The sequence below is a fragment of the Tachypleus tridentatus genome, chromosome 8 (assembly GCF_004210375.1).
Source record: "Tachypleus tridentatus isolate NWPU-2018 chromosome 8, ASM421037v1, whole genome shotgun sequence".
NCBI lineage: Eukaryota > Metazoa > Arthropoda > Merostomata > Xiphosura > Limulidae > Tachypleus > Tachypleus tridentatus.
This window is the reverse complement of record NC_134832.1, coordinates 32284630-32428808: the sequence shown is the minus strand read 5'-3', so window position 1 is coordinate 32428808 and position 144179 is coordinate 32284630. Positions and strand designations below refer to the sequence as shown.

At 34.7% G+C, this 144179-nt stretch overlaps 2 protein-coding genes across 12 annotated transcripts in view; one reads left to right on the top strand and one right to left on the bottom strand.

The window, feature by feature from the left end:
- LOC143222111 (leukocyte receptor cluster member 1 homolog) overlaps positions 1-16826 on the bottom strand; it is a 25868-nt gene extending 9042 nt beyond the window's left edge. For 2 of the 11 annotated variants that reach the window (XM_076448080.1, XM_076448079.1), the window contains exons 1-6: positions 16700-16826; positions 10056-10145; positions 8759-8821; positions 5782-5881; positions 4950-5057; positions 4104-4209 (exon numbers count right to left, since the gene is read on the bottom strand). In XM_076448080.1, coding sequence (XP_076304195.1) covers positions 4104-4209; positions 4950-5057; positions 5782-5881; positions 8759-8781 — 337 coding nt within the window. In that variant the 5' untranslated portion in view covers positions 8782-8821; positions 10056-10145; positions 16700-16826. Of the gene's footprint in view, positions 1-4103; positions 4210-4949; positions 5058-5781; positions 5882-8758; positions 8822-10055; positions 10146-14280; positions 14336-16529; positions 16615-16699 lie in introns of those variants that run through there. The other 9 variants (XM_076448070.1, XM_076448077.1, XM_076448071.1 and 6 more) reach the window with 8 other exon arrangements.
- A 67526-nt stretch (positions 16827-84352) lies between these two features.
- LOC143222110 (ETS homologous factor-like) lies at positions 84353-143326 on the top strand. Its single transcript, XM_076448069.1, has 9 exons — positions 84353-84521; positions 93246-93357; positions 97804-97975; positions 105106-105342; positions 108621-108773; positions 109557-109667; positions 112227-112310; positions 114503-114698; positions 137974-143326. Exons 1-9 carry the CDS (start codon positions 84463-84465, stop codon positions 138083-138085), a joined length of 1236 nt encoding a protein of 411 aa, XP_076304184.1. The 5' UTR covers positions 84353-84462; the 3' UTR covers positions 138086-143326.
- The last annotated feature ends 853 nt before the right edge of the window (positions 143327-144179 follow it).

Sequence of the window (144179 nt, the reverse complement as noted above, 5' to 3'; positions counted from 1 at the left end):
AGGTACAATTTTTATCATCTCTATTGAAAAGACAAATAACATTAATTAACTAGTCATTTGGCACCTGCCCAATATTCAAGGGCTTACATATAATAGTAGTAAGTAGCTCTCATATCCAATCTTTAACCTCTTTCAAAACCCTTGGCGAAATATTATCTGGTTCAGGAGCCTTGTTGTTCTTTAAACTTCCCAATTTTTTTTCTTAACAAACTCAAAATTAACGAGTCATCTTGTTTGATCTTGTTTCAATCTATAACTGTTCAAGATGAGGAATACTGCTTAAAACTTCATTAGTAAAAAATTGAATAAAAAGCAAAATTTACTAACCCAGCCATCACATAATCATCAGATATTAGCCTTCCTCTAACACCCCTCAAAGATCGTACCTCCATCTTAAGATTTTGTTTACCTTAGTGTATTTAACAAAACCTTTACTGTTAATTTTTACATTTTAAGTCAATCTTTTCTCATACACTGTATCTGATGTTCAAATTTCCATTTTCCCCAACTTTCTTGGTATTCCATAATCTTTTACATCTGTCATGCCAGTCATAAGTTTCTTAAATTTGTGATGCTTTTCTATAATTTTATCTCTTACACTGTCTGTGAGCAGACCTGGGTTTTTTACTTGCAGCTATACTTTTCTTTCTGTAAGGAATATGCTTACCTTGAATATTAAAAACTTATCTTTAAACGTTTTCGAACATGATCATTATCTCAAAGTAACACAACTGCCCAGTTGACAACAGAAAATTCTTGTGTTATTCCTTCAAAATTTGCATTTGTAAAACTTAAAAGCAAAACATCATTATTCCTTATCTCCATATGCAACAAAACATTGTACCTCATAAAGCAACAATCATTTGCACTGAGATGTTCCTCAAATTCCACCTTTTGATCATTTTTATGTTTGAAGTTAACAATAAATCTAAAATAGTATTAGCAGAATCCTCGGCTAATTGATGAAGAAAGCCATCTTGAACAGTTTCCAAACCCACTTCTCCCTCATGGTTTGACTCTTGTATTTTCCAACCTACACGTTTTAAATTAAAATCACCCACAATTATAACTTCATTGACAGCTGAAATTTTAATCTCATTGTAAAGTTTCTTAATAATTTCATCAGTATCATTTAGTGGTCTGTAACAAATTCCAACTAAAACCTTTTCCCTTTATATCCACTATTAGAAACCTAAATGGATTCAATCTCCTTGCTGTTATCTTTGATACCCTCAACTTCAACAAGACGTAACTCACATTTTACATATAAAGCCATCCTTCTTTCTCTCTCTTTAATATTAAATACCCTGTCATCAAAACCCTCATATAACAACTGAGCCTATCCTTACAACTTCTTCTATACTCATTTCCTATACTAATGTTTTTTCTGCCTTATTCTATATGTATTAAGTTTCTCCTGACCATCACCTCTGTCTTTTCCTAGTTTAAAACTTCCCTTTTCAGCTGTGTCAATAAGCCCTAGCAAATAAACATGCACCTGGATGTAATCACCTCTTCATAAAATGCTGTCATTTCCCACAGTCTACACTTCTCTCTAACTATCATCTCTACATTCATTATGATTATATACCATTATATATACCAATGTATTGAAACTTATAGCCTGGAAATAAGTACTCAATACCAAATATGAGTATAAAAGTGTGTAGGAAATTATGCATAGTGGTTATTGCAAGAAATAACAAAAACACATTGAAGATCAAACAACCAAGAAGTTAACTATACAGATATATATCATTAATACATATATTATTGTCCATACAACATTTCCAGCAATGCTCTTCTTCAGGTATCACTGAGTGAACAGTAAATCAATGAATGAAAACATTCTAAACCAAAGGTCATGCAACAACCTTCTGAATCTTACTAAATCTAGTTATTCTTTTGTTATTTAACCCAAATTACCACAAATTATACTATTAATACTACCTAATTTTCAAAAATTAAGCTTAACTTTTCAACATGCCAATAATACTCTAGAAGAGAACACGTGTTGATATTAGTGAGATAATTGAAAAAAGTGCTTATGCCATCAATTTAAATTGTTCACTGTGTTTTCTTATAGCAAAGCCACATTGGGCTAACTGCTTAGCCCACCGAGTGGAATTGAACCCATGATTTTAGCATTGTAAAAGTAGACTTACCGCTGTACTAGCGGGAGGTAGAATTGTTCACAAAAAGATTATTTATAATTACTTTATTTTTGAAGTAATTTTTTAACCATTTAAAAGTGTCTATACATAGAGTGACATCTTTTCAGTGTTTTTAAGATATACATTATTTGTGAATGATATATTTTGATTTACAAAGCTTTCTTTATACGATATTCTAATTTTCATAATTCATAAAACCTTCTATTACATTGATTTACAATAATTTCTGTTTCCTTCATTAATTTCAAGATTATTTAATTATTTTTTGGAATAAAAAATCAGCAGTGCAAACTCAACAAACTTTATGTTCTCATCATCTTTTTCACAGCCCTTTCAAGCTAATATTCAAAGTAAATACATTAGTACTACCTGCTAGATAAAGTATTAGCTAGCTAATGGCATAAAATTACTTTAAATGTTTCAAACACCAAGTTAGAGAAATATTTATCGAAGTAACAAGCAAGAATTTCTTTTCAACGTTGTATTCTGTATTCATAAGAAGGCTGGTATGGGTACTAAAACTTTGATTAAAATAAAAGTATAGAACAATGTTTTGATCTTTGTATATCATCTTCAGGTTAACAAAGAAAATTTGCAACTGATCATTGCTAAGCAAATGTGTTAGGGATGTGAGTGTAAATGGGTACACGATTGTAGGGGGCATTGCAGTTAGATATTAAATTATCAATTAATATAGGTATAAAGGTGTCCCTTTGTATTGGTTTAATTTTGATTTGAGTTCCTGTATAAGTAAGACTACTTTGATTTTGCATTTGTTTGAATTTGTTGCTCTGCTTAGTAGGTCGCTGTTTTCTATGGTTGTATTGTAATTATTTGGTTTGCATTGTTCAAAAACATGTGAAGGTGTTTTCTTGTGTTGTCTGAATCTGGTTTCTATTTTTCTGCTTGTTTCTTTGATATAGAAGTCATGGAACTCGTGCCTGTTTACATTCTCATCCTTAAGACACGTGCCTGGCAACGGTCAGTTGCAAACTCTTTCTTAACCTGAAAATTACCTAAGAAGGTCAAAACATAGTTCTTTACTTTACTTTAATTAAAGTTTTAATACCCATGCCAGCTATCTCATGAATACATTTTTACTTCAAGCAGGTTTCTCATCATCATGGAGTGTATTCTGTATTAAAATACATTAAAACAGTATTTTCTGGTAATTAAAATAAATATATTATTTTAACTAAAAGTACATCAGTACACAAACTGCCCATGATATTGTCAGATTAAGTATGCTCAAGAACACATTCAAATACTGTTCAGTAAAATCAAGTCTTATCTACTTTGGAAATTTCTATAAATGAGAAGGAACCCAACAAAAATATAAATAAATTAGAACTAAATACATGAAAATAATAGAAATACACCAAAAACTAAAAACCTAAGCAGAAATATGCAAAGTAATGTGCTAAATGAGGCTAATGAAAAACTAAACCCATGTCCTAAGACATGTTCCAACCCATGATGGTAAAATAATCAAAATATTGTTAAGAGAGGAAAATAAGATATTCAAATAATACAGCAGAGCAGAAGGTGGGAGACTAATAAGTGACAAGTCACTAGAATATTGTTAAATTCAATTGCTGGACAGTTAGTTCATCAGATAAATTGATTTGTGTCATAACAATATTCTAATAGTTATTAAGCTGAAAGAATCCTTAAGTAATATAAATTCACATTGCACAAAAATGTTGTTCTGAATTGGTCACTTTCAATCTACTACAGAAATTTATAATAATTTTTTCTCTTTTCTTTTTATAAGACTTGGATAGTTAACATTAAAATGCAAGTTAATCACAAAAAGGCTACAAATTACAGAGATTCAACAGTAAACAAATGTTACCTTTATTGCCAGCTGTTATATGTGCACAGAATCATAAACATATAACTGATAAGACAACAGATGAAGTACCAAACCTGAAACACTATCCTGAAGATAATTTAATAGGCCAATCCTCTTTTCAAAATCTTCTTCTTTCTTCTTTTTTTCATCTTCGTGGTCCTTGTTAGTTCCTCCACGGTACTGAAATGTAAAGAGTAGTCTCTCGATTTAAAAAGACACATTTATAGTGGCAATATAGAGAAGAACAGATGAAAGAAGAACTCTGTGTTTAACGTAACAGTATCACATAAACAGGTGGAATCAACATCACAGTAAAGTGTGAAAATAATATTTATCTATTTACTTTAACTCAGGCCAAGGATTTTGCACGTAAATCTAAACTTAGCAGTTTACAGCAATTGTTGGAAATTTTTCACAGTCAATAAAAATACTTCAACTTTTATTTATTAAAAATACAAGGCACATAATGATTTCAACTGCACTTAATGACAAGTACAACAGAGCAAAATAACATATTATCCAATAGAAGCATGTTGTTTTTCTTACATTGTATAAACCAGTAACAAAATTTGTAGTTTTATTGGGGGAGGAATATGATACTTTTTCAAGTCTAAGAGGAAAAGAAGTATTTTTAGTATTTTCTACAGAAACAATGTTTTACAATAAGCTTCTATAAAATTCACAAGCTAGAAAGTGATACAAATATAAACTTAAGTGATTTTTTTTCTACATAAATATAGAAAATTTGTGCCAAGTTTCACATTACTTGATCTGGTATTTTTGTTTTTCCAGTTTCTAGGTATTTAGATTTCACACTCTGAGAAGACATAAGGTTAAAGAAAATTGACCTTATAAATTGAAACAACAAGTAAAGATGCTGTTTTTTTAGAATCCAGTATGACTTCATTATCAATACTTACCTCACCATCTTCAATTTCTTTAAAGAAGTTGACATGTTTTCCTTGAATGTCATCACTTGAAACATCTCTAGCTCTCTTTCGTAGTAAGTTAATCCTTACTTCTTGTTCCTATCCAACAGGAAAGAGGAAAAATATTTCTTACAACAGTGTTTGTAAAACAGTTTTAACACAAGTACTGATACTAAGTGATACAGACTAAATAGTTGTTTATGATCTCTTATATACCTTTAAATCAGCTTTTAGGTTTATTTGTTTGTATTGAAGCATAAAGATACACAATGGTCTGTCTGTGTTCCATCCGACATGGGTATCAAAACCCAGTTTGTAGAGATGTCCTTGAAATTATTTTTATTAGTCTATGGAGAGAAAAAGAAAAAGGTATGATTGATATGATGAGAGGATCTCTACCACAGGTTCTTGCAAGGCTATTGTCCTCCTAATCAATTATTTTAACAAGTGAAATATAGATGGTAAGGAAAACATAAACATGACATAGAAAAATCATAGCAGAAGTGGGATGAGAAAACATAATGGTGGTTCTTATATTTTGTTTCATCCTATATATTAATAAATGCAAAAACTTCATTGCTTTTCTCAAGATAGAGAGAAAACACATTCTGAACATGTTAAATAACTACTTCATTCTAATAACAGTACAGAAGAATTACACAGCTTGTATTTGGTTAATAACAGAAATACTGTTTTTAAAGTGTAACTTTGATGAACAGTACTGAATAAGATGATTTTGAAAAATCTTGTGAATAAAGCTGTTTAAACCCAGAAAATAAAACAACTGTACACTGGTAGTACACTAAAAATATGGTTTACATACAGCTATCTGTGATCTTCTCTTTTGTTCTTCATTCTTTCTACGAGCATCAGCTTCATCTCTTCTTACTCGTGCAATGTTGTCTTTAGTACGAACGTGCCATCTATTAATAAGATATGGGTAAATCCTAATCAGGACCAATTTGTAACTATATAAGATGAAGTAAGTAGAAAGATAAATAGTCAGAGAGTTTTAATGTTTCTTAAAACCATATTTCAGTTTATTTATCTGAATGTTTAATTTGATGAATCTTGTGTTATCTCACCCAGCAGACTAAGCATGTATACATTAGATATCTATCTATAACATTTAAAAGAATGTTAAAGATCAAATAAGCACATCAGTGTAATATGCAAAATGTATAACAACACACCAATGAAGACATTAAATGATATTTGCAACACTAATTCACTAAACTCTCCAAGATAAATATCAAAATATTTCACAAGTGTTAATCATATGGACACTCATGCAGGAGATTGTATTCAGCACAAAGATTGCAGAGTAGTTGCACACACATACATAATGCACATTGAAGAATTTGTTTGGGAAATAGATTCTTACATGGACCTAATGATTTTACCATGGACAACAGCATCTTTCTCTCATTGCAAATGTCAGAAGATTGTCAATGGGATAACAAATGAATTATGTAGAATTAATTTTAATTTACTAAGTATTATCATCCACACAATGTCTTGTTTGGGTTTAAAGTTCTGTCTAGGCATCCAGTCAAGTAGAATTAAATATAAAAATATATTACATACACAATCTCTGGGAGCTAGCATTACATTCACCAATTACATAAACTGCAAAGTGAAACATGCTCCATTACAACAAACTTGGACATGCTAATCCACCAATACATATTGGTGTACTTCTGCAGGGTCCCCAAGAGTGTTCCATATAATATATGTTAATAAAACTAAAATTAAGTGTAACAAATATTTTTATTTCTTGTTTTTGAAGCTCAGGTATTGATAGGTCAAAAAACACTTTTTTAAATCACCAAGATGCATTTGGTTTGGTTTTGCAAATTAGAGCAAGTTGGTCAAAACTTTGACTGTTTTGTCTTTTTTAATTTTTTTCAGTATGGATATTGTTATGCACAGAATCTGTATAAAAGAAAATCAGCTCCAGTCTCATAATCAGCCTCGTAACCATTATATGCTGTTATAGTTTTCATACTAAAACATTTAATACAAGTATCTTTGCAGAGTTCAGCAAATTATAATTAAACATAAGGGTTTTACATACAAAACATCAATTTTTAAAATTAAGTTTAAGAATTTTTAATTAAATATTTGCACCTACATTTTTTTTCTTTTTGAATGTTGACAATTCAACATGCAAAGTAATTTTGAGTTTGAGATTAAAAATACATTTAAGAAATCTCTTTTACCTCCTGATAAAATCCAGATAAATATCAAATGTTTTTTTAAGAAAACTTTATATTTTATCAATTGTTTTGTCTATCTTACATCTGTACAGGTTTGGCCAAATTTACTCATCTCATAATCACCACAAAAAATTAGGAAACAAAATTTATGTTACACTTTTTTTTGTTCTAGAACAACTACAAACTGTAACATGAAACCACAAATGTTTATTCTAAATATCTTGAGTCTCATAACATTATACATTTACTTACATTATACCACTTGCAATCATAGTGCATGTGCATCTCATGTAACCATATGCAATAGCATAATAATGGCATTTACAAACTGATCTGTCCTGGTTTTGTTTCAGCAGACCAATATTTTGTAAAATAGTCATTTCAATTATAATCCATTACAACTAAACTTTAAATTTTAGTTTTCTTAAAACAGAGAAAAGTAAATAAATAAATACAGAATACAATGATCTCTACTACTTAATGTTGTAAAGAAGTTTGTATTTGCTTGCTATACCTTGCCTGCTAAGCCTTGCAAAAGTTCACACATGGAAAATAACTCTTTAGGATTTTTATATATGCATATTGAAATAACAAAAAATTATAAATTACTTTATCAGTTTCACAGAATTCCAATGTAATTTATCAGGCTTACTAACTGAGCTTTATTTTGACCTAAAAAAATATTGTTTTTCAAATGCCATTTCTATTGCACCTTTTTTCTGAGATTGTGATGTAAACAAAAAAATTCATCTTGGGAAATAGACACCTTAAACAGGCTGAGAAAACCAGGTGGGAGTAATTGAAAGCTTTTAATGGGTTATTAAAACATGGCAAAGGGAAGCAGGTGAATGTAAACAAATATATCCAAATATGGAAGAAGTGGGTGAGCCACTGTTTGATTTTCTAAATATACCAATATCTCGGTAAATAGAAAAGCTAGGAGGTTCTTATTTCATATTCTAGCTTGTCAATATCAGTAACTTGAGGATCTAATTTGTGAGAAATTACAGACTTTGTTGCTGAACATCACAAACACCAAATTTGAGCCACTGCTACATTCAACATACCACGTGACACACGAAAATAGATACTTAGAAATGTTGTTCTAATATTTAGTTTTAAATTAAGATATTAAGTAATATATAATACCAAAATTTGAATTATAGCCTACAATTTGATCACAAAATTATTGACATAGATTCATAACAAGAACTTCAATAAAACTTTGAATACAAGTCTACAAACTTTATGCCATACCCTTTGACCCTGACCACAGGAAAAGCAGTGGCAATAGGGTTAAAAAGAGAAGTCAGCCAAATATATTGGTTGGTTGATTGGTATTTTTTGGCACAAACCAACTGGGCTGTGTCAAACAATTGGTAAAAACAAAATAAATATCTTAGTACTATTGAATTATTATGAGGGATTATCTGGATAATACTTGATAAATACTTAATTTATAATTAAATTTTAAACCAATCCTCCAAACCTAAAATTGACACTATATGTCACATAAAAGAACTTGTATTTTACTATAACTTTGACTAATCTTTTTAATGCTTCCAAGAAAATATAATTTACCTTTTCTTTGGCAAAATATTCATGGTAGCTGGATAGAGTTAATCTTTCCCAGTGCTGTGCTTGCTGGTAGTTGTAGGATGATAAATAAATAAAAAACATAACTTATTCCATGGACACACTTCAATTTGGCAAATTTAACAAATTTAAACATTTTGCAAACTACTGAGATGATGAATAACAATTTAAAAATCGATTGTAACTTTTTACCATATAATTAAGTTGTGCTGATAAAAAATATTCCAATTAAGAATTTGAAAACATTGATGTCTTGAGTGATACCTTTAACAGGCTCAACAGTTACATAAATAAACAAGGCTATGATAAATTATGCAAAAATAAAGATATATATATATATATATATAATTTAAATTAAATGTATTTCTTGGTCAATTTTACAGTGATAACAAAAACCATATTAAGAGTTACTTATGTTGGGATATATTCATACTTTCATTGTACAACATGATGTATAATACATGTTGTAATATGTACTTAACCATATTTTATTTCTTACTCAAATGAATCTTTTTTTCTTTCAATATTATTATTCAGTAACAAGTCATAAATGCTGATATTTATAACTTTTATAACTTAGAATTTTCATACCTTTATGCAAAGAAGTAAATTTAGAAATATTAACTGGCAGATTGCCTGTTATATACTATATGAAAAGGACATGCTATGGATGACACTAAGTTCACACACAGTCAGAGCTCTACAGGTGTGGCTGCTTCTTTATCTAACCAATTCATAAGTCAATAATTTATTCATCATAAATTTGCAATACTGAAAACACCGGAAATACTGTGTGATAATCAGGTTACTTGAAAAGCCAGTCATAAATTTAAAACATCATTTTTGTGTTGCAGTTCATCTTGTACAATAATATTTTTTTTTAGATAATAAACCATTGTACGAGTATCTTATGCTGGTGAACTCTGATTTAATCAAATTCTGTTTATATTATTCTTATCATATTGTGTCATGGTTGATTTTCAGTTTTGGATCTAGGAAAATATTTCACTGGACAAAGTCTTAACCAGACAATGTTTTACTAGAGCAAAGAATTACAGAAATACATTAGACATTTTTTATTGCTTTATTTCTTTAACTTTGTGTTACAAAAAATAACCTCCTGCATTTGACTGAAAAATGTCTTTGACAACTGATTTACTGAAATAGAACCACTTCTTTCTAATGAGATGCTAATTTTATGCAAAAAAGTGCCAAATTTATTTGCAAAAATGTGTAATTTCTCATCTTGAAAAATACAAGTTATAATTACCAAACTACCTACCTAATTAGATTCTCACTTTGAAACAAACACTCTTTCGAAGTAATTTTCTTGAGAATAATTTCGTTCTCCCTTTGAAACAAACAAACAAACCTAAAATTGCAAAAACGAACTTAAGATATTTCAACAAAAAGTAATAAAAAATAAATAAAAGGGTAGACTATATAAGCAAATATTTCAGTCAGACATTGTCTTTTGTTTTTTCCAAAACCTGATGAGACATTGTCCATATCCCTCAATTTTACCTGAGAATATCAAACATTTTGATAAATTTAAGACACCTGACCTCGAAAAATTAACATTCATAATTTTGCATCTGTACTGTAATTATAAAATATATAAATAAGCTATGAAAATAAATAAAAGATAATAAATAATAAACAAATAGTTTCTAGCTTTTCTAGTTGTTATATAACATTTGTGTTTAGTATGCTTAACTAATGTTTAAATTACTTTTATGAGTACCAGGTTATGTAATTACCCACTTTTAGCAAATTATACATATAATTATATAGAACATACAATCAGTTTTTGGAGTCTAAAAATTTGAGAAGCTGAGGACAAACAAAATTATAAGATAATCTCGACAATAAAAAAATTGGAAAATAGCAAACGTAGGGCATACATAACAAGTTAAACAGTTTTAAGGTTTTTCAAATTTAAAAATAAACCTAGCTGCTTTAAGAATATCTTTAGTTGCTATTATTCTAAACACAGCAATTAAATATTCAGCAACTAATAATGATCTTTCAAATACTCGTTAACAGGTAGTCCAAAAGTTATAATTTTCCAATATGTTTCTAATGCAAATAATCATGTGTCACTTCTCCACTAATAGGAGCATGACATACTCATGTAATGCATATGATTTCCTCTATAAGCCTCCACTGAACTATCACTTTTAAGTCTGGCAGGAGATATAAGCACCAGAGGAAAGAAGAGTGAGAATTGCGAGAAGAGGAAAGTACTTACTGAAAAAAAAAAATCAGTAATGAAAAATTATAACTTCCAATATGGTACTCCTCTGCTCTCACAAGATTAGCTCGAATCTCATATTGATCAAGTGGAAGGATCAGTGCAAAGGTATGACAGAAGTATTCCAACAAAAGCATTTGAAGGATATCGCTTGAAATGAGAGAGCCAGATTAAAAAATACGATGAGTGAAACTGCACCACTTCTGTCCAGATATACTCTTTGTCTATCTGGAAAGTGTGTAGTAGACAAGAGAGGAAAAAGAGAGGATAAGATCCAAGTGGGAGAGAACTGAGGCAGAATAGTGATCCCAACCATGTAACTCAATCCCACAAAGTATGAAAGTGGGTAAATCAATAGATGTGCCCTTAGACACAGAAAGGCTATGGTTTATTTGGTAAGTCAACTACATCCAAATTCCATGCTGCTAGGAACCGATATCCATGTAGAGGGTAGAATGAAGATCACACCATCTTCACCTCTTGTTTAAGAGACTGAAGAGAATCTAGAGCTACTCTGACACCAGAACACGACCCTACATTCAGTATCATAAGGATGTCTATCACACAGAAATCTACTCCCTCAAAAGAAAAACCAATCAGAACCATCCAAAAAGCAATAACATCCTCAAAATAAGATGCATGGGGAACAGCAAGAAAGACAGAACCAGAATTCTTCTTACCTCCCCTTTGACCCACAGCACAGAAGGAGTATAATTAAGGGAGAAATTTAGACAATAATAAATTTGTATGAGGACTGATATTAATTGGTTTTACTCTAAATCCAAAACCCAGCCCTGGGGTATAAACATTCATGTAGGGGTAGGATGAGGGATTCCAACTGAAAGAGTAAACTGCAATTTGACACATCTCACTCCTCAGTGACTATATAATATATAGTGGAGTAATCACCTCATCTATAGCTACAGAACACCACTTTCCTACACTGAAATGAATGGTTATAGCCATCTTTGTGTTGACTACTCGTGGCTCGGAACTGGAAAGTAGTAAGAACTCCTATACTACACCAGAAGAAAGGAGAGTGAGAACACGTTGCAGTGCATAGTCCAAAGGAATGTGACCACACAAGAATGGTAGGGATGAGCAAATATCCCCTTTTACATTACCCATGCAGTCCATGGGTGGTATGGTCCAGAAGGGGTAAATTTATGAAGCAATTGCATTGTGAGGTTATTCACTGACAAGAGATCTTGTGGAACAACCCATCTCATTGGTGAGCATTGCAAAGCCACTGGTGTTAATGTGCAAGTCAACATGGCTGTACAGTGCAACTTTCTGATTGAAGAATAACTGGTCAGGCACAACTCATCACAGAGCAGGATCCTTATAAAGAATAAATGAAGCAAAGGCACCAAACCTGAAAAAAAATGTATTAATGTAGACTTACCCAGTCAAGGTTGCACCAAATCTTAAAGAATGGCCACAGGTGGAAGATGAAAACCTGACAAAGAAAAACTGTGATATGGTGTAAATAAACACATTAGGTGTGGTCTACATGCCTGATTGTGTGGTTCCTCCAATGGCCAATGGAGACAAAGTTGTGAAAGAAAAGGTGATGTGTTGAATTTGATGGGAAGACACCTTGGACAAATTTTGTTAAAAAGAAGACAAGGATGAACAAGCCACATGAATTGTCAAACCCAACTGGTGATGATGGAAGGGGACTGATCATAAGCAGAGGAATACTGCCAAGAAATAAAAAAAATTGGCAACAGGTATCATGAAAAGAAGCTGTGTGAGCAACATAGCAACAAAGGGTGCAGACTAAACACAGAAGTGTATCTTGATCAGAATGAGAGTAAAGATGAGGAACAGAAATAGGCAAAAAGGAGTTACCCTCCCTTAGCTGCTGAGGTCTTTGAGAGGAAGGAACAATGCAGATAATAGAGAAGACAGGTGTAGTGGTAAGCATATATAAAACATTAATGGTGAATAAATGAGACCTTCAACAGGTTAAGAGGAGAAGGAAATATGTTTTAAAGGAAATGTAAAACATGAAGCATGAGGAAATAGGTTTAAACAGAGGCAAATTGATAGAATGGAGAAGCGCATTAATATTCCAGTCTGGGAGGACAATGAATCCAGAAAGAATGCATTAACATGGTAGGACAGAGGAAGCAAAAATTCAATGGTATTTGAAAAAAAAAGTAATGGGAAAAACAGCCCAATAATCCAAGATCCAAGAGACTAATGACTCCTGATTGAAAAGCCATGTGAGAAAGACCAGTATACTAGTAGGTCAGCAGGAAATCCCTTAGTAGCAGACTAACTGTGGAACATCTTCCATGTGTGCTGGTATGCCACCATTGAAAAAAATTGATGTGGAATGAGCCAACGGGAAAGCTACTCAATGGGAGAAACTCGATCTTCTCACCAGGGACTTCATAAAAACCAGACATGAAGACAAAGGACTTGAATGGTAGGAGGTAGAACCAGTAACTGAGGCTGATGAATAAGGGAAGAAGACAAGGAAGGGATACTGGAGGGAAAAGCTGCAGTTGATGTAATCATAGAAACACTGGTTCAGCAGGCCAATAGGGAGTGGTCAAAAGAACTCGACACAGAGTGGTATGAATAAGAGAGACCACTTGGTGAAGTAAGTGGATACAGAGATAAACATAAATGAATTGATGGAACTAATCCTGGCTGAAGGCACTGAGCTCCAGAGCCAAAGGACAAGGTACTGGGGACTAAAAGAGGGGTAATTTGGGATTGACAGTTGTGGCACATATATTACATATAAAAAACCCTACAGATTGCAAAGCCACCAAAATGAGGGGATCTAAACTGCTTTGTCACATGACTTTTGTCAGAGCATGAAAGACAATCCACTACAAGAATGAAGTCACCAAAGCTCATAAGAGTAAGGCATGCTGATCCTGTTAATTAATTGTGAGGCTAATTGATCAGGATGAACCTGAATATTTGGAGAGGGAACAAAAACCAAATATGGATGTGAAGACTAGTCATGTAGTAAGGAAGAACACGATTCACAGGAAATCGTGATAATAGATAAAATGTTACAAACTTGAGAAACTTTATTATTGTCGTTTGGTTCAATAATGAATTTTGAGTAATATTAAAGCCTAACTTTCTATACAGAGCAAAAACTAATATTCAGTATGTATGTTCTATGAAACTGACACAAAGTTTCCTTAGCATATATAAATGCATACAGATATAAATGTGAAAAATTATACAAATTTATTGTAATAAGATAGCAACATCATCTAACCATTAAATAACAAGTTTCTTTGGCACTGGAAAACAGATAATTTCAGGAGACGTAGCTAGAAAAAAATTATTACTAATTATTGTTCTTGATATTGAGAACTGGTTTAATTTGTAAACACTATGCTAATCTCTGATGAATTAGATTTTTAATTCTTCTAGTCATTTGTCCTAATTTATTTCATATTTATAAAAATTTATTAATGTTTCTACCTGGTCCTGGCCAGACACAGGTTTACTAATTCAGTAATTGTCTTTCACAAGTGATAAAATTTGAATTCTAGTTGTTTGAAAGTTTTTATTTGCATTACTACATTTAATAAATTGTTTTTGTCTGACCCAAACTGTAGTGGCATTTTGTTTAGGCCAACATCCTATATTCTAAAGATAATATTTCCTATTTATCTGATTGATTTTAATCGATGGAATTAAAAAAAATCTAGCAAGTTTCTGACATAGATAAATGTCCAGTACATATAATCTTTTTATATCTTAGAAAGTATTCTTTCCTAAAAAATAACTAAGCATCCAACTTCATGTAGTATATCCATACACACAATTGTGATCAATTTTTAAACCTGGATGTTTTCTTGATGACGACAAATACAAAATCCAAGAAGTCCTATTGATACAGCAACTAAAACCAAAACTGATCTAATATAAAGGAACACCTTTATACCTACACTAATTAATAACCTAAAATCTAACTGCAACACACCCTACAATCCCTTATCCATTTATACTCTCATCCCTAATACACGTGTCAGGCAATGGTCAGTTGCAAATTCTGTTTGTTAACTTGAAGATGACCTAGGAAGGTGGAAACATTGTTCTCTGTTATCAATAAGTGTTAAAACTCACACCAACCATTCTGAATGTTTTCTGTGTGAAGGTTGTACATCTTCATAAACATCAAATGTAGTTATTTGTACTTATTACATGCAAGGTTATACTACTTCCATGATAAGCTTGGTTTCTTTTAAATTTCACTCAAATCTACACGAGGGCACTCTGCATTAACCATTCCTAACTTAGCAGTATAAGACTACAGTAAAGGAAGCTTGTCATCATCACCCACTGCCAATTCTTGGGCTACTCTTTTACCAATAAATAGTGGAATTGACTGTCACATTATAATGCCCCCACAGCTGAAAGGGTGAGCATGTTTGGTGTGATAGGGATTCAAACCCACGGCCCTCGGATTACAACTTGAGTGCCTTAACTACCTGGCCATGCTGGGCCAAAATGGAATGACTGACTGATTCAATTTACTGTAACCCCCAGATTGCAAGTTGAGCACCTTAACCATATGGCCATGAAGAGCCTCTTTGATAAGAAAACCCCTCACACAAAAGATAGAATGTGTAAAATTCAAAATGCCAAGGACATAATTAGATCACACCATAGGTTAGCACGACAAAGTCATCCATTAAACCTTTTACAGTCTTAACAAGGGCTAATAATAAACACAGTCTCATTCATAAACTAAGGCCAGAAATCAATCAAGTTAGTTTCAGCCTACCAACTATTACTTACCTTATAACTAAAAAAAACAAACAAAAAAAAACACAAAAACAGCCATATTCTAATAATTCTGAAGATAACAGAGCAAACAAATACAAGTTTAAGTTTTAGGAAACACGAGCTTTGCTTTAGTAGGGAGTTTTTCTTAAAGGATGGGTTGCATTAATAGTGGTGGTTTAAGGGTATTCATCTTTTTACCTCCCCTTAAAAAATATAGATTTAAATTTTTACTTTACTCAAGAGTACATATAAAAGGGAAACCTTGAAGATTTGTTGTCCATGTGTCACACATTATCTCAAGTAAAATATCAAAACTTTAAATCATTATATGGATCTCAAAATTATTTTGTAACTGTAAGATTACAGTTAATGATTTGCGACAAAAGTAATTCAGTGACACAGTTTTCAAACTGAAGATATAAAACTAAAAGTAACACTAACAGCAACACATGAATAATAATAATAATAATACACGTATGATTAAATTAAACTGTGTTAAAGGTTCAAAATTGTACTGATTCAGACAAAATTAAAAAGGTCATAATTTCGCAAAAAAACAAACAACTTTTAGTTAGAGCAAGTGTAAATTTTAATCTTTCGAAAAAAAAAACAAAAAAACGAACTCAAAAACAATTTTCTAAACTAATATCTTTGTTAATATGATCCTCGTAAGTTCTAGAACTAAATGTATGTAAACTACTGTAAAACCCACGAATCTCTTATTCTTACTGTTATAGCCTAATTTGTAAATTTTATGTCACATAATAATTTACTACCCAACCAACAGAGTTTGCCCGCAACTTTACAAAAAACATAATATAACTTTTATTTATTCGTATTAATTCATAATCTATCCTTTATTGCCTTTTATTCAAATGACTGTTTCTGATTATACTTACGTCTGATGAACGTCACTCGCTCAACCCTAAAATATCCACCTAACGATGGTTAGTAAACTCAACAAAACATAATATATTATAAAACTAAAAATAGGTAAATTAAGAAAATAAGTTTGTTACATATCACAAGTTTTCCTTTGAGTTAAGTTACTCAGACCTGCTTTCAATAATACCTTGCCATAATATTTATACGCATCAAATAAGTACATTAATAGTAGGGTAATATGAAAATATATGCATTTATTAAACACAACAAATTTTAAGATTTTCGAAATTAATAAGTAGTGTCAAGCCAGAATTTTGTATTATTTAACATCCGAAACTAAAAATGTTTCCCTCCCTCAGTAGTACAGCGCCACGTCTGTGGATTCAACACTTGAAACTATATCACAATCCAACTGTTCTCAACGAGCTCGCTTGTCTTCAGAGTGAGATCGTTTTACGTCCTTTAATTAAGCATATCATGACACACTATTTATTATTTTAACGTGTTCTGTCCTTCTGGAGGTATTTGAAATATTAGGTAATGCTAAGTCCAGTTCACACGAGAGCCTCGTAGTGGCACATCAGTATGTTTGCGTACTTCTAACTCTATAAACCGGGTTCGATACCTATGCTGAGCACTGGTAGCCCATTATGCTTAATTACAGAAAACAAAACAAAAAAACAATCCGTACTATAACGAAATAATTTCTTCCTTCAAGATGATTTTGGTAAAAGCTATGTTCACTTGAACTTTGGAAGTTTTAAATTCACAATTAACGTTTCAAAAGAAACACCAAAAGAAATATATGGCTTATTTATAAAATTCCATCGCTAAGTAATCTTGTAACAGAATAGAAGTTATTAACACAAACTGAACCTCGCATAGAATACAGGCTAACTAGTTCTAGATTCTCGTATTTATATCATCGCAATTTTTCTTTATATTACAGAAATTTCGTGATTCTTAACTTTAACGAACTTTTGAGATTTTTTCGTATGCCTATCAGCAAACATCTGAAACAAAATATTAAACTTCATAGCTTACACTATTACTCTTCTCCTGGGTTGTGAAGTCCCTTGAACAATCCTAATACACAAATGAAATTGTCCATTCACCATTTTTTTTCTTTTTTTATCTTAATGTTGTGTTATACTGACTGAATGACTTCTTATTCCTTATTTTCACATGTTGCCATTTCACTGGTGGCTTCCCTCTATGTAGGTGGTTGTGTAAATACATTAGTGGCTCTATTCTGAGAGGTCATTTAAAAATAGTGTCAACAGAAACCCTGGATGCTTCAGCAAGTTGACATTCCACTGACGATTTCTTTTCTGAAATTATTCATTTAGCTGTTTCCCTACTGGATTATGTAAATTATCAGTTATCCTTTCCAGTACAACACAACGCTATTCCAAACACCTGCTTAATTTTGGGGTTTATTCTTTTTTGTAGCAGGGGTTGTTCAACTATACCATGTTACCCTGATGAAATCTAGTCTTATCAGTATCAACATCAAAGTGACTATTAATTTGATCAATCCATGATCTAAGCCTTTCTTCAGTTAAATCGTGTATGATATCGATGGCATTCTCTACATATTTTGTGTAAGACTCTGTAAAATGACTATTAATTATCCAAGTATGAGTACAAAAGGTATAATGGTAGCTTACATTTTCTCCTAAACATCAGTGAAGATGGTGTATTGCCTGTAGCTTCATACACTGTTTTCGTTAACACTTAAGTAACAGTTGAAGAACTTTATTTTAATCTTCTGATGCTCATTTATCAGGATTGATTTAAAATGTACGGTTGTATCTCTCCGTTAGAAGTTGGATGAATAGCTGTTGTCCTGGTCTTTTTAATTCCAATATCTGACAAAAGTTTGATAACAAGACTGGTTCAAAGTTCCATCCTTAATCTGAGTGAAGTTCCTTTAGCTTCCATAGTTTGAAATTAATTCATTAACAAGCTTCCTTGATGGAGGTTTTTTTCTTGTTTAAAAACTGTATATGCTTCTAGATATTTAATGAAACCCATAACAAGTATGATGTATATATTTTCATTGCTACTTTTTGGCAAAGACCAAACACATTAACAGCAACTTCCTCAAGAGGTGCTATAACATAATGTTGCTGTATTTTTTCATTTGTTTCTTCTGTTTACCTTTTTGTTACAGCATAGTTCCTACGTTCATATAAATTCTCTACAGATCTCCAAGAATCAATTCAATAGAAATGTTCTCTTACTCTATCCAGGGTTTCCTTAACGCTTAAATACATAAGTGATGGAAGTTTGTGAAGATAACAAAGTGTTTTTGAATGTAAAGACTGTGGAAGTACAAACTATAGTCGCTGTTTATGTCCACTGGTTTCTTCCCATTTCCAACATATATATAATAAACATATTTGTAGACACTATGACTCCTACTGTGTTTTGTACATCTTTATCTCTGAACTGTATAGAACGGCTGTGTGCCATGAGTGTTGTTATGTACCATTCTGGAGCAATGAACAACTGGTCATAAACTCGTATCTTATATCTAAGTATATTTCAGTTAAGTGTTGGATCACATTAGCTATCCACCATCACTTGTGAATATCATATTTTGACTTGTACACGTTAGGTTAATCGTATTTTACTATACAATTTTCTCAGTATTCGTATTTTTCATCAACGCATGGTTTTCAGGATAAGGCATCAGCATTTTTATGGTTCCGTCCAAAGCAATGCATAATTTTAAAATTTTATCCATGAGGTTTCTAGAGCCATCTTGTCATATGGCATTTGGATTGTGAAATTTATCTACCACTTCAATGATGTATGATATGTCTGTAAACTTCTGTACGTTCAGGTAATGGAGGAACTGACTTACATCTCCAACATCGTATTTCTGAGTTGTACAATACATGGTTTCTTTAACATTAATTGCCTTACCACAGTAAGCTAGCACATGTTTTTTTCATGTTTTTTTTTCTGATGAAACTGATCCAACTGAAAAATCATTGGCATCTATATTTAAAATGAGGGGATTTTCAAGAGTTAGTTGTACTAATACAGAAATAGTGGTCAGTTCTTTTTCTAGTTTGTTGAATGATTGTTCACAATCATTAGCCCAACAGAACTTGTTTGGTTATTTTAAGTATTTTGTGCAGAGAATAATTTTACAAAACAACAATAAAACCATAGTCCAAAATTATTTTACCTCATCTAATCTCTTTGATAATGGGCAACACTAAAGAGATTTAATTTTAGGTGAGTCTGTAGACACTTCCTCTCTGGTGACAGGAAACTCAACTGTTGATTGAACAATTTACTTTTTTGGGAATCAGTTTCAGATTCTCAATCAATCCAGAATTTTTCTTAACAAATGATATATATTTTCAAAGGTTTGACTATGTCAATTTGAGAATGTCATCCCAGTAGACAAAAACAAAAGCTTTTGGCAGACCAGAAAGATCACACTCCACTAGTTGTTAAAACGTAGCAGATACTTTACATAATTCAAACGGTAATACAACAACTGCAAAATTTCATTTCCCTCACTAGAGGTTATCTTTTCTCTTCTTTTTCATCGAATTGCACTTGCCAACATTCGCTCTACACATATAATTTTGAAAAACATTTCAATCGTGAAAAAGTATTCAAGGTAAGTTCAGTCCTTGACAGTGGGTAGGCATCTTGCTATATGATTTCATTCGCCATCTGTTAGTCCACAAAGAACTTCGTAGATTCATCCTTCTTCATAATGCATTAAGTGATGACTGTGAACTAATATTCAGATTTTTTTCCCATTGTTTTTTCGTGGCTTCTCTCTCTATAAACGTCTAAGTCTTCTATGAAGTGTAAGTCGTTTGGCTAACTAGCTTATTTTGGGTTACATCTGTCTTGCCAATCTTATGAGATGTTTTATTTGTTCTTCCTAAGTCATGAGTTCCAGAGGAAAAAGCATGTTATTTCCGTGAGTAAGCCGTGTGATAAACATATTCAACAGTTGTAAGACCTCTGCTCATGTAAGGATTCAATACGAAAACATCAATATTGGAAGGTTAAAATTACCATTGTGAATAGCTCAAACACTAAATTAACTGTTAAAAATCTTGTTATCAAAGCCATCCGAATGTTTTCTTATTGTAACGTTGTTATTTTAGCATATTATCCATTCATACATTGTACAACTCCATTGAATCACACAAACCCTTTACACGATTGTAAGAATAGTTTATACACGCACCATATTACTCTATCGATCAAGATTTAAGCAATTCTAATTTTTCCCTTTTTAGTTTTTCTTTAAACCAGCGGTTCCCAAACTGTGCGCCACCGGATATTTCAAATTTTCGAGGGAATCACAGCGATATTGACATCTGTCGGACAACACGCAAACTACTAGCTAGAAGTACTTCGCAGTTTTAACATTAGATTGTACTACATTCCTTTCGATAACGTTCTCAAATGTTTGAGATATGTTTTTGGTTACTTGTACTTTCGGCTATGTCAGTAACTTCTCGAATTTTTTCGTTTCTTAGATTTTGTATATAAATACCTGTCAACTCTCCAGGTCCATCAGTAGTCTAAATAACTGAAGGGTGTTGTGATCAAGTGTTTGTGAGGTCCAATGAAGTTCAGTGAATTATTTTGTTGATTTTTGTCCTTGTGCATAAAAATGGAAAGATTTTTGAACATTAATAAGAAGTGTGGGAGTGAAGAAAAGGATGGCGAACCACAAACCAGTGGCAAAGTTGTGAAGAAACGGAAATATGGCGATAGTTATCTAGATTTTGGTTTTACTTTAGTACATGTCAATCATGAAGAGTGTCCACAGTGTGTATTATGTCTTAAAGTTTTGGCTCCAGAATGCATGTTTCCAAGTGAACTAAAACGCCACTTAGAGACCCATCATCTCTTAACATGGCTAGTAAATCTTATACTTATTTTACCAGAAAATTAAAAGAACTGAAAGAACAAAAAGGTACATTTTAAAACAAGCATCAATACCAAGCAAAGTTTTGCTAATATCCTACAAGGTGGCACGTAAAGTCGCAAAATGTAAAAAGGCTCACACATCACAGATGAACTGATTTTACCGGCTGTAGTTGACATGGTGAACATTATGGTTGGTGAATCTGCGGGAAGACTGCTTTCAAAGGTTTTCGTCTTAGGTTAGAATCTCTCTAGGGGTAGCCATAGAAGTAACTGGGGATAATGAAAGAAGGTAATCAGTACAATGGGGTCTCTATGAATGATAAGGTGGCCCTTTAAACCTTAAAGTAGAACGTAGATCTTCAATGCTAATTATCTTAAAGATTTTGATCCATCAGGTTTGTTTTTTTGTAATTAAGCACAAAGTTACACCAAGGGCTATCTGTGTTCTGCCCACCACACGTATCGAAAGCCAGTTTATAGCGGTATGAGTACGCAGAAATCCCGCTGTACCACTGGGAGGGCGACCTATCAGAATCAAAAACTCAAATACAATGTAATCAAGTCCATTGAACGAAGTATCACAATACTGGTTGAAGTAATGTATGTAAAAATATTTTTTTCAGCTGTCATAATTATTCCACATTTGATAATTTAGCTAAAATGAAAAAGTAACAACGTGTGACAGAAACTTAAAACAAAAAATTCCGAAGGCAATATTTAAGATAATTTTCCCACTTACAAGTGAAGTCCCCCTTGGGGACAATGGAAAGTCTACGAATTTACAACGTTAAAATCATGCGTTCGATTCCCCTCGGTGGGCACAGCAAATAGCCCGTTTTGTCTTTGCTATAAGAAAACACATTCCTTACACGTGAAAATTTTCAACGTAAAAGACTTGCTTTTTGTTACTTGAGCAAGTAGTGTCATCTACTGGGAAGTGAAATATCAATTACACATCTAGTTTCCTCATTCAAGAATATTTAAAAAGTGTGTAAACATTCCCGATAATGAAGAATTTAGTTTTTGTTTTTTAAAGAAGTCAACTATTCATTTTTATTTCAGCGTTTTCCTTTTATATTATTAAAAAACAAAAATGCTCAAGTTAAACGGCTTTAAAAAGTTTAACATCACTTTTAATATTGTTTCTAAACTATTTACCTTTCCCTTTAAGTGATTAAGACACGCAAATCGTAACTTGATGTTGTGGGTTCGAATCCCTGTCACACTAAACATGCTCGACCTTTCAGTCGTGGGGGCGTTATAATGTTACGGTCAATACCACTATTTGTTGGTAAAAGAGTAGCCCAAGAGTTGGAGGTGGATGGTGATGACTAGCTGCACTGCTAGTTTTGCACCTAATTTTGCACTGCTAAATTAGGGACGGCTAGCACAGATAGCCCTCGAGTAGCTTTGCGCGAAACTCCAAACCAACCATTTTTCTAGAGACAGACACTAAAAAGTTGAGATAGTTTTTTTGTATTTCTCTTAGGTTGATGTTCAGAGATTTCAGTTTGTTTTGCTTTAGGTAATAATCACTTATAATTCAAAAGTGGCAATTGTCCGAGGGAAAGGTTTCAAAAATTTTCAATTTTCTAATAAAGTATTTTTTAGTAAGAGAGGTATTCAGGTATAAGGTTTTTATTGCTCGTTATTTCTCTTATTCTGTTGTTAAATGTTCACTTTTCAGCCATGTTCGTTAGAAACGGTCCTTTGAAGATGTAATCGTGTATTTTTGATACTTTGATCACAAAAGTTCAGTTTCAAAGCGTATACGTTAAACATTACAATTATCATCGTTTGTATAATTATTCGGACTGTTATTACCGGTTTTATTATGTGTATTATTATTTCTACAACATTTTGACCAGTAAATATTCTCGTATTTGTGATCATAGATTCGTGGTAATTCCACAGAAAGCTTTCTGGTTATGAAGCATACAAAATGGCTGATATAACACCTGACGATGGCTAGAGAATTCACTGTTGAAACGTTGTGAAAATAATAATAATAATTCATGTAACAAAGAAAATAATAATTATATATTTTGAATTTTGCGCAAAGTTGTACGAGGGCTATCTTTGTTAGCCGTCCCTAATTTAGCAGTGTAAGCCTAGAATAAATTCAATCAGTCATCACTACCCATTGCCAACTGTTAGGCTACTTTTTTACAAACTAATAGTGGGATTGACCATCTCATCATAAAGCCTCAACTGGGGTGGGTGAGAGCGAGCATGTTTAGTGTGACAGGGATTCGAACCCTCGACCTTCGAGTTGGAAGTCGAGCTCTCTAACCATCTGTTCATGCCTGGCGACGAGAATAATAGTTCGAATAATTATACTATTAGTAATACTAATCGTTTCGCAAAACCATAAAAAAATTACTCATCGTTATATATTTGCATGAAGACTGTATAAGCTTTGATGATATACAGAAACGTTAAAAAAGCGAAATATTAGTAATATATGGGTGTGTACGAAGAGAAAAGTCCTTATGTTTAGTATGATAGCAACTAGACAACTTAAGTACTATGAGGTATGAAAAGTTAAGAAATACCTTTAACTGAATTGTAAGGCGGGTAAAACGGTATTATTTGTTAATATTTCTGAGAAGGTTTTATAATGGGCTATCTGTTCTCTGCCCACCGCGAATGTCGAAACCTAGTTTCAAGCGCAGGCATATTGCCGTGCCACTGGGAGGGGCATCCAAGAAAGTATCAATATTTCGGGCATTGTATGTGATAAGATAAGTACCTTTGGTTGTTTATTTCGAATAAAGCCATATTGGATTATCTTCTGTGGCCACGCAAGAGTTCGAACCTCGGATTTTAGTATTGTAACTTCATAAACGTACCATTGTTCCACAGTAAGAACGACAAGTTTTTGTGGTTTTTTTAAAGAATGAATCTCTGAAAATATAATTTTAAGGTGTATAGTTACAGAGGCTCAGTGTTTTAGGAGATTTTAAAGTGTATGTGGAAATTGAACCCTTGACTTCAGCATCGTGTATCCGAAGACTTACCACTTTCTCACAATATTTTAAAACCAGCTACAAAATGAACGTAGATGTTCTTTTATTGTATGTTTTCCGAACAGTATTTTCTATGCTTGCTAGCTACGAAATGCGTATTACTATTATTTCTATTGTTTATTCTCCATGTAATACTTTCACTGCTCACTAAGGAGATAAAAGCCCTGAGACAATAGTTGTTACATTCAAGCTTCTTCTGACCATTCCTCCCCCTCTCCCAGTGGCACAGTAATATATTTGCGGACTTACACTGCGAGAAACCTGGTTTCGATACCCGCAGTGAGAGATACAGACAGCCTTTTATGTAGCTTTATGCGCAGTCAAAAACAAACACAACCTTCAGATCAGAGTTTTTACGTCAGTCATTATGACACATTAATTACAGTTTTGACCTATTTGTGGGTTTGTGTATAACAGACTACCAAGCCGCTTTTTTTTTCTATTCAAGTTACTCCTTTCTGTCCTTGAATACATTCCTGAGAATACTGGGTTTTTCCGGCGCCTGACGTTCGTTGTAACACTTGATGGCCATTCTTGAATATTTAAAATACGTACACTAGGTGCTTTTTTTTTTACCTGCCAAGTACGTGTAAAATAAATACGTTAACCTCCCGCTGGTGAAAACTAGCCTGATGAAAGCTGTTTATTCTGTGTATTTTGTACTCTTGAAAAGTGCAATTTTCATGCTTTTCTTTAGGTTTAGTTTTTGTTTTGTTTTTCAATTTTGCGCAAAGCTACACTAGGCCTATCTGCACTAGCCGTCCCTAATTTAGCAGTTTAAGACTAGAAGGAAGGCAACAATTGCGAACTACAAATTGTAGTTAACGAAATAAAACGTATTTTATAATCAAGAGTAGATGATATTAGTAGTTTATTTACCTAGTTGTGTAGATATTGTTTAAATATTGTTTATATTTGTGTATTTTGGGAACAGTAATCTGAGGGTCGTGGGTTTGCATTCCCGTAGCGCAAAACATGCTCGCCCTTTCAGCTGTGGGGGCGTTATAATGTTACGGTCAATCTGACTATTCGTTGGTAAAAGAGTAGCCCAAGAGTTGTCGGTGGGTGGTGATGACTAGCTGCCTTCCCTGTAGTCTTGCACTGCTAAATTAGGGACGGCTAGCACAGATAGCCCTCGAGTAGCTTTGTGCGAAATTCTAAACAAACAAAACAAGTTCGGGAACTAATTTATAGTTAGTTTGTAGCGGTTATTTATATTACGTACATAGTCTTTTGTATGTATGTATGTGTGTTTTCTCATAGCAAAGCCATCTTGGGCTATCTGTTGAGTTCACTGAGGAGAATCTAACCCTTGATTTTAGTATTGTAAATCCGAAGACTTACCACTGTACCAGCGGAGGACTTTTTGTATGTAAAAATAGATGAATGGTATACAGTTTTTGACGTAGTTGTGTGTATGGTAACTTGAATTTACTTTAGTGTTAAATTTTAGACTTCACACATGTTTTTCTAATAAAATGGAATGGTATCACTAGCCAAACACTTTTAGTAGGAATAATACATCGTGAGATTGATCGTTCGTTATAACGCCCCCACAACTAAAAGGTGGAGCATGTTTGGTGTGAGGGGGATTTGAACCCGCGACCTAAGAATTAGGAGTCGAGTGTCTTTACCACCCGACCATGTCGGGCCCACTAGTCTTTAAAAGGTGTTTAGTGATAAAATATAAAAAATATATCCTATATATATATTACTGTTAATGGTACGATAATAACAATTGTCTAGACAAGTCTTTACTAAAGTATTTGGGCGCCTCCAGGGGCGCAATTGATATTTTTTAGGGCACGAGTGATTATGGTAGAATCAGTAGTGTAATAATGCAAACTTGAGAGGTTTAACATTTTTATTAATGAAAACAGTAAGGAATTACTGCAACGCATGTAACATTTTGATGTGTATCCATGTATTATATCTGGTCATTTGACTCACTCTTTCACTCATTTAAAAAAAAAAAGAGGGCGCACGTAAGAAATAATACTTATCAAATAGAGCGTTTTTTTTCAAGTTAAGTACAAAGCTACGCAGTTGGACATCTATGTTCTGTCCACCATGGGTATCGAAACCTGGTTTTTAGAGTTCTACGTCCCACTGAAATACCGTTGTGCCACTGAGGAGCAGGAAGGCATGGATGACAAACGTTTGGGAAGCACTAAGTTTGAGGGAAGACAGACCTATCCATCATTAATCTTTGTGCTACTCGTATATCAATGAAGAGGCGTCTCGTTTTGTTTTTTTTTATAAATATCCCACGGTTGAAGGACGAACATGTTCAATGAAGGGATTTGCTCTTGTAAACCACAATTTGCGAATACAGCGCCCTAACCACCAGCCCATGTCAAGCAAATATATATTGTGTGAAATCGTGCCCTCAAATGTTTTTAAATTTATTTCCATAAACTATTCAAAAGTATTGTATTCCAAGGTACTTAACGACCTAACTGAATTGGTTAAATACCTCTGAACGTTGTATTTAAATATCTTCACATTTTTTTACAAAGTGAGGAAAATACTCCCCAAGAATAGTTTAATGACAAAACAATCGCCCTTCACAGATGAGTTTGAATGACAGAGTCCCCATTCCAAGCTGGGGTGCTGAGTAACGTTACAAAACATTATGAAAGGCTTGTCTAGACTATAACCTCCAGGTAGCTTAGCGGTAAGTCTGAGGGCTAAAGACGCTAAAATATGATTTCAGTACCAGCAGTTGCAAAGCACAGAAGACCCATTGTGTAGCTTCACGCTTTACAACAAAGTTCGGGTGTACTGTAGATTCCATCGTAATTATGGTAACTTGAATTTAGTTTCGCGTTAGAGCTTACATTTCAAATGTATCTTTCTGATAAACTATACTGATATCAATAACTCGTACGTAAAGATAAACAATAAATGAATGGTATACAAATTTTGATGTAGTTCTGTGTTTGTATCTGTTGCCAAGTTCACGATTTCATTTCAAATTGGATAATAGCCAAATTCAACATTAAAAGAGCTTTGATCATGCCCTCTCTAAAGTCACGTAAGAAACAAGTACTACAACACTTTGTTTTAAGTTACACTAGTTTACAGCACCTAGTTTGTTGTAAGTTATACTAGTTTACAGCACCAAGTTTGTTGTAAGTTGTACTAGTTTACAGCACCTAGTTTATTGTAAGCTGTACTAATTTACAGCACCTAGTTTATTGTAAATTATACTAATTTACAGTACCTACTTTGTGTAAATTATACTAATTTACAGTACCTACTTTGTGTAAGCTATACTAATTTACAGTACGTACTTTGCTGTAAGTTATACTAATTTACAACACCTAATTTGTTTAAGTTACACTAATTTACAGCACCTACTTTGTTGTAAGTTATACTAATTTACAGCACCTAGTTTATTGTAAGTTATACTAGTTTATAGCACCTAATTTGTTGTAAGCTATACTAGTTTATAGCACCTACTTTGTTGTATGTTACAGTAATTTACAGTACCTAGTGTATTGTAAGTTATGCTAGTTTACAGCACCTAGTTTTTTGTAAGTTATACTAGTTTACATCACCTACTTTGGTGTAAATTATACTGATTTGCAGCACAATTTTTGTAAGTTATACTAGTTTACATCACCTAATTTTTTGTAAGTTATGCAAATTTACAGCACCTACTTTGTTGTATCTTATAGTAATTTACAGTACCTAGTTTATTGTAAGTTATACTAGTTTACAGCACCTAATCTGTCGTAAGGTGTATTGATTTACAGCATCTTGTTTGTTGTAAGGTGTACTTAATTTATTTTAAATATTTAAACAAAATAATTCAGTCAACTGTGAACATAAAACGACATTTTACACGTAGTTATGTTATTGAGAGCGGAAATAATGACGTATATGTAAAGATTTCCTACTGAACTCTAAGTTGAAAGTGTTTATATATTACAAATAGGAGCATATGACTAACTAATATGAAATTAAGATGTATATTGATAATTTTATATCAATATGCTGTCTCTAACGAAGTATTTGATAGGCCTGGTATAGCCTGACGGTTAGGGTGCTTGACTAGCACCGAACTTCCTCTATCTTTGAGTTGTGGGGTCGTTATAATGTGATGGTCAATTTAACTATTCATTGGTGAAAGAATAGTCCCAGAGTTAGCGGGGGGTAGTATTTACTAGCTGTCATCCCTCTAGTCCGAGTCGGTATGGCCAAGCGGTTAGGGCGCTCAACGTGTAACCTATGGGTCGAGGGTTCATATCCCCGTGATACTCAAAATTTCAGACGTGGTGGCGTTATAACTTTCGTTGGTTCAAGAGTTAGTGGTGGGTGTTGATGACTAGCTGCTTTCTCTCTAGTCTTAACCTACTAAATTAGGATCAGATAGTGAAGATAGCCCTCGTGTAGCTTTGTGTGAAATTAAAAATACATCAAACAAAGTGAAGGATGATTATCTTTTTGAAGAAAGTAAAGTAAGTTAGAATTATACAGTACAGCAAAACAAATTTGTTAAGCTGAACATAACGGGGAACCTTATAAAGCTTCAAGCCGCAAAAAATGTATATGGTTCTTACGAGATTTTCGCCCTGATAGCTCTTCACGTCACAATTTGATTTGCCGAATCTTATCAAATAATGTATAATTGACGTAATAGATGAAAGTCGGTCAGATCAAGGCCTTTCAAATAAATGTTAGCTGAACTTACGTAACGCACCAGAGGAATTCCAGAAACACGTAAAACTTGCTCTACACGAGCCTCTCAGTGTTCTGCATGTTAAAAGAACAGTTTTAAAAAAGTACAAGGTTTGCCCATGGTGTCAGCTGGCTTTATGAAAGGTGCACAATAATATTCCAGTAGAAGGGTACCTTCATGCACTGGTAGTCAACCGCTTGAAAATAAATTCAGTTGTAACAAAATAAAAACTGATTTTCTTTTGTGGCCTTGGAAGTGATGGGAAGGTGAGTTGATATAATTGAGAAACATAACCGCCATTTCTGTTTACTATTTTGAAGAGGTGTTACATGATTGGGCATAAAGCATTTCTATTTACACTAAGTATTACTGCATGGAAGGTACAACTGCATTTTGAAAATTGTAATAATAATTAAAAATCGGAAACAATTTTTATTTTTTAAGATTTAAAATAAAGTATAAAAATATGTTTTTATTTATAGAAAAGTTTCGATTATTTTTGCCTGCTTTACGTCATGTTAAAGAACGTAGCAAAACGAGCTGTAAATACCTTTCTGTCAAACCAACTACACCCTCTAAACACATAACTGAATTCAACTCTACCGACTCCTTCCTCTGTTGCTGGAAAATAAACGCTTTGGTGTTTAACCCAGCAACGACTGTTGTATTTACTGTTACTCTAATTGTCGCGCCATGTGTGTTTGACAGAATAATATGGGGAAGCTAAAAGTAATAATGTAAAAGAAATTTATTACTTTGTATGTTTCCTGTCTGTTTTTTCAAATAAAATTTAAATTGAATTCGACTGAAATTTGAACATGACCAAACTTGCTTTATATGCTTGTTTAGTATCTCTTACCACGAAAGTAGATAAAATTATACCTTGGTTTGTTTGAAACATGCAGTAAAACAGAGAAAGAATAAAACTAATTGTGTTATAAGTACTGTAAAGTTTGACTGCTAAACACGAGGTTATAGTTGATATCACTTATTAGTCAGTACTTCATTTAAATTTTCGTGTTGTTCATTAGGAAATCAATATATTCAATATATAAATCAATATATTCTTCTTATGATATGAGATTGGAAATTGAAGTGTTTATTTACCCCTAGCCGATGAATAATATATTCAGTTTTGTTGTTTTTTTTGTTGCTACTAGTCAGTATAAGAATGGTTGTTCGGATTATTTTTTATCGCGTTACGTTTATTGTTGTGGCATCTGTAAAAAGCTTATGCTTTGTATTTTCTACATAAAATCGGTTCAGGTTTCCTTGTTGATTAAATAATGAGCGTTTCTATTTTGTTGTTTTAAAAAAGGGTGTGTTTTTTCTTATAGTAAAACCACATGGGGTTATCTGATGAATCCACCATGGGGACTCGAACCCCCTTATTTTAAGCATTGTAAGTCCATAGATTTACCCCTGTACCACCGTGGAACTGAAAAAACAAATAAATCATTTTACAGTTTTTGTGTTTTTTCAAAACGTTTACAAACTACTTGAAAATAAAACTTAGCAATTTGTAATACGGGGCTAATCACTGAAACGCTCTTTAAAAAGTGCCTCGTTATATAAGCTAAGTTTTGCTCTTAATTTAGATTTGAAACTATATAGATAGATTTGAACCTATTTATCTAAACCTTTATTTATCTATCTAAATAAATCCATACACCCAAAAACACATTCACATATATATATAAACCTTTTGCTACAGAAGAGTCGTATTTAATTTACTGTTACTCGTTTTATAAGTTCGTAGTCAACACCAACAATAACTAGCTTATTTATGTGCATTTATGAAAAACATCACGTGGATGAGTGCTTGTTTGTTTCAGACTTGTCGCTCCAAGCCACACAAAAATCTATATGCCTGTGCGTAACTATACTAATTTTTAACTGAAAGACAAGAGAAAAGAATCTTCTCGAAATAATGTAGCTTTATTGATCCGTAATTTGTATAGTGCATCGTTGGCCACTAACGTTTGGATCGTAATCTTACTGCAACGGGATGCGAACCATGATTCGTGGGATTTATAGCTCGGGCACGTTAGTCACCATTCTTTGCCTGGCTCCGTACGAATACCCTTATATTTTTCAAATGTCTTCACTATAAAATAAAAAAGTGATATTTCTTTGTCCTATTAATATTTCGATAGTAAATGTAATTATTTTAAATTCACAGTAGAAAATTGACTGCAGTAAAAGTTAACTTCTTGTGTTCAGTTGTTTAGAACAGTGGTATTAGGTTTGATAACCGGGTTTATCAGAATTAAATTTAACAGAGTTGAACAAACATCAAAGCGGTTTGATATTTAAAGTCTCAGCTCTACCACCAGTGGCTCAGCTGTACGTCTGAAGGCTTATAATGTTGAAAACCGGATTTCGATACCCCTAGTTGGCACCACACAACCATCCCACTGTGTAGCTTTGTGTTTAGCAATAACTAGAATAAGAAATCTAAAAAATACCGGGGTTAACGTTAATAAAAACCTTATTAAAACAACGTATAAAATTTCATGTAGTTACAGATTGTTTCATGAAGAGGAAGGAATAAAAAAGTACAAATAATTAGGTTTTCTATTTATGTTATCACTAAGCATGGTAGTGCTTGATATGTAAGGTTGGATCGAGAAAAAAACATGGCTGCCATATTCAACCTATTACTCTATGACACTTACAAATAACTTTATTTGTAGCCTTATCTGAGTACCTATGTACAATTATTGAGTGTTTCACAGCTTATGAGACTCCCAGTTTTATTGAAAAGTATTGCTAAAGTGGAGAACTGAAAACTAGTTAACTTCAACCAAAGTGTTCATTTTTCTTTTTTCCCACGCTAGTCAAAAAAAAGTGTGAAGTTTCGCAATAGTTTTAGCACGACACAAAAACATTTTAAGTTGAAACCTATAAAGCAGTTCTACGAAAGTATAATGACACTTCACCCTATAAAAAACACTCACCATCTGCTTATGTGAAACGTACGCAGTTAGATACACAAATGAAAGCTATAAACATAAGTTGAGACTAGTTGAACTCTATATGCAATCAAATGAAACTATAATAATATTATCTGCCTATAGAAACACCAATAGCTTTAATAAAACACACGTAATATGCCAAGTACCACTTGCCTATAGAATTTTAGTAATACTGTTTGCCTACAGAAACTTAGTAACAGCGTCATCTTACACAACCCTATAAAACACCACCCGCCTATATAACCTTGGTAACAGTATCCACTTATACTAACAGGCTCTTTGGTATCAAACTATTATGTCACCCCTCCCTAACGACAGCAGCGTCTTCTGTTACCTATTTGTGGAACTACGAGCCCTAGCAACGTGCCCTCTAGTGCTACTTCGTAGACCACATTGCCCTCTGGTATCTATTATATAACAATTATGTAACTCTGAAGTGTTGGCATATTACAATTACAATTTGTATTTTACATAATGGTAATGTAAGCTTCAGATGTGTGTATTTCACACAACAGTTGTGTAGTGCCCGTGAGTTTGAATAATTTATACATTACATGATTATTATGTAAGTCTCGGGTGTCAGCATAATTTGCATATAATGTAATAGTTATATGCTTCTCAGGTGTATCTATTGCGTAACAGTTATGTATCTCCCAGGTGTTGACATAGTTTAGATATTACATAATAGCTATGCTACCCTTAGCGGCATCCTTTGATCTCCAGTAACCTTGCGAGCCCCACTAAGACGAAGTCGTTTGGGCACAGGACAGATCGCCCTATAACAGTGATGATAAAATCCTGCTAATCGTTCTGATAAGAGTCAGAGGTGGTTGGTGTTGACTAGCCACCTTTGCTCTAGTCTGTAACTTGAAAATTACGTAAGACACTTCTGCTGCCAATGGCCATCAATAACTTAATCACGTGAAACAATCTAGAATAAAATTAAGAGTTGGGTGTTAAAAGCGGGTAACAAAAAGCACCCCTACCGCCGCTACTTTTGCCAAACATAATCTCCATCTTATCTGTAGGAGGACGTTATTATGTTACAAACAATCCCACTATTCATTGGTTAAAAAGTGGGCCAAAAATTAGTGTTGTTAAGCGAGGCCAAAAGAAAGCTTTAATGACTTTCTCATAAACAAACAATACAGAAATGTTCATTGTAAAATTAAGTTTGACATTAAAAGAAGAGCTGTGTAAAACAGATAACCTGCAAAAGATAATTACTAATCTTAACTTTTATTTTTGTAAAACAAATTCGATACAGCCAACACATAAACTCCATATTCTACCTTACGATGGAGCGCAAGTTATTGAAAAATTATTTAAAAATAGAGCCTGTTATTGTATGTTGTACACCAATAACCTGTTATTTTGAATAACGAAATGTTTTTTTTTATAATAAGGTTAAAGTTCAGTCCGTGCCTTTGGCAGCATTGAAGAGGAAATACGAAAACCGTCAGATGTAAGTATACATAAAACCGTTCTTTCTTATTATTGTAACTACAAAGCTACACAATGGGTTGTCTGCTTGTACTCACTGCGGGTATCAAAACTTGACTTCTAGTGTTGTAAGTCCTCAAATTTACCGCTGAGTGACCTGGAGGGAACTAAAGTGAAGTACGTTATAATAAAGCTTTTAAATCTGTGTTTAAAAAACATCTTATTTAATTCCAAGTACTTTCATATCAATATGCAGTAAAATAAAAAGTAAAAACATAACTAATCGTAGGCAATTATACTGAAAATTAATGAAGAACATGCAGAGCGGATAGAAAAAAATGAAATTTTAAATATGTTATGTTCCACATGAACGAACATTGTTGGCACCCGTGTGCTAGCTGATGTGAAGTTCCATTCCTTGCTTTCTTTTAACGCGTTGTGGCCAACAATAAATTGACCTGAAATGTAATTTTGTATAAATTAAACAGAAAAAATAAAGACATGACAAATAAAAAAAATCCCTGTCGCTTCAAAAATGTGAAAGCTGCCTTTCCTCTAGTCTTACACTGATATATTAGGGACGGCTAGCGCAGATAGCCCTCGTGTAGCTTTGTGCAAAATTCAAAAACAAACAAATAAACTCACACCTCCCAGTGGCATAGCGGTATGTTGATGGACTCACGCTGCTATAAACCGGGTTTTGACACCCGTTGCGGGCATAAAACAGATATCCTATTGTGTAGCTTTGTGTTTAATTTCAAATAAACAATCTATAATCTGTATTTCCCACTAATTCTTCGAATAAATCCTTATTCATATCAATAATGCCCTTCACTGTGACAGAGGTAAGTCTACGAATTTACAACGTTAAAATCATGGGTTCGATTCCCCTCTGTGGATTCAGCAGATAGTCTGATGTAGCTTTGTTATAAGAAAACACGCACATCGTTCTGAGGTACAGCTAGACTCTTCACTTTGCTTTTATTAAGCTTTATAGGTTTACTACTCACAATATTCATATGATTGTTTTTACAGATATCCAGTGATTTGTGTTAATAAGATATTCTGAAAAGGTTTTTCTTATATCCTCAATATAATTTTCCACTGATGTACAATAATAAGTCCGTTAAGTTAGCGTATTTATATAGTTACAGGTATGTTTATATAGTTACAGTACAAGTATATTAATATAATTATAGTACAGCATGTTTATATAGTTACAGTACAAGAATGTTTATATAGTTCAAGTACAAGTATATTTATGTAGTTGTAGTACAAGTATGTTTATATAGTTACAGTACAAGTATGTTTATACAGTTGTTGTACAAGTATGTTTATATAGTTACAGTATAAATTATTATAGTATTTTATGTTTTATACGTAGTCTCTGTTCTTCTGATGAAATATTAGTATTTTGTGAAGTAACTAGTTTCATGCAACTGGTATTAAAAATCTGAATACGTATTGCTACCGGCCTGTTTGTAGCCGTGCCATGGCCAGGTGGGTAGGGCACTTGACTTCTCATGCGAGGTTCGCGGGTTCGAATCCCCGTCACACTAAACATGCTCTCCATTTTAGCCGTGATGACGTTATAAAGTGACGGTCATTCCCACTATTCGTGGGTAAAAGAGTACCCCAAGAGTTGGGGGTGGGTAGGGATGACGTCCCTCCTTTCTTACACTGGTAATTTAGGGACGGCTAGAGAAAGTAGCCCTCGTGTAGCTTTACCTGAAATTGAAAAACAAACAACGAATCAAGGTTTGTAAGCAGGATTCTTTACTCTAGCTTTCTAGTGGCATAGCGGAATGTCTGTGGAATTGCAACACCACAACAAGGTTTCGATACCCTTGGTGTGCAGAGCACAGGTAGGTCGTTGCGTTGCTTCGTGCTTAACTGACCCAGATCTCTGTGGCGTTAACATGCATTGAATTCTTATTGTGCTTCGTGCAAAATGTGTTGACTTTTGATTTTACAAATTAAAAGCCTTCTCTCAAGCAGTCTGCATGTGGGCTCTGTTAGCACACAGAACTGTCCACTTACAAAAGTGAATTATTTAAAAGCGCTCTAGTTTTGTGTCTCATTTGAAAGCATTACCAGCCTATCGTATATTTATATACATGTATCTATAAACACTACAGCTAATTTTATTCTAAAAAGAAAGTAGAACTTTATTTCCCTTTTAGATTTTTTCATGAAAAATAAAAGTAGTTTTTACGCTGTTTAATATATAATCTTGTCTGGAAAGATAAATTTAATCTTAAGTATTTTTATATCCAGTTATTCACTTACATTACAACACAGGCTAACAGGGTTTGATTGTTCACCACAGTGATCGTGCAAAGTCACCCACACGCACGGCCGTCTGCGCACAGCCAGCTTGGACATTAAATTGATAGGCGAGAGGAAATATAGTTAGTAAATAACACCTACCGCCTAATCTTGGACTACTTTTCTCTGAGAGCGGAACGCTGTTTTTCAGTAGCTAGTTGTGACTTACCGATCATTTAATTTACAGCTAGAGTTTGTTAACCATCAAGATATACCTGGTTTAAGACTACAAATTAAAATATATATATAAATTCAGTTTGTATAAATGTCAAAAATACAATATCTTGGACAGCATGAAAATTTTCGAAATTATCTGTTTTGTTTTAGATTAAAGTCACATTAAGCAATCTGCTGAATCCATTGTGTGTTTGCTAATGATCCAAAGTCCCAGAAAGAAGGCAGGAAAACAAATAAATAATAACGTGTTTAAAAACTTTGAACGATTTTAACACATCTTTAACCTAAAAGAAGCAGATAAGTGTTCGATGTTTTAATATGAGATTCGTGTTTAACAGTGAGAACATATATAAAGTCATTGGATCACTTTGAAGTACAGTGTGTTTTATAAACCATAATGAAAATTTTTGGTTTCTCCAGTTTACTGGTTCCGTTGTATTTGAGTGCTTGCATGTTATGTCATACATGAGTGATTTTTAACTCTATAATTTTCAAACTGAGGAAGTATCTAACGTGAAAATACAGCTTACCGTTTAAGTTGCAAACACTAGTGACGTGTACAAAACTAAAACCTCACAGAACTTGCAATAAAGGAAATACCACTTATTTGCAGTTGTGATATAAACGCTTATTTACTGTTGTGATAATTGAGGCTACTCAACATAATGCAGAGGCGTGAACAAGTTGGAAATATAAAAATATAAATGCTTCGTGATGAAAAAAAAAGAGATTATGGCCAATAAAAAAGCAAGATTAATGTGTTTTTGGTTGTTGTTTGTTTTCAAATCAAGCTCTTATAAAAATGTCACAACTGATAATTTGTTTCTTTTACGAATTTCGTGCAAAACTACACGAGGGTCATTTGCACTAGCCGTACTTAATTTGGAAGTGTAAGACTAGAGGGTAGGTCAATACCAAGATTACGAGTCGAGGGCCCTAACCACCTGGCCATGCTAAGCTTATACAACTGATCATATGACAGACCATTAGGTGCGAAAGGGTCGATAACATAGTGAAAATGGAGGAAAGTAAGTTTGTTTTAGAGCAAAGCCACACTGGGGTATCTGCTATGTCCACCGTAGGAAATCGAATTCAGTCAGTAGAAGTTTCGTTGTCCCATCATGGGAGGGGGAAAAGACAATTAAATAACCTCTGTGACATTCTTCTCACAGCCAAAACTTCAAGCGCTGACAAATTAACATAACTTACTACTGTTTAACTGTGTTTTAAGAAAGGAGTGCCGTACAGAATGTGTTACGTAAGTAAGCATCAGATGACCATTAGGTCGATGAAATCCTTTAATATAGTTAACAGAATTCATTGCGATATTCACTGAACCCCTTAAACTGCTACATGCTAATAATCTTTTCGACCTGGCATGGCCAGATGGTTAGGGCGCCTGACTCACAATCAGCGGGTTCAGAGCCCTGTCCCACCAAACATGCAGTGGGGGCATTATACGGTGGTGGTCAATCTCACTATTCGTTGGTAAAAGAGTTGGAGGTGGGTGGTGTTGACTAGCTGCGTTACCTCTAGTTTATCTCTGTTAAATGAGAACGTGTAGATAGCCCTCGTGTAATTTTGCGCGAAATTAAAGATAAACAAACAATAAAACGTTCTGTAACTTTTCATGTCACTTGATTGAACGTTTGGGCATTTTGCGCTAGTCGTCCCTAATTTAGCGTGTAAGACCAGAAAGAAGGCAGCTAGTCATCAGCATCCACCGCCAACTCTAAAAATACTCTTTTACTAACGAATAGTGGGATTGACCGAACATTATAGAAGGAAGATCATATTTTGGTGTGGCGGGGATTCGAACCCGAAACCTTCATCTTACGACTTGAACACCCTCAACATCTAGTCTAATCTCACGACCCTGGTGAGAGGATATTTGCAAGATAAATAAATAAGGTGCAATTTTTTGTCATCATTACGGGCATTAAAAGAAAGACGATTTTTTTGTGTTAATTTTGTAAAACAATTCTGTTTTGTCTCACTTAAATTCTAAAAATAACCCAATTGTGAAAAGCACTAATTTCACAGTGTCGCTATATTTGTCTGCCTGCTAAAAGTTCCACAATGGATTATAATTATCTACACTCTGCTTGCCACAAGAATCGAAACCTGATTTTTAATGAATTCTTCCGAAGTAAGCATTTAAAATGTCAGAGAGTAATATTATTTACAGACCTTTAAAACCACAAATTAATTTAACACCAATCTGATATCTTTCCTCTTTTTTATGTTAACTCACACAACCCCAGGCCCGGCACGGCCAGGTGACTAAGGCGCTTGACTCGTAATCTGAGGATAGCAGGTTCGAATCCCCGCCAAACCAAGTATGCTCGCTTTATCCGCCGTAGAGGCGTTATAAAGCTCTGATTAATCCCACTATTCTTTTGTAAAAGAGTAGCCTCAGAGTTGGCGGTGGGTGGTGGCGACTAACTGCTTTCCTTCTAGTCTTACAATGCTAAATTAGGAACGGCTAGCGCAGTTAGCTTTCATGTAGCTTGAAGCGAACTTAAAACAAACAAACAAACAATACACTTCCATGTACAATTCAAGAGAAATTTTGACTGAGACTATTGATTTAAGTGGCATATCCGGTCTATGATAATAAAGTTAAAAAGAACAAGTAGTCTTTACATTCCAGGTAATAATTATAACTTTTATTTTAACCGACATTTCGTCTTTATGGCTTCTTTAGGGCTAGAATATACGTCTAATTATTTAAATTCCTTCACAACGCACTACAAGTTCTGAATGACAACAAAACATTATACAGCCACTGATTTTAAGCACAAAGTTACACAACGGGCTATCTGTGCTCTGCTCACCATGGGTATCGAACGCGGTTTCTAGTATTATAAGTCCGGAGACATGCCATTGTAAAATGTGAAAGATTCGGCTTTATTAAATGGCATGGCATATATTAGTGTGCAATCAGAACAGCAGGGTTAGTGTTGTAAACAATGTTTTAATTAGTTGTACTGCAACTGTTTGTTTGTTTTAGAATTTCGCGCCAGCTACTCGAGGGCTATCTGCGCTTGCCGTCCCTAATTTACCAGTGTAAGACAAGAGGGAAGGCAGCTAGTCATCATCACTCACCGCCAACTCTTGAGCTACTCTTTTACCAACGAGTAGTTGGATTGACCATCACATTATGACGCCATTACGGCTGAAAAGGCGAGCATGTTTGGTGCAACCGGGATTCGAACCCACGACCCTCAGATTACGAGTCGAGCGCCTTATCCCACCTGTCTATGCCGGGCCCAGTACTGTAAAACAAATTTGTGTATTATAATGCCCACAGCTGGTCCTGAACAAATAATAATATTCAAGGTTTTTTTGAGCAACTTGAATACTGAATATCGAATTTTGCGATTTTCATTATTTATAGCCAAGGTGTGACTGCGTGGTTAGCATGTCAAACTGCAGATCGAAGGGTCCAAGACTCGAGAAACGATGCTGCAGAGTATGCCTCGCTCTTTTTAATTCCTCGGAGGATCAGTGATAAGTTTATAGACTTACATCACTAAAATTCTGAGTTCGATTCCGCGCGGTGGAAAAACAAATAGTTTGATGCGACTTTGTTCTAAAATATTTCTAGCCAATTAGCCTTAATTGAATTCAATTTCTTTGAGAACCGAAGTCACTTCAACCCAGTGTGGTTGTACTTTTACGTGAAATATATAACAACGGTCTAACGTCTCTATTTAATATTACCTTGTGTATGTATACTTCAGCTAAAAATATCTAAACCAATTGCTCTAATAGCTGCCCTTTGAAACCCTTGCTGGTCTACGTAAACACCAATGTTAAGAATTCTTAAAAAACACTTGGCAATATAATTTGGAAACAGAGAAAGTAAAATCACTAGAATTATAATCAATTGGCCAGATGATAAAGGCGCTCGACTCGTATTCTGAGGATAGCGGGTTCGAATCCTTTTTGCACTAAACATGCTCGCCCTTTCATCCATGGGTGCGTTATAATGTGTTAGTAATTCCACTATTGCCGTGCCGAAATACTACAAATGTATTAGAATTACGCACATAGCTGCACTATAAACTATCTATGTTCTGCCCAGCTCGGGTATCGAAACCCGGTTTATAGCAGTGTGAATCTACAGATATACCGCTGTGCCATTAGCGAAGGGTCGTCGAAAATAGTATAAACGTAAATAAACACAACAATGGTCTGGCATGGCCTTTTGATTAAGGTACTTGACTCGTAATCCGCGGGTTCGAATCCCGGTTACACCAAACATGCTCGCCTTTTCAGCCATGAGAGCGTTATAATGTGACGGTCAATCCAACTATTCGTTGGTAAAAGAGTAGACCAAGAGTTGGCGGTGGGTGGTGATGACTAGCTGCCTTCCCTCTAGTATTACATTGCTAAATTAGGAACGACTAGCGCAGACAGCCCTCGTGTAACTGTGTACGAAATTTAAAAAAAATCTGGAAGCTCCCTCCCCACTAGTATGCAGACTTACAAGGCTAGAAACCGGGTTTCGATACCCGTCATGAGCAGAGCACAGATAAACCATTGTGTAACGTTGTGCTTCGCTGCAACTCAACAAACAAAATCCTCAAAATAACCAAACTGTATCCTCTATTATTATTAGCGTGTATACGTTCATCGAATGTGTTAAAAATCTCTCCGTTTTTTTTATAGCGGTTTTTTTTCTCCCTACTATAAGACAATAAACTGATAGATTATACTTATTGCATCGCAACCTCTTTAGAGTATGATATATTTTATTTATTACTTGTGATGCTTGACATTCCTTGTTACAAGTATAAAAAAATATTTGGTGTAGTTTTGATTAATTGATATGTAAATTTAAGTAATTTGAAAGATATTCGTAAGGTGTTGCCGGTTCGTTTGAGATTCGAATTCATGCTTGGATACTTATCAGTGCCCAGGATAATAAACCTGGTACACGTTTAATTAAGTCAATCTACAAGCGGTTTACTGAGCTAATAAATTACTCATTTTTTTTATTTTGTCCTTTGTCGAAATACGAAAAGTGCTCACAAACCCTAATCACAGACAATGATGACGGTGAAAATCACGTGACACTTGCCTTCATTTAGTTAAAATCTGTTCAGCTCGACCTTTCTGTCTCGGCAAATCATCAAAGCTTTCCAAAGAACTGACAACTGAACCAATATCGAAGTAAGATTAAATTTCTAGCATTTTCAAAAAAAAAATATTTCGAATATTTCAGAGAACGTTTCGTTTCGCTTCGATGAAACTTTCCTTTTTTGTTATTACAGTCCACTTTAGTTCTTCCACTACACTTGCGAGTCCTGATTTTCTTACCTACCACTTTTTGTATTTTTTTTTCACGACGCTGAATTTATTTCAACCTTTTCCTAGATAATCTATGAAAAAAACTGTTAATATTTTATCTTCGTTTGACTGCTTGAAAAGGATCGCATTCTTCGATCATCCAGAAAAGAATCCTACAGTTACGAAAACCAATAAATGTGGCATTTTACACACGATATTAGGAAGAGTTCGTTAAACACCAATATACTTGTGCGAGTGTAGATATGTGATATTAATTATTGATTAAGGCTCGGCATGGCCAGCTGGTTAAGGCACTCGACTCGCATTCCAAGGATCGCAGGTTCGAATCCCTGTCACACCAAACATACTTGCCCTTTCAGCGGTTGGAGCGTTATAATTTGACGGTCAATCCCAGTATTCGTTGGTAAAAGAGTAGCCCAAGAGTTGTTGGTGGGTGATGATGACTAGCTGCCTTCCTTCTAGTCTTACATTGCTAAATTATGGACGTCTGGCGCACATAGCCCTCGTGTAGCTTTGCGCGAAATTAAAATATAAACGATTTTTCTTTCTTATTGTAGTAATTCGAAACTTATTCTATCGATAGACATAACACATACTTATTCTTATATATTTTTGTTTGCTCTGAAGGTGTCATGTTTACAATGTACACCTTTGATAAATCATGCTTGGAAACATAAATATCTGAACACGACCATTATAGATTGTCATGGAAACAGATACAAAGAAATTAATTATTGTTTTCTTTTGTCAAGATATTTTATCGGTTTCCAAAATTAGTTGTGTTTTTGAAATCGATGATGTCATCTTTACTCAAAAGCTTGGAAACAACGAAAGGGAGGGAATCACTCCAGACCACAAAGTCCAATGAAACTACGTTTATATTATTGGTGCTGTAATACACCTACATTTCATCATCAGCAGGTTTACTCCGGAACTTTGGAATGTGTTTAAGTGTCGTCATAACCATTTTTATTTTTCCGAAAGCGGGATGAAGGCTTCCTGGAATAGGCCACTTGTTTTAACCAATCGCACCATTATACAGTAGGGTATTGTCTGTCATTCAGACAGTAGACGCTAAAATGATGTCACGATTTTTACTGTCGTGATGCGCTTGCCATGAATCACGAGAAGAATTATGCACTCTGTACGTTACAATATAGCATGACATATGAATTTCAAAGGCAATAAATAAAAACATTTGTTGCTTTTAGTTTTAGTTTTGTTTATTCTTGATAGCAAACATTTTGGGGGACCCCGAGGAAGTACCTTTAGTATATATATTAACCATTATATCTGTATTACATAAAAAAAGTCAGAAATATATTGACGTATACAATATGTCGTGAATAAATGAACCATTTTATTCGGCGTAGTATTCACAAAACGTTACATATCAGAGCAATTTCTTGATATATTTATTGTATCAATCCACTATGAATTGTCTACTTTGAACTTACCAGTTTCTAAATGGCTTTGGGCGCGGGTTGGACATACAACTCTGAATTTCGTTGCTGGTAGAGCCGGATTCGAATCTATGCTTAATACTACAAAATATTTCCCGCAATTTGTACAGTAAGTGCTATGTTGTATAGGCAATAGTTATTTCTCTAACCTCTCTCACGCTGGTACAGCGGTAAGTCTACGCTAAAATTTTACAACGCTAAAATCAGGGGTTCGATCTCTCTTAGTGGACTCAGCAGATAGCTCGAAGTGGTTTTGCTATAAGAAAACACACACACACTCTAACGTTGATGGTAAGGTACTGTTAGCTGGCTGATTTTTTGTGTTCAGTAATTCAAAATTAGTGATGAGTGCAGATGGTCTGTTTTTTTTATTTCGTGCAAAGCTACACGAGGGCTATCTGCATTACTCAACTAATTTAACTAATTTAAAAATTCTATCAATCAAACCTTAATATGTAACTTATACTTCGTTTTGTGTTGTTTATCATTGTAAATTCTTAACGTTACAGCTGTCTCACAGGTTAACTTTAGTTTCATGAAATGAAATTAGGAGATTTGAAAAATCAAGAGATGATATTATAAAATCATGTCATTTTTTCCAAACAAGCTGAAATAACATAAGTGTTTTGTTAAACATATTTAAATATTATAGCAGTAAGTCATGCCCTAGTAGTGGTTATCAAATCGTAGCCTATTGTAACAGGTGAGAAGCCACGAACTTAAAGGTCAGTGGCAAAAGCCGTCCACATGTTCCACGCTATAGTAACAAAATCAAGAAGGATATCCGTGTCACATACACATCAGCTACTTTCACGAGATGCCTTATGCTACTGAAGAATAAAAGGGGTATTCAGACTATTCTGCACAAAGACATATGAGTAATGTTACTGGACGTAGCCCCTGTCTACGAAATAGGAATGTTCAAACTTGTGCTGGGAAACTGTCGATTATGGAAACATTGCAGGAAGGAGTGGTGTGGTTTGCACAAGACTGCCTTTAATAATGAAAACTATGGTGCTATCCTATAATCAAGGTACACATTCGTCAGAGTTAGTACTACCAGCCAAATAGATATGGATTGTAATGACCTGGTGAGGCTCAAAAATTATTTGTATTTGAGCATAGTCTCTGTATGTTATACATTTTATCTTGCCTATTCGTATATGTCATTAATAATCATGAAGTAACAGACCTCGACAGTAATTGTTTGAGAGTTTTGATGAAACATGGAGATGTTAATTACACGGACCTGCGATGGTTTTATTTTCTTGAATTTTCATGTTCTACGATAATTCCTATACATTAAATCCAAAAATAATATCCATTTTTCTCCATCACGTACAGAGTTTTCACAAAACGTCATATATACTTTTACATAAGTGAATCATTTTCATTGAAATCAGGTTGCATTCTTTTATGTTTAAAACGTTGACAACCACTGTATATTTCTTCGGACTGATCGCGACGTGGAATTCTTATCGACCAATCTAAAACCCACAAGAAACATGCCGCTAGTATATAAACGGTTAAAATGAACTTTTACATTACTTTTTTAAATTTTTAATATTATTTATTCGTGACTATGGCAACAAAAGGTTCTGTAAATAACCCAAATATATTTTGTTTTATGAGTGGCTGTAAAATGTGCTCCAAAAATTGATCTGTTGTTGTTGTTGTTTTAAATTAAGCACAAAGCTACACGGCTATAAAAACCCGGATTTTAGCGTTGTAAGTCCGCAAACATACCGCTGAGCCACTGGGGGGCAAATCGATCTGATTGCGAGGTATTTTTCTTCTCGATTTGATAGGCAAAAAAAAAAAAAATATTTCCGAAATCTGCGTCGCTAAAAGCAAAAAGAGATTTATGCAGTTTACATTCGCAGGCCTGTGTAATTTATTTGTAGAAGCAATAAAAAATCTTGAGTTATAATTGTTTTAAACAAAAACGATAAAGTTCTAAAAAGTAATTTTATTATAAAGATTTGGAGCATAAGATTGGTTTGTTTTTGAATTTTGCGCAAAGCTACACGAATTTTGCGCTAGCCGTTTCTAATTTAGCAGTGTAAGACTAGAGGGAAGGCAGATAGTCATGCCATCACCACCCACCGCCACCTCTTGGGCTACTCTTTTACCAACGAATAGTAGGATTGTCAGTCACATTATAATGCCCCCACGGCTGAAAAGGCGAGCATGTTTGGTGCGACGAGGATGCAAACCCGCGACCCTCAGATTACAAGTCAAGATTACGGCCTTAACCCACCTGGCCATGCTGGATCTTGAAATCAAATGAACTTAGCAACGTGGCATGGCCGAAAAGGCATAACAAAAGTCTTCACCAATCAATTTCGTAGTCGATATCAAGTACTCGTAATTATATCTAAGATAAAAGAGATTTATGAAAATGTTTAAAACTAAAAGGAACGTAAAAAGGGCAAAGTTATGCAATGGGCTAGCTGTCTGTGTCATGATGGCCACTGGTATTGAAATGTAATTTTTGGCGTTATAAAGACCGAACTCATTGGACTTTGATCATGTGATTTCAATCTCAAAAGTTGGCGGTGGCTGGTGATGACTAGCTGCCTACCGTCTAGGTTTACACTGCTAAATTAGACAAGGCTGGAGCAGATAGCTCTTTTGTAGTTTGGCTTGAAATAAAAAAAACAATCACGTGATCTCATCATTATTTGATTTATTTGAAAGGCGTGAAAATATAAGTTCCTTCAAGTAATCTTTCGTCGTGTTTACTTAAGTCAGATTTATTCCTAAAATAACGTTTTTCTTATACAGTATATGAAAAAGAAACAAATTCGTAAACTAGATATTTTCATTCTCTATCTTCTCTTTATCTATTAAAAACACACTAATCGTTTAATGAACACTGCCCAATCATATTTAAATCGAACTCTTTTTCTCTCCACTAAACCCGCCTTGGATTGCTGGTTAGGGCGTTTGACTCTCAATAGGAGAGTCATTGGTTAGAATCTGCCATTCCACCAAACACGCTCGTCCCATTTCTGCTCTGTGGGTGTGTTATGACGTTTGGCCAATCGCTTTATTCGTTAGTATGAGTGTTTGTGTTTTGTTATAGCAAAGCCACATCAAGCCCACCGAGGGAAATCGAACCCCTGAATGTAGCATTGTAAATCCGTAGACATACCGCTGTACTAGCGGGGCCATTCGTTAGTAAAAGAGTAGCCCGAGAGTAGTAATGACTAGTTGTATTCCCTCTTGTCTTGCACTGCTAAATTAGGGACGACTAGAGCAGATAAATCTCTGTACCTTTGCACGATATTCAAACCCAACAAACCCTATTTTAGACTCCATTTTTCATGTCATTTGAAAGAACTGATCGTGAAGATTTGTGGTAAAGTTTCGAAATGTTTTTATGAGATTATATCATAAATGAATGGAAATCGTTAAGTGGCAAAAGCTAATTACTATTTGGAAAATATGAACATTTTAAAATGGTTGCTAAAAACAGCACCTCATTTAATGATTCGTGTTTCTACAAACTCAGATAATATTTATTTGTAAAATATATTTTTAAACCTTGTTCATAACTGTTTCGGCATTATTTATTTTTAGCAATGTCTTTGTGTATGTGTGTTTGTTTATTCGGGGATTAGCTAAAGTTAATGAGATAAAAATATTTTAACTTATAAACTGAAGACTGTCCAATGGTGGGCAGAGTGCACACACCTCTTGATATAGCTTCGTGCTTAACTTTAAACATAGAAACAACCAAACATTCATGGAAGTTCCACGGTGGGAGAAAGGTAAATTTACTGGCTTATAACGATTAAATCCAGTATTCGATTCCCCGTGATGGACACAGCAGACAACCGAATGTGGCTTTGCTATAACGCACACAAAAGAAGCATTTCAATTCAACTCATCAACTAAGCTAGAGTGAAGTTTAAGAGGAGTTAGAATAATAATAGTAAGCTCATGTGTAAGCATTGTATAACACCTTGGTAGTTGTATATCTATATAAATAACACATGTGAAGAATCAGGTATTCACACTCAGTATATAGAAACAGTAAAGAAAAATTATTGTAAATTAAGAGGCGTATCTGATAATAACAAAACTTGATTAACAAATAGAGAAATTTAACTGGGAACGCCGCTAAAATTAAGTTTCAAAAACGTGCTGGAAATGAGAAGTTGCGAAGACGTTTTTCAAACTTTACGTATGCGTACGCTCGCGTGCGCCTCTTTTTCTCAATAAAGTAGTATATTCTCGGTTTAGAGGAAATGTGGAAAGCAGTTAACTAGATCTGAAGACAGAAAAACGTGTTACAATAGTAAACTGAGCAGAGAAAGCATATGACTTCATTCTTGATGACGAGAAACTCACTTGAAATAAAAATGTATCTCAGAATGACTGGTATGGGTATTAACATTTTTATTAAAATAGAGTTGAGGACCACGTTGTTCTCTGCTTTATCAGAAAAAGTGATAACACCCATACCAGTCGTTCTGTTTATTTGTTTTTGTTTTTGAAGTTCGCGCAAAGCTACACGAGGGCTATCTGCGCTAGCCGTACATAATTTATCAGTGTAAGACTAGCGGGAAGGCAGCTAGTCATCACCACCAACCCGTCAACTTTTGGACTTCTCTTTTTACCAACGAATAGTGGAATTGACCGTAACATTATAACGCCTTCATCGGCCGTTCTGAGATACATTTTTGCATATGACTTAAGGTTTTTACTTATTACCGCAAGGTATGACAAACTACTTAAAAAACACGTGAATTAGAAGACAATACGATAATGGGGAGCAGATGGGTGGTATTATTGTGTATCTGTTTTAATATTTTTAGGACTTTCAATAGCTTCCCCAAAACGTAAAATAATAAACAAAATTATGAAATACCTATCGGGCGTTAGATTAACGTTTTCAAGAGTACGGACTGAAATAAATTGATCTCACTTTTACGAAACGTTTTAAATATTAGCAATCACGCCTAACTAATCTAATTTATAGAATAATTTCCCACATACTGTTATTTATATTTTAGATACTTAATGAAGTGTTAATAATGTAAGTACAAAACAGACACACATCCAAATGTATGTACACATAAATTTCAAAAATAATTACCAATTTTAAGCTCAAATGTCGCAGGAAATAAAAAACAATCTGATGAGTTCTCGAAGCAGAAGGGAAATGACCGATTGAACTTGAATACTACCTCGACAGGCCCGGCATGGCTATGTGGTTAAGGTAGTCAACTCGTAATCTGAGGGTCACGGGTTTGAATCCCTGTCACATCAAACATGCTTGCCCTTTCAGCCGTGGGGCCATAATAATGTTACGGTCAATCCCAGTATTCGATAGTAAAAGAGTAGCCCAAGAGTTGGAGGTGGGTGGAGATGATGAACTACCTTCCCTATAGTCCTACACTGTTAAATTATGGATGGCTAGCGCAGATAGCCCTCGTGTAGCTTTACGCGAAACAAAAAACAAACAAAGAAGCAAACAAACTACCTCGACATATTGTTTCAGTTGTTTGTTAACACTCAGTTTCACAGCAAGAATCACACAACAACTCTAAACACAATTTTCACTCGACGTTTGTGTACACTACAGTGGCGTTTATACTAATTTATGGATGTCAAGGATTATTATATGGGACTTCTAAACTGACTGGTCTACCTTTTCCTTCTTTTTACTGTTTAAGCACTCACCAATGCGTCTGGAAACGTAAAGAAAAAAAAGGCAATGTTACATCTGCATCTGGTAAAGTGGTATGAACATGTTCGTGGTTGCTTAAGGCTACAATCAAAACATCGCCTTTCGCTTCGTTTTGAACACCTTCTCATGCGTAAACCAGTAAAAAATACTAAAATTTCTTGTATATGAAGTCAAAAACGATTATACTAAATGTGATCATTGCTAGAATAACTAGAAACTGGGTTTCGATGCCCGTAGTGGGCAGAACACATACAACTGTTTCTATTCTGAAGACAGCTGGTATGGGTATTAAAACTTTAATTAAAATAAAGTACAGAACAAAGTTTCGACCCTCTTAGGTCATCTTCAGGTTAACAAAGAGAGATTGCCGAGCACATGTCTTAGAATGTGTGTGTAAACGCATACGTAATTGTAGGAGGCGTTAAATTTAGATGTTAGATTATTAATTAATATAGGTATAAAGGTGTTCCTTTATACTGGTTCACTTTTGATTTGAGTTCTTGTATAAGTGGGGCTTCTTTGATTTTGCATTTGTTTGTATTTGTTTCTCTGCTTAGTAGGTCGGTGTTTTCTATGGTTATGCTGTGATTATTTGTTTTGCATTGTTCAAAAACATGTGAAGGTGTTTTATTGTGTTCTCTGAATCTGGTTTCCATTTTTCTGCTTGTTTCTTTGATATATAAGCCGTGGAACTCGTATCTGTTTACATTCTCATCCTTAACACACGTGCGTGACAACGATCAGGTGCAAACACTCTTAACTTGAAGATAACCTGAGAAAGTCGAAACGTTGTTCTGTACTTTATTTTAAATAAAGTTTTAATGTCCATACCATAGCCGTGTTTAGAATACATTTTTACTTCTAGCAGGTTTCTCGTCTTCATGAGATAGCCCTTTATGCGTCTCTGTACCTGATTCCAAACAAACAAATAAATGATAGAATAATAACTTATTCATCGATTTTATATTATTTTTGAAACCGTAAAAACACTGGTGTGGTGAGGGATATAATTAACATCACCTTTAACATGCTCTCGGTATATGTTAATTGTTATTTTCGTGATTTTTTTCAATTGAATTGTGGATTGGTTTTACTTTAACCTGTTGGTATTTAGAACAGTGAGTGAAACAGAGAAATTCAGAGAAAGGTGTGGTCGGATCCATGGCAACGAAGAAAAGATGATCAAGAACAATTACGTCACGTTGAAGATAAAGAAAGAAATAGAAGCAAGACGAGAAACGTACGACAAACTATCCAACAAACTTCCCGTGATCAAGACCACAGGTTATTCATTACCTTTCCGGCTATGGACGTTTTATAATATGACGGAGTAGTCCAGTGGTTGACAGTGGGCGGTGTTGACGAGTTGACTTACCTCAGGTCTGTCATTTCAAAATTGGTACAGATGGCGCAGATAATCCTTGAGTATTTTCCTTGATAATCCTTTACGCGAAATTCAATAATGTAAACAAATGAAAATTAGAAAAAAACACAACACATTGTGTATAAAGTAGAATCCAAATGACTGGAACCAAGACGGACACATGTGAATATGACATCAAGAAATATACTGAGGAGAAAAAAAAAGTTCAAATACGAATCGTCAATTGCAAAGAAGATGAGATGAGATGATCATCAAGAAGACCACGTTCAGTGCAAGCATGTATTAAAAATAATTCCACTTGATTAAATAGAGTGGAGCGATGTATGTTATTTGCTCCTGCCGTCACATAGTGATGTCATTGACATTAAATAGAGTGGAGCGATGTATGTTATTTGCTCCTGCCGTCACATAGTGATGTCATTGACATATATGCCAGACGAATCACCACTTTCTAGATCAGACAACAGTGGTGGAACTGAGAATTGAGCCCTTGAGTACACAAAAAATTTGGGTACATTTAAGAAGAGAGAGGTTGTTTTAGTGTTTACTTACCTATACTAAATAAAAGGTGTGTATAAAAGATCAGCATTTTATTTCAAATGTTCAATAGGATGTCTTGTTGTATGTTATATTGGAACATTTCAATAAGACTTGAATAGTACTCACCATTTATTACATTAAAACTGTCGCATTTTTTACATTGATAGGATATTGGTAGTCTAATATAAATTCATGTTTCAGACACAAAAGTATTTCTTTGTTTGAAAAATTGTCGTTTTTTTATAGATATATTATATTTATTTAGACCAAGAACTTCAAAATCTTTGGAAACACTTGAAGTTTGATAACCTAGTAAAGTAAACGCCAGATCAGTGGACTAGGGTGCCAGCTTGTGGAAGATTGTAAGGTATCAAATCAAATCCTTTTATATCAAAAATATCTTTAAACTTCCTTAAAGTATACAGTTGAAAAAGAATAAATTGAGGACGAAACCACTTGTCAGCTTTGGTGACCTGAAAGGTATCGTTTGTTCATTTTCGATTTTTACTTACTTTGTCAAAACGCTCATTCTTGTTCTTTTTGTTGTGTTCCGGCTCTGGCATGGCCAAGTGGTTAAGGTACTCAACTCGTAATCTGAGGGTCGCGGGTTCGAATCCCCATCACACCAAACATGCTCGCCCTTTCAGCCGTGGGGGCGTTATAATGTGATTGTCAATTCCATTATTCGTTGGTAAAAAAGTAGTCAAAGAGTTGATGATGGGTGGTGGTGACTAGTTGTTTTACCTCTAGTGTTACACTTTTAAATTAAAAACTGGTGGCTCACATAGCACTCGTGTAGCTTTACATAAAATTCAAAAACAAATAAATTAACATGATAATTAATCAGGATAAATCCATTCATATTTCAAAATAATTCTTTAAAGTTACAATCAAATGGCCAGATAATTATGTTTTTTTCCTTGTCCTTTCTGAAATTCTTGCATAATTGGAAGGTGCTTATCCAGACGCACTGATACATTTGTAGATAAAGTTATTGTATGTCGTCTCAAAGCTATTTTAATAATTGAAATACGAGGACTTAAAGGTGAAGTTAACATGATTTTAAAGAAATCCCGTTTGTTTCATTTCTTACGGCAATGATTATCTACTGCATTACTCACGTGATAAAATTCTTTCCCATACAGCCAAATGTCCTGTCTTTACCCGCAAGCTTACAATTACAGACTTATATCTTAGATAATATACTATTTTACGATTGTCAATGATTTTGAATTATATATTTTATCGTGTTTAATGAGATAACCAGTCTTTGTTATTATCCTTTTCATGTTTTCATTGTTAGAGGTCGCTTAAGGATGATGTTTAGAAGTGTTCGTAATGTCTAGACATGATTGATGACTCGATTCTTCGAGATATATGGAGAAACGAATGAAAGACAAATAAAATATATTACGAGATCAATACTGGAAACGCGGTCCCAAAAACTTTAGTTAATCAGATGACACGAAACGAACGTGTGCTTATGCGCCACCTGATGTTCTTATAAAGAAAAAATGGATTAGTAAAGAAATAAGCCTACCCAAAGTCAAAAATTGACTTTACTTTGGGTGCTTTAGCCGCAGTAAAATAATTTTCAACATTACTCCTAAAGAGTTATTACTGGTAAATATAAAACGGTGATTTAATTAAAGAAAAAAAAGCCTTTGTTGTAGAAAATGGTCTGTAGGAATTTGGGTTAAGTAACATGTTGCATCTGCAACATTTCAAGTATTAATGAGAAATGCTCACTTTAGCCTAATCTAGAATATTGTACTTATCTACTTCAATGGCATAATCACGCTTGGAAAGACATAATGCATACGACGTGGTAAGGAATGTTCTGGATTGATTAGGGGAAAAAATTAAGCTGGATGACAGAAAGTGTGAATTTCTTTATCAACAAGCGAATCAGCATAATTAACAGAGAGGAAGTGTCTAAAGGCCTATCTAAGGCTGAATCTGTTCAGAATTGGCTAATACCAAGGAACCTGTACGTAAGGTAAGAGTATGTTTTGGAGTATGCTCTTATTATTGTCATTATTAATATTACTCTCTAGCACAGCCCATTTTTTACACTGATTACTTGAAAACAAATATATTTGACTGGAGTGCTGACAATGAATAAACATCAAACAAAATGAAGAAGAGCTGATCCTTTTTTTCATCATAGCAAGTGTTGTACAAATCAAAAAGAACTATTAAGTATTGTTTGATCCTTAATTACGTTCCCTCATTAACAAAACATTACACTTCAGGCAGGTAATTCAGCATTGAGGTGAGTGGTGAGTTTTTTTTAAATGTAAGTCAGACAGGAAAATGGATCCGGTCAGGAGTGCATGTTTAACAATGTGCATCGCCCTGGACTGACCAATGGAAATGCTAACGTATTATTCAGAAGACTTTGTGTCAATTAAGGATGTAATTACAGGGAACAAAGATAAGTACAATTGAGTAACGATGGTCAGTCTGAAGCAGAGCAGAGTTCAAGATGGGACATCCACGAATGATGATGGACTAACGTGGTCCAACAATCATCTAAAAGATGCTTAGGCAAAAGACATAAGCCTGACAAATTATATAATGGTTTGAGAGTAAGACAGAGTGAGTCGTGTGGTTAACAGCTGCAACATGTTATCCCTAAACAAAGAAGTACTGGAAATAATGGAATTCATTATGCCAATGAGAAGAGTTGATAGATTCGAAATGGAAAGACGTCAGTGGACAAAAACAATGACCACAACTGGTACTTTTACAGATATTACAATAAGTAACTTTCTATAATATCCACAGCCTCTTAGTAGCTGGGCACGTAGTTGTTATCAAACCACTAGAGATATTAAGAAAATGTTTCTATTGGATTGAGTAGTAGAAATATGCTCAAAAATGGTGTAATTCATGTAAAATATACTCTTAGCAAAGATTTTCAATAAAGAAAGAATATAACAGTGTTGAATTGAAACATCTCTTGAGAGAGTTTTTTTTTCAATGTGCTTTTTTTCTTTTGCCTCAGAGTAACAATAGGAATTAATACAACATTGTTGTGATGAACGATTGGCCAAGATCTTATGTTTATCTTAGCCAGGAAGCAGGAACTCTTAACAGAAATTTGCCAATAAATTTTTTGGAGTACCTATATGTATAAAATACTTTAATGAGTTTAGTCCATCATTCGTCTTCTGGTGGAAAGATACAATAGGACACTTTCTAATTTATTCAGCCATTTATGTGATTGAACATGAGAACATTTAGTGTCTAAGACCTCCACTGTTTTTCATGAGTTATTAAACAGCAATGCACGAAACTAGAGGCATCATAATACTGATGTTTTGGAGAGAAATAACTGATCATTAGACCTTCTGTACTCTTATCCTTACAGGATATGCAGATCAATGTGACACCAATTTGACCATTGACGACATTACTTGAGAAAGACTCGAGTTGGTTAGTAATAAGATTAAAATTTGCTATGATATAAATAATGCTAAAACTGAATTTCATCGCTGTAACACGATATGGATGTACAATTCCTGTCTTGAAATAGAATGAGCCTAAATTCAAGTAGGTTTTGGAAAGTACCATGTCTTGTATAGTTGTAATGAAAATAATGATGAATTTTATACAACATAGAAAAATATGTGGGCGAAGCCAAAGATCATTCAAAGTAATCGAATGTGGAAGTACATCGGTAAAAGTATGATCACCTGGCTAGCTTCTCAGACGAATTAATGAATGATAAGATAATAGATCCATCAATGCAATTATTCAATGAAGCATTTAGATAGAGAGAACTCTTCCCCATTCCCAAGTGAAAGGACAGCGAGTGACAGTGAAGAACAAGAGGTCATCTCATCTTTGTACCATAAGCTTAGAAAAGAAAATATCCAAACACATAAAATAATGAAATTTGTTTGATTATTTAGAATTCTAACTGTAGTTAAAGATTTGTAAGTGTATTATTCATTTATGAATAATACTTTTGTTAATTGTAAATAAAGATTATATCGATAACTATAAAATCTTAATTTTAATGTACTGTGGAAAGCAGGTATTGTATAGAGTTTGTTAGTTATTCAATGGCTGAGTTAGCGGCTATTAATTCAGTCAGTGAGTCAAACATTTGATTAGTTAGGTAGTGAAAGTTTTGCAGTGTTATCAATCGATTAATAAGTGTGCTATTTAGCCAGAATTGACTTATGTTGTAAACACAAGAGGACCTGTAAGTCACTGTGACGTACTTTTATTTCTGAGATAGGCCTGTAGAATTTGTACGTTATAACTGAAGAAATAAATGACTTTCATTGTCTTTAATTAAACTGGACTTTGCATAATTTTAACCGAATAATAAAAAAAAAGTCCGCCTAAGATCGTAATAGTAACAACAAGAATAAATTATAAAATTGTTTGTTTGTTTTGTTTGTTTGGAATTTCGCGCAAAGCTACTCAAGGGCTATCTGCGCTCGCCGTCCCCAATTTTGCAGTGCAAGACTAGTCATCACCACCCACCGCCGACTCTTGGGCTATTCTTTTACCAACGAATAATGGAATTGATCGCCACATTATAACGCCTCCGCGGCTGAAAGGGCGAGCATGTTTGGTGCGACTGAGATTTAAACCCGCGACTCTCAGATTATGAGTCGAACGCATTAACCCATCTGGCTATACCGGGCAAATTATAAAATAAGCTTCTTTTCTGGCCAGTTCCTCTAAAAGTAAACACATTAGTATGGTAATAAATGAAGTAAATCCAGTTACAAGAAAACACACATGTTAGTGTTATCTTAACGAATAACTTCATTCTGCTTTTTTATTTTAACAGTTCAGTGAAATTTCATAATAGCAAAAAGAGTGTTTTTGCTTTAATTTTAAGTAAACAGAATGTCCTAGAAGCTGACTCATCGTAAAGGATGATATTTATTTTTCAACTGTTTGTTTGTTTATCGTGTTATAATTTTTGGAACTTATTCATGACTTCAAGTTGAAACTATAAAATCTATTTGTAATAGTCTTGTTAAATTCTCTCACTAACCTACGTAGATTTAAATCGAGGTTTATGTTTTATATTAAATCTATAAAATTAATAATTCAGTTTAAATATTGCCTTCATGAAATATCTTATTGTAATATAGTAACAGTGTAATTTTTGCATTTGCTGTGAGATTGAATATTATATAGTATTTTGAAAAAAGCGAATAGTTTCGTAACAGAATAAAAAAAATCCATCTATTTATTTATGGGAAAACTACGTCGCATGTCAATTGATCACGGAATGGTTACCCTAAAATAGCAGTTACATGGTAAACTAAACTTATTTCAGAACAGGTTTAAACATAGATATGCAATTTACACCATTTCAGCGCATCCACGTGGAAGTCTTTCCCTGTATATTTAGTACACTATTCTTCTTCCTATCAGTGTAACGAAGTGAACGAACACCTAAATAATCACCACCAAAGTTTGTAAACCGTCAGTAGATGATGTTTTCGGCCATTGACCTTACTCTGTAGAGAGTTTAGCGGGACTTGTACTGTTAAATACGTGCACATGACCTATTTTATGATTATACATTTACATAATGATGCCAAAAATATGTGGTGATGAGTATGTTATGCGTATTTTTTTAGGAAATAAAAAAACAACAAAAAGAAACAAGTAAATACGATCTCGTATTATAATAATACGTAACCTCCTGTAGTCGTAATTACTTTCAGCTGTATTGGCCAAACGTGGTTTAAATGGTTAATTTGTTAGTTGTGGATTTGAAGATTCACGCTTGGTTTTCCGTTGTCGAACGTTTGCGCTCCATAGAGCGAGTTATAAGAATGACTGTCAAATTACGCTCTTTTATTAGAGTACATCACGTGTTTACGGGAGTGTTGATTAGCGATAGAGTAGCGCAATTGGAACATCATTTGTTGTGTACCTGCAGCCTTAGAGTGAAGAGAGAGTTTTTGTGCTAAAGGGTATCGAACAATAAATTCTGGGATGCAAAATGCAGTGACGTTAACCACTGGATCACTCCTTACTAACCACGGGAGCTCTTTATTCCTTGTATATTCTCTTAAATTCTATTTTGGTTTAGTCTCATAGCAACTAGCCAATTTATTTTCAAGCTTGACGTTTCTGAATCATCAAACCTACGTAAACATGTCTTTATAGCAGAGTTACTGAAATTATCCATCGCCGTTTCTTATTTTCAACTATTGACCAGAGAGACAACTAACCAGCCAGTAGCACCTTTACACCCATTATAGATCAACTTACAGTGAATATATTGTGGTACTGCACAGATTCGAACCCAGCTTTGCAGCTCCGAAATCCAAAGATGTACAGAGGGCCAACTCTCACCTACATAACTTATTTAAAACCACTAAGTTTGAATGTTGTGTTCTGTTTTGCACAGTAAAAAAGAAACGAAGTCTTGGTGTAGAGATGATTTGGATGGGGGGGGATTTATAGAACTACCTAAGCCGATTTATTATATTTTTCTTGTTTTATTTGGATAATTACTTTTAGTTAGCGGAAAGCTACAATATTCCCACTGTGGTAGTGAAAACAGATTAGAATATAATAAAGAAAAGTTCTGAAAAATACAAGCACAAAACTATTAATTTGTTTGTTATTGAGCATAAATCTACAGAAAGGGCTATCTGTGCGTTGCCCACCACTGATATCTAAACCCAGGTTTTAGAGGTATGAGTCCGCAGGTATACCACTGTGCCTGTGGGGTAAAAACCCTGTTAGATCTGGGAGTATAAAACTATTAGATCAGGATAAAACAATAAGATCGGGATACAAATCTTTGATCAGGGGGTCTAAAATTATTAGATCTGAAAGTATAAAACTGTCATATACGAGATTTTAAAACAATTAGATCAGGAGGTATAAAACTATTAGGTTAAAGAGTGACATGAAAGCAATAACCTAGTATCACATAACGTTTCTACCAAATTTCCCAAATGTGCGTTTGATTCATTAATACGAATCTTTCTTATTACTAAGTGGAAAGGGTAAAAGGTTTTATTCTTTCTAACTTATGAGGTATGACAGAAGCTTGTAATTTTTTAACGATGGTTTAAAGAATAATGGTAAAAAAAATCACACACGTGAATATAATTACGGAAAAGGACCAACAAATGACAAACATGAACATGTCCGAGGTTATTAGAACACCATTCTCCTTGACTCATACACAAAAGGACCAACAAATGACAAACATGAACATGTCCGAGGTTATTAGAACACCATTCTCCTTGACTCATACACAAAAGGACCAACAAATGACAAACATGAACATGTCCGACGTTATTAGAACACCATTCTCCTTGACTCATACACAAAAGGACCAACAAATGACAAACATGAACATGTCCGAGGTTATTAGAACACCATTCTCCTTGACTCATACACAAAAGGACCAACAAATGACAAACATGAACATGTCCGAGGTTATTAGAACACCATTCTCCTTGACTCATACACAAAAGGACCAACAAATGACAAACATGAACATGTCCGAGGTTATTAGAACACCATTCTCCTTGACTCATACACACTTCTTTGCGTAGGTTTTACGTTTTATTCAAATGATATTTGCAGTGCTGTAAGTCATACTGTTTTACTAATATTGTTACACCTTTATCTCAGTAACTTCGTTTCGCCAAAGGTTGAATATTCCAGTGAATCATATTGGATGTCTCTTATCCGAAACGACAACATAACCCTAATTAGATAAGGCACTGGTGTTTAAAATCTTATCAGACATTTGTCAAACTCCATTTATTTTAACTTGTTTTCAAGGCAAACAGACTCGATGCATCATAAGGTATAACTAAATTATTAACTTTCGGTTCTTGTTGTTAATTATCAAACACAAAGCTACGCAGTGGACTATCTATGCTCTGCCCACCACAGGTATCGAAACCTACCGGTGTGCCATTGGGGAGCTCGTGTAAAAGGAACATGCATAGAGAACAGATTACTGGATAAAAACGAAATTTCTAGTTTGTCTGGAACAAAAAAAATTGTGATAGACTTATAATACTGGTTAAGGCACTCGACTCGTAATCTGAGGGTCACGGGTTCGAATCCCCGTCGTACCAAACATGCTCGCTCTTTCAGCCATGGAGGCGTTGTAATGTTACGGTCAATCCCACTGTACGTTAATAAAAGAGTAGCCGAAGAGTTGGCGGTGGGTGGTGATAACTAGTTGCCTTCCCTCTAGTCTTATACTCCTAAATTAGGGATGGCTAGCGCAGATAGCTCTCGTTTGGTTTTGGGTGAAATTCAAAACAAACTCAAACCAAACATTTACAAGTTTATATTTGATAGAGACATAACTTGTGGTTCGGAAATAAATTATGGTTTTCTTTTCTTTTTTTACTTTTATTTATTTTATTTTTATAACTGACGAGTTTGTCATTGGTACAGTTTTTATTACTACTCACGTGAAGAAACAGACAACTAAAAATAGTTCGTTATTCAATTTATTCTCAACAAAACATATTTAAAACGAATATTGTCACATTATCATGAAAAAACTGAATGACGTACTTTTTGCTAAGAATCCTAATGAATAATATAATAATAATAACTGTAACATTTTGCTGATTTTAAATCACTGAATGCACTAACCAACCAACAGAATTTTATTGTTTATTTAATATAATGATGATTAAAAGAATTACGATTGGAATTACAAAGCCAAAATGGAACAAAGCCACACCGGACTATCTGCTGTGCCTACCGCGGGGAACGATCCTCAGACGTTTGTGTTGTAAGAATGTAAACTTACCGCTATTCCATTGGGGATGGAACCAAGGATCTCTGGGTTTCAAGACCCAGTCGAATAGTAAAAAAATAATTGAAGAATAATTGGAATTTATGTTCCTTTAGGGACGACACGACAGAGTTACTGTTAGAAAACAGTTTCATTTATCTCCGAAAGATATTTTAAACGCAATCCTGAAATGCAATTATTGTTAAATGAAAGTTTGGTAGAGGTGGAAACACAGCTAATGGCATTTCCACTTCAAAAGCAGTTTTGCCATAAATAATGGTTTGCCAAAAATAAAAAAATAAATTCGAGTGTTAGTACGGTCTTGATCTCTCCACTGATGAAGCTGTTTTTCGGACTTGTTAGCACAATCATCCTCGATGAGAAGAAAATATGATGAATCAAACCCAGTATAACACGCTGCAAGTAGGTGTTTTCATCCACTGGTGTTCAAAACCCAGTATAACACGTTGGAAATAGGTGTTTTTATCCAATAGTGTTCAAAACCTAGTATAACATGTTGGAAGTAGGTATTTTCTTCTACAAGCGTTCCAAACTCAGTATAACACGTTGGATGTAGATAGTTTCAGCCATTAGTTTTCCAAACCCAATTTAAGACATTAAATGTAGGATGTTTTATTATACTAGTGTTCAAACCCAGTATAACACATTGGACGTAGGCGTTTTTATCCACGTTAATGAATATGACGTTAGTAAATCAAGCAATAAAATGTGTAAGTTTTAGAAGCTTTCTGTTTATGTTGAAGTATTTCTGTTTAAAGGCTATAATTGTAAGTAAACAAATATTACATATTCTTTGTATTATTACAGCGCAGGTATTCATTGAGTAGCTTTATACAAAATTCGATAAAGAAACAAAATCATTTCGATACAATATCATAAAATCAAGGGAAATTACCATTATTTGGTGATCAAGATATGGTATGCAACAGCAAGGTGATTCAACCAATTTGGGTTTCTATAAGTAGATATAAAGGGAAAAGGCTTTTAGTAGGAATTTGTTACAGACCATCAGATGATACTGATGAAATTGATGAGAAACTTTATAATGAATTTATGATTTCAGCTGTTAATGAAATAATAACTATGGGTAATTTTAATTTAAGGCATATAGACTAGAGTCAAACCACGACGGGGAAAAATTTCTCGAAACTCTTCAAGATGGCTTCCTTCACCAATTGGACAAAGAACCTACTAGAAATATGCTATTTTAGATTTATTGTTAACTTCTAATACAAAAATGGTTAACAGATAGAAATTGGGGAACATTTAGATACAAGTGATTATTGTTGTACTAAGTTCAAAGTTTTGCTGCACATGGAAATCAGAAATAATAATATTTTGATTCCACATTCCAAGAAGTAAATTTTGAAGGGATGCAACAATAATTATCTGTTGTGAATTGGGTAGCTGAGTCATTTGGAGACATTGAGCAAATATGGAAAATTTTAAAGAAAAATGTTCAATATTCGATACAAATACATTTCTTACAGAAAGAAAATAGTAGCTGCAAGTAAAAAAAAAAAAAACAGGTTGGCTTACAAAAGGAATAAGAGATAAAATTAAAGAAAAACATCACAAACTTAAGAAATTTAAATTGGCTGGTGTTATAGAAGATCAAGAAAGTTAGTAAAACAGTGAACATCAAAAAGGATGTTTGGCTGAAATGTAAAAATAAACAGAAATGATTTTTTAAAAGTATATTAGTGGTTAACAGAATCTTAAGATGGAGAGAGGATCCTTGAGAGATGACAAAGGAAGTCTTGTATCTGATGATCATTAGATGGCTAGATTACTAAGTTTTGCTTTTTATTCAGTTTTTACTGAAGAAGACTTAAACAGCATTCCTCATATTCAACAACTGATAGATGACAACAAAGTTGAATAACATAAGTATATAAAGTTTGAGCTTGTAAAAATAAAATTGGGAACTTTAAAGAATGATAAGGCTCCTGGGCTAGATAATGTTTCCTCGAGGGTTTTAAAGGAGGTCAAAGATTGGATATATGAGCAACTTGCCACATTTTTTTTTGTAAGTTCTTGAATAGTGAAAAAGTACCAATAAATTAGAAATAAGCTAATGTCACTCCAATCTTGAAAGTAAGTAACATAAGTTGTCCCAGTAGTTATTGGCCTGTTAGTCTTGCATTGGTTGTGGGAAAGGTTTTAGAAAGTTTGCCAAATGACACTTTGAAACATCATTTAACAAAGCTTAGAATTTTATCGGATAGCCAACGTGTTTTCACTAAGGGAAATTATTGCCTTACAAATCTTTTGACATGTCTTAAAAGTTGTATCTCCTATGTAGATGAAGGTAAAAATGTGGATTTGGCGTACAAGGATTTTCAAAAAACATTTGACAAAGTGTCACATAAAAGGCTCGTAAAGAAACTTATCTATATAGGTGTAAGAAATAAATAAACTAACTAACTGGATAGAAGAGTGGCTGGATGGAAGAAAACTGAGGTTGTTATAAATGGAGTTAGACCAAAGTCAAGTAATAACACAAGTGGTGTACCACATGGTTCAGTCTTAGAACCTATGCTCTTTTTTACATAAATTAATGACAAAGATGAAGGAATGGTCAATAAATTACATACATTTACAGATGATATTAAGGTCTTGGGTGTTTCTAGCTGTGAAGAGGATGCTTGTGATTTACAAAAGGATTTAGATAATTTAGTGAGTTGGAGAAACAAATAACAGATGGATTTTAATTATAATAAATGCAACATAATGCATGCAGGTTAACACAATTTTAATTAAAAGTACAACTGAAATGGGAATAATTTTTAACAGTGTCATGAAAGAAAAGGATCTTGGTGTAATAATAATTGATCAGTTTCTTAAATCATTCAAGCAGTGTGTTGTTGCTAGTGTTAGAATATATAGGATTTTAGGTTGTATCTACAGAAAAATTGAACACAAGTCTAAAAAAGTTATAATTTCATTGTACGGGTTACTGACTAGGCCATATTTGAAATATTGTTTTCAACCTTGGACTCCTTACCTTAAAAAAAAAAAAACATTAAATTTTTAGAAAGGGTTCCGAAAAGGGTTACTAAAACAGTATTTGGAATTGAGGAGTTGTCATATGAGGATAGATTAAGATCCTTAAAATTAGTTTCTCTTCAAAAAAGAAAAGTTCAGGGATTTCTAAATAAAGTGTTTAAGATTGTAAAAGGAATATATAATGTAGATGCATCAATATTTTTCATATTTATCACCGAGAGTTATAGAGTTAGGGACACAAATATATATTTAGGCAAGGTGGAAGCCGTCTTTAGCTAAGCTTAGGTGATTGACCCATGAAACTGGTTACCTTCAGATGTTAAAGAGTCAGTAAACTCGAGTGAGTTTAAAAGAAAGCTTGGTAGATACATGAATAATAAAGGCTAGCTTTATATTTTTTTATTTAATAGTTTTAGTTTAATATAGAGGACGTGACAGCCGAGCTGGACCAACCGATCTCTTGTTATCCTTAAACATTGTTATGTTGGATGTAGGTGTTTTTATCCACATAAACAAATCTGTTAGTAGTAAATCAAACAATAAAAACCGTAATCTTAGAAGTTTCCTGTTTATGTCGACACACTTCTGTTTAATGGCTATAATTATAAATAAACAAATATTAAATATTCTTTGTTTTATCACAGCGCAGGTAGTCATTGAGTAGTTTTATACGAAATTCAACAAACTAAATCTTTTCGACAAAATATCACTAAATCAAGAGAAATTCCCATTATCTGGTGATCGAAATATGCTATGGAATAAACAGTAGGGTAATTGAATATGGTTTCAGTCCTAATGCAACACAAATCTGAACAACCATTGTAAATCCCATATCACACATTAACTAAGATAAAATTTGGTTTTGTTGATTAATGCGATATTTTTAAAAGATCATTTACACAGAACAGGAAAAATTTCTACAAATAAAATATTGTATTTGCACGTAGCAATGTGATTATAAAGTCACTTTAGTGATTCCAATCAGATATTTAACACAGATAACGACCCCTGAACTATTCTGTTCGCGTTATATTAATTAGTTTAATTCAAAATAACAATAACGTTAAGCATATTTGGTTCATACTCCAGTTTCATTTTAATTCAAGGTTTTGATGCTGGTTCTATGTTATTTTACTATGCCTATTATCTTCTTCCTAGAAGCAATTACAGAATGTCGCTTAAATATAATAGTAGAAGTTTTGATCCTTCTAAAAACTAACCCACGCACCTTAGGTTCGCATGAACTAACAGTATGTATTATGGAGTACAATATTTAGATATGGATACCGGTTTTTCAGAAAGAAATGTGCAAGTTGCCATTTTTCGATAAGTTTGTTCGTTTTTGGAATTTTGCCAAAAATACATGGCGACTATCTGCGCTAGCTGTCCCTAGTTTCAAGGGAAGGCAGCTACTCATTTAATAGCCCTCGGGCTATTCTTTTACCAACTAATAGTGGAAATGACCGTTACATTATAACGCTCCCACGTCTGAAAGGGCAAGCATGTTTGTTGTGACGAGGAGTCGAACCTGCGGCCATCAGATTGCGAGGCGATCCCCATTTTTATATATAAGACAAATATTTAATTTCTTTATTGTTGAGTTTTTATGTGTGTGTATTTTTCTCTTATAACAAAGGCACATCGGGTTATCTTCTGCGTCCACAAAGAGGAATCCTTCCCCTGATTTTAATGTTGTAAATTCGAAGACTTACCACTGTCCCAGCAAGAGACCACAACTATTGACTTGCTCTTATCAACGTTGTTGAAAATAATTGTTATTTCGTAGTTGAAAAAGGAAATATACTGTTCGCAGTAATAATATATTGTCTATGTATAAACAAGGTTAATTCGTTAGCAGCTGCATTGATTTTTAGTGCCAATAAAATTTGGAGATGAGTTTCTAAATTTGTTTCTAATAAACTTTACAGTCTTTCGAATAATACATTTTTTTATACATGTCATGGTTACCTTTAATTTTAATATGCCATCTTGATGAGGACTCCCGTCCTTCAAAGTTACTATTAAATCTAATTTTATCCTGTGACTTAAGGCTCTTTCAGTATAAAAAGCCTGCCAATATCAAGTATATGCGTTTTACTCAGCTGGTCTGATTTTTATTGGAGTTTACTTGAGTTTTTACTGAACCATCAACGTAAATATTTAGCGGTTCATGTTGTAATGTTGTCTTGTGTGCGCAGATGAAGGTTTGGTGTTTCAAAAATTAAAGGTACCTTAAAAAAACAAGAATATTTGTACTATGATTTTAAGTCTAGTACCAATTGAATGTTTTTTATTGGTAGCAACCATACACATAACATAATAATAAAGGATTTAAGTCGAAACTGCAACTCAAAATTTCCTCTTGTGGTACAACGGAATGCCTGCGGACTTATAACGCTGGAAGCCGGGTTTTTATACCCGTGGTGGGCAGGTAGTTCATTGTGTAGCTTTATACTTAATTACAAAAACCAAACCTGGTAGGTTAAAATCTTTAAGATAGTTAGCAGTAAATATCCACGCTCCACTTCAAGGTTCAAAGAAACAAACATATTCGAAATCTCAATGCACATCCATAAACCCTGCCTATATTTATTCTAAATTGCATAAAAGAAAATAAAAAACAATAAAAAATCAATCACATACTTATATGTCACTGAAGAAATTAAACATACGATTGTGATGTTGAATAATACAGTTTAAAGTGCTGACATAATAAAATGTAGCGGAAAACAAACACTAATCCCAATTTTAATTTCGAAAGAGACCTGAAAGGTCAATTGAAGTGTTAATCTTAAGTGAACGTTTTATGGGCGGCTGTTCGGTTGGGATCTTGACGAGCTGAAAGGTGTGCTCCTAAAAACATCTTGGTGAGTAGTTTAACGTGCTACCGTAGTTTGGGTATCTTCATAACTTCTTTTCATTGAATCTTGTCTCACAACTTGGTGGTGCCCCTGCATGGCCAAGTGGTTAGGACACTCGACTCGTAATTTGAGGGTCGCAGGCTCGAATCCATGCTCGCCTTTCAACCGTGGGGGCGTTGTAATGTGATGGTCAACCCAATTCGTTGGTAAAAGAGTAGCCAACGAGTTGGAGGTGGACGGTGATGACTAGATGTATTCCCTCTAGTCTTACACTGCTAAATTAGGGGCGGTTAGCGCAGATAGCTCAAGTGTAGCTTTGCGCGAAATTCAAAATCAAAACAAATGCAAAGATCGAGTCACTAGGACTTCCTACAAAATTGTATAAACGAACTCCATAACAAAGGACTTGCGATTCCATTGGTCACAAAATAATTCAAGTCACAACGAAGACTTTGATTCTCAAAAAAAAGGTACTTTTAAATTCTTCGTTCAGTTCATTCTACCATAATTTTAGCAGTTTTATTTTAAAAAAATAATTTCGTTGATCATAATAAATGTACAAAATTATTAAAAAAAGGAATGTGTGTGTTTTCTTATAGCAAAACATCATCGGGCTATCTGCTGAGTCCACCGAGGCGAACTAAACCTCTGATTTTAACATTGTAAATCCGTAGGCTTACCGCTGTACAAGCCAGGGACATTAGAAAAGAAAGAAGTGTCATTTCTTCATTAAGAAAGCGATTCAGGAAATAGCGCTATATAATATGGCACTGTTATATACTTTTTAATATCAGCGAGGGTGTATTTTACAACACTTATATAAAGATGCTATTAATTTATCTTCAAAATGGTGGACACACGCGCAAAGTAAACTTTCTCTTAAAAGATTTAATTGTAATGAAATTTTGTTAGTGGCTTTCCTATAATTATAATGTTGAATAATCGCGCAAAAAGCATCATCCAAATTGGACTTAAACTATAAGAGGAATTTTGCCTCTTGTATATATATATATATATATAATATGTACAGTCATGTGAAAAAGTTAGGACACCCTAAGAAAGCCTGTGCACTTTTGTAACATTTTTGGATATATAGCTATTTAATCTCAATTTTAACAATACTGAGAGATTATAGGAATATAACTAAACAATTAAAACTGAAGAAAAGACTTTTCAAGATAATCTGTAAATGTAATTCTACAAAAATTCATGATCTAACTGAGGAAAAACTTAAGACACCCTACCCCCTAATAGTTAGTGTTACCCCCTTTGGCTGAAATAACTGCAGTGAGACGCTTCTTGTAGCCATCTACCAGTATCTAACATTGGTCTGAAGAAAGTTTTTCCCACTCCTCAATGCAAAATTCTTTCAGCTGTGAGATGTTTGAGGGGTTTCTTGCATGTACAGCCCGTTTTAAGTCACCCCACAGCATCTCAATGGGATTAAGATCTGGGCTTTGACTCGGCCATTCCAGGACTCTCCATTTCTTAGTTTTCAGGTAGCCCTTGATGGATTTAATGGTATATTTTGGGTCATTGTCGTATTGCAGGGTCCAGTTCCGCTTCAGCTTTAATTTTCTTACAGATGGACTCACATGTTCCTCAAGCACCCTTTGACACACTGTAGAATTCATGGTGGATTCTATGAATGTGAGCTGTCCAGGTCCTGCTGCAGCAAAGCAACCCCAAACCATGACACTTCCACCTCCATGCTTCACAGTTGGAATGAGGTTCTTTTCCTGGAATGCTGTATTTGTTTTACGCCAAACATGTCCTCTGTTCTGGTGTCTATATAATTCAAATTTGGACTCATTTGCTTGGACGACCAGACCTGGGCATGTTGGCAGTTGTTTTGAAAGCCCTCTACTTGTTGACTATTTTCCGGACAGTGGAATGGCTGATTTGAAAATATTTTGGGATCTTTTTAAATCCCTCATCAGACTCATAATCTGCTACAATTTTGTTTCTGAAGGCCTCAGACAGCTTTTGTGCTCTCACCATGGTGCTCACTCTCACTTCAACAGTCAGGAGCACACCAAACTAAATGTCTGAGGTTTAAATAGGGCAAGCCTCATTCAAAATGCTGAGTAACGATCGTCTAATTATGTGCACCTGGTGTGATACACCTGTGTGTGAGTTGAACCATTTTAAGTGAGAATAAATGTGGGGTGTCCTGACTTTTTCCTCAGTTAGAATATGCATTTTTGTAGAATTACATTCACAGAATACCTTGAAAAGTCTTCTTAAGTTTTAATTGTTTAGTTATATTCCTATAATCTCTCATTATTGTTAAAATTGAGATTAAATATCTATATTCCCAAAAATGTTACAAAAATTTACAGGCTTTCATAGGATGTCCTAACTTTTTCACATGACTGTATATTGGAGGTTTGTGTGATTCTGTCCTCACAATGTTAGTTTGTTTGTAATTAAGTGTGAAGCTACACAATAGGATATCTGTGCTCTGCCCACGATGGGAATCGATAGCACGGTTTCTAGCATTGTACATCCAAAGATATATCACTGTGCTACTTGGAGGGCGAGGAGAAAAACGCTACACTAACAATTCTTGAGAAAACGACCAATCAAAAACAATAAGTCGATGACGTGAACGTTTCGATACAAACAGTATTTCTTCCCTAAACTTATTGAGATTTTCAGCTAATATTTTACATACAGATAAAATGTTATGCATGTCGAAACGCCGACACCATCAGCTTATTACGTTTTATTGATGCTATCTTACATTTCTAAGTACAAAAGCGACCTTAAAATCTCACTATAAATGACTCAGCAGATATTTATGCTTGGTGTTATGATGTCAGCTGTTCTGCATTATTGATATCTGTATAATCCAAGCTTTTTGATATGCGTAAATACGTGGTTACGTTCTCAGTTCCGTTCTTCTATATATATCATCATCTGATGTTGTCGCGTTCTTCCAATATGCTCTCTCGCTCTTCTGTTTCATTTATAAATCTTTCTTTCTGTTTAAAAGTTTCTAAAACACATCAATATCTTTGCAAGTTTTCATATCTCTCGTAAATATTTTGTTTTAAATTCTACTTCTGAAACCAAACAGATATATCCTGGGATTTAAACTGTGATATGTAGTGAATACAGTAATGTACAAAAGTTGAGGACAAAGTCAACAGTTGGATTTCAGGCTCCTTAAAAAAAATAGACCGGCAGGTAAATCACAGGTGAAACATTAAAAGTTTATTAATCTTCATATTTAATACAACAGAAACTCAGTGGAAGTGCTTGAGTTCAACAAACAGTTAATATTTTGTGTCCCCTTTTCCTTTAATAACTGCAGACAGTATTTCAGGCATTGTTGCAACATGTTTATCAAAATGTCCTTTGGTATTTTACTGTGTGTCTCTTATACACTCCTATAATGTGTCACTGGAAGCAACTTTTTATTTGTTTTATTGTCCATTAAATACCAGATTAGCTCAAACACGTTGAGATCGGGGCTCTGTGGTGGCTGTTGTATCACTTGAATGACTTGGGCAGTTTCTTTCTTAGTTAAGTAATTTCTGTTTAGGTTGGATGAGTTTTTGGGCCATTGTCTTCTTGGTAATAGAATCCTTTACCAATAATACACAAGTCATCATAAACAAGTATCTGATGGTACTTGCGCTTGTCCATTAGTTCATCTATTTTGCAAATATCTCCTGTAAAACAACACCTCTAAACCATTACACAGCCACCTCCATGCTTCATGGTAAGTGCTATGCTTTGGGGTATTTTTCACCTTTCTTTTCCCGGACGTACGACTACACTTTAAATCAAATATTTCAAACTTTGACTCATCCATCTAATCATCAACAATCCAGTTCTGTATTTTGAGTAAATTTCAGTCTCTTGACAATATTTGAAGGTCAAAGTAAATGTTTTTTAACTGCTACACAACCAAACGTCCTCGAACTCACAGTCACGGGGCGTTACAATGTGACGGTCAATCCCACTATTAGTTGATAAAAGAGTAGCCCAAGAGTTGGCGGTGAATGGTGATGACTAGCTGCATTCCCTCTAGTCTTACACTATTAAATTATTGACGGCTAGCGCAGATAGCCCTCTGTAGTTTTGCGCGAAATTCAGGACAAACAAACCAATCAGAGTTTTTATACCATGAAACATTCGACAATCAATTCGAATCTTTTATTTGATGGAAACCAAATAACCATGTTTCATTTATTACGAAAGATTTATTCAATCACCGTCTTATTTAACTTTGTAGCGGGTAACACTTAGTGCTGCTTCAGGGGTAATGAGCTGTCAGTGCCCACTTAGGGCCCAGTACCAGCGTCAGGAGATTGATGGATGATATCTCGAAGAATTACGTCATAGACGGTAAAGTTAGTATACTGGCAACCAGAAGAATCATTTTGACCAATGACTATTTCAGTTAGCGAAATACTGTGAGTTTGGTGTCACTATAAAAACACACCCGGCAAGATCGTTAGTGAAGGGCCAAAATCCATTCAGAAACTTTGGGAGCAAAAAAAGGCCACATTGCTCAAGGCCAAGTGGAACATTCTTCAAATGGAAGAAAGCTGGTTTTATCTAATAATGTATCTGGTCTAAATTCAACGGGAAGATCACAGACCAATAAAAAACTTGCAGGTCTACCATACATATTTGTTTTTACAATGTATGGACTTTAAAAAACAATGATGACCTTGAAAGATTACTGGAATAGGTTAGAGAAACAAAACGGTACGTCTTGGGTCTAAGTGAAACTGAAAGAATTGGAGAACTTCTAGCAGAAGCAAAAGGAACTTTGAATATGTGAGGCGGGAAAGACAGAACAAGATTAACAAGCAGAAGGTGAAGAATTTGTTATCCAAAAATGAAAAACTATAATAGAAGCTTTCGTGCACTGTATAACAGAGTGGTATCCCACTATACCACACAGAGTGATATCCCTAGATGAAAAGGAAGCGATGACAGTAATCAGAGCTTGTGCCCAACATCTGACTATGATGAAGATGAGATAGAGAAATCCTATGATGATGTCAAAAAGGTACTGAGAGAAAGCAAAGCAAAGTACGAAGCAGTCATGGGTGAATTCAATGCCAAAGTAAAAATTAAAGTAGATTGCGAACCGTTTCAAAGTATATGATAATATAGCATAGAAGGAGGTCTTATTTAAGTTTGAAGTAATAGTTTAGTAAAAGGAAACACTTTGTTTGAGAAACAAAATTGGATATATTGGACCTGGTAAAACCTGAATGAAACACAAAAAAAAAAAAAAATCGGCTTGGTTTGAATTTGGCGTAAAACTACACGAGATTTATCTGTGCTAGCCGTCCCTAATTTTGCAGTGTAAGACTAGAGGGAAGGCAGCTAGTCATCACCACCCACCACCAACTCTTAGGCTACTATTTTATCAACTAATAGTGGGATTGACCGTCACATTGTAACGCTCCCACGGCTGAAAGTACGAGCATGTTTGGTGTGACGGGGATTCGAACCCGCGAATTACGAGTCAAGTGCCTTAACCACCTGGCCATGCCGGGCCCTACCACTCCGTAAACCTTTTATCTCACTTATATGGACCAGTTACAAGCGTACCACAAAAAAAAAGATTGTAAAGAATTTTGGACGAACACAAACTAATTAAACAAATTAATACCACTTACATTTATGTGTGGATTTTATAGAAAAAACATTTGGCTTTGTATAAAAACATAGAGTCAGACTGCAAACTATCAAAGTGAAAAATACAACAAGGGAAGAAACTGTGGTAAAAATGAAGGTAACGCAGCGATGTTTTAAAATGTATAAAGAAATTCTAGAGCTTAAAACATCTCTAATAGTTTGAAGAAAAATATCACGAATGAGTGGATATTACTCACCTTAATATATGGAGGCAAAACGTGGGAATTAACAACAGATATAAGAAAAAAACAGAAACCACACAAAAAAAATGGTGAAGTAATTCTTCATGACGAGAAATCCACTTGAAATAAAAATGTACATCAGAACGGTTGGTATGGGTATTAAAAGTTTTATTGATTAGGAAAGAACAACGTTTCAACCTTCCTAGATCATTTTATTAACCTAAAGATGACGTAGAAAGTTCGAAACATTGTTCTTTCCTTATAAATAAAAGTGTTAATACCCATACCAGCCGTTCTGAGATACATTTTTAAATGGGAATGGGCTGAGTATATAACAATGTATTCCAATAATAGGTGAACCTAAGGATAATCTAGACAAAATAGGAGATTAAAGAATGGTATACATGTCAGAAAAAGGAATCAGATGGACACGGCATGCTGAGCTAAGAACATCGGCTAGCTTCTGAGCTCACAGAGGAGAATCGAACCCCTGATTTTAGCGTTGTAAATCCGCGGTACTAGCGGGGGGCACCGTTTTAGTTGAGATATATTAACACTTTTAACACAATACACGGAATTACATTGTCAGGGTTGGTGGACCAAGAATGAAAGAATTAAATTATTTCCTTTGTATCACAAATTATTCGACGTCGCTGTACCTTCTACAAAAAATAATGTTCAAATATTAATAGATAGCATGGATCTTATTATTGTTATTACTTATTTCTATCGTAACTTCTGTTCGGTGTATTATGTTTGATGTGACATTTATATTATTTCTAGATGTTAACTCGTCCATGTAACAAAAACTGTAAATGTATATCGCTGTGAAAAAGTGTTAGGATAAAGTCAACAATTAGATTTCAGGCTACTTTCAATGAACAATGAAAGATAAATCACAGGTGAAACATCACAAACTCAGTGGAAGTGCTTGATTTAAGCAAACAGTTAATATTTTCTGTGTCTCCCTTTTGCTTTAATTATTACAGACTGTCTTAGTTGTAATTTATTTTCTATCAGTGAAACGTAAACGTAAATATATTAACCTTTAGAATTCATATGACATCAAAGAAATTAGTTAATGGACTCAATAGGTGTGTGAATCAAAACCCAGTAGCGTTGTTTAGGCGTTCGACTCGCACTCTGAGCGTCGCATGTTCAAATTCTTCTCACCTAACATGCTCACTCTTTCAACTGTCCGGGCGTTATTATGTGACAGCTAATCCCACTATTCTCTGGTAAAAGAGTAACTCAAGAGTTGGCGATAGGTGATGTTTATGAGCTGCCTTTTTCTAGTCTGTCACCTGTAAATTAGGGACGGATAAGGCACGGCATGGCCAGATGGTTAGGAAGCTTGTCTCCTAATTTGTGGGTCTCGGGTTCGAATTCCCGTCACACCAAACATGTTCATTCCTTCAGCCGTGGGGGCGTTATAATGTTACGGTCAATTCCACTGTTCATTGCTAAACGTCTAGCCTAAGAGTTAGCAGTGGGTAATGATGACTAGCTGCCTTCCCTCTAGTCTTACGCTACTAAATTAGGGACGCAAATAGCCCTTGTGTAGCTTTTTTGCGAAATTCAAAATAAACCGAACCAAACAGGCTTAAAAGTACACTGAAAAACTTAAATATACATTTTAGTTTTTAATTGAGCGAATTCGTTCTAAGAAGAAAGTGATTCCAATTCAATGTCCCCCAAGTTCAAGTTTCGATACACCTTGGCGAGCAGAGCACAGATAGCAAATTGTGCAACTTTGTCCTTAATCAAACCCAAACCAATTAAAAAACTGTAAAAGGGCTTATAACGTGCTGTCTGATAAAGCTAAACCCCACCAAATAACGCCAATTTTCTGGACGATACTGAGAAAATTCGACGTAATCGTAGTGGAACATTGTGATGAGCAAATAACTTCGATAATAATTTACTTCCAGGTAAAAATATAATAGAAATAAAATACTTATGTAAATAATTTTGATGAGTATATTAGTAAGTAGAAATGGAAACCTCTAGTTTATATAACACTTACCTGAATACAGCTTTGTTTGGCATAAATCCAAACTTTACTGCCAAAAGAAAAAACACCCAACATGCTATCCTTTTATAATTTATAAGCTTTAGACTTTAAGCGTTGCCCATAAACAGCGTTAGAAATCCTGGTTAATGTGACTACAATGCTGCCCAAAGATCTCAAGACAAAGTAAAAACTAGATTTCAGACTACTTTCAAAGAACAATGGAAAATAAATCACAGTAAAAACATCGAAAGTTTATTTATCTTCATATTTAGTACAACAGAAACTATGTGGAAGCGTTTGAGTTCAACAAACAGTTAATATTTTGTGTGTCTTTCTTTTGTTTTAATAACTTCAAACAGTCTTTCAGGCATTATTGCAACATATTTATCAAAGTGTTCTTTGGGAATTTATTCCAAATGTTTCTAAAACACTCCTATCAAGAGTATTTGGAAGTAACTTTCATGTGTCAAGTTTTTGATCTGTCAAATTCCTAATCTGCCCAGTTGAGCTAAGATCGGGGCTCAGTGGAGGCTACTGTGTCATTTGAAGTACTTCAGATTCTTTCTTAGCTAAATAATTTCTACATAAGTTGGACGAGTGTTTAGGGTCAATATTTTCTTGGCAGTAGAATTCTTTACCAGCAATACACAAACCACTGGGTTTACCATCATGAATTAGTAACTGATGGTACTTGCGCTTGTCTATTATTCCATCTATTTTGCAAATATCTCCTTTCACCTCCGCATAAAAACACCTACGAGCCATCATAGTGTCTCTTCCCTGGTTCATGGTAGGTGCGAGACCTTGGGGTTTCTTTCAACTTTCTTCCGCAAACGATTTGAACCAAATATTTCAAAACTGGACTCATCCTTCAATATTCTTTCCCAATCGTCAACGGTCCAGTTTCGGAACTTTTTAGTAAATTGTATTCTACAGACAATATTTGGAAATTAAAGTAAAGGTTTTTGAACTGCTACACAACCAAATATTCCATTCTTGTTTAGTCTTCTCGATACTGTAGATATGGACACTTTAATGCTTGTTTTGTTTGTTTTTTTGAAATTCGCACAAAGCTACTCGAGGGCTAGTGCCTAATTTAGCAGTGCAAGACTACAGGGAAGACAGCTAGTCATCACCACCCACCGACAACTCTTGGGCTACTCTTTTACCAACGAATAGTCAGATTGACCGTAACATTATAACGCCCCCACGGCTGAAGGGGCAAGCACGCTTGGTATGACGGGGATTAGAACCCGCGACCATTATATTAAGAATCGAACACCCTAACCGCCTGGCCATGTCGAGCCTTTACCAAGTGTGAAAACTAAAAAGTAGTTTCAACAAAAAAGTATAATTTAATAAAAGGTGGGCGGAATGTGGTGGAAATTATTATTTAATTTCAATTTTATCTACTGACACTGGGAGTGTTCACTCTAAGTTAGGAAATATTTGGGAAATAGCGACGAGGATACGAACCCGCGACCCTCAGATTACGAGTCGGACGCCGTAACACACTTGGCCATGCCGGGCCCCACTTTAATGTCATTTGATAGATGGTTGCTTATCTCATGCTTGAGATCAGTGGCAGTCTTCGTTTACGTACCTGGTTGGACTATCCAATATCACGTAAAGATTTATGAGACCTCTCTGCTATACTGACAAGTTTATGTTTTTTTGGGGTCGTGGCAGGTCAACAAAACTTAATATATAGCGTTAAACACCCCTTTGATTAATTTTTATTTGTGTTGTGTTATTAAACTAATTTATTCCAGCGTATATAAGTATCATATGTTAACTCCTTACTAGCTTCTTTCCATATAGTTAAGACACTGCACGGGGTACCAAAACCTAAATTTTATCAGTACGTTCATTCATACAGAATCCTTATAACATGTCATTGGCACAAGTATATTGGAATTCTAAATAATAATAAGTATTCTCGCTCTGGCTGATTCAGCTGGATCAGTGAAGTATTACCATAATTTACATTATGTAAGGGTATGGAAGAATTAATCCAGTGGCCCCATAAAACGGAATAATGACAAAATGTTATCTTGTCCTAATAGTTTTGCACATTACTGTCTGCAGCTCATTGACTCTTCAACCAGATTATGCAATACGTAAGTATGGTAGTGCACTTTATGTGAAAACATAGTGTGTTTCTAGAAATCAATGCGTTACACTGTTGGCTGTAGCAAACGCATTTATTTACTGCTCATTGTATAGCGAAACCCACTCATTTCTTTGTTAAGCCTTGCGCTAAATCAACACAAACTTAATCAGTCGAAGAGACTTAAGCGTATTTTGTTTGTTTGTTTGCTCGCCCTTTCAGTGGTGGGGGCGTTATAATGTGACGCTAGTACAACAGTAGCCCAAGAGTTGGCGGTGGGTGGTGATGACTAGTTGCCTTCCATCTAATCTTACACTAACAAATTAGGGACGGCTAGCGAAGATAGCTCTCGTGTAGCTTTGCGCGAGATTCAAAAACAAACATTACTCTGTTAAGACCCACAATAAAATAAACTTAAGTTTGTTGATTCATTTGTCTGTTGAGGTTCACACAAGACAAGCTTAAATACGTGCATTCATTAGTGTCTTGACGCTACAAGAAAATAAACTTAAGTTCATTCATTCATTAGTCTATTGAGGTTCACGAGAAAATAAACTTGAGTTCGTACGTTCATTGGTATTTTGAGGCCCTCAAGAAAGTAAACTCAGATCCATAATTTCGTGAACGTTTTAAGACTGAAAAAATACTTGTTAATTGCATGATATAGCCTTACAAGATTTAGCATGAAATAGTTATGGAAGGCCGAAAACAATGTTAATTTCACTTCTTAAAGTAATGCGTAAACATATATCCTCTGACAATAAGATAAGGATACCCTCACCAAAGAGCAGAAAAGAAAAGTCATGTCATGGTGAGAACTATTAAGTCATAGGTACTGTGTATTATATAACTCCAAACGATTTAGTCTGTGCGAGAATAAGGATGTTATTTACCTAATAACTCTGAGCTCAGATTGAGCTTTATTTATAAGTCACTCTATCACTCTAGCTTGTTCACAATCAGGTTATTAAGTCATAGACAAATCCTAGTTTCTATTATTAGCACCGTCTACCACCAAAACAAAACTGTCCTGAATCGTCACCTTCCGTAAAATTCTTCGTAAAGGTAACCGTGTATATTTATAACTGAAGAACTAAACGTTTCTAACACGTTTCTTTCTTTCTTCTGTGGTTTGCAAACGAAATAAATAAAATCAGAATTGAGGAAGGCTGTAAAAGCTACAATACAGGATAAATTATTACAATACACTTCGTTAAATTTACACTATCAGCAATCTGAAAGTAGAGTATTTCATATCATCTGTGAAACTCTATATGTGTTGTTAAAAAACACAAAAACGGATAAATACATGAGCAAATACTAAGTCTTATTATACTATATACACTTTGATAAAACTACCAATGATGCAACATGCACTATTCTTTTCTTTTTCATTTTAAACAGTAATAAATAATTATTTTCGACTTTTGTTGCTCTTAATAACTCTAAACAATGCTAACTGTTTAAATGTTTAAACAGAAAACGTGGTTAATTATGCCAACACGTCTCAGGGGTGTGACAAACGTAAGTTCGACTTAGCTCAATTCATTTTATTTGCAGGGAAATTTTACTTGGAATAAAATTGCATGCGAACTTTGCTAGCACTTTAACAGGTTACCATGCGAACTTTGCTAGCACTTCAACAGGTTCTGAAACATCACGAATAAAGTGTAATAACTGGCTTAAATTCAACTACAAACGTAGACTATTAGTGTATTGAACAAAATATATCGGACCTCTTAGGTTCCGCGCAACCTGTTCGATATCAGGGGCCGGTTCACTATCTCCTCAAGTACTCGCAAACCCCTAAATTACAAGTACATCTTTTCAAGACTTAAACATGAATATTCTGTCCGTTTTGGTTTGTTTTGTTGAGTTGTTTTTTTTGTTAAATAACGTAAACTGCCAAGTTGGTCGTGAAGGGCTGTACAAGTTGTTAAGAAACACTTGTTAAAAACCACACTTCTACATCGATGTTAATTCAATCATGCTAGTGTGGTGAAATTTATTTACGTTTAAAGCAACAGCGTACACTTGCCAACATAATTTTGCGTCAGTTGACAACAACATATATTTCTATTATTTAGTGTCTAAATAAATTATAGCGATTTGTCTTATCGTTTGCTGTAAGGCAAGATAAAAAATGAACAAACCCGTTTTTAAAAATATTGTTTTGATTAGTCAGGTATGTCTCCACATGATCAGAATGGGAAACAGTGACAAAGGTAACACACACATGTATTATCTTTTCTCAATATGACCATATTCCCTTGTATGAGGTAAAAGCAAAGAATATTTATATCCGGGTGGCTAGACTAGTAAACATGGGTTTAAATATTATTACATACTTATAAATATATCAGCGAAGGTTTATCAATTACGATGTATAATAAAAAAAAATGTTTATCAAAAACGATATATACAAATAAATTCACGTAAAATATTTTTGAAACGAGTAATTTTCATAATATTATATTGTATTTATTTTTTATGTTTGTGCATACTGTGAGTAGCTTAGTGGTTATTGAGTGGATTAGCAGATCAGGTCTGTGGTTCAGATGTGTGATAACCAAAACCAGAACTGTGACAGTCAGTCCTGATAATTAGTTTACGTCGGGAAACTATTGACTGATTGACTTTCATTTGGTTAACATTTCCTTTTTATACGAATAACTAAACTATGAAGCCAACGATTACCTCATATTTTTTTGCACCTATATTGTTTCATTGTGTACTGAAGTATGATTAAGTATGATGAAATTTTAATTAACGCTGAATCTCATAAATAAGTTAATAATTCTTGATGACGCGAAACCCGCTTGAAGTAGAAATGTATCTCAGAACGGCTGGTATGGGTATTAAAACTTTTACTAATAAAGCAGAATACAACATTTCGACCTTCTTAGGTCATCTTCAGGTTAACCTGAAGTGTTAATACTCATATCAGCCGTTCTGAGATACACGATAAGATAATACATTTGACAGTAGGGGTTTTTATAATTCGAGTCCTAGATAAAGTTGTTTTCATTTCTAACGTGAAATAAGGATTACAGAGATCTGAAAATGTTACTCAGTGTAGATTAATTTTCAGAGCTTCATCTGAGATCCACAAAACCCACGCACATTCAACATCCTTCTGTAAGGTTTTAAAAATTAAATTGAAAGGTAAAACATATCAGTAATTTTATCAGAGTCCATAAACGTTTCTTCATGGAGTATTAAGTTAAACGGAACGAAACGTTCCATTTAAAACAGTGAATCGTTCTGATAAGATAGTTAAATATTATTCACATTTCTCTGAGTTCATTTAAATCAAATAGATTTTTAAAATGATCTTCAAACCGTAGTTGGATGATGTTATTGGTTCTGTGTGTGTGTTTTTCTTATAGCAAAACCACATCGTGCTATCTGCTGAGCACACCAAGGGGAATTAAACCGCTGATTTTAGCGTTGTAATTCCGGAGATTTGCCGCTATACTAACGGGGGACTTATGGGTTCTCTGAATAATTACACTTTTAAAATAATACATTACATAACAAATAATTTTTCCTTTCAATAAACACAACCACTTAACTGCAACAGGTTTTAGATAATGAAGGGGAAGAAATGGGCCGGGAGTTATAACATTCGTCTAACTTTGCATGAACATTATATGTAAATAACTTTCACTTCACAGTCATGTACTGAATTTTAGGGTTATTTAACGAAAATGAAAATAAAACACGCTAAAAACAAAGAGAACTCCTATGTTCCATTCATTCTCAACAAACGTATATCTTAAAAAGTTTCAAAGTAATGTTAAAATTTAAAGAACTCGCAATGTGCATGTCTCGGGTTCAAATTCCCATACCACGAGCGTTGCTCGCTCTTTTATTATGTGACGGTCAGTCCTCCTGTTTGTCGTTAAAGGGGTAGCGAAAGCGTTAACTGCAGGTGGTCATGACTAACTGCCTTCCCGCTAGTCTTTCACTGCTAAATTGAGGACGGCAAATGTTGCGCGAATTTCTAAAACATTTTTCTGAGAGTTCTGCCTCTTAGATCTCAAGAACAACAACAAAACATACAAGGCTCAGCACTGGCAGGTGGTTAAGGCACTCGGCTCGTAATCTAAAGGTCGCGGGTTCGAATCCCCGTCACACCAAAATTGTTTGCCCCTTTCAGCCGTGTGGTCTCTATTCGTTGATAAAAGAATAGTCCAAGAGTTGACGGTTGGTGGTGATGACTCGATGCCTGGCATGGCCAGGTGGTCAAAGCGCTCGACTCGTAATCCGAGAGTCGTGGGTTCGAATCCCTGTCACACCAAACATGCTCGCCCTTTGAGCCGTGGGGGCATCATAAAGTGTCGTTCAATTCCACTAGTCGTTGGTAAAAGAATAGCCTAAGAGTTGGCGGTGGGTAGTGATGATTAGCTGCCTTCCCTCCAGCCTTACACAACTAAATTAGAGACAGCCATCAGAAACAGCTCCCGTGTATCTTTGCGCGAAACTCAAAACAAATAAACAAACTAACTGCTGCCTCTGTTCTAACGTGCCCATTATCTGAAGATCCACTTTTACTAAGAACAGATGCCAATAATTATCAATTAACAACGTTATCAATCCAGCATGGAGGATGTAGAGATAAAATATTTTGCTATTTCGCAGTGAACTACTTTTCAATGTTCTTTTTAACCAAGTAATCCAAGGTCACAGTAGAAAAAGCCAATCTTAGATATTATTCAAAATTAATTTTAAAAACCTGAATGCTAACAAACCTATTAAGAAACACCAATATGGATAAATATTGTTTCAAAACATATTAAAACTGAATTACAAAGATTACCAAACACACTACTTACCACAGCTTACAGAATACCCGAATGAGGTTCGTCAAAAGTTATATACAAACACACAAACACTAACTGATAAACTCCAACGTCCTCCACTAAATTATTTCGCGAAAAATTTGATCTAGGTTGTGAAGTTGGCCGTATCTGCATATATGATAAAACTAGTCCTAAGTACCTCTCCTCCTATTGACATTTCTATAGGAATAAAAATAAATAAATGAATAAATAAATTAATAAAATAAAAAAATTCTGTGAATACCCTTGACAAAATTAAAAATTATTGAGAAATGTGAAAAATATAACTGGAAGTGTTAGTTTAGTGTGGACTTTAACACAATCGAATAAAGTGAAAGCGTATTTAACACAGCATTATAAATATCATTACGTACATGTAAATGGCCCTGAAATGGGTCAGAGTGTTTGTTTTCTGCGCTAGCCGTCCATAATTTAGCAATGTAAGACTAGAGGGAAGTCAGATAGTCATCACTACCCTCCGCCAACTCTTGGGTTGCTATTTTACCAACTAATAGTATAATTCACCGTCAAATTATAATGATCCCACAGCTGAATAGACTAGCATGTTTGGTGTGACGAGGATTTGAGCGACCCTCAGACTGCGAGTCAAATGCCCTAACGACCTGGCTATGCTGACCTACCACAGTGTTTTAGTTCTTAATGTTATACCTTGCTGAATAAACGATGATCGAGTAGAATCTGACACTTTGGTGTGAAGAGATTCAAACCCGCAACCCTCAGATTACAAGTCGAGTGCTTTAACCACCTAGCCATGCTGGACCTAATGGTCAGAGTGAAAACGTAGATTGGCTAGACTCTGTCCATCTTGTAGTAATTAAATAAACACTGATCAGATTTTAATCAAGTGCTGAAGGGAAGAAGAGGTCTTTCGAACCTGACCCCTCTAGGTTTACAAGACCTAAATTCTAGTACCTGGAACATAGCCCCTTTAGAGACTTTTTTGTTTCATTAAAATACTTTTTTATCATTGTCACTTTCTCTCAAAATTTATATAGTCCCATGTTTTTTCATGCAGATGATTAGATACTAAAATTTTGCATTGAAATACATTTTTTATGTCTTACGTCCAGCAAAAAGCCACAACAATGATAGTATTTTAAAGTATTACATCTAAAGAAACATTTCTTTAGTTTGCCCCTGAAGAAGAAAGGCCGACCTTTTGAAAGCGCTTGGGTTATAAGGTTTTTATTGATTTCTATCAAGACTTCCTAAACCTACGTGTTTTTTTAACATGAGAAATATTTTTAATTCATTCTTGTAAAGCAACGAAAGGAAACTAAGTTCTACAGTAACAGGAAATTCGCTAGATTTAATCAGTAAATTTTGGAAGCTGTTTGAAGAAACAGAAGAGGGCATACATGGAGGAGGATGCAAATGGACACCAGGCGTCTTACAAATAAATTAATGGTTATTAATACAAGAATGGAGACTAAAGCCAGCAAAACTGAAGATAATTACAAGAAATATAATAACATACACAATTGTTAATTATTCACATACAGATTTAGGCATGACTCTAATTTGAGCAGTTTCGAAGTCCAAATTAAAACTCAACTATTCACTGACCAGACTAAATTGGTAGGCGTTATCAACTCTACTAGCTGAGCCAATCACAATCCAGAACGATCACCAACCTGGAAGGAAAAGTCAGGAATTTGAAAAAAGGGACAAAACAAATTTTTAAGCCATCCCAAGTTTTAACAAAGTTAATGAAAATTAAAAAAAAAATAAATAGCCAAACGCTTGGAATAATATAGGATAACTGTATCACATCCCCTTTTTGCTATTTTCAGAATTCTATCATACACACAAACCATGATTTTTAACTGTAACAGTTACTGGCGTATTTTAAAACTTTATCAAACTCTCTATTGTTTCATGTGATTGCAAATTGTCTAATTCATTATACTTGACGATGGATTGGGTAAAATATTATTTTCTTGAATGTCATAGAAGAATGGTATGAAAATGTCCAAATATGAGTGTGTCGCACGCACGTATCCGGAAGGTCTTGAAACATCTGAAATTTTACCTGGAAACACAGAATGTTTAATGATTTGACTATTTTGCAATCCGATATTCTCATAAAATCAAATTAGTAGACCCTGACGACCATAAAGTAATTTCAAAATGGGAAAAAGTATATATTGTAAACAGCTAGAGAGGTAACACGCACTTACAGTTTATGATACAAGATACAACAGCATAACAATAAATCACCACGAACATATAGGTCTACAATTTTATACATAACTTTTACATTATGGTTTACATAGGACTTAGAACTAGAGCGTCATGGTAGTCAGGGTACCTGATTCCCCACGTGACGGTCGCGGGTTCAAAGCTCCGTTCCATCAAACATGCACACCTATTCAGTCGTGGACGGTTAAACGTCAACGGTCAATTTCATTATTCGTTGGTAAAAGAGTGGCTTAAAAGGTGACAGTAAATAGTGATGAGTAGCTGCTAAATTAGGTAGGGCTAGCGCAGATAGTCCTTGTGTAGCTTTCGCGAAATTCAAAACGAACATACCACGACGAACCGTCAATAAACGTAGACTAATTAACAAGAGATACAGGTTCATATTTTAATATTGTTTTCTTTTTGCATCATTTAGTCTTACATATGCGTATTAAAAATAAATATGAAACTTAATCTATCCGATCGCCTGTTTGCCTTAAAGCAAAACCATGTTGAACTATCTGTTCTGTCCACCGCAGAGAAACGAATTTCAGGTTTTAGCGTTGTAAGCCCTTAAAATTACTGCCGGTTCACCAGAGGAACCCAGTCTATCATTCATCTCATCACAACTCACTGAGTTAAACCAGTTTTCGTAAACCACACTCATTATCAGAAACCATGGAAACACTTGGATTCTTGTATAGACGTAGTATAATATCACACGAATTCGTATAAGTTGATAAAAGTCGGTGAGAAAGTGGTGAGCCAAATGAAATACAAGGATTTCATATTTATTTCCAGTATTTCAAACAGCTCATTATTATTATTAGTAGTAATAATAATAATTGCACACACTATTTGATCTTATTCATGTGTTGGTTGAAATGATGGGCAAACTTGAACTCATAACACGTTGTAATAGCATGCATCTCTATAGACATTTTCTGACTGTTTTTTAGTGCTGGTCATTCCTTCACCGGTGATAACACTGATGCCGCTGCCCTCTTCCACATACCCTCTAGCTCACTGGTAAAACTTAATGCTTTCTATTCTAAAAATCGGGTTTCGAAACCCCCTGTATGCAGAGAACACAAATACCAATACAACAAATTTGTATTTTATTGTTATATTATATTTGTATTATAGCACGTGGCTTTTAAGGATGTAAAAACACCTCGCATTTATGATTTAATCAAGTATCACATTTGTTTGTTTGAAACAAATGAAGTTTCTAAGTATATATCATTGATTCAGTGAAGTGTCATATATGTTTTTTTGTAACAGTGAAGTTTATAACCACATCGTTAACTCAGTGAAGTGTCAGATATGTTTGTTTGTAACAGATGTAGTTTATAATTATATCACTAACTCAGTGAAGCATCAGATATGTTTGTTTATGACAGATGAAGTGTATAATTACATCATTAACTCAGTGAAGTGGCAGACATGTTTGTTTATAACAGATGAAGTTTATAATTACATCATTAATTCAGTGAAGTGTTAGATGTGTTTGTTTGTAACAGATAAAGTTTATAATTATATCATATCAAAAAAGCACGAATTACATGTGTATATATTTAAGGTCAAGTATTTTGGTCACGTACGTGACGAAAACAATTTATAAATATTAAAACATATCTGTACAAGCACACTTCTTCAAGGGTAAGGCTTCACATGTAAATCGTTGTGCAATGATAATACGTTGCCGATATGCTGCTAAATCATGTAGATTTAGCACCCCAGTTTTTAAGCTTTAAGTTTGTGTGTGCGCGCGCGTGTGTGTGCGTGTGTACATTTATCTATGCTTTGTTATTTTTTGGAAGAAGTCCAAGCAAGCACCTAATCCTTACAAAAACTGTGTTGAACAAACAATAACTATCAATATAACAATTATAAAGTGCAAATCAGCGAGGACAAACCGGTTTGTACACGCGCGGTCTATTTCGTTTTTGAGAGGATAAAACAAGGAGTCAGTGCATGTGCTTGAGAAATATTCACAACGCCGCCAGTAGCTCATGACTCTACCTTTCCAGCAATGAAATAACCCAGCTTGTATCACAGCAGATTAGTGGACCCGTCTTTACTAGGTTACAAGTCATTTTCATGTAAGGCCCGAATGTTAAACATGATAGACAGCCAATGCAAGACAGCAACGCCAGAGGACCCTTCTTTGATGTGGGTTTAATTTAAGTATTAATATGGTGTATATATATATATATAAATATATTTTTTATCTTGCTAAGATTCTTAGAAATTTCTGTCGTATCTTAACGCATTTGTCCATACGTATTGAATTTTTAAATGTTTTCATTCTTTCAAGATATATATATATATATATATATATATATATAGTTAATTGTTTTAGAATATGCGATCGTCAAAAACAATATTAATTTTACTTATTTGTTACTTATTTTTTCACCAAAACGTGAATATGAAACTTAAAATGTTTTGGGCAGTTAGTGGTGAGTGAAGTACTGTATATATATATATGTATAAATTAAACAAATAATGCTTCTTATGATGAAGAGGAAAATTTTAGAAATGTTAACCCTGATCTGGTAAATATAGTTGTAACACTAACTGTATTAACAACTGTAAGGACTCTTTGTCTAGTACTTGAGCTCGAGTTTTTACTTCAAAAATGTCATGCTATTTACCTGGTTAAAGCTGTACCACATTTTTAGCCTCATTAGAGCACAGGTTACCAATTGTTTAGCTTTACTTTTAAGAACAAACTATCAAAACCTATTATTTTCAGAACTAAGATACATGTGCTATGTTGCTGGTTGTACTGAATTGGAGAATTTTAAAATAAATTAAAAATAATGAAACGGGTTCGAATCCAGTCTTCAAAAATGCTTGCCCTTTTAGACGTGAAGACGTGATAAATATGATAGCCGATCCTAATTTTCGTTGATAAAGAATTAGTAGCCTAAGGAATGGTGGTGGGTAATGTTGACTTGTTGCCTTCCTTCTAGTCTGTCACTTTAAAATTAGAAACGCCTTGCGCAGTTACTTAACTCTTTAGTAGTTTTGTGTCAAATTCAATAAACAAACATAACGTTCTGAAAATCCAGTGCCGACTCAACTAGACCTGAAACATAACAGGGTTAATTTACAGTTATTATAGATTAAAAGAATTCTAAATTTTCATTTGAAAACATGAAAACATTTTACTGGATGTTAGTCTACTGTATTTCACAACGATTCTGTGCAATTATTCAATTAAAATAAAGTTGTAGCTTTGAACTAGGAAACTCAACTAAAAACAAAAGCTTAGGTCTGTTAGATTTTCTCTCCATGTATTTCAACAAGATTAAGTGTTTCTCAGGGAACGTGGCATGTAGTAAAATATCTTTAGACCTTGTAATTTTACAAGTGATAACATTTAATAAATTTCCGCAGGGACAGAAAGAGCAGATGAAACGAATTTCTATTCACTGTTTACTTGGTACAAGAAATCTTGTCAGGTGTTTGTTACCGAGGTTCAAACAACTTTTGTCTAGTAAAAAGATGTGTTTATTACTTGTAACATATGTTAAAGTTTACAGAGATTGTACACTAACACTAAATCAAGTCTTAATGTTGCTACAATCGGATAACTAATAACATTGCTTTATAACCAAAAAAAACTAAACAAACGAAAAAACTACACAATAATACATTAGCTTATGTTCAAGCAATAAATCATATACAGAGAGAGAGTAGGTGCAAATCCATTAAACATTATGTTGCTTCTACAGTTTCGAAATAAAACCGTTATAGTTTAAAATGTAGACAAAAAAACACGACGATTGGCAAATTATTGATTTCCATAGTATATCAGTGACTTTAATATGCTACACGTTTAATTTTCTTAAAGCAGTATATAACTACAAATGATTAGGCACATTATTTTTATTTAAAGATCGTGCGAGGTGTCTAATCTAAAAACATGTTGTTATACACCATTATCTTTCGTTTCTGTGCTATTCATCACTTACAAAACTTTAAATATTTTCCCAGTTGAAAATGACGACCTTGGTATAGAAATAGAAACTTTTTTTTCATTCAACAGTCAGTTACTATCCACTAAAGTTTCCAAATCTACTTTCATAGTCCAAATATTTCATGAAGAATATGTGGGGTAATCCTTTTCTGGTTTTATTGTTGAAATACGTTGTCCAGTATAGAAAACATAGTGTGGTGGCATCAGAAAATAGATGAAACAGAAGATAATTGCCATCGTTTTATAGTCTATACCAAATATTTACGTGATGCAGTTTGAAGTTGTAAATTGTAAAATATCTCTGCTATTGACCAAGAACTATAAAAACATATTTCCACAGAAACATCATATCCAGTTCTAAAGTTTAAGATCAAACAAAGCAGCAAAAGGGAGGGAAAAGCTACATTGAAAAAGATTTTAAAGATCTACAAATCAGTTCCCTGTAAAAAATCCGACCAAACACTGCTAAAAGCCTTGCTTATGACAGTAACAAGTCGTATACACATAAAGTTTTGTAAGGAGAAGCCTCGAAAGCGCCAAACGGATGTAGCCTTTTGGAAAGAGCAACACTAAAATGGCCTTTACTGACAATGGAAATATGACAAAGGAAATAGGTTTTGCGAAAAATGTATCCTAGTTTAGGGTTTAAACCTCAGCTGTTTGGTTCCAAGTGATTTTTGTGTGTGTATTCATTTTACATTAATCGGCAGTCTTGTTTAAGGCTTGATAGAGACCCGCATGATCAGGTAGTTAAGGCGCTTGACCAGTACTTTTGAGAAGTTTGTGAGTTTGAATCTGCATAACACCCCTTTTAGCCGTAGAGGCATTATTAAGTGACAGAAAATCGCACTTTTTGTTGGTAAAAGAGTAGCCCACTACTTTACGGTGGATGGTGATGATTAGCTACCTTCCATCTCTTCTTACATTGCTAAATTATGGATGGCTAGCGCAGATAGCTACTGTGTATCTGTGCAAGAAATCAAACAAAACAAACTGGTTTAATAAATAAATGCTTACTCGACAAGTCGCAAAGAAAATAAAATACAGCCATAGAGTTTTAAAGTGATTTTTTTTCTGCAGAAGTCTTCGTATTATTACCTTCGCATTTTTTCTATAGATCTTGTACAGTGAGAGGTTGCAGGAGTACAGACCAGCACACAAGAAACCCTATAATGGTCTGGAGCTCAGTATCTTCGAATGATGTTCGCCATCTTACCAAAACTGACAAAATCACCAGGTCAACATAAACATCACCGTGTGTTTGTTTGTTTATGAATTTTGCGTAAAGCTACACAAGGTCTAGCCGTTCCTATTTTAGCAGTGTAAGACTAGACTCACTAGAGGTACCTCAGATAGTCATCACCGCCCTCCGCCAACTCTTAGGTTACTATTTTACCAACGAATAGTAGAAATGACCGTCACATTTTAATGACCTCACTGCTGAATAGGCAAGCATGTTTGGTATAACGAGGATTTGAGCCAGCAGCTTTCAGATTGCGAGTCGAACGCCCGAACGACTTGGCCATGCTGGCCTACCACAGTGTGTTAGTTCTTAATGTTATACCCTGCTGAATAAAAGATGATCGATTAGAACCTGACATTTTAAAAAAGATTATTACAGCAAACACATTTCCAAGAAAAGTTACCCTAACCTTGCGAATTATGCCATATCACAATTCGAGGGTGGAAGCAGTTGAGGTCTGCCTTCTTTGCCCTTTTGTGGCGTGATGATTCTCTTGCTTAATTTAAGTACCGACTGTTCTCAAGAAACATCCGGACATTAAAGACATTTTGAATAATATTCGTGCAATAATTTTTAATAGTTTCCAGTGAAACTAATTTGTAATAATTAGAAGATATAATTTGCGCATTACATGTGTGTAAGTGTGGATGTATGTTTCTGTGTCTAATTTACAAGGCCAATCATATTTTTAAATTATTGATGCTGGAAAACACATAACGAACCTCTCTCATACTCTTGTAACTATGTCCAGAAACTGTCACCTTGTATTAGAGGCGCCAAAGATTTGTTTGGTAATCGTGTGTTAGTAAGTGATAAATTTATTTCTAAGTGTCGTTACTGTTCATTGTAGGCCGTTACATTGCAACGGATATTAAGAAAAACACTTTCTACTAAATTACGGATTCGAATCCGATTCGTCAGCTGCGAAACAGGACTTGCAACGGTCGGTCCAAAAGATTGACACTTAAAAGATATAAATACGTAGTCTTTTGGCAAGTAGTTGTTTAGAATATTTTGTTTAGTTTATTTTGAATTTCGCGCAAAGCTACACGAGGTTTACCTGTGCTAGTCGTCTTTAGTTTAGCAGCAATAATGTATTAGAACAGCACACTACCCACCGTCAGCTCTTTCGTTTGGTTTGTTTTGAATTTCGTACAAAGCTACACGAGGGCTACCTGCGCTAGCTGTCTCTAATATAGTAGTGTGAGACTAGAGGGAAGATTGCTAGTCATCATCACCCTCCGCCAACTCTTGGGCTACTCTTTTACCAACGAATAGTGGGATTGACCGCCAATTTATAACGTACCCACAAGTGAAAGGGCAAGCAAGCATATTTGGTGTGACGAGGATTCTAACCCGCGACTCTGGAATTACGAGTTGAGCGCCTAAACCACCTAGCCATGCCGGGCCTGCATTTCGAAGGAAAAGATTAAGGCTCTTATTAAACATGTGTTATTTGTATGTGAAACTGTGTAATTAATATAGTGTATTTCGAATTTTAAAACCGTGTGTTTTCAGACGACCCCATCCCATCCGATTGCTGAGCAATCCCTTATAAACCCTTATGGTTTATATGACTATAACTCAAGTTTCGACACTCGTTGTCGGCTAAAGCACAGACAGCCCAGTGTCTAGCTGTGCGCTTAAGAACAAAACAAGTTCGTATTTTGTAAAATAAGTTTTGCTTATGCGCTATTAGAGGAAATGGAAAATATATATTGAAATGAAATAAGTTTATTGCATTTTAAAGACTAGTTATTGCTTATTGAGTTTTAAAATGAAATACACAGAACGTAGATAGATATATTCTTATGAAGGAAAAACTAATATATCTTATACAGAGTCGTAAACAGGTTATAACACGTAAAATCCATTTGGTGAATTATACCAAAAAATATATTCACTAATTAGAGACACAGGTGTATTAAACAATATCTGAGGTTGTTTATTAAGTAAGCAAAAACTGAACGAAATGCAAGGTTCATCCTTTTTTAGTAAATCCCTAATCACCTATTAGATGCTAACTGTAAAACCTATTTTTCAGAAGATAATAATCGACTAATTTAATTGATTAGGTACTTACATCTTATCAAACCAAAGTTAAAAGGTTAAAACAGGAAATCAGAGTGTTTTCTTATCCCCCTCTTTGAATAAGATCCTAAAATACCATCTTAGAATTACCAGTTACTATGCAAAAATTCTGAGTGATGGTTGCTAACACACGTACTGATAAAATGAATCATATCCTATTATTTTACCATGAGTTTCAGAAGAAGGACTTTCTGTCTTTAAGTCTTAACTGTGCTTCTTACAGTCGTAAAATCCAGGGACTAATTACCCAAGATGGAGAGAAAAAAGAGCTTAGGCGTAGAGAACATTGTACAGCTTAGCACTAAAACACAGCTATGACACAAATGATGTTTTTCTTGCAAGGACTGAATCCCACAATTACTGTTTTTCACAACATTATTTTGCATATTTTATCATTGAAGTTGAGTAATTATTTTCTGGCGAGTAACAAGTTTGGTTTATTGTTTTTGGTTTGTTTGGTTTTTGGCGCAAAGCTACACCTTACAGGATATTTGACTGCTGATATTAGCATTACAAGCTACTTAACTTAGCGTTGATCCACCTAGGAGCCGATTATTAAGTAAAATGTAAAAATTAAAATTAAAATTGAAGAAACAGATGTTGTGATTCAGGTTCTAGAAACTTCAGTTGGATACCAGTTCTACTAGTAAACTCTGTTACACATTGAGCACGTGAAAGCAAATAACTCCAGAAATCGATAAAACTACATGTTAGAAATCCGAACAGCAGCTTCTATTATGTCTATCTATAGAATGGAAGTAAAAACAATTTTTACAACAGACACACACATATATATATAGGGCGAAAATAATTAATTTTTAATAAAGTTAAAGAAGCAAAATCACAAGAAAGGGCTGCGTTAGAAACAGCAAACACAAAGCTCTAGCTAATTATATTAATTTGTTATAACTTAAAAAACCAAAGTGTTTTATGTGGATGTACACCTTGCTGCATATAAAGGCTTGTTTAGAACATGATAGTCACAGTAGACTTGGTGAATTGGTGGTGGTTGTTTGTTTATTTGTTTTTGAATTTCGCGCAAAGCTACACGTCCCGAATTTAAAAATTTAAAACTAGAGGGAAGGAAGATAATCATCACCACCCATCGCTAACTCTTGGGCTACTCTTTTACCAACGAATAGTGGAATTGACCGTTATGTTATAACGCCCCCACGGATGAAAAGGCGAGTATGTTTGGTGTGACGGGGGGTTGGAAGCTACACGAGTTTGTTTGGATAACTGAAAGTGATGCCTCATGCTGGTGTAGTTCGTTTGCTGTGTTATCAGTTAGTACCTTCCTACCATATCGGAGGCTAGAATGCTAATTTCAAAAGGTAAGTTTTTAACTTACTTACTCCCAAATGGTAGTACCTTATTTTCTTTATCTCATTCTTATTTCACTGTATATATAAATATATATATACACACACACACACACATACATACATATATTTATACATCACGTAATAAGAGGATTCCCCCGAAGACATTCGAAACGCAAGCACGCAAAATTTTTATGTTTTAAATTTTATTCTTCCTGTATTAAGCAGAAAAGCATGAGTTTGGGCAAACTGGGAATGATGGTGTATTTGTTTTTTGTAAAGTTACACGAGGGCTATCTACACTAGCCGTCCCTAATTTAGCAGTGTAAGACTAGAGGGACAACTCTTGGGCTAATCTTTTACGAACGGATAGTGAGATTGATTGTACTATTACAACACCCTCACGGCTGAAAGGGCGAACATGTTTGATGGGTTGGGAATTCAAACCCGCAACCCTCAGATTATGAGTCAAGCGTCCTCACCACCTGGCCATGGTGGGCCATCATGGTATATTCGAATGAGTGATATATATATACAAACTAAATTTAAACCTTAATAAATTATAAGAGCAGTTTTTGAACAATAGCTCAGTGTTTCTTTTTTACTATTATTAAAAGAATGTTAGGTCAAAAAGTACTCATATCAATGTCTTGACTTCAATTAATTTCTGAAACGTAGCATTGAGAATGTGTTAATTGTAAGACACTGCATTGACAATATCAAAGTAACTAGTACGGTAGCTTAAAAATGCTTTATTAATACGTTTGTTTGTTGTTGTTTGACTTTTCTGCGCTTTCACCTACCACTAGGTGGCTATACTAAAACCTTTGAGGTGAACCCTTCAAAAACACCTGGTCACATCATGCTTTCTGTTAGTTTATTTTTATGCTTGTTTTAAAGCAAATTCACATTGGACTATCTACTGTGTTCACCACAGGAAACCGAGTCCACTATTTTAGCATTACAAGTCTGTTGACTTATCGCTGTTCCACCGGCGGTCCTTTCTGTCAGACCTTAATGCAAAACATTCCGAAACAATCACAAACTAGAGGAGTAAGGTATTGAAACGTTAAATGTTAAGAAAAAAAATACCAGAGTTTTTTATTCAACATCGTTAAATACGACATCGTTTCTTGACTTTAATTCAGTGAAATAATAACAAATTTGACAAATAACTTTTTATTTATTATTTATTGTTTTAAACGTGAAATTCACAGTTTGGTGAAAATGTTCGTATTAGTAAAAGTCTTATACACATATAAAAGAAAAACTATATGTATTTACTTAATACATTATCCATTTCTAATAAATATTTTATATTTTTTGGAAATAATTCTGAATTTATTAGAAAGATACGCTTTGCAACAACGCAAATTACCAGTGTTTCGAAAAACAGGTAGTAAATATTGAACAAGTGCTATGGGCACTATTTTCTTCTGGCATAGAAACTTGCTCTCTGTTGTCATACGGATATTAGCAAGAACCAAGAATATAACTGAAATTAAACCACTACTGCTAGTAAAGAGGAGAGCCGACTAAAATCGTGAAATCAGTGTTCTCAAAAATCAATCAAAGAAAACAGTGATAAATAACACACGTCGACAGATAAATGAACAAAGAAAAGTATTCTACTCAAATTATTCTATGAAGATCGATCACCTAAGTCTCAGAAGCATCATTGACAACTCAAACGACTTTTCACCCAGATAGACAGCAATAACTTTACAGACTTACAACGCTAAAGTCTCGGACTCGCTTCCTCTTGTTAAACAAAGATCAAAATACCCTAACCGTTAGGGCCTAACGTGTCGCTTTGCGATAAAGAAAGACTAACTCTGGTGATTTACTGCTACCCCAATTACTCTTCTACTTTCAAAACGAACATATATATATTTTTTGTATCGCACTGGCCTCGAAAGCAACCTCTAACCTTCGTATTATTGACTTGTTATGATAATTCCTTAATAAGTTAAATTGAATTATATTTTGCAGCGGGTATAACCCAGACATATCTTTTACAATTAGAAGCCTAATGTCACATAATAAACAGGGCATAATTAGGATAAACATTACACAGTCTAGACAGTAAGGTAGTATAAGACACTAAATTAATTCCCTGTCACAACCTAACTCAGTTGTTTAATTTATCAGTTTAACAATGACCCTACGCTTGAAAAAATATCACCAACCAATGAAATAGCTTCCTGGTATACCTTGATGTACTTACATATTAGTACTTTCTTTCTCCACAGTATTTTATCTCAGAATTACGTTTCGCAGAACATTATTAGTGAAGCCGAAACAGAACAGCAGACAATACGCAAGATGATATCCCAAACTGATAATATTCTCTTTTATCCTGAGGTAAGACTACTTCTTATTAATTTATAACTTTATGAAATTGATCCTCTTGTTTGCTAGTCAGTCGTCCTTCGTTCTAGGAACGTTTCGCATGATACATACATAATTATGTACATATATCTATCTAAGCATTTGGATGCGAGCGTGATGTACATTGAAGTAACCATCTTTCATCTTTCTTCTGTCGGTCGTATATGTGTATATATTTTACTCTAATATAATAAATAGTTATTTCGTTATGTCTACGCATTAAACCATAGTCTGTGTTTGGCTGAATGTATATTTATGTATATTTTTACTGTAACACAGTATATGTTATTTTATAATGCATACGAAGTTAAACCGTAGTATGTATTTATATCGATGTATATTTACATACAGTACTGTGAAAAAGTTTTAGGACGAGATCCAAAATTAGACTTCAGCCTACTTTCGAAGAACAATGGAAGATAAATCACAAGTAAAACATCAAAATGTTATTAATCTTCATATTTAGTAGAAGAAAAACTCAGTGGAAGTGTTAGAGTTCAGTAAACAGTTAATATTTTGTGTGTCCTCCTTTAGTTTTGATAACTTCAGATAGTTTTTCAGGTATTTTTGTAACATATTTAAAGTATCCTTTAAATATTTAATCCACATGTCTCTAATACACTCCCATAATGTTTCTTTGGAAGCTACTTTGAATCTGTCAAGTTTTTGAGTTATCAAATTTGTTGGGACCATTGTGTAATTTGAATGACTCCAGCAGATTCTTTATTAGCTAACTAATTCCTGCATATAATTTCAACACAGGTTTGATTAGTGTTTGGGGTCATAACCTTCTTGGTAGTAGAATACTTTACCAGTAATACACAAACCACTAGATATACCATGATGGATCAATATCTGATGGCACCTGCGCTGGTCCATTATTCCATCTATTTTGTAAATATTTACTGTCACTTCAGCAAAAAAAACAAAAAAAAAAAAAAACACTCCTAAACCATCACACTACCTCCCACATGCTTCATAGTTGTATTCAAGTAAACCATCACACTACCTCCCACATGCTTCATAGTTGTATTCAAGTAAATATCTTTCACTTATCTTCCACCGAACTTACAACTTCTTTTTGAACTAAATATTATAAGCTTGGACTCGTCTGTCCGTAACACCTTTTCTCGATTACCAACAGTCTAGGTTTTGTAATGTTTAGAAACAATTCATTCTATTTACAATATTTGAAGATCCAAGTAAAGATTTTTAACTTCTGCATGAAAAATATTCTATTCAGAGCCTCTTTTAATACTGTAGATCTGGTCACTTTTCTATCATTCGGTACATGGTCGTTTATCTCATGCTTAAGATCAGTGGCAGTCGTCATTCTGTCGTGAAGACTACATAAATAGAGATACCTAACATCAGTATCACTGACTTTAGGTTTCTGCTTATTCTTGCCCTAATGTCCATTTCACCTGTCTCGATCTTACGATCTAGGTTGTACTTGACAGTGTTTGGGAAGCAGTTCAAGTCTGTAGCAGTTTGTCAGAGAGTCCAACCAGCACCACGTAAAGAAAGTTTTTATGCGAACTTTCTGCTCTACATACAATTCTCTATACTTTCTGAGCCGTGGTATTAAAACAAAATTCAATATCTAATGTTAAACATTGTTTTATCAAGGTTTATTTGTGGAGAGCAGTTAAACCGATTTTTTCTAGCATATACTAGCTTCTTCCTTTATAATTAAGACACTGCATGGGGTTCTATAACAGCTATTTCAAATCTTAAATTTGATTAGTTTGTTCATTTAAGCAGAACTTTTATAACAAGCTCTCTGTAGAAGTGCATGAGAATTCTAAAGAATGATAAGTATGATCACCCTGGCTCATTCAACTGTCAATAGGGTTCAGTGAAGCATTATTATAGTGTTAAAATTTACAATCTGTAGTGGTATGGAAGAATTAGCAACATAAAGTGGAAAAAATGAGAAAGTATTCTCTTGTTTTTACACTTTCACGCAGTATCGTACATCTTTACTCTAATATAATTTATACTTATTTTGCAGTGATTAAGTAACTGAACTATAGTGTGTGTTTTGTGAATGTTTTTCATGTAATACAGTTAATACTTATTTCCTGATTCATAAGTAGATATGTATCTACACGTAACTAAACGATATTGTGTGTTTCTGTAGAACTTTATTAAAATACTTCTTTATTCTACCACAATAAGTAGTTATTTCACAATACATACGTATCTATAGTATTTGTTTATGTGGATGTTTATTTAAGTACTCTTTATTGTAACACGATAGATTGTTATTTCACAGTATTTACGTATCTAAACTGCGGTGTGTGTCAGTTTGGATTTGGCTTGAAGTACAGCTATATTGTAAATACAATATGCAGTTATTCCACAATATATACGTAATTGAACCGTAGTTCATGTTTGTACGCATGTTTGCTGTAGTATTTCTTTACTGTAACACAATATATAGTTATTTCACAGTATATACGTATCTAAACCGTTGTGCGTGTATGTTTAGTTATTTGTTGAAGTACATCTTTATTGTAACACGATAACTAGGTACTTCACTGTATATATCTGAGCTGTAGTGTGTCTTTGTTTTGATGTTTAGTTTCATATATATTTACGGTAATAAAGTATGTATCAGGTCATCCAATAAGTAATGCCCGAAAATTTAATACAGAAAGTATATAATCATTTATGTCTTTGTAAAAGGCTTAAATGACTAAGATATGTAGTAGGACGTGTATAAAAATATTCAGTCAAATAAAAGAAACTAACCTAACTCCACTTTTTCAAATCATTAATAAAATTAACCCTTATGAAGATGGATGTGTCTGAGAAGCACATAAGGCATATAATGCTTTACAAGTTTAAAAAAGGTAATAGTGCAGCAGACACTACACAAAACATTCAAGGTGTTTGTGGTGCGGAGTCTCACAATGAAAGACAATGTTGAAGGTAGTTTCAGAAGTTCAAATCAGGTGACTGCAGCTTAAGTGATGTGCCACGTTCAGGTCGTCCTGTTGAGTTTAATGATGACTTGCTACTGGGTGCACTTGATGGAGATTATGCTGTAACAATTGAAGAACTAGCACAGAAGCTTAATTCAACCCATTCAATAGTTCACCGACATCTGCAACAGCTTGAAAAGGTGTCAAAACTTGGAAAATGGGTCCCCCATGATTTGACAGAAGCCAACCTTAGAGCAAGAGTGAACATTTTCACTTCTCTGCACTCTTATGAATGTAACTCACCTTTTTTAGACAGTTTAGTGAGTGGAGATGAAAAATGGATATATTATAAAAATGCTAAGTGCCGCAGACAATGGCTCAGTAGAGGTACACTGGCTAAAGCACAGCCCAAAATGGACCTCCACCCTAGAAAATCCTTGTTAAGCGTTTGGTGGAATATTGTTGGTGTGATCCACTAGGAGTTGCTCCCACTCAACGTAACAATTACATCAGACTTCTATTGTCAACAGTTAGAGCACTTGAATGTTGTACTAAAAGAAAAGAGGCTTACTTTAAATAGTCGTAAAGGTGTTGTGTTATACCAGGATAATGCACGGCTCCATACAACAAGGATCACATCTGCAAATATTGAAGAACTAGACTTGGAAAAACTTCCACATCCTTTTTATTCTCCAGACCTTTCCCCATCTTATTATCAACTATTCCGAAGTTTGCAGAACTATCTTGATGGAAAAGAGCTTGGAACACATGAAAATATCAAAACTACCCTCTCTACATTCTTTTCCTCCAAACCCTAAGAATTTTATAGAAGTGGCATTCAGAAGCTTGTGAATCATTGGCAGGAAGTAATTAATAATAATGGAACATACATTATTGATTAAATAACATTAAAAGCTTTTAAAATCCTTTCTCTTTTTCTGAACCTAAAATCATACATTACTTAAGAGATGACGTAATAGTTTTATTTATGTATACGTAGTTAAACTGTAGAGTGTATTCATGTAGAAGTTTGTTGAAATATTTCTTTATTATAACGCAATATGTAGTGATATCACAGCATATACGTATCTGAGCTGTTGTGCGTGTTTGTCTGGATGTTTGTTGAAGTACTTCTTTATTGTAGCACAATATTTAGTTATTTCACAGTATATACCTATATAAAGTATAGTGTCTGTGTTTGTTTGCATATTTATTGAAGTACATTTATATTGTAACACAATACGTAGTTTATTCCCAGTATATACGTGTCTAAACTGTTATGTGTGTTTGTTTGGATGGTTGTTGTAATATTTTTTATTGTAACATAGCATATAGCTATTCCACATTATAAACGTATCTAAACTGTAGTGTGTGTATGTTTGTTTGTTTGCTGTACTACTTCTGTATTGTAACACAGCATATAGTTATTTCACAGTATAAACGTATCTAAACTGTAGTGTGTGTATGAATACTTTCGTATTTCTTTCAGTCTTGTTACGTAGTCGACCAACAACTACCATTTTATGAGCCAGAGACCTTAAAGTTAGATAACATTTTGAACGACTTCCACAGCTACTATAATGAAAGTGACAACGTGGTTGAAGCAATTCCACAAACGACTAGCACATTACAGAATTTTCTGAGTCCAAGTCCAATATATAGTAAGTAGCTTAGATGTAGGTTTTTTCCATATGGTTAAACGTGTGTTTTACGTTTATAATTTCATATAATATTAAAATCGTAATTACGAAGTTAAATGTTAAATGTAGTTGTGATAACCGAGAGAATCATGAGAAGGTATTAACCATATGCTTGTTATGCAAACTGTTAAATGCCATGCATTGTTTCATAAAGTTATCCATACGAGGCATGGTTAGGGAATATTCCTATACTCTCACGATACAAAGTAAGTTTTAGTTTCAAAGTTTTAGTCAAAATACGTTTTAAGGCATTTTTGCAAGTTTGTTGGTATTAATGGTTTTAATTATTTCGTAACATTCTATCTAACGCCCCATGTTCGCGTTCGTACATCGGGACAAGTTTTTACGGTGAGTAAACGCCGTCTACATAGCTGACATAACCGTTATCATTCAATGATTCCGTTAGCCTTCATCACCGTCTCCCAGCGTATGGGGACAAACGATTAGGTTCGTTAGTATCCGAGCGTTACATCTCGTCGCTTAACTCACTGTTGCACTCATTTAAAGCGTGAAAGTATATTTATTACAGAGAGCACGAACGACAAACGCTTTCCACACCTCTGATATATAAAGCAAATTTAGACACTGAAAATTCTTAATTTTCTGAATAACCATCCAGGGCCGTGAGATTCATAATTGTTTGTTTGTTTTCAATTTCGGGCAAAATCAGCCGTCCCTAGTTTAGCAATGTAAAACAAGAGAGAAGGCAGCTAATCATTACCACCCACAGCCAACGTGAAAATTACCGTATCATTATAACGCCCCCATGGCTGAAAGAGCGAGCATGTTTGAAGTCACGGGAATCCGAACCTGCGACTCTCGGATTACGAGTCCAGCGCCTTAACCTTAACCCATATAAAATGGAAGTATAGAAATAAGATAAATGTAGATCCTTGTTTGAAACTGTCAGACATCGAGCCAGACATTCACAATGTGGATCTTTGTTTGAAACTGTCAGACATTGGCCCAGACTTTCACAAAGTTGTTTCAGTAAATCAGTATAATTTTCACATTAAAGTAAGTTGTAAGATTTGTCTTTAAATTTACTAAATAAACTTATGTACTTAACTATACATATTTTAAAATACATGTCCTATTTTACTGTGTATCAAGTTAATTGGTTGGAACCAAAACACCTGTTTTTGTGGTTTCTTGGGCTACATTATTCTGTATAATGGTCTGGCGATTTGAATATTTCAACAAAAAATTATATTTTAAGTGTAATATAACCCCAAACATTTTGTTAATATAAAAGGATATTTATTTTAGTAAAAATATACAATACTATATTTCAACGTAGTTAAATTGTACAGTTTTTTCAAAATCATTCGTGTCGAATTAATTTTGTAATTCTTAACTCTGTAACTTAACTGTTCCCGGCAGCACCAAACATGCTCGCCCTTTCAGCCGTGGGGGCGTTATATCCCACTGTTCGTTGGTAAAAGAGTAGCCCAAGAATGGGCGATGAATGGTGATGACTAGCTCCATTCCCTCTAGTCTGATAAATTGGGGACGGCTAACGCAGATAACCCTCGTGTAGCTTTGCGCGAAATCAAAAAAAGAAACAAACTTAACTGTACTTCTTAACTTTGCACTAAATTAATTAAATTCTTAACTTTGTAATTTAATTAACTGTGCAATTTTTAACTTTTGTACTTGATTAATTTTGTAATTCTTACGTCTTATAACTTAATTAACTTTGTAATTTTTAACTCTCTTGATTAATTTCGTAATTTTTAACTTTGTAACTGAATTTTGTAATTTTAAATTTGTTACATAATTAATTTTGTAGCTGCTACACACATTGGTCGATTTGATGATCAATTAAAGTGCGTCACTGAAGAAACAATGTTCTAGCTGTTATCAGTAACGTTACTGAAGAAACAATGTTCTAGCTGTTATCAGTAACGTTACTGAAGAAACAATGTTCTAGCTGTTATCAGTAGCGTCACTGAAGAAACAATGTTCTAGCTGTTATCAGTAGCGTCACTGAAGAAACAATGTTCTAGCTGTTATCAGTAGCGTCACTGAAGAAACAATGTTCCAGCTGTTATCAGTAGCGTCACTGAAGAAACAATGTTCTAGCTGTTATCAGTAGCGTCACTGAAGAAACAATGTTCCAGCTGTTATCAGTAGCGTCACTGAAGAAACAATGTTCCAGCTGTTATCAGTAGCGTCACTGAAGAAACAATGTTCTAGCTGTTATCAGTAGCGTCACTGAAGAAACAATGTTCCAGCTGTTATCAGTAGCGTCACTGAAGAAACAATGTTCCAGCTGTTATCAGTAGCGTCACTGAAGAAACAATGTTCTAGCTGTTATCAGTAGCGTCACTGAAGAAACAATGTTCTAGCTGTTATCAGTAGCGTCACTGAAGAAACAATGTTCCAGCTGTTATCAGTAGCGTCACTGAAGAAACAATGTTCTAGCTGTTATCAGTAGCGTCACTGAAGAAACAATGTTCCAGCTGTTATCAGTAGCGTCACTGAAGAAACAATGTTCCAGCTGTTATCAGTAGCGTCACTGAAGAAACAATGTTCTAGCTGTTATCAGTAGCGTCACTGAAGAAACAATGTTCCAGCTGTTATCAGTAGCGTCACTGAAGAAACAATGTTCCAGCTGTTATCAGTAGCGTCACTGAAGAAACAATGTTCTAGCTGTTATCAGTAGCGTCACTGAAGAAACAATGTTCCAGCTGTTATCAGTAGCGTCACTGAAGAAACAATGTTCCAGCTGTTATCAGTAACGTTACTGAAGAAACAATGTTCTAGCTGTTATCAGTAGCGTCACTGAAGAAACAATGTTCTAGCTGTTATCAGTAGCGTCACTGAAGAAACAATGTTCTAGCTGTTATCAGTAGCGTCACTGAAGAAACAATGTTCCAGCTGTTATCAGTAGCGTCACTGAAGAAACAATGTTCCAGCTGTTATCAGTAGCGTCACTGAAGAAACAATGTTCTAGCTGTTATCAGTAGCGTCACTGAAGAAACAATGTTCCAGCTGTTATCAGTAGCGTCACTGAAGAAACAATGTTCCAGCTGTTATCAGTAGCGTCACTGAAGAAACAATGTTCTAGCTGTTATCAGTAGCGTCACTGAAGAAACAATGTTCTAGCTGTTATCAGTAGCGTCACTGAAGAAACAATGTTCCAGCTGTTATCAGTAGCGTCACTGAAGAAACAATGTTCTAGCTGTTATCAGTAGCGTCACTGAAGAAACAATGTTCCAGCTGTTATCAGTAGCGTCACTGAAGAAACAATGTTCCAGCTGTTATCAGTAGCGTCACTGAAGAAACAATGTTCTAGCTGTTATCAGTAGCGTCACTGAAGAAACAATGTTCCAGCTGTTATCAGTAGCGTCACTGAAGAAACAATGTTCCAGCTGTTATCAGTAGCGTCACTGAAGAAACAATGTTCTAGCTGTTATCAGTAGCGTCACTGAAGAAACAATGTTCCAGCTGTTATCAGTAGCGTCACTGGAGAAACAATGTTCTCGCTGTTATCAGTAGCGTCACTGAAGAAACAATGTTCTAGCTGTTATCAGTAGCGTCACTGAAGAAACAATATTCCAGCTGTTATCAGTAGCGTCACTGAAGAAACAATGTTCTAGCTGTTATCAGTAGCGTCACTGAAGAAACAATATTCCAGCTGTTATCAGTAGCGTCACTGGAGAAACAATGTTCTAGCTGTTATCAGTAGCGTCACTGAAGAAACAATATTCCAGCTGTTATCAGTAGCGTCACTGAAGAAACAATGTTCTAGCTGTTATCAGTAGCGTCACTGAAGAAACAATGTTCCAGCTGTTATCAGTAGCGTCACTGAAGAAACAATGTTCCAGCTGTTATCAGTAGCGTCACTGAAGAAACAATGTTCTAGCAGTTATCAGTAGCTCTTTATATTCGTGAAACTGTTTCTTTTTATCGAGTAATATAACAAGCGAATGGCAAGAGATCTCAAACCGGTCCTTGTTTTGATGTTTTAGCAACATTGTGACAATTCACTTGGCATGTGTTTGTTTATCAGAAAATTACTAGTGCTTCTAGCTCTAAATAAGCAAGTGATCAAAGTAATAGTTAAATTACATGGTATATATATATAAAAAAAACAGAAATTGGCATTGTAAAAATTTAATTCTAAACAGTGGTTTTCATATTACATACACCGTTTATCCCAAATCTCTAATGACCCATTAAACGTTCTTTGTGTTGAAAGTTCTAGTTGATTTTGCTCATTTACTGTCAATTTTTTTTAACGGGAGTTTCCCTTTAGGGACAAATAACATAAACTGGCGTTCCTCCAAACATTGGGGAATATCTTCAACAATCTAATAAATTCGAGATGTAACTGAGAAAAAAAAAGCTTGTGTAATTTGAAATAAATATTAAAGCATTTAAAGCTGTGACCAGTTTGTCAGTAGTACACTGTATATTTATAAGTGTATTTGATTATTACACAATATGTTATTGTTTTAGGCCTTTAAAGCGTATTTGTACAAAAACAAATGCTCATATGTGTGATATAACATCGCGGTAATACTTTATAATAATTTAATCACGTCTTGACCTGGTATGGTCTCACAGAAAGAGAAAAAAATGGATAATACAGTTTGTTTTGAATTTTGCGCTGAGCTACACGAGGATTATTTGTACTAGGTGTCCCTAATTTAGCAGTGTAAGACTAGAGGGAAGGCAGATAGTCATCACCACCCGCCGCTAACTCTTGGGCTACTTTTTTACCAACGAATAGTGAAATTGACCGTCACATTATAACGCTCCCACGGCTGAAAGAGCAAATATGTTTGGTGCGACGGGGATTCAAACCCGCGGCCCTCATTTTAAATTCGAGTTCTTTAACCCCCTTGCAATGCCCGACCGTAATACAGTTTGTTCCATGAGAGTATCCATTGTACATTTTGTTTAGCGACTAGAAACAAAATCATCTATTGTAGTCTTGTATTGTAAATACAAATTATTCCATTGTTGTGCTATCAACCATTGTAATTAGGATATTCCAGCTATACACCGGTCTCGCGTGTACTATTGCCAAATTGGGAACTGTCTAAAAGGTACCTCAGGAGATAGTCAATGGTGGATAAGAGCTTTACAACTTTTGCTGATATACTTGGTCACAGCCCGATCTCAGGCATCTTGAATAAGCCATCTGAATCATTATGATCTATTGAAATCACTTTAAGCAAAAGAATAGTCTGAAATACTGGCACAAATGTCACACAATCGTATAACAGGATATCTACGTTCGCTGAATTAGAAAGGCAAAATCAACGGTTATTGAAGGCCTTCATGAACATTAATAGGAACGAAACTGATGAAAAATAAATTACCTTAGGCTACTGTTAGGAAGATTAAAATGTTGGACAGTGTAAAGCCACATTGGTAAATAAACTCTTTTTCTTCCTCCTGTGAAGCAACCGGTTTTCACAGAAGGGATTTTCCACCTGGTACTCAACTAAACTCAATTTATTTCAGCTTCAAAGCTCATTAGACGGAATGGTTTTCAGTATAATCTTAATCGAAACAGTGTTTCTTTGGCCGTTTGCGAGACTTTGATTCTTGTTATGTGTAATGCTCCTGCTTGAAATTCTTATCGAACTAGAAGAAACCCGCAAAATATTTGCAGTCAAATTAGTAACTTTATTGCAAACACACTTCTTGAAGTACAGAACTTTTAGAATAATAAAAAAAGAATTCTAATCGCAGACACCGAAAAAGTCAACTCGTCTTAGACTTAACATTCGTTAAGCCTTTAAGCGGTACGGCCTATAAACGATAAAGAGATAAATTAATAGTGTAATTTGTTTACGTTTTTTGCTTTAGCTTATTTATCAATCATTAGCAGGATTGCTGCGGTGTAGGATGGTACATACACCTATCAATAGATAGCGCTTTACCAATTTAAGTTTTGGGTAAAATAAGACTTGTTTTACTTGTACCTTTGGTGCTCTACATCAGGCCTGGTATTACTAAGTGGTTAGGGCATTCCACTTGCAACCTCTAGGTTCGAATTCCTGTCCCTCCAAGCTTGCTCACCTTTTCTGTCTTAAAGGTGTTATAATGTGACGGTCAGTCCCACTATTCGTTGACAAAAAGAGTAGCCCAAGAGTTGGCGGTGGGTAGTTACATTAGGGATGGCTAGCGCAGAAAGTTCTCGTGAAACTTAATACGAAATTAAAAATCACTCAGTAGCCCTGTCATTGGACATGCTCGCCTTTTCAGCCATGGAGAAGATAAAATGTTACGGTTTATCCTACTTTTGTTTGTTAACATTAGTGCATGGGTTGGTCGTAGGTGGCGTTGATTAGCTATCTTTCTTCAAGTCCATCACTCCAAATCCGGTTAGTTTGTTTTGAATTTCGTGTGAAGCTACGCGAAAGCTATAAGAGTAGAGAGAAGGCAATTATTCATCACCACCCATAGCTAACTCTCGGGCTACTGTTTTACCATCGAATAGTGGGATCGGCCGCGCATAATAACTTCCTCATGGCTGAAAGGGCAAGCATATTTGATGTTACATGGATTCGAACCCGTGACTCTCATATTACTAGGTACGACTATCGCAGGTAACCCTCAAACAGTTTTGCACGAATTTCAAAAATAAACCACTACATCTAAAATAACATTATGGATTCACGATAGTTTCGTCATTCCAATCATTAGATACAATCGTCTCACTGTATTGTACTCACATTTGTAACTATACGATGTTTTGGTTGGAAGGAGAATATCTGGACAAAAATAAAGGTGTTTCAATTGTTAACGTTCAAAACTATCACAATAATACATCAGAATCTGAGACTGTTTAAGAAAGTGCACTAAATTTCACTTCGTCATTTGGGATAGATAATTTCTTGTACAATCTTTTATCGCTATTTTTGTTTGCTTGTTTGTGTTAGACCAAAGTTGAATTGGGTCATTTTTTGTGCCCATCGCTGGAATTAAAACTTATATTTAACTTTGTAAGTGCGTAAACTTTACTGATGTCTCACTGAAGAACTTAATGATATATAGTAAAAGAAAATTTGGTTGTACTTTAAGACTGGTTCGCACTCTAATGGTCTTGTTTTATTCTCACGATGTAGCTAGTAACACGTGGCATTTGAAACCAATAGAACATTGGCATCCGACTGACGTTATTGAATGGTTGTTCGATTGGGCAACTCATCACAGAATAGACTCGCTGGACGTCAATATGTCAGCTTTCAGCAAATTTTGTGGGGAAAGTTTAAGTCGAATGAGTCGAAACGAATTTCGCGAACTAGACGTCCAACATGGCGACAGTATTTTCGAAGCTGTTCAACAACTAATAGGCAACCATGGTAAGTTCTGGCAGTTATTTTAATTTTTTGTCATGCTCATTTTCTTTTTTGACTTTTAAAAAAATCAATGGCAAAGATATTGTTTGAATAATTTACAGAATTTTATTTTTTCTCGCCAGAGGGACAGTTGAAAAGAGATCCTGTGACGTAGAGGCCTAGTGCTTTTTTTATTGCCTATAACTTATGTTGAAGACTACAGTTTCGTCTATTCAAGGCTCATCAACCTAGCTTGAATCAACAAATTGTATTTCTTTCGTTTGTTGAGCCAAGCTGTACTGTTACATCTTTAATAGGCAAAATTCCAGTTCACACCGGAAGGTACGGCAAATCAAAGCATTAGGCCTATACATATTTTCTTTTCAATTTTCCAGTGTCGAGAAAGTTTGCTTTGTTTTGAATTTCGCGCAAAGCTATATGAGGGATATCTGCGCTAGCCGTCCCTAATTTAGCAGTTTAAGACTAAGGGGAAGGCAGTTAGTCATTAACACCCACCGTAAATTAACACCCAACGAATAGTGGGACTGACCGTCACTTTATAACGCCCCTACAGCTGAAAGGGCGATCATGTTTGTTCTAACGGATATTCGAGCCCACAACCCCAAATTACGAGTTCCTATAGAGAAAGAAAAGAAATATCTAATATACATACATATATACTTGAAAATGTTGTTAATACAGTATTTGTTTGATTAGATAACAGAAAAATATGTAAGACTACGTTTTCAGAACGCATTCAACGAGATGTGTTCAGATATGAAATGTAATTCTAACCTTAAAACTGGCGTTCATAAATGCCTGAACTTTTCATGATGTTAGTAACATTTTATCATAAACAGTGTTGTGCACCTGCTGTAGTTTCTTAGATTTTCTTATTACCGTTAGCCTACGAAATGATCAAACAAGTTTCTCTGCAACTAAGTCGTTGAAAGATATTTTAGATATAAGAGAATCAACGTTATGGAATGGCCAGGTCGATCACCTGATATCAATCAGACTGAAAATTTATGGACTAAGTTAAACTGATTAACGGAAGATCGCGAGTCCAATACGGAAGATGAACTTTCTGAAGTACTCAAAGAAGGATGGCAGTCAATCACTCAGGAACAAGCTCATTGACAGCATGTCACGTCGATATGAAGCAGTACTGATATCCAAGGAATTGTCGACTAAATATTAACTTGTGAAACTGGTTTGTGTTATTTTGAGTTTCATTTTTACGTTCGGTTATTGCAGAAAAACTTGTTTGATTATTTTGCACGCTAATTGGAACAAGAAGATTATAGAAACAACACCAGGGGGACAACATTTTTTGTGATAAAATGTAAGTAAAATCATGAAAAGTTCAGGAATTTACTAAACCTGTGTTAAAATTAGGATTTGATATTGTGTTTGAAGAGATCTCGTGAAGAGCGTTTTAAATACACACACATATGTATGTAGTCATTAAATACACACACACACATATCTCGTTATTAAATAGCTGCTGGGTCATATATAATATGGAATAATGATTTAGGCACAAGCCATTACATTATTTACACACTTAAATTACAACATTCCCGTTGTTTAAGGTTTAAAAGAGACTATTTACTACACAATAAAGCTCAATGTTTAACGTTGTGAATCATTAGACTTGCTACTGAGCAACACACAAGGTTTCAAGTAGTCAAGGGATATTTCTGGTTAAGACTAATTTATCCAATATCTCAACTGTTTATAAAGCAACGACACACAGTTTTCTTCCAACTTTCAAAGTTGAAGTTAGTATTTCTTTTTTAACGTAAACGTGGGATAAATGACCAGATTAGAAATCTCTAACATTTAGCCCACCCTCCAAGTGGCACAGCTGAACGTCTGCGGACTCACACTACTAAAAACCGGGTGGGCAGAGCATAAATAGCTCATTCCGTAGTTTGTACTTAACTCTAAACAAACAAGAATCTAAGATTCAAGTTTCCAGATGTTGAAGTAGTGACCATCACTCATCGCTGAAAGATGGATTTTTTTTTGTCAGTTATATTTAAGTCTAGCATTGTGTCTCGGACTCTACATCTGTGAATCGGTAGCCCGACATACTAAACATTAAACCATCCCAATTAAATAAGTTTTGAAATTGAATACTTAAAAAAAAAACAGCACTGTTCTATCTATCATAACTTAAGAGCTTTTGACGTCATGTGTCCAAAAATAGAATGAAAAACAAACTGAGATAGAAACACTGTTCATCAAATTGAATTGTCTTTTTTTCTTTGTCAAGCGACACCTGTGGAAAATAAATTAAACTTTATGAGCAGAAATGGATTTCAAGTCTATAATTTGCAATAATCATTTTCCGAAGTCACATTTGGAAGGTTGTTTTTCTTAGCGAAAGGCCCGTCATGGCCAGGTGGTTTGGAAGTTCGACTCGTAATCTGATAGTGGCGGTCGTGGGGGCATTATAATGTGACAGTCAATCTTCACTATTTGTTGGTAAAAGAGTAGCCCAAGAATTAGCGGTGGGTGATGATTATTAACATTCTTCCCTTTAGTCTTACATTGCTAAATTAGGAACAGCTAGCGCGGATAGCCCTCGTGTAACTTTACGCAAAATTCCGAAACAAACCAATCACGAGAAAACGGGTATTTGATACAAGTGGTGGGCAGAACACAGATAGCCCATTGTGTAACCTTATGCTAGATTCTAAACAAACAAGTCTTTAGTGGGACAGTGAGAAGTTTACTGTCTTAAAACGCTAAAAATCAACTAAATACGAAACGAAATATTGTTCTATTGCAATTTTCTTTACATTTCTTTCATTTAATAAAAGTTAACTTTTTAGCTAAAATATTTCTATATTATTTTTATAAACCCGAGGATGCAAACCCTCTTTCTGTAAATCATGTCAGTTTTATGTCACGCAATCTAATGTTTCTAATGAACCTTGAATTCCAAACCTTGTGAACCAGAATCACTGTCACGAAGCATGGTTTTCTTTGTTTTTGAATTTCGCCCAAAGCTACACGAGGGATATCTGAGCTAGCCGTCCCTAATTTTGCAATGTAAAACTAGAGGGAAGCCAGCTAGTCATCACCACCCACCGCCACCTCTTGGGCTACTCTTTTGCCAACGAATAGTGAGATTGACCATAATGTTATAACGCCCCCACAGCTGAAAGAGCAAGCATGTTTGGTGTGACTGGGATTCGAACTCGCGACGCAAAGCATATTTAGTGCATTATTTATGATCTTCAAGTTTTACGATTTTTAATGTTTATCGTTGATTTTTATATTTCTTTCAGATAAAATATCTTTCGATTGTTCTGAGTTTTTACCATTGGTCCTCCAAGATCAGGATTTTTTTAATGATATTGACTGGTCTAATGAAAAGTTGACCCCACAGTATGACCTAGTTGAACTTGAAGTTCCCGAGAATGTAAACTACGGTCCTGTTGGTGAGTTTATTTCTAATTGTGAGGAATTTTGTCTCATTAAATAGCAAAATAATAAAATACTCTTTGTTCCCATTCAACAAGTAATTGTTATAATTGTCATTCCGACCGTTTGTTATCCTAAATAATATGACTGAGTGCAAGATATTTTTTAACGATTAGTTAGTGTTGTCAAAGCAAAAAGGCATACAATTTTGCATAAAATACTTAATAGTTATGTATTTATTGATCTTTGGATTGTTTTATGTTTAATCATACATAAATAATCTGTAAGATATACACGGAGTAATGTTTACATGAATAAGTAGGTACAATCAATTATATTCTAGAATATAAATACATTATTGCATTTTGAATGTTGGTTTAAATACGAAGACGTTTCTTCCCCTGTAAACACTAGTGTCCTTGGAACGATAGCACTACTGATCGAAATGTTTGTTTGAATTTTCAAAGAAAGCTACACGAGGGCTATCTGCGCTAGCCGTCCCTAATTTAGCAGTTTCAGAATATTGGGATTTATCTTCACGTTTTAATGCCCTCACAGCAGAAAGAGCGAGCATGTTTGGTGTGACGGGATTCGAACCAGCGACCTTCGGATTACGAGTTGAATGTCTTATGCGTTCTAAAACGTACTCTTACTTATTTTAAATTATAATAAAAGAAGCTAATTCTTAAATCAACACTTTAGTCTTCTTTGATTAAATGAAACTGCAAAGGAAGTAATATTTATATTTTTTTCTAATACGTCTATGCGATATAACAGTTAAGTATCTTTTTTACTTTAAGATTCTCATGGATGTGGTGATATTAGCCCCCGAAGTGACCTGAGTAACTGTAATGAGGAATCTTTTGCTACAACCGTTTCCTTTGACAATGAAAATATCGTGGATGACCAAGGTAAATCTTTAAGTTATACCTTACTTACGTTTGTAACTATTCATGTCAAGGAACTTACAAACTATAATTTCCTTAACATACGTATTTCCAGTGTTGTTTTATGTTTCCTTAAAAGTGTAAAACTAATTCATGTTGGCTGGGATTCAAAATTGATGTTAATTTTATTTATATTTGTTTAAGAAAATAACGTTGGCATATTTATTCCAAAATTATATAAAGAAGTGACAGACACGCATGACAGTTTGATAATTAATAGAATTTCGTTTTAAAACTTTTCTTAGTATGATAGCGAATGTCAAACACTTCTCTTTAAGAGCTAGACAGGTTTTTTATTTTGTCAGGAGTGCTCTTATTAATTTATTGCAATAAGTGCTTCTTGACAAATTTGTAGAATATATTTTTATGTAGCCAAATCGCAATAAGATCATTAATGGTTACCGAGAGAACTTCGTCAGAATTGAAAAAAAAAAATATATATATATATCATTCCATATATAAGGTGTGTAAGTTAATGTAATTCTACTCTATTTTTCCTTAAAATATTACTGTCGAAGGTACCTGAGCTTAATGTTACGTTCTAAAAAAAGCCAATATTTCAGTAACGTTTAAGATTTTGTGATCACACATATCATCACGGAAAAACGTAACTTATGTTTTAAACTTAAAGTAAGTTCAGTCACCTTTCAACGTCTGCAGAGAAAAATATCTTAATTTTGAGAGCTTAAATCAGCCGTCTATCATCAGTAACTTGGTTTGAGCACCAAGCTGCACAATGATTGCTATCTGTGTTGTGCTCACGTTTTGAATCTAACCCCAAATTTTAGCACTGTAAACCGTCAAGTTTACCCTTGACCTATCGGGGACAATTAGAATTTTATATACTACGTAGTGGTTTCTATTAAAAGTTCAGCGCAAGTTTTCGTAAAGAAAAAAGCGGAAAAATTTCAAATTGCATTGTCCATAAGTCAGTAATGCTGTTTCCAGCTCAAACCATTAGAAACAAATATTTGTTTATATAATCCAAAATACTTCACTGAATGGTGTAGGAATAAGTCGCAAACTGGGTGGGCTTGGTTAATCATGCAGATGCTACAATGAAAGATTGAAAATGTAAGGAGTTGCTAAAAGAGCTCAATATGATGGGGGTTAGACATGTCCTCTATAAGGTTAATATAACTTAAAGTTGCAATAAAATCAAATATTTAAAAGTAAGAGTGCTACTGCACCCTTCGTTTTGATGTCTTTGTTTGGATATTCGTACTCTGGTATTGATAAGAGCACTCGACTGACAATCTCCTTGTCGCAGAAAAGAACCCTATTACTGAACACGCTCGATCTCTCAGCCGTGGCGACGTAACAATATGTTGGTCAATCCTACTTTTATTGGTAAAGTAAAGCCTATGAGTTGTTAATGAATAGTTTTGTTTTGGGTTTTTGTTGTTATTTTTTTTTAATTTTACGCAAAGCTATCTGCGCTGGCCATTCCTAATTTGGCAGTGAAAAGACTAGAGGGAAGGCAGGTGGTCATCACCACTCTTGGACTACTTTTATACCAACGAATAGTGGGGATTAACAGTAACGTTATAACGCCCTCACTGCTTAATGGGCGAGGATGTTTGGTAAGACATGGATTCGAACCCGCTCCCCTCAGATTGCGAAACTAGCGTCCTAACCACCTGGCCATGTCAGGACCGTCGATGAATGATGTCAACTAGATGTCTTCTTTCTAGCAATCATTTCAAAATTAGGAAAGGCAAGCGTAGATACTTTTCCAGTATCTTTACTCGATATTCAACAAAAGACAAATCGTGCTTGAATAATTCATTTAAAAGAAGAAGAAAAAAAAGAAATAAAAACAAGTACAACAAAGAATAGGTTTCGTAAATTTATATCTATGGTATCACATAATATAACAATAACGATAATAATATAATTTTAATAGTAGAACATTCATAAAATAAGAATTAATTGAGATTTCCCCTACTCTTCTTTGTGCTATACTCAAAGAATAATCGTTTATAATTTTTTCCCCTTTCTGCTATGCTTCAATAGGCTCTTTGTGTACATCCCAAGATATGAAATATATGCTGTAAAAACATGAAAAGCCTCATTAAATCGCTTGTTGTCCATAATAGGCATTTACTAAGATCAACGGATTTTTGTTTAACCTTACATATCGTGCAATTAAATCATATGATTGTATGTTGCATGTACATATCTCAATACCCACCACTACTTCTAAAATAAATATTAGATTCTTCACTTCGGTTTCTGGCAATCTTCTATTACATTGAGTCTACGTTTTATAATTCAACAACACAAAATCAAGGTTACTGTGGACAAAACTATATCAAACAGAACTTGAATTATTTACATCTACTAGTTAACTTTCGTTGTTGTTTAACTGCTTTTTTACCAATTATGTCACGCTTGAGGAATTACAATGAAGAGAGGTGATTACTAGGTTTCGAAAATAACAAAATATCATCGTTATTACATGACCATTATAGTCTAAAGGAGTAAGAAGTGGTGTCCTTCAAAAACTGTTCTTTCTTTCAGATGTATCTTCAAGAAACAAAAAGCAGGGCACCGGGCGACGAGGGAGACCACCTAAAAAAGATGCCAAATGTAGAAATCGCCAAGGTAATAGAAATGAAGGTTTAACGAGTTTAGATATAAGTTTAAAAATGAATTATTTTGTTGTTGTTATTATTATTGTATTATATTCTGATTGATATGAATAATAAATAATTCGATTCAATTTTTTTTTTAATTTCGCGCAAAACTATTAGAGGGCTATCTGCGCTAGCCGTCCCTAATTTAGTAGTATAAGACTAGAGGAAAGGCAGCTAATCATCACCACCCACCGCCAACTCTAAGGCTACTCTTTTACCAACGAATAGTGGGATTTTGTTATTCATATAGTAGGCCTTGCATAGCCAGATTATTAAGAGTGCTCGACTCGCACTCTGAGGGTTGCAGGTTCGAATCCCTGTAACACTAAACATGCTTGCCCTTTCAGTCGTTGGGGCGTAATAAAGTACGATCAATTCCACTATTCATTGACAAAAGAGAAGTCCAAAAGTTGGGTCCCCTAATGGCTCAGCGGTATGTCTACGGACTTATAACGCTAAAAACCGGTTTTCAATACCCGTGGTGGGCAGAGCACAGATAGCCCATTGTGTAGCTTTGTGCTTAATTCAAAACAACAACAATCAAGAGTTGGCGGTGAATGGTGATGACTAGCTGCTTTCCTTCTAGTCTTACACTGCTAAATTAAGAATGACTAGCGTGGATAGGCCACGTGTAGCTTTGCGCAAAATTCATAAACAAATAAACTACTCATATGGTATTTGAATTAAGCATTTCGCGAAAAAGTAATAACCCTTACTGTCTGTATTTCAAGACGGCTGGTACGGGTATTAAAAGTTCTATTAAATAAAGTAGAGAACAACGTTTCCTATTTCTTAGGTCATCTTCAGGTTAACAAAGAGAGTTTGCAATTGATCGTTTCCAGGCATATGTCTTAAGGGACGAGAGTGTAAACTGATACGAGATTGTAGGGGGCATTGCAGTATATATTAGGTTATTAATTAGTATAGGTATAAATATATTTCTTTTTAATGGTTTAATTTTATTTTGAGTTGCTGTATGAGTAAGGCTTCTTTGATTTTGCGTTTGCTTATGTTTGTTTTCCTATTTAGCATCTGGGAGTGTTCTGTGGTTATGTTGCGTTTATTTGATTTGCAGTGATCAAAACGTGTGAAGGTGTTTCTTGTGTTCAGTTGTTGCATTGTATTTGATAAGTTATGTTGGTGTTATGTTTGTCAGTGCAGTTTTTACGAAGTATGGACTTAAGTTCTCGACTCAGCAGATAGCCCGATGCTGCTTTACCGCAAAAAAAACAACAACACAAACATACACTTCAGTTTTGTATTTGGTTTTCGAATACATTTGGTATACAACAGTGTAATGTTTTGCAGCTTGTTGCGTCTTGGAATTTATTATTGTTTGCCTGTTGTTGATCTTGGTGTTTGAGTATAATTTTTCAAGGATTATTGGAGAAAATTTGTTGATGTTGATGAAGTATTGTTTTAATTTGTTGATTTTATCAGGTGAACATAGTTTTGTGGCTGTGTTTATTTGCTTTCTTAATATGTCGAGTTTCTGTTTTGTTTCATGTGCTGAGTCCCAAGGAATGTGTAATCCAGTGGGTGATTTTTCTGTGGATTTCCGTTTTGAATTGTCTATCGGTTCTTGTGACTTTGAGGTTGAGAAATGTTATTTAGTTTGTTTGTTTTTTTCGTGTTCACGGATGAACTTAATGTTGGGGTGTATCGAGTTAACGTTATTGAAAAACTAAGTGTGTATTCTGTAGATATGAATCCAGCAACTGTATCATCAACATATTTGTACCAGTATAATGGTGAGTGTAAGGCTGAATTGATCGCTTGAGATTCAACCTGTGTCATAAAAATGTCGGTTGGAACTGGTGACACGGAATTCCTCATACTTAGGCCATTTATGTGTAGGTAGTTTTGATTATTGAACATAAAGTTAGTTTTGGTGGTAGTACATTCTATAAGGGTTGCTAATTGGTTGCTGGGAATGGGTTGGGGTCTTGGATATAAAGTTCTAAACATACCTTGCAGGCTTTGCTAGTTTGGACTACTGTGAAGAGAGAGATTACATCAAAACTGGTCTTTAAGGCTTTATGGTTTGATATTTCGTCTTCATCCGCAAAAATAAAAACCAGTAATTATAGGAATACTTTGCAAAAATGTTTAGTAACATTTATGTACAGTTTGTGATGGAACGTTCGTATACCGTCCTAGGTAAAGGACTGGGAAAACTGTGGGAGTTCATCCGGGACCTTCTTCTGAACCCAAACTATAATCCGGCATACATTCGATGGGAACGGAGAGAGGAAGGAATATTTAAGTTTGTACAGTCCGAGAAGGTCGCTAAATTGTGGGGAGATCGAAAACAGAATACAAAAATGACGTACGAGAAATTAAGTAGAGCTATGAGGTAAGTCATTACAAAACGTTACGTTCTATTTAAAATAATGTGAATACATTGTTGAAGTAAATTTATCTGTAATCAGAAATTACATTGGTCGAGACGGTAAATATTAACATAAACATAATAATTCCCTAAGCGGGCAACGATCAGAAGCAATATTAATGAAAGGATTATATTTTTATCTTGTGGAAAAAAAAAAACCTTCTTTGATGTTGGCAAGTTATATTGATATAAATTTCCTCGAAATCCAAAGCCCAGACTTACATGAAGGCCACTCGAACAAAAACATAATATATTAACCAATGCTAGTTAACAACAACAACAAAAAATTAGCATAGCAAGATTTGTATGTGAGATTTATCAATCGTTGGAATTGTGCCAACAAATACTTACTGCACCCTATTATTGACGTTACATGACGTGATATATTTAATTCAGAAATATAATAAAACGTTTCCCTTAAACCTATACTCCTGTAACTCGATAGTCGCAAAAGTGTCTTGCAATATGTTGATAATTACTTTCAATCTCTAGTTAAGTTATTTATTAAATCGACTGACCAAAAGTTAACCCTTCAAGATAACGAAAACAACAATTTTCTCTTCATATTGAATTTAGTCATTAATAATTGCTTGTTACTCGCACTGGAAATATTTTAATAACGGCCCTGTTATGTGCTCTAGAAATATTTTGATAATAGACTTAATAAGTACTTATGTTCGCGTTTTGAATTTCGTGGAAAGCTACACGAAAGCTATCTGCGCTAACCGTCCATAATTTAGCAGTAAAAGACTAGAGGGAAGCCAGCTTGTCATCACCAACCACTGCCAACTTTTGGGCTACTCTTTTACCAACGAAAAATGGCTGAAACATGGCTGAAAGGGCTAGCATGTTTGGTGGGACGGGAGATCTTAATAACAGCTCTAAAATTATCTTGATGATAACTTTATTAAGTAGAAATATTTCTGATTTTCATGATGACATTATTAAGTCTACTAAAACATATACCCAAATTTTGGAAAAAAAAATAATGCTCGTGATAGCCTGTATTTAAATCTTACAAAATTTTGTCTTGAAATAACAATGATATAAGTTGGCTTTTGTCCCCAAGTAATTTTTTTTGTCTTCAGTTATTTACTAGGCGTAAGATTAAAAATTATAAAAGGTTCTCGTTTAATACCTTTTGGAAGAGGTTAAATACTACATGTTAGCAGTATAGAAAATTGTTAAGATTTCAAAACAAGTTTTCAGAAACCATTTAAGAAATCAATTAACAGGGGTGTTTTATATAGTTAAAAGTATTTATAAAATTAATTTACCTCATTAGAAAATAGCATGAAAGATTGAGTTTTAACTTAACTCAATTTAATTTTTTTTCTTAAATACTAATTTCTCGAATCTACTTTTTTTAGTTGCGGCATAGTGGCTTAGAGAGTGACTCTGAATTTATGAAGTACAAAATTTTGAGCTTATCGCTTCGTTATTCCTTGACCTATTTGAGGCATAATTACAGTTTTTGACTCACACGGTAAAACTCTATCTATAACAATTGGAATTTGAGGACAGGCTGGTAGAGATCCTGACGAGTAATGAAATGAATCGGGTATATGCGCGTCACACGGTGGGTATTGTTCGCACACAGAAATATAGATAATAATAATAAAAAAAAGGTTTCACAGATAAATATATTCTAATTGTGCCTGAAATTATTTAAAGTACTGCGGCTATTGAGGATTCACTCTTATTTTCTCAAAGAATGATCGAAGAGGTGTCGGTAAGTTTGGCCTGATCACATTAGATTCAATTATCAGTTATACATTTGTCAATAAATGTTAAAATTCAACATTAAAATCATGTGTTTTTTTGGATACCTAGTCCATTGTGTAACTTCATGCTTAAGAGCAAACAAACAAGTTCATGATAACGAGAAACCCACTTGAAGTGAAAATGTATTCTAAAAACGGCTGGTAGGGATATTAAAACTTTAATTAAATTAAAGTACATAACGACGTTTCGACCTCATAAGGTCATCTCAAGGATAACAATGAAAATTTGCAACATCTTTTTTCCTATTTATATATAAAAACATTTACATGATAGGAAAAAAAGAATATTATTTTCGAAATCTGTATAGCTGAATTATAGGAAATTCCGTGATTAAAACCAAAACAACTTTTGTGATTCACAGACCTGTGTTATCATTAAGGGAAGCAAATTATACGGTCACTTAACCCAATTATTAATTACTTGTATATTAGTAAATACTAATTTATAATAAATGTGTGACCTATATTGCTACTCTTAAACTACTGCCGTTTTCAGTGAAGTCATGGAAGAACCACAAGTGTTAGCAGGGTATATTCGAACAGAATAAACTCATTGGATGGTGTCAAAAAGGTTTTCCAGGATTCGATAACCTCTGTACTTGGGTAACTGAATGTATCAGTTAAGTGAGTGAAGATTATTTATTCTACTCTCTTCTCATATCGTTATTTATTCTACTCTCTTCTCATATCGATGGGTTTCACATTCCACTATTTTGTTATAATTTTCTGTTACTGTTTGATGTTCTTTTCTGACATGATGGGCATTTATGTGCGCATACGTTGGTATTACATAGTGTATTATTAGTGAGTGTATTATGTTCCTTGTTTGAGCCTAATGAACAATACACTGTAATGCCACCATGCGAAACTATTTGACACTTTACTTGAGGCCCGGCATGGCCACGTGGTTACGGCGCTCAACTCGTAATCTGAGAGTCGCGGGTTCGAATCCCTGTCACACCAAACATGCTCGCCTTCTCAGCCGTGGGTGTGTTAAAAAGTGACGGTGAATCACACTTTTCGTTGGTAAAAGAGTAGCCCACTGCTAAGTTAAAGACGCCTAGATTACATAGCCCTCGTGTAGCTTTGCGCGAAATTCAAACCAAACCACTTTACTTGAAGACTGCTCGTTTGTAGCATCTTTCACAATCATCAGGGACCTCAACTGTTTTGGAAAACTCTTTAGATTATGACAAGGGCTCGGCATGGCCTAGTGTGTCAAGGCGTTCGACTCGTGACTCGAGGGTCGCGGGTTCGAATCCCGGTCGCAGCAAACATGCTCGCCCTTTCAGCCGACGGAGCGTTATAATGTTACGGCCAATCCCACTATTTGTTGGTAAATGAGTGACCCAAGAGTTGGCGGTGGGTGGTGATGACTAGCTGCCTTCCCTCTAGTCTTACACTCCTAAATTAGGGAGGACTAGCGCAGATAGCCCTCGAGTAGCTTTGCGCGAAATTCAAAAAACAAAGAAAGAAACAGATTATGGCAAGTAACTCCTATCTGAAGATACCATGGAAACAGGGATCTCAGAGGAACAGTCCAAGCCGCACTTGTTTGTAGTGATCCTACTCCATACTGAAGTGAAAATTAATTGTATTTAAGAGTGCAGGTAAAACGAATACATACCACATTACATGACGGATCATCAGATGTCGGATTTGAATAAAAATGATGTGGTCTCGGTCCGTTGTGGATAAAATAACATACGTTTCAATTCCGTACAGTATAACCAAACCACTGATGAGGAATTGCCTCTGTTTTCGAGTTTTTCATCAGTACAGAAGTCTCAACCATTATTCTTATTGCCATAAGTAGTAGTAATAACAACAACAAAAATTCAACCACCATTCAACGTGTGCGTTTTTTAAAAGTGTTTATATCTATTTTACTGAAGTTCCTTCCTTTAAAATATAGTATGTTTTGATCATTTGTTTTTATTTTAAGGAATTGGCACATTGTAGGAAACCTAACAGCTGGATCAGATTTCAAAGATTTTTTTGGTTGTACACTTTTATAGTTATCGACCAATTTTATTGCATAATAACACGAACATTTTAAAACTAGTTCTTAGTGATTTTATTCGATAACGCCGTTTCCTCAACAGCCAAAGGTCCAGTTAAAACAAACTTGCATGTATTGATAAATTATTTGGATAAACTATAAGAGAGAATAAGTTGAATAAATTAAAACTTTCCCACCTTATTTTATGAGACGTTTCGAACAGACGCTTTTGTTTGTTAAGATTTAAGCACGAAGTTACACAATGGCCTATCTGTGCTCTGCCCACCACAAGTATCGGAAACCCGGTTTCTAGCAGCGTGAGTCCAGAAACATTCTGCTGTGCCACTTAGGGTGGAGTGGGTCCGAGCAGGCGCTTATTTCTTTGTTTGTTTTTGAATTTCGCGCAAAGCTACACGAGGGCTATCTGCGCTAGCTGTCCCTAAGTTTGCAGCGTAAGACCAGAGAGAAGGCAGCTAGTCATCACCTCCAACCGCCAATTCTTGGGCTACTCTTTTACCAAGGAATAGTGGGATTTATCTTCACATTTTAACGCCCACACGTCTGAAAGGGCGAGCATGTTTGGTGCGACGGGAATTCGAACCTGCGACCCTCAGATTACGAGTCGAACACCTTAACCCATCTGGCTATGACGGGCTCAGGAGCAGACGTCCTTCATTGAGAAGTAAAGACCGTGTTACAATGGCATTATGCTCAGAAGCGTGTGTGTATGTGTGTTTTCTTATAATAAAGCCACATCGGGCTATCTGTTGAATGCTCAGAAGCAATTAATGAAAGATAAAATTTTCCCAAAGTTTGAATTACACACGTTGAACATGTAAGTACAGGAACAAAAATACTGATAAAAACATTGTTTGACTTATTAACGTAAACATTACTAATATAGCAAGAATGTTGAAAAGAAGTCCATTAGAACAACTAGAACTGGATTTAGAAATGAAAACACGGGAAAATAATAAACGTATATTTGTAAAGTAATAAAATAAAAATCCAGGATAAGGAGAAGTCTATTTTCCTGGATAAGGTTGAAAGGAAAGTTATCTAAGAATAAGAGTTATAAGATAAACGCGTCAAAAGAAAAAGTTTAAGGGAATGAAAGTAAAGAATGCCCCCTCGTAGTGGCACAGCGGCATGTCTGCGGACTGAAACCGTTACAAATCGGGTTTCGATCCTCCTGATGGGCAGTGCTAAAATAGCCCATTGTGTAGCTTTGTGCTTAAATCCAAACAAAGAAATTAAAGAAAGAGTTGATGAAATTTTATAATTATTTAAAAGTAGGTTTTAATTTATGCCACAAGGGGCATTAGTGTTAAATTGGAAGATAAGACGGTGTCCAAGGTTTTCCCTTTTTAATTTGTTGAGTGGCGCGTTTCTTATAACTGAGATCACCACGTGAGAAGTACGATTGTAGTCGCGACATTTGAAGTTTCTTGGAAAAGGTGCTATCTCTTAAACATCTAAGATGTTCGCGTAAACGATCACCAAATCTGTGGACTGTTTCTCCAATATGTAGTAGTAACACCTACTACACTGGGTGCAGCACATGACACATCTTGACGTGGAGAGTGTAACTATTTACCGTTATTGTGGTGGTGATTGAAATATATAAACAGTTATAACAATTTTGTTTGGTACAATAAGTTTCCGTAACAGATATAACGTTTATAAGGAACTAGAGTAGGTATGGCAGTGGTGGGATCACTTATCAACAACTTAATTTTTTGTATGATATTGGCTACTAATTTGTTGAGGGAAGGTATGTTAAAAGCAAGGGGTTTCTATACTGTGGACTTTAGTCCTAAGTTGGATGTCATTCTATTCGGTGTGTGCATGGCCTGATAAGATCGGGCGGGTAGTTGAGTAGTTGGAAACATCGTGTCATTGCAGTTGATTTGGAGTGTAGGTCTTGGTCCTGAAAACACGAGCGTTTTGTGAACTGCTTTTTAGTAATTACAGCCTTTCTTTAATTGGGATCGGTAGAACGATAGCCTAGGCAGTGGGGGATTAAGGTTGTGTGGACCCAGGAGCTAATAATTGTGGTGGCCCTACATCCCATGCAATTTTACACAGAATGAGGCCAATGGGCCTCCATTAAGACCATGGACCCTGGGGCTGAGTCCCTTCTACCCCATACCTAAATACGCCACTGAGTTTAAGCAAGCGTGACTGTCAGTGTCTTTGTGGCGTGCTTTGGTTTAAAGAAAGTAGGCTGAAATGTGGACATTCATGTCCAAAAATGATGCACTTGTATCGGAAGTTTGTTAAGTGTTCTTGAGACCTGGATGGAGTTTTTGGACAATATTGATGACCTTCATTATTTGGACTTTTGTACACGTAACAAATAGTTGGATTTACCGTTACATTATAACGCCCCCACGGCTGAAAGAGTAAGCATGTTTGGTATGACGGAAATTCGAACTCGCGACCCTCAGATTACGAGTCGAGCGACCCTGACCACCTAACTGGCCATGCCGAGACATTTTATGTGTCTGATTGATGCGTGGATTTCTGTTGACAACCAAACAGATCTTGTACAGTAGATAACACAATAAATATTTCAGTGTGTGCCCCTAATAAAGTTTTATTTTCGGCTGTTATTTATCGAGACTGGCGTGAGCCGACAGATTAGAATTCTAGACTGTGAATCCAAAGACTCATTATTCGAGTCTTAACCGCGAAATCGTACTCAGTACTTTTAAGCACTGGGTGCGTTACAAGACTCACGATCAAAGTTCACTCTTTGATTAAAGTATTTCTGAAGCTGGCAGAGGTTGCTTTTGACTAGCTACCTTACTTATAGTTTATCAGCTACGGCATTGCGTGGTGGTTAGGCTGGGATAGGTTAATTAGTAATTTTAAAATTTCAGAAAAGTACTAAGATAGTATAAAATTAACACTAACCAAGCATAACGTTAACTACTAAACATATTAATTCACAATTTTCTAACACACCGCATTTGAATTTAAGCCTTGGATTCACTAAAAACCACCTTTATATATTCCATCTGCAAAATTGTTTTCTAAACTCTGTCATTACGTGTAACTCCATATCGCAGTCGAACTCACTTCTGTAAAAAACTTGTATACTTTCTTCCTGGGAACGAAAAAGAGAAACCTGAGTGCGTTATATTAAACACATTTTGTATATACAAACAAGCAAATCACCTAACATTGCTCAGCGTTTTATAGGTAGTGTGACGCCACTAAATGATCGCTTTTGAGAATATATAATTTACATAAAAAAGAGATATATATTGTAGTTAGTGGCACATGAAAACAAAGGAGTATAGATCAACTTTTGGAACCAGAATCATGTAGAAAGAGACCTGCCATAAGTCATACCCTGGTTGTCAAAAATTACGTACAATATATTTTAATTTGTAAGAATCCAAGAATATGAATGTCAGTGATAAACGCCTTCCGCTTCATCCAGGCAATAGTTGGTAACATAATTAAGAAGAAACTTTATCTGGTAAAGTAACATATCTCATGTATCCGCGAAGTATCCATACAATTATCTTATATCTCAAACAGCTGAAGAATAGAAGGGATACCATATTATTCCGTTCGAAAACGTACTCTTTAAGCTGCCAGAAACAGCGCATATATATTTCTGTGTAATCAGACTGTTTAAATAGTCGGTAGAAAATAAGCAAGCAGGAGTGATATTCTTTGGACATGAGACCCTCATGACGGGGTCTTTTGTAATGGAGACTAAGCTACTGTTAATATGCCTAATCGTCAAATAGAACATGACCAAGATAAGTAAACTAATCCTTTATTGTGAAATATTTTTTTGTCGAAGATGCTTAAAGTCTTAAAAGAGCAACGCCGTAATAAACTGGTTAAGAGCAAGACATTGAGAGTTTTCTTATTGTTCTGTTTGTGCACTACATCTGGTTTCTTTGTAATTTACCGAAAACTCAGTATTTAGTATTTATAATGCTGTGTAATACGTTACTTCACTTCGAAGAACGTATCAATTTATCATAGTTTATCGCACTTGACATAAAAAAATCATATCACGCTACGACAGAATAAATATGTGTTGGTAATTAAGAGCTGTATTCTGAATATATTAGGCTTATCTGGTTATACATCTACAACAACTATGTGAGTGTAAAAATACGACATCATTAAGTACGTACTGACATGGGATGAAAATGTTTAAATTATAAAAATAGGAGAATAACTTTAAAAAGGAACCAAACATTAGAAACGAAAATATTTTATCAATGTATTCATACACCGGTTTTTTTGTATAGTCTCGGTTACGGCTTCTTTTAACTTCACTATGCTTTAGTAATATTTTAAAATTGCCCCTCAGTTTCACCGTGCGGTAAATTTAGTCTTAACATCGCTAAAATTCGGGGCTCTATTTTCTACAGTGGATACAGCACATATATATATAGCTGTGTAGCTTTGCGCTAAAACAAAATGTTTAGTTTGTAGTTTGTTTTTCACTTCTCAGAATACAAAACTAAAGGATCATATATACATTTAGAGCAGGACCTCATTTTATATAAGAATTACATGGGAAATTTTCTCACCGTTAGAGGTTACTTCCTTCACTTTATAACAGCCTGGAATTACCCGTTGTGTTCTGTAAGAGTGAAAATAAAAGCGGACATTTCCTAAAATTGTTTGTTTGTTTTTGAGATTTCGCGCAAAGCTACACGTGGGCTATCTACGCTAGCCGTCTCTAATTTAGCAATGTAATACCAGAGGGAAGGCAGCTAGTCATCACCACCCTTGGGCCAAATTTTTACTAAGGAATAGTGGGATTGACTGCACTTTATAACGACCCCACGGCTGAAAGGGAGAGCATGTTTTGACATGACGAGGATTCGAACCCACGACCTTTAGATTACGAGTCGAGCACCTCCTAACCAGCTGGCCATGCCGGGCCTATTTCCTAAAGTAAGTCAGATGGGGATTCATAGAGTATCAACAGGGCTGTTTTTCGGATACCTGGAGAAGTTAAGCACGGCAGGTGTGGAATTGGATGAATACACAGGGGTACATCCTTTCTCCTTTCCGTTCCAACTAAATAATGTTAAGCGGAAAGTCAGCCATCAAGCATTTCACTTTTTTTCAGGATCATCAGTAACAATAGGGAGCAATATTTTCAATTACACTTTCTGTTCCAAAACTGAACTGTTTGTTTGTTTTGAATTTCGCACAAAGCTACTCGAGGGCTATCTGGGCTAGCTGTTCCTAATTTAGCAGTGTAAGACTAGAGGGAAGGCAGCTAGTCATCACCACCCACCGCTAACTCTTGGGATACTCTTTTACCAACGAATAGTGGGATTGACAGTCACATTATTACGCCCCCACGGCTGAAAGGGCGAGCATGTTTGGTGCGACCAGGATTCGAACCCGCGACGCTCAGATAATGAAACGCTCTAGTTGTTTCGTAAGCCCTAAACCACTTCCAACTTTTTTATTTAGTGTAATCTTCCAAATAAAAAAATGTGTATTTGCTGCCTTTTGTTTGCTAATATTAGCACCTATACTTCATAATTTATATGATGCAATAAATTCGCAAGAGGGATTCGAAGATCCCCCTCGAACAACCATATACTCCTGTTTTGGGGTTAAAGATGGTTTATTGTAAGTAATTATAAAAATATTAGAATTATAGTAATTCCAACGCAAACTTAAATCGTTAGGATAACATCAAAATTATCTTATGCAAAATAATTGAGGTGTATCATTTGCTAACATTTTTTCTAAACATATTATACTTGAATTATATAATTTTTTTTTTATTCATACGTATATAAACAGGAGGTGAACAAAGGAAAGTAGCTGCCACTTGAAAATGTTGTTAATTTGTTATCTCATGTATTAGTCAACAAAAATATGTAAATCTTTACGTTTTTAGAACATACTTGACGAAATCTGCTCAAATATAATCTCAAATTCTAACTTTAACACTGGTTTTCATAAATACCTGAACTTTTCATGACTTTAGTTACATTTTCTCATAAAATGTTGCGCACTGCTGTAGTTACTTACATCTTATTTCAGTTAGCTATTATACATGATCACTTTCTTCACATAATGGTATTTAAGTGTATTATTTGATAATATGTTTCTAAGCGCATTAGCCAACATAGTTGTATTATTGAACAGCATTATTTCTATTCGTATTAACTAGCTGGAAATTTATCTGTACTGGTTCAGATCTAATTATTTCATAACTTAGATGTGTTAATACAAGTTCGTTGCTTTCAATACAGGGAATATCTAAGTACATTTAAAAAGTTGGTTATTAAGTGCATTAGTCAGAATGACTAGGTTACATTGGTCATTGTGACCAACATTTGGTTCTCTGTACTACAATACATATTTCTCTGCTGAAGACCGCATAATATCAGAAAATTAAACACAATGATTGTTTCAGACATAAAATCACAAAAGTTTATCATTCTCACATCTTGTATGCTGGTGACATTCTACTCACTAGTAATGCTGTCAAAGTTTTATTTTCTAGTTATGCTAGCAATGTTTTACTTTCTTGTAATACCGGCTACATTCTACTCTCTAATATTTTTATCCCACATTTGGACTCTCAGGTTTCTGAATATGTGATGAGAATATTATTAAAGTTGAAAAAAAATGAAATTTTGTGAAAGAAAACTGTAAGCATTATACAGCAATAAGTAATATTTAGTATAATTTTATATTAATTTTAATTGTTGTAACTGCTACAGAAACTAATACAAGTATTTACAAAGACGACAGACAACTTAAAAGAAATGTTTTGGTTTGTTGTTGCTTTTGTTTTTTTGCCCACCGTATCGACGTATGCCTCTTTCGAGAGTCTTTGGTCTTTGGTGGTCGCGGTTTCCAAAACATTTTTCAAACTTAAAAACTAATAACAATAATTTTGTACTTGTCATTTCTTATATATACACTGATACTAATATCTGGAAAGTGATTACGATGCACGTTTAGAACGTCTTGAATAACCGCTGTTTTATAAAATAATAATACTTATCTTAAAATTCATTTTTCTGACACTTCACTTTAGTTTGTAAAAGGCCTTCATATGAAATATGTTGACCGAAAATGGTCAGATTGATTTAGTTGTTTCTATTGATTTAATTATGTAAGAAGAATTATTTTTCTCTTTTGTGTTGAGCTGTAAAGTAATTCATAATACTTGCCAGTTGGTTGGGCCCGGCATGGCCAGGTGGTTAAGGCACTCGACTCGTCATCTAAGAGTCGCGGGCTCGAATCCCTGTCACACCAAACATGCTCGCCCTTTGAGGCATGGGGATGTTATAATGTTACGGTCAATCCAACTATTCGTTAGTAAAAGAGTAGGCGGTGGGTGGTGATGACTAGCTGCCTTCCCTCTAGTCTTACACTGCTAAACTAGGGACGGCTAGCGCAGATAACCCTCGTGTAGCTTTGCGCGAAATTTAAAAGAAACAAATCATCTGAATTAAAAGTCGTCCCACCATTGGCAAAGCAGCACGCCTGCGGACTTACAACGCTAAAAACCAGGTTTCGATAAACATAGTGGGCAGAGCACAGACAGCCCATTGTGTAGCTTTGTGCTTAATCACAAACAACAAACTAAGTTTAAAATTCCTGGATATCGGCTGTTAGGAATCTTCATTTTAGCTTTGGGTTTGCGTTATCAACTGATATCATTACAAACATCGTTATATTATTTGTCCCCAGGCTTTCCAGTTAAGCCTGAAACATCTTTAACAAAAACTGAAGTATTTCTCAATGTTTTATTTATTGAAAACAACACAGAACTTACTAACCCTAATATATTGATCGGAACAAGTTTCTAGAACAGCTACTACCTAAACATATAAAAAACAACAACAATAAATTTGGAACAATGAGTTATGTCATGCACAAATCTATTGGAAACATAAATTATTGTTATAACAGGGTTTTAAATAGTGTTAACAACGACGAGCTAGACAAAGTTCATTCTTCAGGTTGTGACTGCATTAATTTTGCTTATATTTACATACAACACTGTTGAAAGTGGAAATGTAAGTCATTTGCTCAATAAGGGACCTAAATTTAGGGAATATGGCAAAATTAATTGGAAGCGCATTAAAAACGTTTTGATGCAATCATATAAACGTCGATATTAAACTGAAGTAAAGACTAAAAGTAACTACAAATTAGTTTTTCACAATAGGTGGACCAAGTAGAAAAAAAATCCAACAATGGAATCTCCTTTTGGAGAAAAAAAATCATGCCTAACACTTTCACACAAATACTTAAGCCTAATATACTCTTCAAAACAAGAAACGCAAAAGGGATATTTTTGTTATTTTAAAGAGAAATAACTTTGAAAACGGAGGAAAACATCGGATTTTTCGCCAAAACGCATGCGTGTCCAATAAATTTGTTTGAGAGATTTGCATGTTTTGCAAGTGCAACATGTGCAAAATCCCTATAAAAGTGACGGGTTCTCGGTTTCCATAGCTCAGTGTTAAGCCACCGACACGCAATACAGTTACGCCAAGACTGACTGAAGCACAACGCAACAACGCCATTGGTCGCTTGGAAGCAGGCGAATCTCGATCAGATGTTGCCAGAGCTGTGAATCTCCACCCAAGCACCATCACAAGGCTATGGAATCGGTACCAACAACATGGATCAACTCGTGACCGTCCACGATCTGGCAGACCTCGTGTGACCACGCCCGCACAAGATCGCAATATCCGGTTACGTCACCTTCGGGACTGGACCATCACTGCGACGTCTACTGCCTCAACCATACCAGGGCTGCGTAGGATTTCCGATCAGACCGTACGAAACCGTCTACGAGATGCAGCAATCCGACCTCGACGTCCAGTCAGAGCCGTCATTCTCACCCAGCAACATCGTCAAGCACAACTGCAGTGGACTCGGGCACATCGGGTATGGCGTCATAGACGATGGAGGCATGTTTGGTTCAGCAATGAATCACGTTTTATGCTTCGTAGGTAGGATGGAAGGACCCGTGTTTACCGTCGCCGAGGTGAACGTTATGCAGCAAATTGTCTGCAGGAAGTTGACAGATTTGGTGGTGGCAGCGTCATGATGTGGGCTGCCATCGCCTACAATGCCAGAACAAACCTTTTGCATATTCGAGGGAATCTTACGGCTCAACGATACGTCGACGAGATTCTTAGGCCCCATGTGCAACCCATCATGGTGAACGTCAACGACGTTTTTCAACATGACAACGCCCGTCCTCACACAGCCCGACTCACCACTGTTTTCTTGAGACACCACAACATCAACGTTCTTTCCTGGCCCTCCAGATCACCAGATTTAAATCCCATCGGACATCTTTGGGACGAGTTGGACCGACGTCTGCGACGGTGACAACCTCAACCGCAGACTCTACCTCAGCTTGCAGCAGCTTTGCAGGCTGAGTGGACAGCCATTCCATGGGATGTGATTCGTCATCTCATCGCTTCCATGGGCAGGAGATGCCAAGCAGTTATTGATGCTTACGGGGGGGCATACTCGTTATTGACGTTGAGTGACGTTAAACTTCAACTAGTGAGCGTGGACTTCGCCTTTGCAGACTTTGGATGTTCAGCAGTGAATGTGCAAAGTTTCACACATGTCATACAGAACTACCAGGAATAAACTTGTTAACAATTTGTCTCATATTTTGCCTTTTGCGTTTCTTTTTTTGAAGAGTATATTTTCACACAAGTTCTTAAGCCTAATATTTTCATACAACTTCACAGAAATAATTAATTAAAATTGTATGAAACGACCCTATTAAAATCTTTAGATGAAACATATATCATAACACCAAATTATTCTGGACTCCTGAATTACACAAGTCACTCTATAAATCAAACGTCACACCAGAACATTTATTTATTGTAATACATAAAGGTCCTAATTATATCAAATATTATTTGAAGAAATCTTGTAGCTTGTTAGTTTGTTTTGAATTTCGCGCAAAGCTACTTGAGGGCTATCTGCGCTAAATCTTATAGCATTATAACGGAAAGTACAAGCATTAAACCATACACAAATGTGGAAAATTACATGGAATTCAAACATAATTTCAAAACTTTCCAAGCTAAATATATAGAAATATTACATTTCGGCAACCTCTATGCCAGCCTAATCTTAAGCAATTAAACAATAATTTTTGATAACATTAATTATAAAACCTACCACTCATTGTTTTATTTAACAACGCTTTTGTACGATTCGGTCTACATGTCTTTAGATACTAAGTCATGTCGATTGGTGGCGTTTCCAATACTCAAGCAGAAGTTTCAATAACGTCATACAACGTCTGGAGAAAGACACGATACAGCTTTACAAATTAACATATCACGCAGATACATCGATAACATATCTGTACCAAACTTCTCCAATTTCTCTCACATATCTGAGCATGTCTATGAGAATGGTCTAGTGTTTGACAAAGTTCGACAGCTGAAAATAAAGCAGGTAAATGTTACAAATCAAACATATTTTCCCTTCAAAGGTTGTAATGATAACATTGAAGCTTTTAATTTCAGAGTTATACATTTTCCATTTCGCTAGACAAACTTTCCAAAGCAAATACGCTATAACGTTCGTCTGTCACGACTCATTACATTTATTAGACTGTGTTGTAATTTGAAATATTTTATGAGGGAGAGTGAACACAATCACTCAAATATTTGAATAAAGGGAGTTTTGATTTTGTTTTGCATTTCGCGCAAAGCTACACGTGGGATATCTGCGCTAGCCGTCCGTAAAAGAAAAGAAGAGGGAAGGCAGCTACTCTTTTACCAACGAATAGTGGGATTGAGCGTCACATTATAACGCCCCAACGGCTGAAAGGGCGAGCATGTTTGGTGGGGCGGGGATTCGAAACCGCGATCTTCAGATTACGAAGCGCGTGACTTAACCACCTGATCATGCTGGGCTGAGTAAAGAGAAAAGTTTTCTTTTACCAAATTACTTATGACAGGCTCTTAAATTTTATAGTAAGGACATATTATGAAACTTTATTTTCAAATTAACATCACAGCTACAGATTATGATACATTAATTATCTGAGCCCAACATAACCTAATCTAAAAACTAGATATTCCATCTTTTTATTCAACTGTAACATTAGTTGCGTTGAATCAGTTGTTTCTATTGTGTAGGCGTTAACTCAACACAAATTACATACTAAACATGGTTAATACAATACATAACCTTCCTCATATAATCCATATAAAAACCCAAGTTGTTAAACTTCTGCACTTGTAACCGCATTCGACCACACTAAGAGTTATCGCTAGTTAACCCTTGACTCTGTATGAATCACGTGATTAATCAACATATTTGCAATGGAATAAAGATGACTTTTTATCCCAACTATACTTACTCCAACACGAGTTTAATTATTATTCACACTACATAGCTATAGAACTACATCTGTTATCTTTAACTGTTTTTCAGGTCCTATAATAATTGTTCTTAAATCTTTTTTCCCTTTTTAAGAACTGGTTCTTTCGGCTTCTCTCTGCAGAAGCCTCGTTCAAGTCTGGCCATAGGCCAGACGCGCTTCAGAAAAGTTACCTCAAATGCATTAGCGAATTAAAATAATGAAAACTTGTTAACTGACACTACAAATCATGTTAACGCGGATGTGCAATCACTCTCAGGAAATCAAACCATCTCTTATAATGCTAACAACATTGTGAATTTTTTTTAGAAACTTGAAACTAAAATAAAGAACTTAATCGTAACACCCATCCATAGTATGGGTCAGTGCCAGATAACAAATATTTACTGTGTGAACAAAAACAGGTTGTTTTGAACTATATTTATTTATTTAAGTCAAACAGTGTGTATTTTTTGTTATTTACAGAATTAGATATATTTAATATACATTTTTATATTTATCAAATAGTAAAAAAATACACTGATCCATGGTGAGCAGAGCACAGGTACCTCATTGTGTAGCGTTGTGCTTAATTCTAAAAGAGACAAACAAGCACTAAACCTATCGAAACTCGGCTTTTAGCGGCGCGAGTTCGCAGACATATCGCTATGCCACTGGAGGGAGAGACGCAGTGCATGAAAGTTTACGTGTGATAGTTCTGTTCCGGTGCTTAATAATTCGTTAAGCAGATTTAGCTTATTAGAAGTTCTTATGATAAGATCATCTCTTAAAAAAAAAAAAAAAAAAAACGCTAATAGCGGATATACCCAACTGATGACCTATCCTATGTCAGTGATCATAAAGATTTCTTGCAGTTTTCTTATCACTCATAATTAAAACAAATTTTTAATAATTGTAATTATCATTGAAAACTTTTAGCAACACCTTTGATGGATGTCATGTCACGTTTTAGCGACATTAATGTAGCCCGCTTCCACAGTTATAATACTAGTAATTATCCACAAGATTCTTTGTGCTTTATATTTGACTTCTTAAAAAAAAACTTATTTTACAAGCGCCTATCAGTAGCACAGCAGTATGTCTTCGGATTCACACCGCTAGGAACCGGGTTTCGACACCCGTGATAGGCAAAGGACAGATGGCCCATTGTGTAGCTTTGTATTTAATTCCAAATGCTTCACAAACCCAACGAACTGGAAGGTAACCGTGTTAATAAAATTCGCGCCGTCAAATTAAGTGTTTTAATAACGTCTTTACCCTGTCATATGCACAGCACTTTAAAGTTGATTAAGATATCGAATGTTTAAGATGACGGCGTAAAGGGTTCGAAAATCCTCGTGCGTAGAAGTTTGAAACAGTTTAATGTTACACGATGTAAAATAGAAGCCCGTCTTTTCATAATACCAACGAGCTGGCCGTTGCTTACAGGTTAACGTGCCCCAATGCCCCATATTGTAAATTGAAGGATTTATTTGGTCATACGGTACGCTGTTTTATATACTGCAATTTCAGCCGTGGAGGCGTTATAAAGGACTGTATAAAGCATATTTGGTGTGATGAAGATTCGAACCCCCAACCTTCGGATTACGAGTCAAGTGCCTTACCTACCTGGCCATATCGAGCCTTATATAGAACTAATAACTAGTTTATAAAGCTCATACAGATGTCAAGAATAGACGCATCTGTCTGAATGATATACAGTCATGTGGGTAGGAAGTCAGATGTACCTGTGTAATGCTTTACTTCACGCTGTTAAGAGTAGATGCACCTATCTGATGATATATAGTCATGTGAGTAGGAAGTCAGATGTAATGCTTTACTTCATGCTGCTATGATCAGACGCGTCTGCTTGATATTCTCGAAACACTATGAAAGACAGATATGCCTGTCTGACACCTTACAGCATGAAGTAAAGAGTAAACATGTTTTTTAGATATCCTACGGCAGTGTGTAGAGGGCAGATGTTTCGGTACGTTTTAAAACGCCTTTCTGGATACGCTAAAGCACTTGGTAGGAAGAAAACAGTGTCTTTGACTGATGTTTCGCAGCATTTAGTGTGAAAATGTGACATTTGCTGAAATATATGTCCTAGAATAGGTGTCTCTGACTATTTAGATTTAATTGAAATTTCAATAATAATTTTCAGGATTATTAAAATTGTCATTTTGAATGAGTTAGTTTTTATTATCGAGCCATTCAAAATTAAATATTAACACTCAATAGAAGAACACAAAGTTAAGCCTTTTTATTCAGTTCTTTTTTTTTCTATTCCGATGAAGTTAAAATACGTTATGTTGCAAACTAAAGATAAAACTCGAGTGGATTTATCCCGAAGGCTTACATATACATACTAAACGTCATTTTACTTTCATTTGTCAATATGTACTTTTGGTAGCGAGCAGAAAAAAGTGTTTTTTCTTTCACGTGAACCAGAGACCTTGACTTTACTGGTTCAGTTCAAAATCCTCGTTTAATTAACATTGTCTCAAACACTAGCACCCACGAGAACCCGGGATTTAAAGTAAGACACAACAGATGTAGCCTTTAAGAACGTGATGTTCCCATTCGTTTCCGGAATCTCTCTCTGAGTTTTTAAAATGACACCTTAAAACTTAGCCAATGAAAACGTGTTCTTATAAAATTGGGAGAACAAAATTGGAGGTTTTTCTCTGTCATTGATCATAGCTACAGAGCAACAGATATTAATTATAGTTGAACATAATGAGTGATGATTACCATGGCAGGTGACATTTAAAATAGTTTAGGTTAACTAATCAACACTTGTGACTTGAATCAAAGATTTAACAAAATATCAAAAAAGTTCTAAGAAAACGGGAACATCCTTTTAAAAAACAACAGTTAGGCCTACACTAAAAACTAAATTGTTTTATTTTAAAAAATATATAATTTTGAGAGAGTATTTGTTAGGAAACAGAAGACTGAATCATCTTTATCATTGTAAAGCAGACATGAACAGGCTTAGAAGTTCGCCACGCTAATAAACCATAATAATTCCATAAAAGGATGAAATTGCACGAGTGCAGAAAATACATTGTTTACTTATTGTTAAACACTGAATTACACGGTTGATTATTTGTTCTGTACCTACCACAAATATCAAAGCATGGTTTTCAGCATTATAAGATTTCAGATTTGCTGCTGTGTCACTGATGGAGGGGGCTACAGTATTTAGTCAGTAATGTCGAGAAAACCCACTTGTAGAGAAAAATATATATGTAAAAACGGCTCATTTGGGTTGACGTTTGTGAAACTGACGATGACTGAAGAAGGTCGAAACGTTGTTCGCTCCTCTACATAAACAAAATTTTCTTAACCCAAACGAGCCATTTTTACATATATATTTTTCGCTACAATATTTAGATACTACAATACAGTCAGTATTCATGGGGGTCACAAGATATAGAAACCACACTACACTCAATATTCTTGTGAAAGCGGACTACAGTGTATATAAACCACGTTATGGTCAGTATTGATGTAATATTGCTCCAACGTATTTGATCAGAGTAAGTGCTTAGTGTGGTACTAAAGTGTACCAGGGTAAAATGAACTTTATTCGAGAAGCATAGCATGATGTAAGAATAACGTTAGGTTTTCCTTTTTAAGACGAAAACAACTTATTTAAATATTATTTCATTAGTCGCCGTATTAAATTACACGCAGTTTCTCTAGCCTCTAAGATTCTTTAGCTGATGACTTCTAACTTTTCTTTCCTAACAGCGATTATTTTTTTAATGCTTACAACAACAGCAAATGCTTTATTTAATTTATGTAGCGAGCAATGGAAAATAGTAGACATTTTAATGCTAGTAATAAACGATTCGACTTTCTCTACAGTCAATATTGAAGCTAATAACACACGTTAGGGAACTAAATCCACTTCCAAAATTTGTTCACGAACAGGAGCAACAAACAATGCAACGCAGCTTTCAAAGTCTCAGGATATATTCTTTTATCGATACCTACAAGCGACAACTTGTTTATTCTAATAAACATACTGAAACGTTTAGTTTGTTTTGAATTTCGTGCAAAGCTACACGACGGCAATCTGCGCTAGTCGTATCTAATTTAGCAGCATAACACTAGATGGAACACAGCTAGTCATCACCATCCACCGCCAACTCTTTGGATACTCTTTTACCAACGAATAGTGGGATTGACCGTCACATTTTAACGCCCCCACGACTGAAAGAGTGAGCATGTTTGGTGTGAGTCGAGCGCTTTAACTACTGGCCATGCCGGGCCCATATTGAGACAAAAGTGGCGAATGGAAGTAAATATAAGGAGCATTTAATAAATACGTAACAATAGCCAGGACAGACCTTACTAATGCCCCCAAGAACAGATAGCACTTAGAAAGCTTTAAAAATAATTCGAATTGAAGAATCTAAAAAATGCAATGGTTTCTTGTGAGTAAAACAAGTTGCGAGCAAAATATTGGAGCACCTGAAAAATGTCAATACGTTTTAAATACTTGATAGTTCCACTGTTCTAAAGATTGAAAGGAAAGTGGAAAATTATTTACGATCTTGATAGAAGAAAATCCCTTAATAGGTTCTAGAAGAACGTAAATCCTTTAATAGTCGCATTCCATAAATATACGAGATACGAAAAAAACATAAACCGAATATTTTCGTTCAATGGCTCACTCACGTTTTATTGTCATTCAGATCTTGTAGTGCGTAGTGGAGAAATTTAAATAATTAGACGTATATTCTAGCCCTAATGAAGCCATAAAGACGAAATGTCGGTTAAAATAAAAGTTATAATTATTACCTGGAATGTAAAGACTACTTGTTCTTTCTAACTTTATTATCATAGACCGGATATGCCACTTAAATCAACAGTCTCAGTCAAAATTTCTCTTGAATTGTACATAGAAGTTTATTGTTTGTTTGTTTGTTTTAATTTCGCGTCGAGCTACATGAGGGCTAACTGCGCTAGCCGTTTCTAATTACAAAAAAATAGTGGGATTGATCGGAACTTTATAACGCCTCTACGGCGGATGAAGCGAGCGTGTTTGGTGTGACGGGGATTCGGACCCGCGACCCTCAGATTACGAGTCGTTTGTTTGTTTGTTTTCGAATTTCGCGCAAAGCTACTCGAGGGCCGTCTGCGCTAGCCGTCCCTAATTTAGGAGTGTAAGACTAGAGGGAAGGCAGCTAGTCATCACCACTCACCGCCAACTCTTAGGCTACTCTTTTACAACGAATAGTGGGATTGACCGTCACGTTATAACGCCCCCACGGCTGAAAGAGCGAGCATGTTTGGTGCGACCGGGATTCGAACCTGCGACCCTTGGATTACAAGTCGAACGCCTTAACACGCTTGGCCATGCCGGGCCGAATTACGAGTCGAAAGCCCTAACTAACCACTTGGCGAGACTCAGCCAATATAGATATTTAGTGCCGTAACTGAATTATGTATATTGAAAAATATACAAGACCTACTATCCAAGCTAGAATGTTTCTCGCAGAATGAACAGCACAACAATATTCTTTACGTTAGATAGGCTATATTTTCGTTGATGTAGTGTTGCATTCGTATCAAACCATTTAAAAACTTAGAGATGCGTAGACCATCAGAGATATCACATATTTTGTCCTTTGCAGTGCATATTTTCGTTTTGACAGTAAATTATATGACAACTGAGTGGTGTCGCACTGAGTAATCGAGCCTCTGTTATTTATGCTGTGACAATAAAATACCAACACCGACCCTAATCTGTGGCTTTGATATGTGTGTGTTTGTGTTTTTCTTATAGCAAAGCCATATCAGGCTATCTGCTGAGTCCACCGAGGTGCTTAAATATGTGTCGAAGACTAGTTGGAGTATGAAGCATGATTCTCCTTTTCTAATCACATTTCTAGACTATCTGACGCCCATACACCCTGACGTCCAATTTGCCCTTAACCATTTCAATGACGATATGAGTATAGATTTTCTTTTCGTCATTTTAATTGTCAATAACGATGAACCATAAAATCTGTCTTGTTTCATAAACTACTTTTTTCTAATCTTTAACTTCCATTATTCAAAAGCTACCAAGAAAGGTGTAATTACTGGATGATTATCAAGAAATTATCACTCCTTTCGAACAAAAAATAGCCGTATTTTACGTCGAGTACATATTTCAAGAACTATGACTCACAAGACTTAATGCTGCACACAATTTTAAATATGACCACAAATGAATAGCGTCAAAAGATGGAGCTTCTAATTATTATAATTTTTATCTTGAATGTTGTTATTTCAGATTACTACAAACAAAGGTTTACTGTTTCAACGATGCAGTTATTTGGGCGATGAGCGTTACTACTTAACATGTTAAACGCATGCTAAAGATTCGATTAGAATTTATTTAAACCAACTGAAATTTTATACTGTCAGTTACGGTTTATGTTTCTTTGTTGGTTTTTGAATTTCGCGCAAATCTACACGAGGGCTATCTGCACTAGCCGTCCCTAACTTAGTGGAGATAGACTAGAGGGAAAACAGCTAGTCAACACCGCCCACCGTAACACTACCATGTAAGGCTTCAAATTAATAAGCAAACTTACTTTAATCGATTGAGGACTGAAAAGCTTTGAAAAAAAAAAAAGGCTGTAGGAGAAAATCATTCCGCTGTTCCTCCACAGTAACGGTGGATCAAGAAAAACCGTAGAGTAGCGCTCCTCCACAGTAACGGTGGATCAGGAAAAACCGTAGAGTAGCGCTCCTCCGCAGTAACGGTGAATCAGAGCAAAACAGTAAAGCAGCTCTCCTCCGCAGTAACGGTGTATCAGGGCAAGACAATAATTGTGAATTAAGGTAAAACACTAAAGTAGTTGTTTTATTTTCATTATGTTTTAATAATGTAAAGTGATTAAGTCTCGCTTTTGTACACTTTGAAAACGACAATAGAAGACAACAAAATATTAAGAATATGTAATTGAAACCAACAAAAAATAAACGTTCACAGTAACAACACAACAAAACTTCGCAATTTACACAAAAGTTCACAACGTAAGAACACAGGTATTATATTAATGGTCAGCCTTTACACTTTAATCTTCTGTACATAATTTTGGGCCCGGCATGACCAGGTAATTAGGACACTCGACTCGTAATCTCAGGGTCGCGACTTCGCGTCCCCGTCGCACCAAACACGCTCATTCTATCAGCCGTGGGGCGTTATAATGTTACGGTCAATGCCACTATTCGTTGGTAAAAGAGTAGCCAAAGAGTCGGCGGTGGGTAGCAATGAATAGCTGCCTTCCCTCTAGTCTTACGCTGTTAAAATAAGGACAGCTGGCGCAGATATCCCTCATGTAGTTTTGCGCGAAATTCCAAAAACAAACAAATAAATAGATTTGACGCATCTTAAAGTTGTGGGGGTTGTTTAGCGTCTAGGATAAGTGTTTAAAATATCAATAAATTAAAGATGGATACAAAACAACCTGATAATGTTCAGGTAGAAACAACCATATTTCAACCGAAACAGATCAGTTCTTGAGAATTTTATAAATCTCTTTTTTATGTCGTAGGCTAGGAGTCGGCAACCTACGGCCCTCAGTCCCCAAACAAAGTATCACATCCACCCAGCCTGTAGTGGTCCTAAAAATAGTATAAGTTCGTAACTTAATGTGGCCCTTCATCCGCTCACAGACAGGGCCTTAGCCCCTGTGCGGGAAAATGTTGCTGACCCCTGTGACGTAGACGATATATATGTATCAAACAAACTTATGAGTCAATTTATATGCAAAAACGGCTCGTTTGGGCTGAGAAAACACTTTTACATAGAAGAGCGAACAACGTTTCGACCTTCTTCGGTCATCGTCAGGTTCACAAAAATATCACTGAAACTTATTTGTCGTACCTTAAGATGTTGTAAATATACTGAAATTTTTTACCGATATAAAATAATTAGTGTAATTTGAGGAAATTTCTTTCTACGGGTATATTTGTCTGCTACGTAAATATTTAACAATCACACCCCAAGACAGTTATGTTTGGTTAATAATTGTGTCTTTTTTATTATTTTAGATACTATTACAAAAGCCAAGTGCTTCTTCCAGTGTTTGGTCGACGCCTTGTTTACAAGTTTGGGCCCAATGCTACTGGCTGGAGACTTCATGAGGCGGATCTGTCTTACTAACTGAAACTGAATAGTTTGATTTTAGTTATATAAGATCATGGAAAGAAATACTTACTAAAAATATATATATTTTTTTTTAGCAACGTGCTAAACATTCGTCTATTGCATAGATTCCAAAGCATGGAAGTGTCCCGAAGAAAAATAAGGACTGTCTTAATTACAATTATTTTAAAGGTCAACTACAATATATGGGATTGACTATCGCACATATACAAAAATATTGACATATATATGAGGAAAGTTGAATAAGTTTTATCAAAGTTTAGTATTTTTTTCCAAATAAATCTGTAGATTGTGAAATGTGTTGTAAGAACATAATTGTACGAATATGGGTATTGTAGATTAGTCTATATATAGCAACATGTATATTTTGTATGTTATTTGTTACCATGTTGATATATTTACTCTAAAACCTTCTAAGGAGAGCCAAAGAGCGTTTTGAATATTGAAAGTATAATTGGAAGAATGCTGTACGAAAACTGGCCATTTGTTGAACATAATATATATTTGCATAAAACTGTGATAAAGTTATTCGTGAAACTATAAAGTTTTATTTTTAAAACTGGTTGGTAGAATACGCATTGTATCAAATACATCATCAAAACTATGCCACCTTTCTTTCTCTTTGCTCTTATTGGCCCAAGTATTTTTTTTAATTCGATTAAAATATGGTGTCAGATATGTGTTCGCTCGTGAGAGATATAGTATTGGGTTATGCGAAATATACCATTTGTATGCTAGAGATGTACCACTGTGATGACGAGAAAACCCACTTGTAGAGAAAATTATATATTTTAAAACGGCTAGAATGAGTAGGTGCCTTCTCCACCCATACCAGCCGTTTTTAAATATATAAGATGTACCACTTGTTTCTGAGCGATATACCACAGCATGTGTTTCCTGTGTTATAACTGCACTCGACTTCGTGGCAATGGCACCAGTAAAAATGTCTCATCAGAAATTATTCAAATTTTTTGATTTGGGTGAACGAATCTTTTCGATACGCACAGTGAGACCTTACAATATATGTCCTTTAATATTTTGAACGTCGTGCATTTTTATTCATTCATAAAACGATATATAATATCTATGTATATATATTTAAGGCTTATGAAATAGTTTTGAAAGAATGAAGAAAACATAGTTTCTTACTGCATATAAAAATATATATATATATATCTTTGAGCATTGACTTCTTTGCCTCCAAGGCATAGGTTGTTTTTGATTTTTAAAAGACTTATAAAACATCCAAAAAGAAATAGAAATTATATGCCATTAGACGTTCTTTTTCAAACAGAGACAACAGTATTAAATTTTGATCAATGCCGATTGCTACAGCTATGGTGGTTTGTCATCTTTTCGCTGTATAAAACGTAAGCATTTAAGAAAAACATACTCGGTGCATCTTATAATAAATATGGGCATAATTTAATTTAGAACCAAAACAGTTTACGTTTTCATCATAAGCGGATAAAGTCACGTATGATTATTAAAATTCTAACATATTAGCAACTCTGTGCTTTAGGTGAATTTCCTGAAAAATTCTCCCTCAAGGAATAACAAATGTTAGTTCAGAAACTTAAAGGCGAAAACATGGGAGAAATAATTGCCCGATAAATATTTTCTTTGTCAGCGTGAGTGTGTTCGTGGTATCAACGAGTCTGTCATAGCTAATTGTGTGCACGTGCGTTTAGTTCGCGTTGGCTTCGGTAGTTAATGTTGCGATCAAAATTAATAATAAGTTTAGTTCTTGACAAACGCTATTTTCTCAGTCGTAAGTTTATGAAAAATGGTGAACCGTTTATTAAGAACTATATCAGGAATTTCATTTGGGCTCACATATGTTAAAACACGAGAATTGTAAATTACCTCCAACTAGTTTAGCAGAAACAATGTGAAGTTCAAAAGCACTTTATAAGATAACAAAATACGACTTCAAATTAAGATGTTATGTATGCTTACTAGTTGTTAATATTCTTTTTATTTTTCACCGTAAAATCAAAAGCTTTATTATATTGCAGGTGTGAGTTTTGTATGTGATAAGAAAAAGAATAATATTCGAAATAGCTAATGTATTCTATACAACAAATTCAACCATGAAACTATTCTACTTAGACACTGCAATAATTTATAATAGTTGGAGTTATGTGATATATTTTCTGGTATCCTGTATGGAAAGCTCTACAGTTCATTGACGTCTTGGTGTTCATATCTGACATTGTTTTCTTTATCATGGCTTTACAATATATAAAAAAAAAAAGAGATTGAAACTACATTTTTGAACACACAGTTATCCCACTAGTATGCTTTCCTATGTATCTTAATATTAAATGATTTTTTCTAAAATTAAGCTTCACTGTTATATGTATATAAGTGTGTATGCGAGCGCTTGTAGCTGATATATTGATAGTGTATTTCATTTTCATGTTGTTGTTTTTTAATGTAGTGTTACTTCTATTATTTTCGTACAAAACGTAAAGCAAAATCGAAATAATTTTAGTGCATATGTTTTTGATTACTTGCTGATATAGTGTTGTTTGTCTCTTTGTTAACTTTAACATAAAAAATTATGAATTTTTATTTAATTATTACGTTTCTTCTCTTCTCGTCTATTTTTATAGATGTATTTTATATAGAACTGAAAAACGTACATGATAATACATGTATTTATAAGTAACTGTGATAATACAAGTTACCCATTATGATAAACATGCATATAAGTTGTGAACTATGAAAAATGTTTATTAATTACTTCGTTTGTTTGTTATGATCAAAATCGTGTCTTTCAACAAAAGCAATATGGACTAGTTTCTTCTCCGTCCAAAATTCATAACATGTTTATTTTTTGTCCAAAGTCCATCATGAGGTTATTTCTGAGGATTTTGCTATAAATTCTGGAAATAATAGCATCAAAGTTTTATGAAAAAGCTCTACCCCATCCCCAGTGGCTCAGCCGTAAGTCTGCCGGCTTATTCTGCTAAAAACCGGTTTTCAATACTGGTTGTGAGTACAAAACAAAGAGTTCATCGCGTACCTTTGTGATTAACAACTGCTTGGTACCCAAGCAGTAAGTTCTGAAAACTTATAACGCTAAAAAACGGGGTTTCGATACCCGCGAATAGTGCGATACAGATAGCCCGCTGTGTAGCTTTGTGCTTAATAATAAACAACGCTAAATAAACAACTAATCAGAATCATTGGAAGTTTAATGATGTATGACGACAACAACAATAAACATTATATTTGCCATAACAATGTTAACAAATGTTCACCATGTAAACAACTGACAAGTGTTCAAGTCTCCGTAATTTGCGTCGTAGTGTAAACAGCAAAGAGTCCATTATTGATTAATTATTTCAAATTCGTCGTCATCAAATATTGAACTTTTAATTAAACAAAGTCCATCCATTGTAGGCCCGGCATGCCCAGGTTGTTAATACACTCGAATTGTAATCTAATGGTCGCGGATTCGAATCCCCGTCGCACCAAACATGCTCGTCCTTTTAGCCGTGGAAGCGTTATAATATTACGGTCAATCTCACCATTCGTTGGTAAAAGAATAGACCGAGAGTTGATGGTAAGTGGTGATGACTAGCTGCCTTCCATCTACTCTTCCACTGCTAAATTAGGGAACTTCAGAAACAAACCATCCATTGTAAATAAACTCCCAAATCTGGATAATAACAAAACTTCGCTTCAATTAAGTTTACTTTGAATAACACTTGCCTGGGAATTTAAATTTCATAAAAGTTGTCTTGTTTGTAATAACGGAATTTTTTCCATAATTCAGCTACAAAAATTTTGAAAATAATATTCATTTTTTTTCTATCGCGTAAGAATTTATTTTTTTACAAATAGGGAAGAAGCGGAACTCTTACTTAGATCAAATTATTATTCCGTTTACTACAATAAATATTTTCCTTATTATTATATTTGTTAACAAAGAAACAAACGAAATGAAGAAAATGAAAGAACACTGACGTTCAACAAATATATATCTTTACTTATCCTGATTTTCTTTGTGAAACATGCACTTTCCAGGCTCAAAACTAGGTGTTGTGGTCTTTCTTTCATGTAATGCTTTATGACACCTTGTGAAGTATCTGTATATGATGGAGAGAAATAGATATTATTTTTATGTTCAAGGTATAGGAATTACCATAAAACAATAAATCTATCGCAGGCCTGTTTAATCTGTATAAATCTACCGAAACGTAAACAATATAATATTGTTACAGTATCCTATTCCTTCTTTTTAAAATTAATTTCACTCTTTTTTTTTTGCTCTGTATTTTAATTTCTCTTTACAAAATGGTGGTGGAGCTTTAGAAACCCTGAATTTTTTTTACCTAATATTTTACCACGTTGAATATAACTTGTTGAAGATGGAGTGTGTACGTTGTGGAAAGCTCAAGTATTAAACGTTTGTCACCATCATACGCGAAACAAATGTTTGACGTCATTCTGTTATTCGTCAACTAACCAACCATCTCTGTTGATGAGGATGCGCAATCACTGAATGAGAAACCAGGATTTCGACATTTGACGTTAACATTAATTGTTGGGTATAAGGTTCCGAGTCTATATATTAAAGTTGTTGTTGTTTGTTTTGTTTTGTTTTCAAATACTGCAAATATTGCTGCCAAAGTAATATTGGAAAAGTTGTTTAAAATATGCACTTTCGAGATTAATTTCACATTTCATGAAGTGTTTCTTGTTGTTTTTACAAATGCCATGAGAACGTGACACTTTAATAATAAATATAACGTAGAAAGTGCTTTAAAAGTTTGGAGTATACCAATATAGTATTTAGTAACATAAAGTCAAGAAAAAGAGACTAAAAGATTTATTTATACGACCTTCCTCTAGTACTTTTTATCAAATTTAACGATCTTGGCCTTTCTAAGCCTAAGCTAGAGTATTTGCGGTAAGCTCACGAGCGTAAATATTTCTTTGAATACAAACTCAAGAGTTCTTTTGTTACGTTTTATCTCGAGCGTGCTGTAAAAGCAAATATAGCTTCATTCATGCCATGGTAAATTGTACGTGGCCCAATAGTACAATAGTATTGTGTTTAATGTGAATAGCCCTTTGAATTTTTTTTAATATTATAAAACACAAAAGTGTGTAAATATTCGGCAGAACCGTACTTTACACTATTTTGGCTAGTTGATTCTTTTCCGGACTCATGAATATTTATGATGGTTCTGAACTAGAATAAAGATTTGTTTATATACAAAAGCATGTGGATAAATAGATTCCTTTAGAGTTATCATGAGCTTGTGTACATTTCTATGGAAACACAAGTTATTATTTATAACACTTATACACTTTTAAACATTATTCACACTATCAATTTTAAAATAATCATCAGAATATAGTCATGGTGTTAAATGTTATTCACACTATCCAGTTTAAAATAATCATCAGAATATAGTCATGATGTTAAATGTTATTCATACTATCCAGTTTAAAATAATCATCAGAATATAATCATGGTGTTAAATGTTATTCACACTATCCAATTTAAAATAATCATCAGAATATAGTCATGGTGTAAACATTATTTATGTTCCATATAGTTTAAACTAACCATACATCATGGTCATAATGTTTAACAGAGTTCGTCCTCTCCAGTTTAAACTAGCCTTTAGAATACAGACATAGTGTTAAACCTTGTTTATGTATTCCGGTTTAAAACACCCATTAAAAACATAATCACGTTCTTAAATTCTATAGTTACTCTCCAGTTTAAAATGACCACCATTTTCATTGCACATAACATTTTATCACAAACAAATAACAATATGGCTAATTAAAATAAGTTGAGACACATATTGTCTGGATCGCACGCACACAGCTACAACTTAAAAGAATTCTTTACAACAACGATTGTCAAATATCACTGTACGATTAGAGTAGCCTAAGGGTTGGCGATGAGTGATGTTGGCTAGTTGCCTTACCTTTCGACTGTCACTTCAGCATTAAGGACGACTTAAATAGCTAGCCTTTGAGTTTTTTGCACGAAATTCAACAAACGTAAATTATATTGAAGTTAGGATTAGCACATCTTTCTAAATAGAAACATAAATGG

Bases quoted from the DNA above. Each gene is read 5' to 3' on its own strand.
- LOC143222110 (XM_076448069.1), top strand. From the start codon at position 84,463: ATGTTAAACATGATAGACAGCCAATGCAAGACAGCAACGCCAGAGGAC. The intron at 109,668-112,226 runs GTAAATCTTTAA...TCTTTCTTTCAG, and splicing joins AAATATCGTGGATGACCAAG to ATGTATCTTCAAGAAACAAA. The intron at 112,311-114,502 runs GTAATAGAAATG...ATACCGTCCTAG, and splicing joins CAAATGTAGAAATCGCCAAG to GTAAAGGACTGGGAAAACTG.